This window comes from Nomascus leucogenys, chromosome 4 (assembly GCF_006542625.1).
Source record: "Nomascus leucogenys isolate Asia chromosome 4, Asia_NLE_v1, whole genome shotgun sequence".
Lineage (NCBI taxonomy): Eukaryota > Metazoa > Chordata > Mammalia > Primates > Hylobatidae > Nomascus > Nomascus leucogenys.
Window position 1 is genome coordinate 87,628,938 of NC_044384.1, and position 121,896 is coordinate 87,750,833.

Here is a 121,896-nt window from a genome sequence, read left to right on the forward strand (position 1 = left end):
CCGTAGCTAGACCCCAGCTCCAGTCAACAGTGGACTCCATTAATAGCCTGGGTTTTGGAAGAGGTGATTTGCTTCCAGTAACTGGCTCCGGTGCATGGATGTTCCCTCCTCTTGCTGGAATCTCTGCTCCACCCAGACAGTGCTTGTGAACCAGCCCTAGTGGGCTCCATGGGGTTCTGGGTCTAGGAGGCGAGGACTTGCCGGGGGTCATTCTCATTCTGCACGAAGCCGTATCACAGAGACCTGTGGGTCCTTTACATCTGATCATCCTGTCATTTGTATCTGGGGTGGTTAGTTGCAAACAATTCCACAGTAGCCAAATCAAGAAAGTCACTGGCTCTCGCAGGAGCGTGATTGGTGTGGGGCGAGCCTGGGGGTGTAGCCAGGCAAGCCCTTCACCCTGATTCGCATTAGCCTTCTTCTCCAGGAAATGGGGGGAGGCGGTCTGGGCCCAGGGAGAGGAGCATGCCGAGCTGGGGATCTCCCTGGTCCAGGGTTCAGGGTGCCTCCAACCGTTCTCTGCCTAGCACCTCCTCTTCAGTTTTTACTTTGGTGTTTTCCATTTCACTTCTGCCTTTAGGCCATTATTTTTCAAAATGTGTTTCCTGAGTGGAAATGAACAAATGTGCTGTGAGCAGGCGCAGTTGGGAAATCCTAGGGGAGAGAAAGTGAACTAGGCTTCCTCACTGTAGGGTTTCTCAGAGCCTTTAAAATGGTAATTATGCTCCAGGCCTTGTGCTCCTCCGCCTAGGCATCCTTTACTGGTTGGGAAGAGAGGGCAGGTTACGGGTGAGTCCAGGTAAGTGGAGTTGTGCCTTAGCTGATACCTGACATCACCAATACTGTTCTGTCACCTTGCTTTGGTGTGGCTTCTTCACAGTTGTCACATCTGGGCCATTTGGAGTGACCTAGCAAGTCGTTTGCTTGTCTCCCAGGACTTTCCAGAGTAGCCAAGTAGAGCGTTGGGCCAGTTCCCTTGTGGGGCCAGGCCCTGCCCGGGAGCACAGGCAGGAGAACAGCTGCCTCCCCGCCTGCCCCAGGGCCTTGGTGTCAGGGCCATAGCCCCCAGCTCTGTGGTGGGGCAGCAGGGACCTGCCTGGCCCATCTCCCTGTTAAATGAAGACCCGGAGGTGCCTGTCCTGTTCTGTGTGCTCCGAGGTGTCTGAAACCAGCTACCTCATTTTCTTTTTATCTTTTGCAAGTGATTTCTTATTTCCTGCTCCACCCCAAAACGTGCCCCCTGTATGTTTCCTGTTCGCCTGCTTCCCTGACCTTTGAAATGTGGTCCCTGCTCGGGAAACTTGCCTGGACCTCAGTTAATTATGGTTTTCCTCCGGGCTGTGTGTGTGTGTGTTTGAGTGTGCAAGTGTGTGCATTAGGATTAGAGAGAATTCGATGGGGCGCCAGGTGCCAACAGGAATGGGGGTGGCTGAGCTAAGAGGCCAAGGGCAGGTTCCAGGTTGCATTGAGACCCCAAGCTGGTGAGTGTGAGGTGGGCAGATATGAGGTGTGTGTGGGGAGTGGGGTGCTGTCTGGGTGACTGGGCTGGGAGAGGGCAGGTGGGGGCCAAGCTGGAAGAGGTGGTGTTATTCTGTAGCACCTGATGTACACAGACCTTGGGGGTGCAGCTCCAGGCTTTCTCTCTCCCCACCCACCCCTGAAGGCCCCACTCTCCCGCCTTCTGCAGCCAGCCTTCCTTTTGTCTGCCCCTGAGTTCCTCCGCTCTTGTGGTCATAAGAAAAGCTTTTTATAATCCAAGTTGGTTTGGGAAGAGGCAAACTGTCCTTTCCCAACAGTCATATGCCAACCCTGGCCAAGTCTATTCTGGATTCGAAGCAAAATATGGTATTTATTCATTATTGTCATGCAAATGTCAGCAGCTCACTCACTCTTGATGGAAACAGCACCTGGAATGGGAGGGATGGGTCCGTGGCCAGCGTTGGAGGTGCTCGGCCCCAGCACCTGGGCCTTGCTGTGCAGGCAGCCCTGCTCTGCACCGGGCCCTGCTCTGCACTCCTCAGGCCATGCCTGCCCTGAGGAGGTGAAGTGCGGGCTCTCTCCAGTGAAGGTGCAGAGGCAGGGTGAGCTGGCGGGCTCACGGAGGACATGGGCTTCACCTGGGTCCAGGAGGCCAGGTCACATTCAGCCAAGTATTCATCAGCTGGGTGTAGAGACTAGAGAGGGCTTTTAGGGGTGGGAACGGCTGGAGGCATGGAAGTGGTCAGGGTAGGGACTACGGGAGACTTGGTCTACTCTGGTGCGGTGGGATTCATGTAGAGAGAGCCCTTGGGGGCTGAGGCCAGGCTGTGGGGTAGATGGGAGAGACCTCTTGGCTTAGCAGGTCCTTGGGTGGATGGATGGACGGATGGAGGGATGTTGGGGGAATTGGTGGGATATAGATGGTTCAGCCAAGGTGGAAATGGGGGAGTAGAGCTATTCCTGGGGTGCTTGAAGATGTCAGCAAGTATCCCACTCCAGCCTGAGTTTGCAGAGCTTTCTCTAAAAGGCAGAACATGTGCTTGGTTAAAGGAAACCCAAGGTTTTATTATTGTTGTAAATGTCAAGTCTCTCATTTTGAATCTTTAGACAACTGCAGAATTGTGTCACTGACTTGGGTAAAAGCCCAAGGAAAAACATAAAATTGTGTTGCCAAAATTGCGGTCATGGTAGCTGCATGAGGGTTTGAGTGGCCACCGCCACCCCAGTAGGAGAGACTCGTAGACATTGAATACACTGTGAGCTGCGTGCAGGGGATTGAAACGTGGGTGTGGGGAAGGTCCCTGGCTTCATGGAACTGTCTACATAAAAGCGAGTCTGGGTGTTTGCTGTTTCTTCTACCTTAAGAAATTTCCACGAGAAGCTAACATATGGTTTTGCCAAGAATGTTGTTAATGGCCCAGCAATGAATATTTTCAGCCACTTGTAGACACCTGAACTTCATTCTTGGCAAACAGGTGTATGATTCTTGGACTTGGAGAGACTGAACTTTGCTGTGCTCAGAGTGGAGGAGACCAGCTCACTTGTACTTTTGACAGTTATGCAGATTTCTCCCTGGTCCCCGTCATTTTAGCCAGATCAGTGCTTTTTCAAACATTTCCCCTTGGAGATAGGACTTTCTGTCTCAGGGATGGAGAGGCTTCCAGGCAGCCTTAAACATTGTCCCTGCCCCACCCTAAGTATCTTTGAAGTTTCATGTTTTATCATAAAGTCTGTGAGAATGTTGCAGACTCTGTTATAGTCATGCTAGTTTTATTTTTTTAAATATGGTTTGAATTTGATGGAAAGTCCATGGATTATATCTGGGAACTAATGTGCAAGGCCTGTATGCAAAACATAATACAACTTCACAGAAGGACGCTAAAGAGGACTGCAGTAGATGTTCACGGATAGGAAGACAGGAGATGGAGATGGCAGTTGCCCCCAGATTGATCAGCAGATTCAGTGCAGGGGCCGGCAGTGCTCTCTCCTCTCTATTCCTCCCGCCCCATTGCACAAATGTTGGTGCCTGGCATTTAAAGAAGCAGACCAGGGACGGTGGCTCACACCTGTAATCCCAGCACTTTGGGAGGCCAAGGTGGGTGGATCACTTGAGGTCAGGAGTTTGAGACCATCCTGGCCAACATGATGAAACCCCATCTCTACTAAAAATACAAAAATTAGCCGGGCGTGGTGGCGGGCGCCTGTTATCCCAGCTACTTGAGAAGCTGAGGCAGGAGAATCACTTGAACCCAGGAGGCGGAGGTTGTAGTGAGCCTGGATCGTGCCACTGCACTCCAGCCTGGGCAACAGAGTAAGACTCCATCTCAAATAAATAAATAAATAAGAAATAAGCAGCGTTTTGAGGGTGGTGCTGTGTAGAGGTGTCAGGGGTGATTGGCACCCAGCATCCGGAAGCAAGGTGGGGTAGGGTGCAGAGGTGACTGACAGCAGAGGCTACTGGAGCAGATGGGAAGCTGGTTATGGAGCTAATAAGTAAATTGATTGAGCAAATAAGTAAACATATGGATAGTAACACAAGCCAGGCTTTGCACTTTGGAGAAGGTGCTTACAAATGTGGACTAGACGGTACCCAGACACGTGGCTGAAACCGTAGGTACTGCCACGCACACATGCACAGAAATAGAGAAATAGTCATAGATGCATGTCTGTATAAAAGTGTATGTAGGCTGGGCACGGTGGCTCATGCCTGTAATCCCAGCACTTTGGGAGGCTGAGGTGGGTGGATCACTTGAGGTTAGGAGTTTGAGACCAGCCTGGCCAATGTGGCGAAACTCCGTCTCTACTAAAAATACAGAAATTAGCTGGTTGTGGGGGCACATGCCTGTAATCCCAGCTACTTGGGAGGCTGAGAATCACTTGAACCTGGGAGGCGGAGGTTGCAGTGAGTCGAGATCGTGCCATTTTACTCCAGCCTGGGTGACAGAGTGAGACTCTGTCTCAAAAAATAAAACAAAAGTGTGAGTATATATACACACGTACAGTTGGTTCTTGTTATTCTTGAAAGTTATGCTCTATAAAGTTACTGTGAACCCTGAATTATTGAATACTGAACCATAGTTCCTAGAGGAAACATAGGGCTAGGTTCCTGTGAGCCTCAGGTCACAACGTTTTTGCCGACTGATTGATATGTGACTTGGCCTTTTTTTTTTAAGATAGCGTCTTGCTGTGTCACCCCAGGCTGGAATGCAGTGGTGCAATCATGAGTCACTGCAGCCTTGACCTCCTGGGCTCAGACCATTTTCCTACCTCAGCCTCCCGAGTAGCTGGGACTACAGGCATGAACCACCACACCTATCTGATTAAAAAAAAATATACAGATGAGGTCTTGCCATGTTGCCCAGGCTGGTCTCAAACTCCTGGCCTCAAGTGAACCTCCCACCTTGGCCTCCCAAAGTGTTGGGATTACAGGCATGAGCCACTGCACTCAGCCCGTAACCTTGTCTTATGTGTGTTTCTGTTTAAAGACACCTTATTTAGGCTGAGCACAGTAGCTCACGCCTGTAATCCCAACACTTTGGGAGGCTGAGGTGGGAGGATCACTTGAGCCCAGGAGGTTGAGGCTGCAGTAAGCCAAGGTCACACCACTGGACTCTAAAGCCTGGGTGATAGAGTGAGACCGTGTCTCTAAAAAGCACCTTATTTACTGTATATTGTTGATTCATTAACATTGAATTAATGGCCAACTATGCTATAACTCATACCGGAATAAAGCCTCTCACGCATATTCTCTCTGTAAGGCGTGGAGTAGTCTCATGCACCTAGGAGCACTACACAGCACTTCAGCATATGTGCAGGGGACATTTTACATAGCAGAATTGTCCACAAAAAGCACAGTGATGTGGAAAGCATGGCACTAGCTAGACCGAGAGAAGGACACTTGCTTACATCTCGACAGCCGGAGCAAGAAGATGGGGCGTTGTGGCCTCGGTTGACCTCAGTTTGGAATGTGTGATGGTGACTCAGTTTTTTCACACTCTGCAAGTCTGTGAATGATTGCAAAAGTGCTGCGAGGTTTAATTTGGGGGATACAAATAAATGCTAGCAAGTAGGCGAGCTCAAGTACGGAATCTGGGAACAAGGAGGACTGTACGTGTATTTCCTACCTCCAACAGCAGAGAGGCCTAGAAGCAATGACCCCAAGTAGCAGTGAGCACACCAGAGCCCAGGTCTGGGTTTCTGAATACCACTCTCCACCCAAAGGAGCCAGAGCTTGTCCACGAAGAAGCTGGTTCTAGGGCTGGGGCAAGGAAAGGTACAAGCCAAGCGTGGGGCATCTTATTGTGTAAGAAGGCAAAGAAGTTCTGGAGGACTGGTGGGGACCTCTGGGACACAAGAGCCAGCTCAGAGGGGTGCTCACTGTCCAAATCTAGGAATATTTGGACGTCAAAATGTTGTGTACATGCCTTAGCGACCAACCCACATTTAAAACAAATTCCTGAATGAGGGCTGTAACTGTAGTTCCAAGTCATTCTTTTTTGTAGCTCATAATAGCCCGTAATATTACTATACCATATGTTTGCATTTACCTATTTTTATTTTATTTTTTTGAGACCGAGTTTTGCTTTTGTCACCTAGGCTGGAATGCAATGGTACAATCTCAGCTCACTGCAACCTCTGCCTCCTGGTTTCAAGCTATTTTCCTGCCTCAGCCTCCCAAGAAGCTGGGATTACAGGCATGCACCACCACATCTGGCTAATTTTTGTATTTTTAGTAGAGACAGGGTTTCGCCATGTTGGTGAGGCTGGTCTCGAACTCCTGACCTCAGGTGATCCGCCTGCTTTGGCCTCCCAAAGTGTTGGGATTACAGGCGTAAGCCACTGTACCCAGCCTGCATTTACCTGTTTTTAATTGTGGTAAAATACATATAACACTTATCATAACCATTTGTAAGTGTGAAGTTCAGTGGCGTTAAGAACATTCACGTTGCTGGTAACCACTGCCACCATCCATCTCCTACCACAATTTAATAAATGATTGAAAACAGACTTTCTTGACCACAAACAATGGTGCAGCAGCAGCATCACAGATCTCTGTCCTGCTGGCTGAGCTGTGGCATCCTTCCTTTTTTATATTGTAAAAACTGTAAATAAAATGCCATAAAAACACCAACGTTGATCTTTGTGGAACTTGGGGAGCTGACTGTAGAATGTGTCGGGAGTATAACAGGACCAGGGCAGCCCAGGTGTTTCTGAAGGAGACGAATCGGGAGGGACTTGCTTCCCCACTCATCAGGGCAGATTGCAAAGCCTTGTTTTCACACATCATGCCGATGCGGGGTGGACAGTTAGACCAAGAGGAGCCCGGAAGCAGACGCAGGCTTTGGCATCTGGAGCTTTGGCATCTGGCAGAACTCCTGTCCCTGGGGTTGGGGTGTGAGGAGGTGTGCAGGGTAGTAGCATGAATAACTGCTTTGAGGAGCTGAAGCTAGAAGGTGCCCAGAGCTGTGCTAGGTGTCAGAGAAGTTGTTTGTGAGGCATTATGAGTGGAATTAAGTAACTTGAGTGCATAATTGCATCTGGGGCTCAGGCCTGGGCATGCTTAACATTCACCAAGTCATGTTTGTTTTTCGATGCTCCAGCTCTTCCTCCTCCAGGAAGCCTGCCCAGTCTACCCACAGCCAGGTCTACCCACAGTCAGCCCTTCCTCCTCTTAGAAGCCTGCCCACTCTAACCACAGCCAGATCTTCCTCTGTCTAGGAAGCCTGCCTGGTTCACCCATAGCCGTGTCTTCTTCCTCTAGGAAACCTGCCTGGTCCACCCACAGCCAGGTCTACCTCCTCCAAGAAGCCTGCCCGATCTACCCACAGCCAGATCTTCCTCCTCCAAGAAGCCTGCCTAGTCCACCAACAGCCAGGTGTACCCATAGTCAGCTCTTCCTCCTCTCGGAAGCCTGCCCACTCCACCCACAGCCAGATCTTCCCCGTCTAGGAAGCCTGCCTACTCCACCTACAGCCAGGTCTTCTCCCTCCAGGGAGCCTGCCTGGGCCACCCGCAGTCAGCTTATCCATCCCCAGGCTCCAGGCATTACCTGTCCATGCATTCATCCCGCCTTTTCTTCTTGGGTGGTTTTGTGTGTGCGAGTGTGCGTGTGTGCGTGTGTGCGTGTGTGTGTGTGTGTGTGTGTGTGTATCCTGCCCAACTAACCTGCAGGCTCCTTGACTCTGGAGCCCTGATGTGTTCTGTTTCTCTGTCTCTTCCATCGTGCTGGCACTGGACGCAGGATCATTCCTGACTGATTCATCTCTAGCTTGTGTCCAGGCTGCAGCTTGCTCCAATGAGCAGTTGGAGGCCCAATGTAATGCTTGGTGAATATAAATAAGGCATGGACTGAAAATGTTGCTTATTTTGGTATAGTAGCAAAGGATTGGGTTACCTTGAATTGAGTCTTGTTTGGTGTAACCATGTAAATAAACAGTGTAAAATATAGGCTATTGGAATGGAAGCCCAGACATCTGTTATGAATTCTATATATAAATATTGGATATGCTTACATGGGTTAAAATGAGATTGTTGGCACTTGGGTTTTCAAACTCCTGATTCTGCTCTGGTGGGGACTGATCACGGGTCCTGGTACTCAAGGCAGGAGGGGCCACGAGCTGGCCTTTCTCTGACACTGACTTGCCAGAAGTGGGCGTTCCTGGGAGTGACAGACATGCACCCACTAGAGATAGATCTGAATCACCCCCTCACATTCTCCTAATAGTGCCAAGAACCCATAGTAGAGTGCCGGGTGTACTGAGTTTGTGCTGAGCAGGGCTGCCTGAATCCGGGATTGAAGAAAGTGTTCTTCTACACCTGATTAAACCAACTGGGAATCCAGGCAAAAGAAGACGTTCCCAGGGTAAACCAGCCTGCCCAGTGTGCATGGTGCCTTTTAAACAAATTATCTGCATTTCCATTGGGATGAAGTTCACATAACAACATTACTCATTGGTTTTTTTGTTTTTGTTTTAGTTTTTTTTTTTTTTTTTTTTTTTTTTTGAGGCAGAATCTCACTCTGTCACCCAGGCTGGAGTATAGTGATGCAATGTTGGCTCACTGCAACCTCCGCCTCCTGGGTTCAAGCGATTCTCCTGCCTCAGCCTCCCAAGTAGCTGGGATTACAGGCATGTGCCACCATACCTGGCTAATTTTTATATTTTTAGTAGAGATGGGGTTTCACCATGTTGCCCAGGCTGCTGTCAAACTCCTGACCTCAGATGATCCGCCTGCGTTGGCCTCCCAAAGTGTTGACATTACAGGTGTACCGCGCCAGGCCTTTTTTGTTTTTGTTTTTTTTGAGACAGAGTCTCCTTCTGTCACTCAGGCTGGAGCACAGTGGCGCAATCTCAGCTCACCGCAACCTCCACCTCCCGGGTTCAAGTGGTTCTCCTGCCTCAGTATCCCACGTAGAGCTGGGATTACAGGGACCCGCCCGCCACCACGCCTGGCTAATTTTTTTTTTTTTTAATGGAGTTTTGGTCTGTCGCCCAGGCTGGAGTGCAGTGGTGCAATCTCAGCTCACTGCAACCTCTGTTTCCCAGGTTCAAGGGATTTTCTTGCCTCAGCCTCCGGAGTAGCTGGGATTACAGGCACCCTCCACCATGCCCAGCTAATTTTTGTATTTTTAGTAGAGATCGGGTTTCACAGTGTTGGCCAGGCTGGTCTCGAACTCCTAACCTTGTGATCCGCCCGCCTTGGCCTCCCAAAGTGCTGGGATTACAGGCGTGAGCCACTGCACCTGGCCATAATATTCATTTTTATGCATCATTCCTTTTTATGGCCCCTCTCACCTCCGTCAGGTGGTGAATAGACTACATTTCATTTATCCTTTCATTGGTTATGGACATTTGAGCTGTTTCCATGTTTTGGCTGTGTGAACACTGCTGTTAACATGCGTGTACCTGTATGTGTACATACATGAGTAGAAGGGTTCAGTTCTTTTGGGTATATACGTAGGAGTGGAATTACTGGTCATAGGATCATTCTATGTGTAACTTTTTGAGGCACTACCAGGCTGTTTTCCACAGCAGCCAGAGGTGTCTTTAAAAGCAGTTGTCAACCGGGCTTGGTGGCTCACACCTGTAATCCCAGCACTTTGAGATGCCAAGGTGGGTGGATCACCTGAGGTCAGGAGTTCGAGACCAGCCTGGCCAACATGGCAAAACCCCGTCTCTACTAAAAATACAAAGTTAGCTGGGCGTGGTGGCGCATGCCTGTAATCCCAGCTACTCAGGAGACTGAGGCGGGAGAATCGCTTGAAACTGGGAGGCCGAGGTTGCAGTGAGCTGAGATCGCGCCATCACACTCCAGCCTGGGCAACTAGAGTGAAACTCCGTCTCAAAATAAAAATAAAAATAAAAGGAATGATCACTTCCTGCTTCATGAATGAGGAAACTGAGGCTCTGGGAGATGAGAAATCCTGCTCGGAATCTCACAGCTGGAGGCCAGGCTGGGCTTTGAATCCAGGCACCTGAGTCTGAGTGGATGATGTGTGCTTTGTGTTGGAGCTGGCCCAGGGCTGGATGAAGGCAACATTTAATTAATGAAAACCGCTACCCCCTCCCGGCTGTTACCTCTTGAGCACTTTTCTATGAAGCATCCTGTTTAAGCCTTACACTCTCTGATGTGGAGGTGCAGTAATTATCCCCATTTCACAGACAGGATGTTGAGGTCAGAGGGGTTGAGGGATTCTCGTGGGCCAGGTCTCAGCCAGGCTTGCTAACCCTGGAGTCTGCCGTCTGCTCTGAAGTGGTCACTCTGAGCTGGAGAGCTGACCTGGCCCTTTTGCCTTTGTGATGTACGGTCCTGAAAAAAATATTTGCACAAATAGCTTCATAGGAACATACATGGAATTTGGAATTAAAAAATATATTAAAAACTATATATTTACCAGTAACACCAATATATTACCCAGAGACTCGTCTCCCTAATGAGGCCACCTTTACTTTTTCAATCTTCGTCTCTGCTGGCGCTTTCTCATAACTGCCATTCATTCTAGTAGAAATCATGGTTCACGGTTATGCTGTGTGTGGTTTTTGGTTTTGACATGTGGAACGTTGTTGATGTTACCGCAGTCATTTTGTTACTATTTAATTGGTGTCACCTTTCCATGGAGACAATAGTCTAGTTACCCCTGCCGCTGGAGATCGTTCTTTTTTTTTTTTGGTATTACAAATAAGGCCTCAGCAAATATTGAGACTAAGACTTTTTCCTTCTTTCTGGTGTTTCTTGGGACAGACTCCTGCAGGGGTGATCCCTGGGGAGAGGGCGTAATTATTTTATGTTCATGATGCAACAGTCACCACCATGTTTTCTGAAAGGTTTGTTCTGCAGTCTGGGCTGCCAGTTGACATTGTGTTTTTCATGGTGATCTGGTGGGTCCTGGGGTGTGATGGTGGCTGGGCCCGGCTACTTCAGCTCTCAGCCTGTCCATCTCCCACCCACACGCAGAACTGAAGCTCCAAGGTGCAGCCTCAGGTGTCTGCTGCAGCCTGTGCATCCCTCATCCCCCCAGGTCTGTTGCCCTCCCTTCTCCTCCTTCTCGAATTACACTGCCCAGAGCTCAGGCTAGAGGTCAGCAGATCCATCACTGGATGGAATGACCTGGGGCAGGCCAAGGTACCTTTCCGATGGTATCTGGGGGCTGTGTGGCTGTGACCCCTGAGCTGCAGGGGGCTGTGAAATGAGAGACCTTGGGCACATGGGCACATCACGTGGTGGGAAGGAGCCCAGAGGACCAGCACCCACCATGCTCCCCCTACACTCTGCTCCAGTGTGCTCCCACCCCAGGACCTTTGCCCAGGCCTGCTGGCTCCTTCTCTCCCAGCAAGGCCTGCTCTGTCTCACGTAGCATGCAGCCCCCCGACCCACTTCACCCTGCGCCGTTTCCCTGATCTGCAGCGTTTATGATGTAACATTACTAAGGTGTCCTTATTGGCTGTGTTTATTGCTTGTTTATTACCACCCACAGGAATATGGAGCCATTCAGGCCCGTGTCCTGGGTGCCTGGGTGGGCCAGCTGGTGCTGGGCGCTCGCCTGCTAGAGGAGTGAGTGCCCACGGCCAGCCCCTCCTGGTGCCTGGGCTGCGTCTCCTTAGTGTGCTGCCTCTACAGGCTTCTCTCCTGAACTGTCCTCTTTGCTTTTTTTTTTTTTTTTTTAAAGCTTTAAAAGAAGTTTTTGTAGAGATGCGGTCTTGCTGTGTTGCCCAGGCTGGTCTTGAACTCCTGGCCTGAGATGATCCTCTCTCCTCGGAAAGTGCTGGGATTATAGGTGTGAGCTACCGAGCCAGAGCCAGCCCTTCTACTCTGCTACTCTGCTCTTTCTCCCTCCCGTCGGGTTCTGCTCCTGCCACGTTCTCCCCTCTCCCCACCAAAGGCTGGGTTTTCTTTGTCTGGGCTCCTTTCCCCTTTGGAGAAGAGGGGGCTGTAGGGCCTTGGCATGGGGCCCCCCAGTGACAGGATGCCCCCATCACCCAGAGCTCCATAGGCCCTGGTGGGGAGGAGGGGGAGCAGAAGAGGAGGTGCCATCTCTGCCTGCTGGGGAAGGGCAGGGGCCACCCACACAGAGCTCTCCCATTTGCTGTGGACCCTGGGGCCACTGCCAGTTCCTTCCAAAGGAAAGCCAGCTCCCCAGGTGGTGGGAGAGTGATGTGGGTTCCTCTTAAACTTAGGAATTGAATGTGTGGTTGTTTCTAAGTGTCTTAGAAGCCAGAGTGGCTCCTGGAAAGAGCCTGCCTGCCACGGCGGGCCTTACCCTGGCTGTGCCCACAGATGTCCCTGGGGCCTGCCGCTGCTGCCTGGCTCTCCTGGCCTCCCCCAGTGTGGGTTGGGAAAAGCACAGCAAATTAAAAAACACCTCCATCTGTGGCCTTTGAAGGACGCACCTGAACAGCCGAGAGTGTAAACCGTGGTGAAATGTGGTCTTTCCAGTTTGGGGAGAAGCAGGGCAGAGCTAGGGCTTTTGTACCCAGGGTTTCCAAGAGCTCCCGCCTCCCTCCGCTGGGCTGGCCAGGGCCCCCCGCTGGGACCTCCAGCTGTAGTAGGGAAGGGTTTACTGGGTTGCTGGGCACCGAGGGCTGCCCCTAAGGGCAGGTGTGCCTGCCTTTACCCAGGTTCCCCTCCTGCCTGGAAGATACAGCCCATGGGAGGCCTGTTGTCTGTGGGATCCTCCAGCCTCAGAGACACTGGGGCCAGCATCTGCCTGGTGAGGTGCAGGCCTGGCAGGCCCGGTCCCCCACCTGCTCGAACACCCACGGTGGTGGGGGCTTGCTGCCTCCCAAGACAATCTGTCGTTGTTGTCCAAGGAAGCTAATTTAGAGTAGAAAGTTCCGTGTCCAGTCCCACTCTGTGCCTGTGTTAGCAGGGGACTCTATCGGGCCGGAGCTGGGTCCACTCTGGTAGGGGGACTTCATGGGGCCTGGACAACAGCACTGTGTATTTGTGTGTGTGTGTTTGTGTGTGTGTGTGTGTCTGGGTGTGTGTGAGGAGGTGGACCAGTTTCTCAAAAGGCCTGTGACCCCAAGAACCAAGGAATTTCAGCCTGGGTGGATCACACCTTCACTGGTGAGTGGGGACAAGCTGAGGGCCCTCGCCACAGGGGCAGCCAGGGCATGGGGCACAGTTGGCCTCATTCACAAAATGGGAGTATCAGTGATCCCTGCTCTAGCAGCCAGGACGATGAGTGGGAACACACCGTGTGGGGGCCGCCTGGCCTGGGTGTGCCGCGGGTGTCCTTGTTGGTGATGGTTCCACCTGCTTGTGCCACCAACCCCCTCTGGGTCTCACACACAACTCTCTTCCAGGCAAAGGACCCTCCCGCCCCCAGGCCTCAGTGCTGCTTCCGTCTTGGAAGGCCCCAGGCGCTCCTGCATCCTGGGCGTGATTCCTGTGCGCCTGCGGACCCCCTCGTGGCTGCCATCTCATCCTTTGGTGCACCTGTCGGCCAGACCCCCTGGTAGCGGGTGCTGCACTCCCCTGAATGTGCCAGGGCGTGGGGGCAGGGACCTGGGCTCCTCCCTCGCTCGCAGCCTCACCGAGTGGAGGGAACTCAGTGTCTTGGAGTTGGGGTGCCTGCAGGCTGGGTGGCGCAGGTGAAATGCAGACCCCTCAGCTGGTGTTCCAGAGCAGCTGCCTTCCCCTGCCCGAGGGACTTCGCCCGCAGCCCAGTCAGGGGTGGGGCCTGGGTGCGTCGCCTGCAGCCTGGGTAGGGGTGGGGCCTGGGTGGCCCTGCCTGTGAGCTGTGTAGTTGTCGCTTTTGACCCTGAGTTTTCTTTGTTATCTGTTTGGACCTGTTTGGGGCAGGCAGGAGATGAGATTTGGAGATAAATGCCTTAGCTGTGGCCATCTCCTTTTGTGAGAGGTCAGAATGTCCAGTTCTGCTGCAGTTATAACATCCCAGTTTTTGATTTTTTTTTATTTTTTCCTTTTTTTTTTTTGAGATGGAGTCTCGCTCTGTCACCCAGGCTGGAGTGCAATGGGGCGACTTCGCTCACTGCAACCTCCACTTCTCGGGTTCAAGTGATTCTCCTGCCTCAGCCTCCCGAGTAGCCGGGGTTACAGGCATGAGCCACCACGCCCAGCTAATTTTTGTATTTTTAGTAGAGGCCAGGTTTCGCCATGTTGGCCAGGCTGGTCTCAAACTTCTGGCGTTAAGTGATCTGCTCACCTCGGCCTCCGAAAGTGCTGAGATGACAGGTGCGAGCCACCGCGCCCGGCCCAGAACTCTTTAAACCACCTGAAACTTTCTCCCTTAAGAAGGTCCCCAGTGCCCCTCCCCCAGTCCCTGGTCCCACCATTCTGCTTTCCGTCTCAATGAATCGGCCTACCATAAGTACCTCATATAAATTGAATCATAAAGTATTTGTCTTTTTATATCTGGCTTATTTCACTTAACATAACATTCTTAAGTTTCACCCATGTTGTAGCATGTGTCAGAATCTCCTTTTTTTTTTCCAGACAGAGTCTTGCTCTGTCACCCAGACTGGAGTTCAGTGACACGATCTTGGTTCACTGCAACATCTGCCTCCTGGGTCCAAGCAATTCTCCTACCTCAGCCTCCTTAGTAGCTGGGACTACAGGCGCGTGTCACCATGCTTTGCTAATTTTTGTATTTTTTGTAGAGACGGGGTTTCACCATCTTGGCCAGGCTGGTCTTGAATTCCTGACCTCAGTTGATCCACCCGCCTCGACCTCCCCAGGTGCTGGGATTACAGGTGTGAGCCCCTGTGCCTGGCCAGAATCTTTTTCCTTTTTGAGACTGAATAATATTCCATTGTGTGGATGGAGCAGATTTTGCCTTGCTGTTCATCCCTCAGTAGACGCTTGGGTTGCTTCCATGTTTGTTTGTTTGTTTTGTTTTTGTTTTGCTGTTGTTGTTGTTTGTTTTTTTTTTGAGACAGAGTCTTGCTGTGTCAGCCCTGGCTGGAATGCAGTGGTGCAATCTTAGCTCACTGCAACCTCCGCCTCCAGGGTTCAAGTGATTCTCCTGCCTCAGACTTGTGAGTAGCCGGGATTACAGGTGCCTGTCACTACGCCCAGCTAATTTTTGTATTTTAGTAGAGACAGGGTTTCACCATGTTGGCCAGGTTGGTCTTGAACTCCTGACCTCAGGTGATCCACCCGCCTCAGCCTCCCAAAGTGCCGGGATTACAGGCCTGAGCCACCACACCCAGCCGCCTCCATGTTTTGGCTGTTGGGAAGGATGCTGCCGTGATCCAAGGTGTATGCATATCTGATCGTGTCTCTGTTTTCAATTCTTTTGGGTAGATAACCCAAAGCGAAATTGCTGGGTCATATGGTAATTCTATGTTTAAGTTTTTGGGGAACTGCCATAGTGTTTTCCGTAGTAGCTGCACCATTTTACATTTTTGCCAGTGGTGCACAAGGGTTCCAGTTGCTCCACATCCTCACCAACGCTTGCTATTTTGTTTTTTTGATAGTAGCCGTCCTAATTGGTGCAAGACGGTATCTTATCGTAGTTTTGATTTGCATTTCCCTGATGATTAGGGATATGTTAAGCCTGTTTTGATGTGTTTATTGGCCATTTATATGTCGTCTCTGGAGAAACATTTGTTCAAGTAGTTTGCCCATTTTTCAGTTGGCTTGGTTGTTTTCTCATTGTTAAGTTTTAGGAGTTCTCTGTATTTCACGGATATTAATCTCTTAGTAGATCTATGATTTGGAAATATTTTCTCTCATTCTGTGGGTTGCCTTTTTACTCTCTCGATAGTGTCTTTTGATGCACAAAATCTTTAGCTTCCCATGAAGTCCCATTTGTCTTTATTTGTTGCCTATGCCTTCCTGTTGTTTGACTTTCACAATGTCCCACATTGCCACGAAGAACTGTAGACCTAAGATGATGACAGCACGGGTGGGGCGGCGGAGCCTCCGCTGTCATTTTCCTGGCCTCAGGTCCTCTGTGTGTCCTCCCATCCTGTGGAGCATGTCCCCTGGGAACGGGAGGGGCCAGGATTTGAGCCAGTGCTTGTCTTGGCAGGGGGGCCTGTGCTCGGAACCATCTACCCCTCTGCCCTGGGGTCTCCTGGGCCATGCTCTCGCCCTTTGTGCTCCCAGGTACCCTCACAGAGGCTGCAAATCTTTCCCCTGCTGAAATGAAACCACCTGAACTAACTACAGGATTCAGTTCTGTGATTGTCGTTGCCTGAGTTGAGTTTGTTTTGGCTTCTCTTTCTTGGTGAAGGTGGGAGTGTGGGGTTGGCTGGGCTCCCCCGTCTGCACAGGAGGACCCAGGGGGCTGCAGTTTTCATGAGGAATGTCAGCTGTTTTGAACCAAGGCTTCAGATGTTTTTTGGGGGTGTTTGTGGCCAGCCCAGCCTAGCCCTGCTGATGGCAGACACGGACTGATGGAGTTCCCTGGAAGCCCTTACCTCCTCGTGTCCACATCTTGTGTTCACTCCTCATGTGGCTTCTTAGTCCTTCTGAGTCTGTGTTGGGGGTTGCTGGACCCTCCTGGGCTGATGTCTGAGGGTGTCTGGTGGGGTGATGGTCTCAAGGCCTCTCCTGATTTCTCATTCAGCCCGTTGTGGGATTGAGACCCTTGTCTGTGAGATGAGGCCTCTTGCACAGGCAGAAGGGGCTGAGGGCTGGGGTGCAGAGGGAGGTGAGGGAGCCAGCCTGGCCGCAGGCAGATCGGGAATGCTTGGGGTGGGGTGGTGGAGAGAAGTGTAGGTGAGGCCAGAGGCCAAGGCCTTGGAGGCCAGGCTAGGGAGTCTGACCTTGTTCTGCACGGCAGTGGCACAGGGTGCTGTGGAAGGTGTCTGAGCCAAGGGGTGGCATTCCAGAGTGACCCTTTAAATGTAGGAATGTCTAGAAGCAGGGTGGGAGAAATATAGAATACAGGGGTGGATGGGAAGCTGAGGCCACAGGCCAAGGAAACGGGCCTGAGCTTGGACAGTGGTCAAAGACTTGTAAGGGAATCTTGAGGCTCTGTCTGGCCTGGGCTCTGAACCCCTCAAAAAATGTGGCCCTGTGGCTGGGTCTGTAGCGGGCAGCATGGCCAGAGCTGTACCTTCATGTCCCCGTCCCCTGTGTCAGGCCAACAAAGGGGATGTGGCGTCTCTGCAGAACAGGGCAGGGCCCCTGCAGCCTCTGGAGGATGATGTGGGAGGTGATGGGCATGGCAGGAAGGGTCACCCGTATCTGGGGGAACAGATGTAGCCGCTGGTAAACAAACAGGTGCTGTCACCGAGTGTGGGAAGAAGGCTGTTTGCTGCACTGCAGGAGCCTCTGAATGGTGCAGGCTGAGGCTGCCCAGGCAACTTCCTGACAGCACCTTGCGGGTGGGAGGAAGGAACTGGAGGTCTTGGGCATGGGCGGGGCAGTGCCAGGAGTGCTCTGGGCATAGTGCTCCATCCCAGGGCTGTGGCCTGCTGGCTTAGCCAGTGGCCCTCACGGTTTGCTTCTGCCCCACAGCCTCACCGCTCCTGCTGTTTGCCAACCGCCGGGACGTACGGCTGGTGGACGCTGGCGGAGTCAAGCTGGAGTCCACCGTCGTGGTCAGTGGCCTGGAGGATGCGGCCGCAGTGGACTTCCAGTTCTCCAAGGGAGCTGTGTACTGGACAGATGTGAGCGAGGAGGCCATCAAGCAGACCTACCTGAACCAGACGGGGGTCGCCGTGCAGAACGTGGTCATCTCCGGCCTGGTCTCTCCCGACGGCCTCGCCTGTGACTGGGTGGGCAAGAAGCTGTACTGGACCGACTCAGAGACCAACCGCATTGAGGTGGCCAACCTCAATGGCACATCCCGAAAGGTGCTCTTCTGGCAGGACCTTGACCAGCCGAGGGCCATCGCCTTGGATCCCGCTCATGGGTAAACCCTGCTGCAACTCCACCTGGGTCCGGGGGGCAGGGAGTGTCACCATTTCTCTCTCGAATTTATGTGAGCCCAAGTTATTTTTCACAAAAAAGATGTGACTCTTAAAATGAGTTGGTGGGGGGTGTGTTGGCTCATGCCTGTAATCCCAGCACTCTGGGAGGCCAAGGCGGGCAGATCACTTGAGTCCAGCAATTCAAGACCAGACTGGGCAACATGGTGAGACCCCATTTCTACAAAAAAATACAAAAATTAATCGGGCGTGGTGGTGTGCACCTGTAATCCCAACTCCTTGGGAGGCTGAGGTAGGAGGATCATTTGAGCCCGGGAGATCGAGGCTACAGTGAACTGTGATCCCACCACTGCACTCCAGCCTGGGTGACAAAGTGAGGAGACCCTGTCTCAAAAAAAAAGAGCTCAGCTTTCAGGATTTGTTATAGTTGAGAGAATTACTTCCCCTTGAGATTCCATAGTTAAACGTTTCTTTTTTTTTTTTAATTGAGGCGGAGTCTCCCTCTTGTTGCCCAGGCTGGAGTGCAGTAGCACGATCTTGGCTCACTGCAACCTCTGCCTCCTGGGTTCAAGTGATTCTCCTGCCTCAGCCTCCCAAGTAGCTGGGATTACAGGCACCCACCACCACGCCCAGCTAATTTTTGTATTTTTGGTACGGATGGGGTTTTACCATGGTGGCTAGGCTGGTCTCGAACTCCTGACCTCAGGTGATCCACCCACCTTGGCCTCCCAAAGTGCTGGGATTACAGGCATGAGCCACTGCGCCTGGCCCATAGTTACGTTCCTTTTTAAAACTTGCATGTCCGAGGCAACCGATGTGGTTGGCTGTGGGTTTGAATGGTTAAACACATCTTTGCTGTGTGTGTGGTGGGCAGCCTGGGAAGTGCGGACTCTCAGGCAGGTGGAATTTGCACCTTCTCCTGGCTTTCTAACTGCATTGGCTGAAAAAGTGCAGCTCCTTGTCTGGAAGCAGAATCTGCTGGGAGTGGTTCTCGGGTCCGTTCTGGAAGTTGCCCTGTGTCCTCCTCTGCTCCTAGTCTGGCTGAGTTCACCTGGGCCCTTGAAGGCTCAGGGCCTGGCCGTGATCCCAGGTGGGGAAAGGATGGGTGGCAGGGAAGCTAAGAACCTCCTTGGAGTCGAAGTCTGGGATGGACAGTTTAAGGGGAGGCAGCCCAGCTCCATTGGCCAGCTAGGCCAGGTCACCCCAGACTCCCGAGCAGAGGGAACAGTTTGCTTGGACACCCCTTGTCCCTCCTTTGTCCCTCCTCTTGCAGCCTGGGAGTGACTCTGGGGGCCGTACACACACCCTTACCTGGGCTGTGCTGAGCCCTGGCCCTTGCTGACCTGTCAGGTTCTGTGCTGGGTCAGTGTCAGAAATGGTTGGCAGAGGTCTTGACTAGAACACAAGAGCCATTTCCCACCACCCCCAGGCTCAGTTGGAAGCCCTTTGCCTGTTAGTTCATTCAGTGTCACCACAGTCTCTCAGCACTCCCAGCCTGGACCTCACTGGATGAGGGGCCGGCCTAGATCTTCTTTGCGCAATGGCGTGATCTTGGCTTACTGTAACCGCCACCTCTTGGGTTCAAGCGATTCTCTTGCCTCAGCCTCCTGAGTAGCTGTGATTACAGGCATGCACTAGCACACCTGGCTAGTTTTTGTATTTTTAGTAGACACAGGGTTTTGCTATGTTGGCCAGGCTGGTCTCAAACTCCTAACCTCAAGTGATTCACCCGCCTCGGCCTCCCAAAGTGCTGGGATTGCAGGTGTGAGCCACTGCACCCAGCCTGACCTAGATCTTCTAGGTTAGAGAGTCCCAGGAGTAGGCGGCGGTGCATCCAGGCCTGCCACAGGAGCCCACCCGCCCTCCTCCCTGAAGTCAGGGCCCTGGAAGCCCTTCTCTTGGCCGTGCCCTGTGGAACAGTGTCCAAGCTCTGGAGTAGGACCTAAGACCCCTGGGCTCTAGTCCTGGGGCCACCAACTTGCTGTTGCCTTTTGCAGTGACCTCCCCCTGACTCCCACGGTGCTGGCTGCAGGAGCCGGGTGGGAGGGGCTGGTTGCCAGATCCTGCAGATGCACCTCCTCTGGGCCTTCCCCGGGGTAGTGGGAATGAGGGTGCAGGGTGAGGGTCTGTCCTCACCAAGGCTGGTGTTTGGGAGCTCGGGAAGCAGGGTGCTGTGGTGGCCAAGTTCACCACTTTGCTCTGTGCGGTGACTTAGGAAGCCATTGACTGGCTTCTGACGAGCACGAGAAGAGCTGGAGCCTTTCAGAACCCAACAGGTTTGTGTGAGAGCCAGGCATGTGTGTGTCTGAGCAACTGAGTGTGGGAGTGGGAGGATGCGAGCCTGTGTGTGTGTGTGTTTGTGTTTGTGCGCACACACGCGCGTGCGTGCACATGTGTGCATACGTGTGAGCCTGTGTGTGTCCATGAGTGTGCATGCATGCGTGTGAGTGGGTATTTGTGTGCGTGTGAGTGTGCGCATGTGACTATGTGTGTGCGTGTATGTGCCCGTGTGAGCGAGGATGTGCGCGAGAGTGTCTGCATCTGAACCAGTCTGTGTGAGTACAGGGTACCAGCAGGGGTGGGACACGGTGGAATTTATGGCCAAAGTATTTTGAGTCCCTGAGGTCAGGCCAGAGCAGCCTCGTGCCCCCACCACCTGAGAAGTGCCCCCGGCCTCCCAGGGGTGCTGTGCTGGGCAAACACTCATCCCTGGAGACCCTCGTATGCCCTCGCTGCCCTCCGAGTGGGCTGGCTGCCCGCAGCTGCTGGGGAGCCAGCTGACCTCTGGGGTGGCCTCTGTTCCACCTGGTGAACTGTCGCCCTCTCAGCCCTCTCCCCCTGCACTGTGGCTCCAGGAGCCATGGGGTTACTGACCTTCTTTTTGGAAGGGTGGGCTGGTGTAGCAGTCTCTCTGGCTGGGAAGGGGCATCTGCAGCAGTCGGAGAGGCCGAAGATAGCAGCCTGCTGGAAGCCCTCTCCTGGGGCCGGCCTGCGGTTGCTCACCAGTGGCTGCTGCGGCCATCGTGTCGCCAGGACCTGCGCTCCTCCTGTCCTTGCGTTCCCTCCTAGCGTGGGTCGCTGCAGCTCCCTCACCTCCCAACCAGGCATCCACCCGCATTTGTGAGCCCTTGCGCACTGGTCCTGCTCCCCACGCAGCAGGTATAGCCCAGTCTCTGGCCCTTTCAGTGGGTGGGAGGAGACGGTAAATGAATAGTATTTGAACGGGACGTGTGCGTGGGGGGATAAAGCAGTGCTTGGGTGCTGTGGCGAGGGGCTTCCGTCGGAGCTCAGGTGCTGGGAAGGCCTCTTGGTGACTTTTGAGCCGAGACTGGAAGCAGGTGAGGCTGAGAACCGTGTGGCTGTCTGGGGGCAGTGCAGTCCAGGCAGACGGATCAGCCAGTGCAAAGGCCCTGGGCTGGTTTGGGGTGGGGCCTGTTTGAGGGGCTGTAGCAGAATGTAGGGGAACAGGGCCCAAGGTGTGAGGAGAGGACACATCAGGTCTCCAGCAGAGGAGGTGCCAGGTCTGACTCGTGCTGGAAGGCATCCCATGGTGGCTGGAGCAAGAGTGAGCTGTGGGGTGAGTGGCCTGGGGGCAGGAGCCCTGTCCACAGTTATTACCGGGATCCTGGCGACAGAAAGCAGCAGCGGGGACACCTCACTTCTGGGGGTAAGGAGTGGCAAGATTCGGGATCTCTTCTGAAGAGAAAGACAGCTGGATTTGCTGGCACTCTGCATGTAGGTTCGATAGAAAGATGAGACAAGGTTGGCACGGTGCCACTCTGTGCCTCAGTATCCCTGTCTGTACAGAGGCATGACCATGCTGCATGTCATGAGGAAAACACCAAGAACAGTTTGTGAGTTCAACAAATGTTAGCTGTCGTTATAATAAAAATGCCCTTTCCTTGCCACCAGAAGTCCAGTCTCCATGCCTGCGTGGTTTTGTCTTTTTACTTCCTTATGGCTTTTGCTATGTTGGTTGGGAAGTGCTTGGTGCTAGGTTGGGAGGTGATCAGTCGGGAGGGGCTAGGTGCTTTGTTGGGAGGTGCATGATGCTCAGTTGGGAGGTGCTAGATGCTCGGTCAGAAGGTGATTGGTACTTCGTTAGGAGGTGCTTGGCACTTGATTGGGAGTTGTTGGTGTCCAGTTAAGAGGTGCTAGGTGCTTCGTTGGGAGGTATTTGATTGGGAGGTGCTTGGCACTTGGTTGGGAGGTGCTCGGTGCTAGGTTGGGAGGTGATCAGTTGAGAGGTGCTAGATGCTCTGTTGTGAGGTGCATGGTGCTCAGTTGGGAGGTGCTAGGCGCTTGGTTGGGAGGTAATTGGTACTTGGTTGGGAGGTGCTTGGCACTTGGTTGGGGGTGCTTGGTGCTTGGTTGGGAGGTGCTTGGCACTTGGTTGGGAGGTGCTTGGTGCTTGATTGGGAGTAGTTGGTGTCCAGTTGAGAGGTGCTAGGTGCTTGGTTGGGAGGTATTTGATTGGGAGGTGCTTGGCATTTGGTTGGGAGGTACTTGGTGCTTGGTTGGGAGATGCTAGGCCCTTGGTTGGGAGCAGTCTTTCCCATGCTCAGATCTGAGCTGGCTTTGCCTGCATCATCTTTGGGAGCCAACCGTTCCTGTTTGGCTCTGGCTTTTCTTAACTATTTGAAATGGTTCCTTTACGTGCTTGCCTCTGAATTCTCTCCCAGAAGCCCTCCCCAGGATCACACCTGTGGCTGTTCACTCCCACCCCTGCCCCTGGGGCAAAGTTGACCTTAGTGTTGATTCCTGGGCCTCTCCCCACACCTTCCCTTTGCTCCAGTCATTTGAATGAGAGAGTGAAAACAGTGAGATGCCGGCTCCCACTCATCAGATCCAGTGATGCTGATGACGCCAGCCCTGGTCCTACCCTGAGGTGCTGACGCTGTCCCTGTAGGCTCCATGTTCTCTGGAGAGGGAGAGGGAGAGGATTCCAGCCTGTCACAGCGCCCGCGGGCAGCAACCCCTGCTCGCCAGATACTGACTTGAGTAGTGGTCCTCAGGCATAAGTGTGGGTGCTGAATCCTGGGGCAGGACTGCTGTCCTGAGAGTGGGGACAGTGGAAGGGCGGGTTTTGTCTTCTGTCCTGGCCACAGGCACACGGTTGCGAGGAGCATCTTGGCCTTCCTCCTGGCCCTGCTAGGGCCCCCGTCATCTCCTGTGCCCTCCTGCAGTGCTGTCCCCCACCAGGGTCCTTCCTCAGAGGAGGGGGTTCCTGCCCCAGCCATCATCAGGAAGGGGGTCCCTGGGTCTGAGCGTCCACCTCAGTGTGCACATGCCCAAAAGGATCAAGAGCCCTGCAGCCAGGGGGGCCCCTCCTGAGACTCGACTTGGTTGCAGTTTCAGCAATGCAGGTGGCCCTGTGCAGACGTCCAGGCAGGGTTGAGGGAAGGCACGTCCCTCCCAGGCCAGGGTATCCATGTGGGTGGCAGAGTGGGCTTTGGGGATGACCCTCTGGCCCCTGAGGATCTGGGGCCAGAAAGACACTGGCTTAGCATGGGAGGAGGCCGCGGCCTGTACCAGCCTGACAAGGGGCTGCAGTGGCCCCCGGGTCTCAAATTAAAGCCAGGGTGAAACCCAACCCCCTCTTTAAAATGCAAAATGGCTCTTCCCTAAAATAACACACAACCACAACCACAGCTGGCTCTGCACGATGGCCATGCTGCAGCTCTTTTCTTCGGAAGTTGATTTTCCTCCGTGGAATTTGGCTGGGCTTGTGGTAGCGTTTGAGACTCTGCAAGAGCACGTCCACGCCAACCAGTCTCTGGTCACCGACTGGCTTGCAAATTCCCCATTTAAGGAAACCAGCAGGCCTCTGTTATGAAACTTGGGGAAGGAATGTGAATTATGCTCCATGCGGAGGCTCCTGCTCCTGCACGTTTTCCAGCCTTTTCCATGGGTCACAGTGGAGCATTTGGGGAAGGCCTGTGTGGATCCCCCCCAACTCCAGACTGATGCCCCTGATACCTTCTCAGGAGGTGGCGGGGGGTCTGGGCTCTGTCCAAGCTCCTAGGGGTGGGGACGTGCAGGTAAAGCAAGGCGTCTGCCCCAGGCATGCAGGAGCCTTCACTGGGCTGGCTGCCAGCACCTTGGAGTCCCAGGCTGCCAGGAAAAGTTCACCCACACCCGGCCTTTGCTGGCGAAGGGTGAGTCATATGATGGCCGGGCTTGGGCCCTCAGCAGACACCAAGTGTGTTCCCAGAGCTGCCGCTCAGCGCCTGTAACCTGGGACAGGCCAGCCTTTCGGGGCCTCAGTTTTCTCATCTGTCTAATGGGAATAGAAATTCCCACCTTCCCTGTGTTGGTTGGGTTCTCACTAGATGCACAGGAGACAGCAGCTTGAGAGGGACTGTTTGGAGAGCTGTTCCATGTGACACCCCTCTTATCCTGTCCCCATGGGGCCGGAGGAGCAGGGGCTTGGTGATAGCAGCTGGGTGCGGTCAGCCTTTGCAGGGAAGAGGGCATGTTTGGTTCAAGGCTCGTATGCCCTCATTCTTGTTGATCTTGTCACAGCCCCTCTGGAAGGTGGAGATGGTACTCGCTTGGGAATGACACTGGTCAGGGAAGCATGGCCCCCTGGACGGGGTGGCCCTTGGTGCACCTGAGGCTCCTGAGGCTGCAGAGCACCATGGTGGGGGAGGAGGCGGCTGTGCGTCTATCATTTGCCTCTTCTGCTGAATGGAGACCCCCAGAGGGCAAAGCGGGGCTTGTTCTCCCTGTGTCCCGGGATCACTCTTATGCCCGGCTTGGGCAAGCTGCCTGCTTCTAAATCACTTGCTAAGGCTGAGGGGAATGGGGTTTGCCGCCCACCCCAGGAAGAAGGGAGCGAGGGAGTCAGCACCATTTTACATGGACCAAGAGTGGGAGGAGGCTCCTCAGAGGACATTCTGGGCACCGTCCCCTTTCTCTGCTGTGAAGGGTGGACAAAACACAATAGGTCTGCCAGCCCTTGTGTCCTGTGGCTCATCCCAGCTGGCTGGGATGGGAACTGAGTCCTCCAAGCTGGTGTGGTTCCCCTCTGGTCTCTACTGAGAGCCACGCCCAGCCTCTGGGCACACACCCTGTGGTCACCTCCAAACAGGGCACACTGGGCACTGGCGGGGGTGGGACCTGCCATCCCAGACCTGGTGTCTGCTCACTTTGTCTTGGTTCATTGGCCAGAGATCAAGTAAGGGTGCCCTGAGGATGTGCTTGTTTCTCATGGATGGGTGATGCTTGTCTCTTGGGAACATGGAGAAGCAAAGCCACGTCACCCACATACCTACCCAGGAACAGCTGCAGCTGCAGGTTCAGGGTCCATCCCAGGCATGGGTTTTTTTTTTTTTTTTTTTTTTTCGAGACGGAGTCTCGCTCTGTCACCCAGGCTGGAGTGCAGTGGCGCGATCTCGGCTCACTGCAAGCTCCGCCTCCCGGGTTCACGCCATTCTCCTGCCTCAGCCTCCCGAGTAGCTGGGACTACAGGCGCCTGCCACCATGCCCGGCTAATTTTTTTTATTTTTAGTAGAGATGGGATTTTACCGTGGTCTCGATTTCCTGACCTCGTGATCTGCCCGCCTCGGCCTCCCAAAGTGCTGGAATTACAAGCGTGAGCCACCGCGCCCGGCCCCAGCCATGGGTTTTATTCTTTTTTTTTTTTTTTTTTTTTTTTGAGACGGAGTCTCGCTGTCTCCCAGGCTGAGAGTGTAGTGGCGCGATCTCAGCTCACTGCAAGCTCCGCCTCCCGGGTTCACGCCATTCTCCTGCCTCAGCCTCCCGAGTAGCTGTGACTACAGGTGCACGCCACCATGCCCGGCTAATTTTTTTTTTGTACTTTTAGTAGGGACGGGGTTTCACCGTGTTAGCCAGGATGGTCTCGATCTCCTGACCTCGTGATCCGCCCGTCTCGGCCTCCCAAAGTGCTGGGATTACAGGCATGAGCCACTGCGCCCAGCCTTTTTTTTTTTTTTTTTTTTAGGCAGGGTCTCACTCTGTTATCCAGGCTGGAGTGCAGTGGTGCAGTCACAGCTCACTGCAGCCTCGACCTCCCAGGGCTGAAGGGATCCTCCCACGTCAGCCTCCCGAGTAGCTGGGACTACAGGAGTGTGCCACCATGCCCAGCTAACTTTTTTTTAATTTTTATTTTTTGTAGAGATGGGATTTTGCCATGTTGCCTGGGTGGCTCAAGTGACCCACCCACCTCAGCCTTCCAAAGTACTGGAATTACAGGTGCGAGCCACCGTGCCTGGCCATGTTTTGTTGTTTTTAAATAGACTTAATTTTTTCAAACAGTTGTAGGTTCACAGCAAAATTGATGAGCAGCAGGTACTGAGTTCCTTCCTGTACATCCCTGTCCTCACACCCACACAGCCTCCTCTACTGTCAGCATCCTATGCAGGGTGGTACATTTGTTTCAACTGATGAAAGCCGGCTGATGCACCATCACCCAAAATCCACATTTACACGAGGATTCGCCCTTGATTTGTACATTCTTGGTTTAGACAGATGAATAAGGACATGCACCCACCATTCCATGGCATACAGGATAGTTCCACTGCCCTGATTTTCTGTGCTCCACTGATTCATCCTTCTCCTCTCCAACTCCTGGCAATCACTGATGCTTTACTGTCTCTGTGTATTTGCTTCTTCCAGAGTGTCATAGAGTTGGACTCATACAGATTGGCTCTTTCACCTACTAATATGCATTTAAGTTTCCTCCATGTCTTTTCATGGCTTGATAGATCATTTCTTTTCTTTCTTTTTTTTTTTTTTTTTTTTTTTTTTTGAGACGGAGTCTCGCTCTGTCGCCCAGGATGGAGTGCAGTGGTGCGATTTCTACTCACTGCAACCTCCCACTCCTGGGTTCAAATGATTCTCCTGCCTCAGCCTCCTAAGTAGCTGGAACTACACTACCATGCCTGGCTAATGTTTTGTATTTTTAGTAGAGACGGGGTTTCACTGTATTAGCCAGGATGGTCTTGATCTCCCAACCTCGTGATCCACCCGCCTTGGCCTCCCAAAGTGCTGGCATTACAGGCGTGAGCCACTGGGCCCAGCCGATAGCTCATTTTTTTTTAGCACTAAATAATATTCCATCCTGCGTGTTTTGAATTGCCTTTTAGAGGTTCACTTACAGCATTTTCATGGTAGCAAAAAAATCAGATAAATAACCCGAAGTTCTTTAAAAAACTTACAGCACAGTACACTAGGCAATCATCAAAAGAACAAGGAATCTTTCTATTCACAAGAAGGGAAGGTGCCCAGAATTTACTGTTAACTGAGAACAAGTTGGAAATAGTATATTTTGATTGCTCAGCTTAAGGCAGGAATACCTGAAACCCTACCTGTTGGTTATTTCTGATGGGTGAGATTTTAGGGCAAGTTCACTGTCTATTGTTTTATGTCTGCACCTGTGTAGACAAAAACAAAAAACAGATCTGTTAGCTGCTTCTCCTCTTGGCCTGCCCCCGTCACAGGTACATGTACTGGACAGACTGGGGTGAGACGCCCCGGATTGAGCGGGCAGGGATGGACGGCAGCACCCGGAAGATCATTGTGGACTCGGACATTTACTGGCCCAATGGACTGACCATCGACCTGGAGGAGCAGAAGCTCTACTGGGCTGACGCCAAGCTCAGCTTCATCCACCGTGCCAACCTGGACGGCTCGTTCCGGTAGGTACCCACGCAATCCTGGAGCACCCCCTTCCACTTTGTCCCCAGGTGTCCCCAGGGCTTTTGAAGGCGTTCCTTCTTAACTCAGGCCTACAGACTCTTCTCTGAAACTCTGGGGACCTGAGGAATGCAGGACTTCTCAGAACTTGGAACAGCGTCAGGGTCTGGGTGACACTTGCCACCAGCCCTTGAATATTTCTATAGTAAATGTGGCATGTTCATTCTAAGTAGGGCAGAAAAGACTATCTGTAGCCCACACCCATGCACAGTTTTTTGTTTTTTAACTTTGTTTTTTTGAGACAGAGTCTCACTCTTTCACCCAGGCTGGAGTGCAATGGCATAGTCTCAGCTCACTGCAGCCTCCACCTCCCAGGCTCAGGCGATCCTCCCGCCTCAGCCTCCCGAGTAGCTGGAACTACGGGAGTGCGCCACCACACCTGGCTAATTTTTGTATTTTTGGTAGAGATGGGGTCTCACATGTTGCTCAGGCTGGTCTCAAACTCCTAAGTTCAAAGGATCCTCCTCCTCGGCTCCCAGAGTGCTGAGATTACAGGAGTGAGCCACTGCACCCGGCCCATGCACCAAATGAGGTTTTATCACCAAATGAGCAACAAAAGCTTTCCATCTTCAGAGCATCTTGGATTTTGGAATTGTTGGGGAGGGCTTGTGGCCCGGCAGGGTTGTGAACAGTAACCCTGTCACACGCACCACCCCCACCCTGGCCCTACCCCAGCTCAGGCATCCTGAGGGCAGCAGCTGGAAGCTGTCTCAGTTATTACCGCATTACCCAGTCTCACCAGGGGGCCTTCCACATAGTCAGTGCTCAATAAAATGGGCCGAGAATGAGTAGGAAGGGTTTTCCTCTTGTTGGGTAATTGCCTTTAGAGCCTTCTGGTCAGCGTAGCTTCACAGCTCCGTACTTAATTACCCCTTAGAGAAACATCCCCTCTGTGTACAGGTGAAGGGCAGTTTATTCACTAACCAAGTACTGCCTGCTGCTAGCCCTGTGCCAGGTGTCAGGGATCCTCCTGGGATGGCAGACCCCATTCCTGTAGTAGTGGAGCTCCTGGCCCAGGCAGGGATGTGGGAGGTGTCTGTGCAGAGGGCAGTAGTGACTGCATGGGAGGACTCAGTGGCTGGATTTCTGCAAACACAGGCCAACACCCACATGAACAGACTTGAGGGCATGGGCAGCTTTGCTCCATGCTTGCCAGGCCTCGTGTGTTAGTTATCCATTGCTGTGTAACAAAACAGCCCACAACTTAACAGCCTGAAACAGCAAAGAGGTTTTTTACGGGAAGGGGGTCAGCGATGAGGAGTGGATTAGCTGGGTGGTTCTGGCTCAGGGTGTGACCTGAGGGTACACTCAAGCTCCTGGCTGGGGCCTCAGTCATCTGAAGGTGTGAGTGAGGCCGGGACATCCACTTCCAAGCTCATTCTCAGGGCAAGAGGCCTCGGTTTCTCCTGTTCCTCTTATGCTGAGCCACACATCTCTTTTGGGCTGGTTTGAAAATATCCTGTTGTCCCTGGAAGTGCAGACCAGCGGGTCTGGTTTGAGATTTGGAAATGTGGTTACCCTATAGACTGTGGTTCTTGGGAGCTGAGTGATCTTACAGTTATGAAGGGTGGATAAGAGGATAGAAAGGCTGCAGCTGGGAGTGCCCTGGTCAAAGGATGGTGACAGGGGACAGCAAGGGTGATGGCAGTTGAAACATGCTAATGGTGGTGGCGGTGGCGGCGGCAACCCTTCCATAGCACTTACTGTTTTCCAGGGACATTTATCAGTTCATTTAATGCTCACACTAACTCTATGAAACATTTGCTATTATGTTTTATTTTTATTTATATTTTTATTGTTTTGAGGAAGGGTCTCACTTTGTCACCCAGGCTGGAGTGCATTGGCACAATCATGGTTCACTGCAGCCTTAACCTCTTTTTTTGTTTGTTTGTTTTTTTTTTTTTTTTTTTTTTTTTGAGATGGAGTCTTGCTCTGTCCCCCAGGCTGGAGTGCAGTGGCACCATCTCGGCTCGCTACAACCTCCACCTCCCAGGTTCCAGCGATTCTCCTGCCTCAGCCTCCCAAGTAGCTGGGATTACAGGTGCCTGCCACCATGCCTGGCAAATTGTTGTATTTTTTTTAGTAGGGATGGGGTTTCACCATGTTGGCCAGGCAGGTCTCGAACTCTTGATCACAAGTGATCCGCCAACCTCAGCCTCTCAAAGTGCTGGGATTACAGGCATGAGCCACCACACCTGGCCACAGCCTTGACTTCTTGGGCTCAAGTGTTCCTCCCACCTCAGCCTCCCAAGTAGCTGAGACCACAGGCATGTACCACCATGCCTGGCTAATTTTTTTGGTATATTTTTGTAGAGACGGGGTTTCACCATGTTGCCCAGGCTGGTCTCAAACTCCTGAGCTCAAGCCATGTGTCCACCTCAGCCTCTCAAAGCACTGGGATTACAGGTGTGAGCCACTGTGCGCAGCGTATGTTTGCTGTTATGATCCCCTGTGCACAGAGAGGCATGTGAATTTGCCCAAAGCCACACAGCTAGTCCCAGCCAGGGTTGGAACGTAGGGTCTGTAGCCCCAGGGTCTGGTCTGTTCTCAGCCTCTCTCCCACCTGCCTCCCTGTGGGATTCTTCTGCCTCTGCGATGGCCATTGCTCTTCATGAGGCACCTGGGGCTATTCACATGGAAGCATTGTGTGCGGAGGGGACGAGCTCTAGAGCCACACAGACCTGTGAAGGCACCTTTATCTGTGACTGTGGCTGGGGCAAGGGCCGAGGCTGACCTTCCCTCCGTGCTTCTGGCTGAGGCAGAGCATGGCCCAGGGAGCAACCAGGAGTAATGTGCCTCTGGCTTCTCTCACTGAAAAATGGCCACATAGGCTGGGCTTGGTGGCTCACGCCTGTAATCCCAGCACTTTGAGAGGCCGAGGCGGGCAGATCACGAGGTCAGGAGATCGAGACCATCCGGGCCAACATGGTGAAACCTTATCTCTACTAAAAATACAAAAAATTAGCCGGGCGTAGTTGCGGGTGCCTGTAGTCCCAGCTACTCGGGAGGCTGAGGCAGGAGAATGGCGTGAACCCAGGAGGCGGAGCTTGCAGTGAGTTGAGATCGCGCCACTGCACTCCAGCCTGGGTGACAGAGCAAAACTCCATCTCAAAAAAAAAAAAAAAATGGCGACATGGCCGGGCACAGTGGCTCACACCTATAATCCCAGTGCTTTGGAAGGCTGAGGTGAGAGGATCATTTGAGCCCAGGAGTTCGAGACCAACCTGGCAAAAAAGCAAGACCCCATCTACTAAAAATAAAAATTGGGCCGGGTGCGGTGGCTCATGCCTGTAATCCCAACACTGTGAGAGGCCGAGGCAGGTGGATCACCTGAGGTCAGGAGTTTGAGACAAGCCTGGCCAACATGGTGAAACCCCATCTGTACCAAAAATACAAAAATTAGCCGGGCATGGTGGCGGGCACCTGTAGTCCCAGCTACTTGGGAGGCCGAGGCAGGAGAACTGCTAGAACCCAGGAGACAAAGGTTGCAGTGAGCTGAGGTCTTGCTATTGCACTCTATAGCCTGGGTGACAAGAGCAAAACTCTGTCTGAAAAAAAAAAAAATTAAAATTAAATAATTAAAATTAAGGCTGGGCTCAGTGGCTCACGCCTGTAATCCCAGCACTTTAGGAGGCCAAGGCAGGTGGATCAGGAAGTTAGGAGATCGAGACCATCCGGGGTAACATGGTGAAACCCCGTCTCTTTTAAAAATACAAAAACATTAGCCGGACATGGTGACCAGCGCCTATAGTCCCAGCCACTTGGGAGGCTGAGGCAGGAGAATGGCGTGAACCCGGGAGGCAGAGCTTGCAGTGAGCCAAGATGGCGCCACTGCACTCCAGACTGGGCGACAGAGCGAGACTCTGTCTCAAAAAAACAAAAACGAAAACAAATTAAAATTAAAAAATTAGCTGGCTATAGTGGTACGTACCTGTGTTCCCAGCTACTCAGGAGGCTGAGGCAGGAGGATCGATTGAGCTTAGGAGATCGAGGCTGCAGTGAGCCATGATCACGACCCTGCACTCCAGCCTGGGTGACAGAGCAAGACCCTGTCTCAGAAAACAAACAAACAAAAAAGGCAACATTGTGGAAAACAGTTTGGTGATTCCTTAGGATGTAAACACTGATTTACGTACGACCCAGCAATTCCACTCCTAGCTGTATACTCTAAGAATCAAAAACAGGTCTTCACACAAAATGCGAATGGACAGGAATGTCCCTAGCAGCACTGTGCACAACAGCCGAAGGTGGAAATGACACAAAGGTCCCCCAGCACAGATTGGGTTCTGTCTCTACACTGGAATATGGTTCACCCCTAAAATGGGATGAAGCACTGACATGCTACAGCCTGGATGAACCTCGAAAACATAGTGCTGAGTCAAAGAAGCCAGACATCAGAGGCTGCATATTGTGGTTCCGTTTATATGAGATGTTCAGAACATGTGTAGTTAAATCCATCAAAAGTGTTTGCTGGGGCTGGGGGCGGAGACTGGGGAGTGACTGCTGACGGGTGTGGGGTTTGCCTATGGGGCAATGGAAGTGCTTTGGAACTAGACAGAAGTGGAGGCTGCACCGCCTTGCGAATGCACTAGGTAACACTAATTATTCACTTTAAAGTGATAAATTTAGGCTGGGTGTGGTGGCTTACGCCTGTAATCCCAGCACTTTGAGAGGCCAAGGTGGGTGGATTGCCTGAGCTCAGGAGTTCAAGACCAGTCTTGGGCAACATGGTGAAACCCTGTCTCTACCAAAAAAAAAATACACCCCAAAAATTAGCTGGGCGTGGTGGTGCATGCCTGTGGTCCCAGCTACTCTGGAGGCTGAGGTGGGAGAATCTCTTGAACCTGGGAGGCAGAGGTTGCAGTGAGCTCAGATCACACCACTGCACTCCAACCTGGGTGACAGAGTGAGACTCTATCTAAAAAAAAAAAAAAAAAAGAAAAAGTAAATGTATGTCCTGTGAATTTTACTTCAATAATTTTCTTAAAAAACAGCATCAACAAAAATGAACAAAAGAGGCGGTGGATCTGCAGAGCCCACAGCTCCCATCTTCCCTGTGCCATTTCATGAGTGTCACCCTCCCCTGGCAGCTGTGCTGAGGGCTGGGGACATGGCGGGGACCCTCTGCCCCCAGGCCCACCTGTCACGGGGCGAAGGTCATTAAGCAAATAAAACTGCACATTACCAACCGCATCACATTACGATCCTGTTCCCAGTGTCCATAATCTCATTACACCCGAGTCCTCATTTGCTGGGCACTGTAAGCACCTAGAAAAGAATAGCTGTTTCTCGGGTTGATGCCAAGTTTCATTTACTCTGAAAGTATCAATTATGAGCATTGTAAGAAGGAGCGAGTGCACGTGGCCTGATTTGTATTCAGAGGTTAAAGCCTTGGGCAGGAGAGGTGTCCTTTTTGCCAGGCGTGGCTTCCTCCTTTCTTCCCTGGGGGAGACTTTGCCACTTGCCCTGGGGGAGCCCCTGTGTCACCATCACAGGCTGCGTTTGGGAGGTGCCCTGTGCACGCCGGGAGAAATGTACGAGGGTGCCAGCTCCTGGGGCTCTTGACCTGGCCTCACTTCTCTGGTTGAAAGTAAATGGGAGGCCTGGCATGGTGGCTCATGCTTGTAATCCCAGCGCTTTGGGAGGCTGAGGCGGGTGGATCACCTGAGGTCAGGAGTTCGAGACCAGCCTTGCCAACATGATGAAACCCTGCCTCTACTAAAAATACAAAAATCAGCTGGGTGTGGTGGTGGGCATCTTGTAATCCCAGCTACTCGGGAGGCTGAGGCAGGATAATTGCTTGAACCCGGGAGGCAGAGGTTGCAGTGAGCTGAGGTTACATCACTGCACTCCAGCCTGGGTGACAGACCGAGACTCCATCTCAAAAAAAAAAAAAAGAAAGTAATTGGGTCAGCAGCAATAACTGTCAGGGGACCCTCCTGATGGCTCCTCCACCCCGCTTCCCTGACTGCAGGCAGAAGGTGGTGGAGGGCAGCCTGACACACCCCTTCGCCCTGACGCTCTCCGGGGACACTCTGTACTGGACAGACTGGCAGACCCGCTCCATCCATGCCTGCAACAAGCGCACTGGGGGAAAGAGGAAGGAGATCCTGAGCGCCCTGTACTCACCCATGGACATCCAGGTGCTGAGCCAGGAGCGGCAGCCTTTCTGTGAGTGCCGGCTGGGGCACGGGGGCGGGGGAGAGCGGGGCGCGGGGCAGGGGAGAGCGGGGGGTGTGAGAGCGGGGGGTGGGGGAGAGCGGGGCAGGGGAGTGGGGGGCGCGGGGGCATGGGGGTCAGTGGGCGTGGGTGGGGTGGGGGGCAGGTGACCCCTCCCTGCAGAAGCCCATGCTCTGGGGGGCCCCCTCTTTAAAGGGGTGCCTGCTGCAATGGAGGGAGGTGTGTGCAGAGTGTGTGGCTGGCTGGGGGGCACCAGCCTGCAGAGGGCCCCTCTGCAGAGCTCGTGGGGGCTGTTTCAGGCTCAGCAGTGGCAAGGGGATTCCCAAGGAAGGTCGCCTCATTTTCAAGGCCCAGAAGAAGTTGTTCGTGTGTGTGTGTGTGTGTATATATATATATATGGTTATTTATATATACATATATATGTGTGTGTGTGTGTGTGTATGTATTTTTAATAGAGACGAGAGATTTTGCCACGTTGCCCAGGCTTGTCTCAAACTCCTGGGCTCCAGTGATGCTCACACCAGTGATCCTCACACCTTGACCTGCCAAAGTGCTGGGGTCACAGGTATGAGCCACTATGCTTGGCCCTGCAAGTTGCGTATTTGTCAATGAATAACCTGCTCAGAATCAGCAATTCTCAGCCTGGGGGCCACGCAGAGTTGTGACAGAGGTCCCTGATGGGGAAATGCACCAGCTTCTGTGACAGTGGGGCTGCGGCTCTGGGGACAGTGGCCTACCCCCACAGGGACCAGGGATGGAGATTTCTGGCCAGGCCATTATGGAAGGTTTGGACTTTGAATTGAAAGGTGGGGCCTAGGGGTGCCAGCTGTTCCCAGAGCAGGACACAGGAGGGTGGTGCTCTCTGGAGCTGTTTCCTGGTGAGAAAGTCGTGGGCACAAAACCCATCTACACTTGGGGCAGCATGAGGAGAGAGAGGTTCATTTTGGTGAGGTTGTCGTTCCAGTTATATCCGTATTTTGGGGCTGCTACACCCCAGCTTTCCCCTGGTTCGAATGAGGTGCTGGAAGCATTTATCGAGTTCCGTTCAATTGCTGTTGGTCATAGAAGGCCTGAGAGAGTGACAAGCTTGGCCATCCCAGCAAGAGGGACAGTGTTCCTGTGGAAGCTGCTGGGTCCACACATAGCACAAAGACACGACAAGCCTTTTGCCCAGGAGCCCATTGTCTCTGGGGTTCCCGTCACTACCACGCAGGCAGGTCCTGACCCCGGCCATTGGAGAGTGGGGGGCAGTCTTTGCAGAGGGGTGTCCTTTGGGGGCCTCGAGGAGCTGGGGAGGGTTTTCTGGTCATAGGAGCTTGGTGGGAGGGAGCAAGTGGGGAGGATGCCGCTCCAAGGCAGATCACGTCTGGGTGTGAGGGTGGCCAGGAAGGTCACGCTGGTTTTGGGGAAATTGCAGGCCATCTGGCCAGGCTGAGGGCCCGATGTGGACGGGGCCAGCAATGAGGCAGGTGGAATGGTGCCCACGGGGAGGTCCTTGATGCCACTTGAGGCTGAGGTTTGGGCAGAGGACACACTGGGGGCTGTCACGGGGGATGAGGAGGCAGGATACGACTCATTCAGAAACAAGTGACAGTCCTCTTGTGGAACCTTCTCTCACTCTGTCCTGGTTTTCCCAGTCCACACTCGCTGTGAGGAGGACAATGGCGGCTGCTCCCACCTGTGCCTGCTGTCCCCAAGGGAGCCTTTCTACACGTGCGCCTGCCCCACGGGTGTGCAGCTGCAGGACAACGGCAGGACGTGTAAGGCAGGTGAGGCAGTGGGACCGGACGGGGCGGGCGGGGCGGGGCCTGGCGGGAATGGGCTGGGGCCGGCAGGGGTGCCCCAGAAGGAACCTCGGCAAACCCATTCAAAATGATCCGCTTGGCGGGTGTGGTGATTCAAGTCTGTGGTCCCAGCTACTCGGGAAGCTGAGTTGGGAGGATTGCTTGAGCCCAGGAGGTCAATCCTGTTTTGTTTTTTTTTTTTTGCCCCAGATATTTTCCCACTTTTTTACTCTCCGCCTTGGTCCTCAGGCACTTGGTGCTTCCTGGGACTGTGTTGCAGTGAGGCATGGCTCTTCTCCTCTGGGGCACCGGCTGAGGATCTTTCTTTCCAGGTGTTGGTTTGGGGCGGGCCCTTCAGGAAATCACACACGTTCAGGATGCAGCTCACCTTTGGGGATGCTCCCAGGCCTGGGGTAGCCGGTCTGCCCTCTGGGGCTGACCCTGGGGCCTGGCAAGCGAGGGGGTAATGAGATGTGTCAGGAAAGCGCCATCCCTGGGACCAGTCCTCCCCATTTCTGTAGTGTGATGGGGCCCAGCTTGCAGAAGGTGGTGGGGGACAGGGCCTGCTTCCTGTGCCAGTGTCCCACTCGGGAGGGCAGAGGGCTTCCAAGTGGGCTGGCTTCCACACTCAGGAACAGTCCTAAGGGGCAGAGTCTCAGTGTGGGGCCCCCTAGAAGGACTCTCCTGGCATCCAGTGGGTGGAGAAATCTCCTTGCTCCCACTGCTGTCTGAGCACATGGGGGTCCTGACTCTAGGAAGTTTCCTGGTCCCCCTGCTCTCGCCGGCTAGGGTCTGTATTTGTGTGCAGTGGCCGGGGTGTGTGTGTGGTCGCGGTGCCTGTGGCGCGTGGGCCTTTTCTCTGCTCCCTGGCAGGGGTCCTGTGTTTGGTGAGGACTTCCCAGGTTCATATTTGTCTTTCTCTTTCTGAGAGCAGAGCATCTTTAGTGAAGACATGGCTGTTTCATCAAAGGGTCTATCCACTGTGCCGGCTACTGCAGGGGATGGTTGGAGAGTCTCCCCCACCAAGCATCTTGTTTCCCAAGTGGGGAGAAGGAGAATTTGAGAAATGGGGACTTGGGCGGCCTAGTCCTCACGGCTCTGGACAGCACCCCATTCATTCATCTGCTTGCTCATTTATTCGTTCATCCATCCATTTGCTCGTTCAGCAGGCATTTGTCAAGCACTTGCCGCGTGCCGGCATTGCTCCGAGGCACTGGGGACCCCGCGGTGCAGACAGAATCCCGGGCCTCTGGCGCTCGCACTCTGGGCTCTGGGGCTGGGTGGGTGGGGGAGACGGCACAAGTGAGTCCACGAGGGAGTCAGTGCATTAGAAAGGGTGAGTGTCTTGGACACCCGCTCCTCCATCACCTCTGGGGCCCTTCGCTGTTGACCGTTCACCTTGGCCTCAAAGGCAATGCTGAGAGAGAAACTGGACCCAGGGAAGGAGTCCAGATGAGCTGCCTCGTGAGTGACCTGGCGACACCAGGGGTTTGGACCAAGCAGGTTAAGGGAGGATTATAGACCCTTGATGGGGAGGAGTGGTTTGACCAGGTTGGATGGGCCCTTTGTTTACAGAGGAGGCTAGGGCAAGTCACCGCCTGGGGTTACCCAGGTGGCATAGTAGGTTCTAGCAGGTGGGGTCTGGCTCCCCTGCCATGAGTTTGCTGCTGCCCCATACCTGGGCCCTGGTGGGGCAAGGCCCTGGTCTCCCTCGCAGACTGCCCCAGGACCCTGCCCACTCCCTGGAGGAGGGGGTGCCTCGGCTGCACAAGCCTCAGTGGAGAAGGATGCTTGGCCTGCTGGCTGCCCGGGAACCTTGGCCTTCTCAGAGTTTGTTTTCTCTCCTTCCTGTCTGTTGGTGAGAAGAGGCTGAACTCAGTGCTGGAGCTGGACCCTGCGTTCTGCAGTGTTGGTTGAAGTCCTGGCAGAAAGGGAAAGAGTGAGGACATAAAGGGCTCATGACGGCAGGGAGCGGCTACCACAGTCAGGGCCAGGGGATGGAGGGGAGAGAGAATCACCGGAACATGGCACAGGTGTAAAACAGGCAGCTTGGGCTGGGCGCAGTGGTTCATGCCTGTAATCCCAACAATTTGGGAGTCTGAGGCAGGTGGATCATTTGAGGTCAGGAGTTCAAGACCAGCCTGGCCAACATGGTGAAACCCCATCTCTACTAAAAATACAAAAATTAGCTGGGCGGTATGGCACAGGCCTGTAATCCCAGCTACTTGGGACACCGAGGCCGGAGAATTGCTTGAGCCTAGGAGGCAGAGGTTGCTGTGAGCCGAGATCGTGCCACTGCACTCCAGCCTGGGTGACAGAGTGAGACCCTGTCTCAAAAAAAAAAAGGAAAAGAAAAAGGACAGCTCATCCTGGCCAATCTGAAAAAGGTGGAGCATATACATTCCCCAATATCGACAAATATTCCAGAATATATCTGAGAAGAAAGCAGTTAATGAGTCGGACCTGTTCCCCTGCCCCGAGGCGCACCTTTGGTGGGGGCCGTGTCAGGAAGCAAGCCGGCACACAGATGGACATAGTCAGGACAGACCTGGATCGGGTACGGGACACAGCAGGGACTGAGCCGGAGACTCCTGTACTGGGGGCGTGGCCGCCTGAGCCGGCAGATCAGAGGTCCCTCTCAGGAGGCCTGAGATCTGAAGGACTAAAAGAGGGAAAGGCGAGAAGGAACAGCACGTGTGGCGGCTCTGAGGCAGGAGCATGTTGGTGTTGGGACCGACTTCATGGGCTGTGTGACCTGTGTAGTCACATGAGGTGAGCTCTGTTGTTGCCCTGAAATTCCTACCTTTTGAGTAAGAGGCCGTCTGCACTTCCATTTTGCAGCAATCCCCACAAATTCTGTAACGGGCCCTGCTGTGTGTGTTTGAGAAACTGAAGGGAGGTCTGGAGGTGGTCTCTTACTCGCTTGGTGTGTCTGTCTCCACATTTTATCTTCTGTTTTTTTTGTTCCCCAGCCCTCCCTGCATTTTTTCTGTATGACTGTGTGTCTGTGTGGGAGATCGAACCATAAGGCTTCCTGCTATTTATTTCACTTTATGCACTGCAGAAGCGTTTGCAATTGCAGGAGGTAAATATGTATCAAAGACATGAGTTTTAGTGAAAGAGATCTTTTTTTTTTTTTTTTTTTTTGAGACAATCTTGCTCTGTTGCCCAGGTTGGAGTGCAGTGGCTCACAGCAGCTTCCACCTCCCAGGTTCAAGCGATTCTCCTGCCTCAGCCTCCCAAGCAGCTGGGATTACAGGCGCCCGCCACTACGCCTGGCTAATTTTTGTATGTTTAGTAGAGATGGGGTTTCACCATGTTGGCTGGCTGGTCTTGAACTCCTAACCTCAAGTGATCCGCCTACCTCAGCCTCCCAAAGTTCTAGGATCACAGGCATGAGCCGCAGTGCCTGGCCTATGCCTGAATGATATCTTATCAAGACATGTCTTTTAGCCATCCTCCTGCTATGGGGCGTTTCTGTTTTCTTTGCGTTTTTTTCATTTCTGAGTCTTGCTGCTGTGGGTTGGGGGTGGGCAGGTGAGAGCTGGCTTGGGGCCTGCCCACTGGAGTGAGAGGGAGCAGGGCCTGGTGTCTGTTGCCACCATCAATTGGTGATGTCTGCCTAAATGCTGTGTTGCATCTGCTGGGGATGTCTGCCCTGGGAGAGCAATGGGCATGTAGGAAGCAGGTGTCACCATCTCTGCTCTTGGGGTGTCAGAGCAAGGTTGGGTGTGGACATTTGTCAAAGGAGTGGGGAATGGACACAGCCCCCAACAAGCAGATCGTGCAGTCGTGCCTGTCAGGTGCCTTGCCCCAACAGTGGAAGGATCATTTGAGGTCAGGGGTTTAAGACCAGCCTGGCCAACATGGTAGCCAACATGGTGAAACCCTGTCTCTACTAAAAATACAAAAATTAGCCAGACGGTAGTGGTGCGCCTGTAATCTCAGCTATTTGGGAGACTGAGGCAAGAGAACATATTGCCCAGGGAGCTTTTGTTAAGGGTCCCTGTGTGGCTCCCTCATGCATCAGAGTTCCAGGAACGGGCGTGGGCCCTGATAAAACCCCAGACTCATGGCTCAGTGAAGTTGCACCGTTGGACAAGCTCAGAGATCCCCAAATAACTTGTCCAGGCTACCCTGGCTTGCAAAGGGCCACTGCTCATCCAGGGGTGACGGTGCTGTGCTGAGTGCCTGGCATGCAGTGGGTGCCCAGTGTCCAGCTGCCATGTCCACTGTCCATGCCCTTATCACCGTCATATTGTCACCATGACTGACGCCTTAGGTGCTGTGGCTGGTGCCAGGCCCGTGAGGGCTGGGGCAGGTTCGCTCAGGGTCCAGGTTTGCCTGCATCGTCCCAGAATCCTCCCACACCTGGGGGAGTGGGCTGTCAGTGGGAGCCAGTAAAGGGGTGTTGATTTCTTTCCCAACCAGAAGAGGCAGGGGCCATAGACTTAGGTGGAGCCCCTGGCTCTTTGCTGGCTCCCAGGGTTCTGACAGCTGGGCCTTCTGAGCCCTGGGGACTGGCTGCTCGTGGCTGAGCCCTTCGAGGGCATTGCACTCCTTCTGCAAATGTCACTTCCAGTTTCCATGTCCAGGCCCAGAGCAGCCCTGGGGAGTCCTCAGGGCTCATTTTCCTGCAAGGGGGTGGGTGGTGGTGGGTTGGGACGGGCCCTGTGGTGATTAGAGGAGGCTGTCTGCGCTCAGAGTGGGTGGTTGGGCTACACAGAGGAGGAGGCCCCTGCAGGCTGGCAGGGGGCCTGGTGGCTCTGGCCCCAGCCCTGGGCTCTGTGGCATGGAGCTGACACCACAGACACCTGTGGGGTTGGACCGCTGGATTTGCAGCAAGCCCTGCCCTTCCTGTTGGAAGCTTTTCCATTCCAGAGCCGTCAGGGCTGCAGGGCTGAGCACGCAGCTCCATGCTCCCTGGAGACTCAGCCGTCGGGGGTCACCTTTCTCTAGTCTTGTGGGAACTGTTTTTGCCCTCAGCCATGAGAGGCACTTTTACACATAACTCAGTTGGAGCATGACTGGCATGCAGAGAAAAACATTTTGTGTCATTTAGAGGCCCTGCTTGGGCGGGACTCTGGGCTGGGAACGTCCACATGCAGCCAGTTTGGGGACTGTTTTACTCTGAGCCTGAATCTTTCTGCTTTGGTTCCAGATGCTGTATGTAGGGTGTTCTGTCAAAGGGAGAAAAAAGCTCCTCGAGGAGACAGAAAGATGCAACTGGAGTCTGGTTTTGCATAAGGACGTGAGCGTTTCAGTGCACTTTTTTTTGTAAGCATGGTTCCCCAGCCTGACCTCAGGGCTGCCTGGAGATGGGCCCCACCCGCTTCCCGTTAATTAACCGGCCGGTGCTGGGCGTGGATGCTGGCTCCTCCGTCTCCCTGCCCTGGACACTTTTGAAGCTGAAGTGTTCCATGGACAGCTGGTGTGGACAAGGGGAAATAAGAGTTTTCTAGAGGTTTTAGAGTTGAGAAGAAACCTAAACTCTTCTCAGAAGCATTTCAAGGGTTTGTCACCAAGGTGGCTCTGCAAATTTGAGGTGGTTCTAGAAGATCTTTCCGTATTTCTTAATCCAGCGGGAGATGGGGATGGGTGAGAAATGGCTTTGTCCTTAAGGAAGTCATGTTCTGGTTGGAGGACAGGCACAGCCTGGCATTGAAGTTGGTGAGTCAGAGACGGACCTGTGAGCGGGGCCAGAATGGGGCGTGGGCTTCAGACTTCACAAAGCAGACCACATGGCAACCTGGGGCTTATCCAGATGTCCTGCCCTCCAGGTTTTATTCCTTGCCATAAAATATCACATTAAAGGAAAATGTTTTGTTAAAAGACCACAGTCCTGTCACCTGAGCACAGTCGCTGTTCTCGGTTCCTCTGTGGCTTTCCAGGCTGCAGGCGCCCATTGGTGTTGCGGCCATGCGCCTGGCAGGCATGAATTAGCTGTGCAGCGTGGCTGCCGACGGGACGCCTCGCCTCAACCAAAAACCACCTGCAGATAGAAGCTGCTCACCCAGGGGCAACGTGAAGAAAACGTGAAATTCTGTCACTTGTTGCAGCTGACAGCATGGCTGTGAGGTCCCGGTGGGCAGAGGCCTTGTGCAGGGCACCTCACCAGCCGGGATGTCAGAGCTGGCCGGAAGGAGCGGTGCCCGTGGAGGGCTGCCAGTGCCAAGAGCCTTCCGAGGTGTCACATTGGGCAATGAGATTCAGAGTCAGGCAGAGGAGGCCCTGGGGTCACACGAGGATCTCCTCCTGGCTGTGGGTTGGTGAGGTCCAGTGTCCGGGGGTGAAGGATAGGGGCCCCGTGGTGAGGGCTCCGGAGCTGGCCCTGGGCTAGCGGAAACGCAGGTAACGAAGGAGGCTGTGCTGGTGGGACTTGTGCCTGTTCCAGAGGGAGGCATTGGGAGTAATGTTTAGGCCAAGAGGATTCAGGATGGAAGACATGGCTTGGTTTGTAGTTGGGAGCCGGCCAAGGACTGGTGTTGAGAAAGTGCAGTGTCAGGCAGACCTGGGTCTGTGGTGGAGAGGAGGTGCAGTGTCAGGCAGACCCGGGACTGTGGTGGTGAGGAGGTGCAGTGTCAGGCAGACCCGGGACTGTGGTGATGAGGAAATGCAGTGTCAGGCAGACCCGGGACTGTGGTGGTGAGGAGGTGCAGTGTCAGGCAGACCCGGGACTGTGGTGGTGAGGAGGTGCAGTGTCAGGCAGACCCGGGACTGTGGTGATGAGGAAATGCAGTGTCAGGCAGACCCGGGACTGTGGTGATGAGGAAATGCAGTGTCAGGCAGACCCGGGACTGTTGGTGGTGAGGAAATGCAGTGTCAGGCAGACCCAGGACTGTGGTGATGGGGAAATGCAGTGTCAGGCAGACCCAGGACTTGGAGCACCTAGTTCCACTTGTGGGCTGGCTTTCTATTTTTTGTCATCGTGTTGGGACCTTCGGAAAGTGACTTAACCTCTCTGTACTTCAGTTTCTCCGCTGGTAGAAAGGGGGTGATTATACTTCCCACTCCATGGGGTTTGGAGGAAGGCCTTGTGGGTCGTGCTGAGCAGTGCGATGGTGCAGGCCGTCTGGGTCAGTGCCGAGGGGGCGAGTCTTCCTTCGGCGGTTGTAATCAGAAGTAGCTTCCAAGGCTGGGTGCTGCCAGGAGGAGCTGGGGGGGGTGAAGGGGCAATGGGGAGCACGGCTCACATGGCCGGCGGGTGACCTGGGGAGGACGGAGCGGGGTGTGCTGGGCGCTCCAGGCGTGTGGCTTCCTTTCCTGTGGGGTGAAGGCCAGCAGGGGGGCAGGGCCTGGCTGTGTCAGAATCATTCAGACTCTTATGACACATTCAGAGTCCCCAGCCCCAACCCAACACACCCAGTCCACGAGAAGAAACGGGGTGGGCAGGTGGGGGCCAAATCTGTGAGTTCCCAAGGGAGGGCTGTGTGTGGCAGGTTGTGGGGGGTGGCGCTAGCACGGCCGGAAACATCTCGAGGTTTGAAGCCAGAGCCTCAGGTGAGACTCGAGGGTCCCTGGGACTCCCTCCTGGGTGTCTGACCGTTTATCTTTCATGGAGTTAGAGGCGAAGACATTTTGTGATGTCTTGAATTCTGCTTTTTCCTGATTTTGAGCAAATGAAAGCCAGCCGGGTGTAGGGAGTCAGGTGCCTTCCCCAAGGAAGGGGCTGAGAGGGTGGTCACGCCGGGACCCCAAGGGACGGGGAGCAGCGTTCCCAGGGGCGCACAGGCGGCCTCCTAGAGGTGGTGATGCGTCGGGGGGGGTCCCCGCATTGCCATGTGCCTTCAAGGTGGCACTATTTACGTGGCCCCTGAGCTGCAGGGTGACCGCTGGCCCTGGGCTGTCTGTGTCCTGGCTCCCCCGCCCCTCCTGAAGTGACCCCCATGAGACAGGGCAGGTATGTCCTGTGAGTTTCCTTCTGCCGCCCAGCATGGCCGGGGCTCAGTGGGACCACGGCGGCTGCGATGCTGGTCTCTGCAGCTCAGAGTCACTCTCATCCCCAGCAGTCGAGTGCAGAGCCTTGGCCTCCCGGCCTCCCCACCCCCTCCACACAGCTCCAGGACCGAGGCAGCAGCTGGCTTCGGTTTCTGCCATGTTTTTCCAATTATGTGGAATGATCTAAAAACAGCAAGAGTGAGGCCTTATTTGGGAGTTGCCACCGCCGTCCTTGGAGGCTGCTGTCCCTCACTGCCACCCCTCCAGCCCCATCCTCTGTGGAACGTGCCCCTGTTCCTTTGACTTTTGTCGCCCGCACATCTCTCCTGCTTGGGGGCCTTTGGGCAGTGGGCTTAGCGGCGTGCGCCATGCCACTCGGGCCACACGTGCCCGGGCCGGCGGCTCTCGGGGCCGTGTCCAGAGGGTGGCCAGGCAGTGCTCCCGGCAGCGCCCAGATGAGGCTGGGGTGAGGCTTGGGGATTTGCGGGCCGCCGGCCACAGCTCACCCAGACAGAGTTTTAACAGATGTTCATCTGTCAGGGACAGGAAACAAAAAGAAGTCGGGGATGGAGTGGGGGCGGCGGGAGGAACAGAGGGGGCCACTGTCGAGTCTGACAGGCAGACTGACAGCTGGAGCCGACGGCAAAGCCCCTCACGTCCATCCGTCTGTCCGGGCGGATTAGCCCAGGGAGCAGGGCCCACTCAGCTCGGGGCCGAATAACGGGCGTTTGTTCCCAGAGTCTGGCTGTCTTGTCACTTATCAGGGAAGTAGGTCAAAGGGAAAAAAGAAAGGAGGTCCTGTGGGGCCGAGTCTGCCGCGGCCGGGCGGTGATTGGCGTTGACTTTGCAAACAGAAGGCAGCTGCTGTTCTCAGCCATGAACCGTGAATTTTTAATAGCAAGAAAATCAGCTCGCACGGTTCAGGAAGTTGTGGAAGAAGCCTGAGTGCTAACTTTATTTTTTTTAATTGAGGTATAACTTGCAGGCAATAAAACACACACATTTTAACGTGTACATTTGGATTAACTTTGACAGCTGCGTATGTCTGCATAACTACCACCCGGTCCAGACAGAGAACATTTCCACCACTGGGAAAGTTCCCGGTGCCCCTTTGCCGTCCTCAACCCCCGCCCCCTCCACCACTCTCCTGACTTCTATCACTGTGGATTAGCGTTGCCTGTTCCAGAACTACATGGAAATGGAACCACGCAGCTGTGCTCTTCTGCTTTTCGGCCTGAATACTCACTGTCAGGGCTGATGCAAGAGGAGAGGGGTGCATCATATTCCTGGAGAACGCTGTCACAGTGGAGCGGGGGCACAGGCGGAATGGCACCTCTGGGGTGGGTGAACGCTGTGGGTGTCCTTTCCACAGCCTCAGAGTTAGACTGTGGTCACTCTGGCCACTGGTTTTGTCCCCTGCAGCCTCTTCCATGTCCCCCTTGTGACTGCAGCATAAGCCCAGCTCCATGCGGACCCCAGACCAGCTCTGCAGCTCCAACAGCCTCCCTTTATCTTCAGAGGCAAGTTTTGCGCTTGCAGGGTACAGGGCCTGGTGGGACCCCCACGTTGCCCAGACAGAGCCCCTGTGTGGCTGCGGGCACTCCTTGCCCTTTCCGTGTTTGGTGATGATTCCTTGTTTGGTTTTACTGACCGTGCCCTGTGCCTCTGCTCTCCCTGCCTAGTTCCATGTGCCCTGGGGTCAGTGATAGAAGACACGGCCCCTGGGCCCGAAGTGTGCTGAGCTGACACCTCGGGCTGCCACTCACCTGCAGAGAGACACTAAAAGGCTCCGACTCCCTTCCTGGCCCCCACTCTGTTTTTCTACCTTTTACCACCTATTCCAATGGAAATGCACGATTTGTTTCTCCCTGCACACATCTGAGTGCGGCCCTCCCTGCCCCTGCTCGTGCTGTGCCCACCACCTGGAGCACCCTTCCCCTGCCCCCTGCCTCCTGCCACAGCGCCCCTCCATCCAGACCCTGCTCCTGCACACGGCCCCTCCGCCCACGCCCAGCCCTCTGAGAGTGTGGCAGGTATGCCAGGCTCTGCTCCCTAGAGCAGAGCTGGCTTCTTCCTCTTCCTGTGTCCCACGGGACCAACATCAGGACCCAGGAAACAGGCTGGGAGAGTTCGATAACACCTTCAAGAGTGTTTGAGAGCTGAGGTTCTTTGGTCTTCAGTGGAGCTGGCAGTGACTTTCTCGACTTTGTCAAGAGAAGCCCCCCGTCTCCATGCCACCTCTGGGGACGTGATTGAATGGAAATCAGAACATCCGAGTTCCAGCTTCAGCCCTCTGCTGTGTGGCTATGAAATGCAGACCCTGTGTGCCTTGCTGACCTGGGAGTGTCGAAAGGACAGTGTCTGGGAAAGGATTTATAAGTTGTAGAGTGCCCTGTACTTGTATTAGGTGGGGCCACATGAACTGCTGATAGTCAGCCATCTTCCGTCACTTAGGGCAGTGGCATTGTCACATGGTTCCATTCTAATCCGTTATTTTGGCCACTGCCACTGAGGCGGGGTGGGTGATGGAAGTAACGTTTCTTGGGGGCCACTGCAGCGGTCACGGTCCTGAGTCCTATACCTAGGCACGTGTCCTGGGAGCTGTGTGAGGGGTCGTCCGTGGCTGGCCCTGCTTCTTTTTTTTTTTTTATTTATTTATTGATACAGTGTCTCTCTGTCACCCAGGCTGGAGTGCAGTGGCGCGATCTCTGCTCACTGCAAGCTCCGCCTCCTGAGCTCAAGCAATTATCCTGCCTCAGCCTCCCGAGTATCAATTCTCCTGCCTCAGCCTCCCAAGTAGCTGGGACTACAGGCGCCCGCCACCACACCCGGCTAATTTTTTGTATTTTTAGTAGAGACGGGTTTTCACTGTGTTAGCCAGGATGGTCTCGATCTCCTGACCATCTTGTGATCCACCCACCTTGGCCTCCCAAAGTGCTGGGATTACAGGCATGAGTCACCACGCCTAGCCAGCCCTACTTCTTAAATGGGCCTGAGGCACGAAGTGCTGAGAGCTCGCTGAGGTCTATGGAGGAAGGGCACAGATGGGATCGGGGCCTGGGCGTCCTGGCCGGCCCCGAAGGCCACCTCCACAGAGTTTCCATGTACAGTGGGGTGGCCTTGCAGAGGGGTGCAGCTGTGCGTCAGGCCAGAACCAGCTGCAGGGGCCACAGACAGGGTGTCATCAGCAGTACAAGTAACCCCTGCTGTCCATTGAACACCTACTGTGTGCCTGGGTTCAGAAAGGCACCCTGTGGTGGCTTTTAAAGAATTAAGCTGCCTGCCTAAAGCGGGGAATGTGGCCTTCTTTTTCATTTAAGTCACCAACTGTTTTATACATCCATGCCCCTAAATTCTTCAGTTTTAGGCAAAGATGAGAGGGCTGCCCAGGCTTCATTTGCCCAACAAAACCACACTTCACTTGTGAGGCTGTGTTCCCTCACCAGGGTCCCCAGCAAGGGGGTGCGAGTGTTTAGTACCACAGGGAGGGCTGGCGCAGTGGCTCACGCCTATAATCCCAGCACTCTGGGAACTCCTCACCTGAGGTCAGGAGTTCGAGACCAGCCTGGCCAACATAGTGAAATCCCATCCCTACTAAAAATACAAAATTAGCCGGGTGTGGTAGCAGGCGCCTGTAGTCCCAACTACTCAGGAGGCTGAGGAAGGAGAATCGTTTGAATCTGAGAGGCAGAGGTTGCAGTGAGCCAAGATCACGCCACTGTACTCTAGCCTGGGCGACAGAGCAGGACTCTCTCTCAAAAACAACAATAACGGCCGGGCGTGGTGGCTCACGCCTGTAATCCCAGCACTTTGGGAGGCCGAGATGGGCATATCACGAGGTCAGGAGATTGAGACCATCCTGGCTAACATGGTAAAACCCTGTCTCTACTAAAAATACAAAAAATTAGTGTGGTAGCAGGCGCCTGTAGTCCCAGCTACTTGGGAGGCTGATGAAGGAGAATGGCGTGAACCTGGGAGGCGGAGCTTGCAGTGAGCCAAGATGGCGCCACTGCACTCCAGCCTGGGTGACAGAGCGAGACTCCATCTCAGAACAAAACAAAAAACAAAACAAAACACAGTAACAACAACAGCAAAACCCACAGGGAGGTTCTATGTCTTGGGGCCTGGTCATAGGCATCCCACCTTGCTGGGGGGCCATTTCCCCTTGAGTCTGACATGTGGAAAGCAGGTCAAGTTGCTCACTCAAGGTCATTCAGTGACAAGATCGGGCTGGGAGCTGGAGTCAGGTCCGTCTGCCGAGGGAGCGGGCGCACAGCCCGTTGGATGGCACTGCCTGCCTGGGGAGTGGCCATGCAGCCATGGGCCTAAGGTTGTGATGGGGTGTGGGGACAGAGGCAGGCAGTGAGGGGCTACAGGAGGGGCTGGCTGGCACTGGGGGATGGGAGAGGAAGGGACCCGCCTGCAGGTCCCTTCCTGAGGCCGGCACTGACTTGGTTACTCTCTGGCTGCCCTGACCCCAGGCAGAGCAGCGACTTCCCTGTTTTAGAGCTGAGCAGACGGAGCCCCTGACTGCAGGCCAAGGTGCCTGCCAGCTGCTCCTGGCGGGCCACAGCCTCTCTGCGCTCGCTGGAAGGTCCCAGGCACTGTGCAGGTGACAGCGGCAGGCCTCAGGTTCCAGCAGAGCCAGCATTGGGCCCAGCCACTTCCCTTGTGCTTTGTGACCCTATGGTCGCTTGGCACAGGATCCCGGGTCAAGGTGCTGGGCTGCGGTTGCGGCATTTGCCCCACCTGGGGGCAGCGGAGAAACTTAATCAATTGCTAAACAACAAAAATAATCTAGCCGCCTGCCAGCTGGGAAGCCACTGCGGCCAGGCTGTTTATGGCCTTGGGATCTGCGCAGTGGACAGCGGCCTGCGCTGTGACCCCGTTCACCCTGCGTGCCCCAGGCCTGGGAGGTGGCCGAAGCCCTCTGCCTCCTATAAGGGCACCTGAGAAGGAGACCCTGGAGCTGGGAGCAGAGCTAGAGGTGGGCATCCGGGCAGCAGAGGCTGATTCTCAGCTTTCCGCGGATCTCAGCTTTCCCCGGATCTCAGCTTTCTGCTACCCGTGTGAAAAGAAGCCAGGAGAACACAGCCATCCTGGGTTGGTGCTGGCTGTGGCGGGAGGCCTGCGGTGGGAGCCTCCGGGGGGCACTGGACCTTTCCTGGGTGGCCTGTGGCCTGGGAACTGCACTTGGTTCGGTACAGGAAGGTTGTGACATCCACTCTGTCTGCAGGGATGGCCAGGGCCCTGCAGCTGGCTGATGAGGTGGGATGGAGGTGTCCGGGGCTGCCCTGCCTCCTTTTGCCAAAATAATAAAAATTATCTTGTTTGTTGTGAAAAAACCTGTTTTCCCACATTAGGGCATGGAGGGTGTTAACTTTGATGACCTTCTGAGTTCCTGCACATTGGTGACCTGTTGGCAGGGTCTCTTCCTGGCTCTGGCAGGGGTGGCTCAGGCCGCTGGGCGACCATGTGCTGGCCAGATAGTTCCTGGGGCTGCAGGTGGCTTCTTTCGCCCCATCCCTCCCATCCCCTGTCATTCTTCTTGTCAACACATCTCAGACCCTGGACACCGAATGAGCCGTCAGTACCCACACCCCAGGGCAATTCAGTGGAGGGGTAGGTGGCTTGTTCCCCCACATTGCCCCAGGAAGAAGACCCTGTCCCCAGCATCCTGACCCACCTCCCTTAGAGACTGAGAGCCTCTAAGGATAAACCCGTTCACCTGTGTTTCAGAGGCTTTTTTCTTTCGTCTTAAATAACATTTATACGTTTGCTGTAGCAAGGAAAACATTATAAAAAATAGTGAAGAAAATAGAAATTACCCATAATTTTGCCACCCAGAGTTAGTTGTGTCCATGTATCTTGTGCATGTTTTTTCTGTTTACATATCAAAATCGACTTTTAAGGTCAGGCGCGGTGGCTCACGCCTGTAATCCCAACACTTTGGGAGGCTGGGGTTGGCGGGGGCGCTGTGGATCACTCAAGATCAGGAGTTCGAGACCAGCCTGGCCAACATGGTGAAACTCCATCTCTACTAAAAATAAAAGATTAGCCAGGCATGGTGGTGGGTGCCTGTAATCCCAGCTACTCAGGAGGCTGAGGCAGGAGAATCGCTTGAACCCAGGAGGCAGAGGTTGCAGTGAGCCAAGATCACGCCACTGCACTCTAGCTGGGTGACAGAGCGAGACTCTGTCTCAAAATAAATAAATAAAAATATAAAAAAATAAATAAGTAAATGGACTTTTAGGAGATTCGTTCAAACAATGTGTGTAATGTTGTGTCTGAGTCTTTTTCATTTATCGTTCATACAAATTCCGACATCATTAACTGTTCTCCAGAGCATGCTGTTTTCGTGCCTGTGTCATCACCCATCACCTTGAATGCCCTCGTTTAGGTAAAATAAGTACATTTTATTCAAAAATATTTGGGGACATTTGGGTTGTTTCCAGGTTCTTGGTCTTGAGTTTTGCTATTCTCATGGAGCTATGGTGGTGTCTGGTTGCAGGAACCTCCATGCGTTCCAGCTGCTGCTTCTGCCTGTGTTTAGAGAGGAAACGCTAGGGTCCACGGCTCCCGGGCTGCTGACTAGGAAGCCTGAGGTGCTTTACAGCCCTTCTGGAAGCGGGAGATGCCCTCACTTAAGTGTCAGACAGGCCTTTCCACCTCACCGGCAGCTCCGGGTGGCTCCCTTCTGTTTGCAGATGACTGAGAAGTTACCCATTTTCCACATTTACTGACTGCTCTTTCTCCTGTTAATTTGTATTTATAGTCTTTGCTCATTTATTGCTAGGGTTTTGGTGTTGTCCCTATTGACTTGTACGCCTTTTAATTTTTTAAACAACATTAATAGACTTCATTTTTTTAAAGCAGTTTTAAGTTTGCAGAAAAATCAAGGGACAAGTACGGAGAGTTCCTTCCACCCGCTCTCCTCCTCTGCTCCTTCCCACCTCCCCTCCTTCTTCCATTGTAATTTTCTTTCTGATATTATAAAAGTCACGCATGGCTGGGCGCGGTGGCTCACGCCTGTAATCCCAGCACGTTGGGAGGCCAAGGCAGGTAGATCACCTGAGGTCAGGAGTTCGAGACCAGCCTGGCCAACATGGTGAAACCCCGTCTCTACTAAAAACACAAAAAATTAGCCAGGCGTGGTGGCGGACACCTGTAATCCCAGCTACTCAGGAGGCTGAGGCAGGAGAATTGCTTGAACCTGGGAGGCAGAAGTTACAGTGAGTCAAGATCGCGCCACTGCACTCCAGCCTGGCCAATAAGAGTGAAGCTCCAGCTCAAAAACAAAGTCATACACGCTTCTTGTACGAGGGTCATTTGGCTGAGGGGCCAGATGGCTCACCGTCTAGTTGGGACAGGCCATGAGCTTGGAATGCTTTTTACATATTTACATGGTTGAGAAGAAAATCGGGAGAATAATGTTTTGGGACATGGGAAAATGACACGGAATTCGCATTTTAGTGTCCATAAATGAAGTTTTGTTTGCTCCCAGCTGTGTTGACTGAGGCAGGCTGCCTTCCCACAGCTGCGGCAGAGCTGAGGAGGCGGGAAGGAGACCATGCAGGCTGCAGCACCGAAAATATTTGCTCTCTGGCCCTTCCCAGAGTGCTTGCCGACCTCTGTCCGACAGCTAGAAGGAAGGATAGGACCCGTCCGACGATAACCACTGTTGACATTTGAGCGCGTTTCCTTCCCGGCTTTTGTGTGAGAGTGGCAGTCTGTTTGCTTTTGTGGTTGGGATCTGCTGCACGCACGGCGGGCTGTTTGCATGAGGCTTCCTGGAGGACAGGGCTGGGCTCGGAGCTGCACGCAGTGGGGCATGTCCTGCACGCAGTGGGGCCTCAGAAGAGAGCTGTGGTGGGTGGGGCAATGCCAACGCTGGTGGGTGCCAGGCCTCCACGCTCAGATCAGCCCCGGCGACAGGTTTGGGCCACCCTCTCTCCCGCCTCCGTGCAGTGGCCCAGGCCGTCCCCTCTGCCTGGCACGCTTGCCTCTGGCCTTCCACTGAAGCGCTCCTCTTACCCTCTGCTCCTGGCTGGGTACGTTGAATTGTGTCCCTCAAGGAGATATGCTGAAAGTCTAACCCCAGGAACCTGTGTATGTGATCTAATTTGGAAACAGGGTCTTGGCAGATGTAATCAAGCGAGGACGAGGTCACCCTGGAGTAGGGGGCCTATATCCACGGTGCTGATGTCCTCATAAGAGCAGGAGAGCAGACACTGACACTCAGGGGTGAAGGCTTCATGGAGTCAGAGCAGGGCTTAGTGTGATGGCGGCCACAAGCCAAGGAACTCCAAGTATTTCCTGCAACACCAGAAGCTGGAAGAGGCCAGGAAGGATCCTCCCCTGGAGCCTTCAGAGGGAGTCTGTCGCTGCAGACGTCTTGACTTTTGACTTCGGGGATGCATGTCTTGGGGTGTGGGGGGGTACATTTCTGATGTTAGAAGCCACCTGGTTGGCAGTGATGTGTCATGGGAGCCCCCCGCAGGTTCTGTGTGTCCATGTGGTTGGGGACAGAGGTGGGCAGGGACGGACGGTGCCGAGCTGGACATGTCCGTGACATTGGGCCATCCCTTGGGACTGCTTTTTTGTTTTGAGGACAAGGCTGCCTGCCAGGAAGCTGTGCCCTGCCTAGCCCTTGCCCCAAGCCCCTTCCCTGTGCTTGGCCTCGCAGAAGGGATGTCACCCTTCTCTCCTGCATGTGTGCAGGGAGGAAGGGGAGAGGTCAGGAGCCTGCCTGGAGGAGGCTCGGGCGAGGGGAAGGTTTCACTTTCAGGCAACGTTGCGGGGCTGGCTATTTGTTTAAACAACCCCAAAGAAAACCATTTGGCCAAACTGTTAGTTTCCACACAATTTACTTCCTTGGTGTTTAAGTAAACTCCTACCAAGGCTCTGTAGCTGGTCCCAGGGAAGGAGTTGGCCTCTCTTCTTTATAGCCTGGCACAGTCAGTCTCCTGCACCTGCCCCTCCCAACCACAGGCCTGCTTCCCCGTGGCCATGGCTGCTGCCCGGACTTCTCTACACACAGAACCTCCTGGAGGCCAGCTATGGGCACCAGCCTTGGCAGGCCTCTGGCAGAGCCCAGGCTGCTGGCGCTCTCTCTGCAGCTGCTCCCTGCTGGCCTGGCTGGACAGAGTCCTCACCACCACTGGGGTCACCTCTGTGCTGGTCACAGCTCACTCAGACCTTCAGGCAAATGGGTTGGGTCCTGCCTCTCTCCCAGGTGTCTCAGTCTCTGCAAAACTCAAAAACCTCAGAGGACTTGCAGCCTGAGGGGTGTCAGAGACTCCTCCTTGGAGTCAGTAAACACCTACAGATTCACCCCAGCAGTGAAAGGACTGCTTCGCCACAGAGGTTTGATTTACTCCTAAGTAATTGGAAGGGATGCCGAGAATGGGTTCCTGATGGTGGGACTGGAGGCCCTCTGCTGACCTAGTTAACAGAGGGCTAGGGCTGGGTGTGCTCAGCCCCTCAAGGTTCTAGGCCCATTTGGGACACCCCACCAGAACCTGCCACAACCTGTCACGTGGTGACAGCTACCTAAATCCCAGAGGCTCTTGAGCTGGAGAGCAGACCTCTCAATCCCAGCAGGTCCCCCGCACAGACCCCATAACCCTAGCATGCCTTCAGAGTACAGTTGGTGGCTGTGTATTCATGGATGGTGTCGTTCACCTGAGGTTTCTGCCCTGTGACCCCAAGGGAGTCCTGAGGGCAGATCCCAAGTCTATTTCGTCCACCCCTCCTTCCCTAGCAGCGGGTCCAGGGCCTGGCCTGAAGTAGATTCCCACAGAGATACTGGTGGGATGATGAAGGCAGCCAGGCAGCAAGTGAAAAATGCACTTCCTGCATGTGCTGGCTCCTGGGATTGAAGTGTTTGAGGAAGTGAAGTGAAGTGAGCTTTCCTCTTGCGGCTGTGTGTCCTTGGGCCGGGAGCCTACCGTCTCTGAGCATCGAGGTCCTTGTCAGTAGAATGGGGCATCCTCATAGCTTGAGGGGTGGTGTGTGAAAATTGTGCTATTGTGTTACTTTAATGATTTTTTTTTTTGAGGCAGAGTGTCCGTCTGTCGCCCAGGCTGGAGTGCAATGGTGCTACCTCGGCCCACTGCAAGCTCCGCCTCCCGGGTTCACACCATTCTTCTGCCTCAGCCTCCCGAGTAGCTGGGACTACAGGCGCCCGCCACCAGGCTCAGCTAATTTTTTTTTTTTTGTATTTTTAGTAGAGATGGGGTTTCACTGTGTTAGCCAGCATTGTCTCGATCTCCTGACCTCGTGATCCACCTGCCTTGGCCTCCCAAAGTGCTGGGATTACAGGCGTGAGCCGTCGCGCTCGGCCGATTTTTTTTTTTTTTTTTTTTTTTTTTGAGACAGAGTCTTGTCCCAACGTGCAGGCTGGAGTACAGTGGTGCGATCTCAGCTCATTGCAGCCTCTGCCTCCTGGGTTCAAGTGATTCTTCTGCCTCAGCCTCCCAAGTAACTGGGATTACAGGAGTGTGCCACCGGGCCCGGCATATTTTTCTATTTTTAGTAGACATGGGGTTTTGCCATGTTGGCCAGGCTGGTCTTGAACTCCTGACCTCAGGTGATCCGCCTGCCTCGGCCTCCCAAAGTGCTGGGATTACAAGCATGAGCCACTGCGCCCGGCCTACTTTAGTGATTTCTTAGGAGGACAGAGGGAACGGGCTGGCAAGGCAGGCTTGGAATGTGTTTTGGGATCGAGTGCCGGTTTCTGTCTGGCACTGGCGTTCTCTGTGGGGCCACGATGGACACACTGCTGAGGTCAAGCGTGATTCGTCTCGCGCTGTGCCTGGCAGTCTCATTGGAAAGTTCTGTAGACACTGTGTGGACGGGGCTCTTCCTGGCCAAGCCCTTGGGGACCTTCCAGGACTGTGATCTCCCCACTGTGGCTGTTAAGTAGGGACCTTTTGTGAAGTGGAGTCTCTGGTCCCCTCCAAGTCATAGCTAGAGAGGGACTCGGGCATCACCAAGCCTGGCTGATTATTCACTGGATGAGGAGACAGGCCCAGAGAGGGGCAGGAACCTGCCCGAGGTCACCCAGCAGGCCCCAGAGGTTTTGGTCTCGGATTCTCCCGCTCATCCCTGGATGTAGTGCTGCTGCGGGTGTGGGGCTGTGCTGGGGGCTGTGGAGAGCAGGGGGCTTGTGCCAGGACCCCAGTGAGCCAGTGGGGGTGGCGCCCTTGCCGTGGGGCAGACTGTTGGTACGGGGCGGCCATCCACTGGGGTGCGGGGAGGAACAGCTTCCCTGAGGGGGAAGTGGTGGTGCTGTGTGACCTGGGCCTTGAAGGACAGGTCCATTGTCAACAGAACATTTTGGGAGTGGTGCCTAGAGGGAGAAAATTTGTTGAAATTCAGAGATTCCCTTCCCCTTGCCAGTACACACCAAATCAGACGCCTCTGACCAGATCTGAATTTGGCTTTCAGAGATTTCCATTGTAGCTGGGCACTTGGGGAACCTTCCAAGTGCTGCCTCCGCCTCTCCCCAGCGTGCCTGCCTCAGTTTCCCCAGCCCTGGGCCCGTGTCTCTGTCGCCATCACCTGGGCGCCCTCTAGTGGAGGAATCAGATTATGCACTCCGGGGCTTGGAGCAGGAGGCAGGAGGGGCTCCTGCCCTTTCTTGAAATGTTGGACGCTGGGATCCTGGAACAGTCTCTGCATTCCTCCTGGCAAGAGCCAGAGCCTGGGCACAGGGGACCATCTGTTGTTTGAAGGCTGCAGCCTGGCAGGGCGCTCAGGAGACCTGGCAGTTGGCTGCAGGGCCAGGTCTAGGGGCCAGGGCATCAGGGAGGCTCTGGGCTGGTTCAGCCCCAGGCCCCTTTGCAGATTGTGACCTGGGCCCCTGTGCAGGGGCATGGCCACAGGACGCTGGGAGGAGTCTCTGACCCTGACCTTCTTGGCTCTGTGCATCGTTGAGACCAGAAAGGCCTGGAACAAATGAATAGATGATGCCCTAACCTAGGAAGGGAGCCACATCCTGACCCCAGCAACCTCGGGAAGGATCTGTCAGGATTATGGGGCACCCTGGGGGCCCCAAGTCTGTGTGGGCCTCCACTTGCAATTTCTGCAGGAAGCTCTGATAAATCCCAACTAGGACATAGTCAGAAATGCTGATGCCGCCGTGTGTGGAGCCCCGGGCCCTGGGGGTCAGGAGCATGCGGAGGGTGGGCCACGGGGGTTCAGAAGAGAATCCCGTAACCCCCACCACCTAAACTGAAGCCCACTTGAGGGCCATGGCTGAAAGGTTGGGGGGTCTCCGTGCGTCCTGTGGAGTGGGTGGTGAGGAGTCCTTGGGTTTGCACGCCGCTGGGCCTGAGCGGCGGGACCCCGTCCACAGCTGCTCTCTGGGCCCTGCTGCTCAGATGTCCTCAGAGTGTTGCTGTGGCCACCGAGGGAGCCCGAGTTGAGCTTCTCTTGTGCTGGTTGTATGCTGTCAGGTCACGCTGGTGAGTTAGGCAGCTCTCTGCACAGATGCCCGGCGCAGAGAGAACTTTCCTTGGGGATTTAACACATGCAAGCCTTGAGGGCTGGCATATCCTGCCCTCAGCTAGAGAGGGGGCTTTTATTTGAGACCAGAATCACCTGAGCATCCTCCTGTCCCCAGCTGTGTCTAGCCTGTCTGCAGGGACGTCCTGAGAGGACCAGGCTCTCCCCTCATCCATCTGCCTAAGTGCCACTCTGAACCCTGTTCACTCGTGCTGTGGAGGGGCGTGACTTCAAGCTGCTCAGCCAGCAGCAGGCTTGGCCCTGGGGGGCAGCAGAGACCCAGGTGGCTGTGGGGTGGGTGCTTCGTGGCGTGGTTCTGAAACTTAGTTGGAAGTGTGTGGACAGTGCCTTGCCTGTTCTCTGTGGGACCCTATTTAGAAACGAGGTCTGAGTTACTGGGGTTCATCGCTATGTTCTGATGGCCCAGCTGTGTGGAGGCCACGGTGGAGCCCCGTCCAAGGAGCCAGGGCCCTGGGTCTAGCCGTGACCAGAACGCATGACCCAGAGGTGCTTCTCGTCTCGCATCTGTGTTGCCTGGTGTGTCAAGTGGTCGTGAAATGCTGTGTCCACTCTTGGTGTTCCTGAAAGTGCCCCCGGGTCTCAGGCCTCAGAACCAGGGTTTCCCTTCATCTCGGTGGCCCGAGAGCATCTGGGCAGTTGAGCAAAGAGGGCAATTCACTTGACGGGTGCATCTGGCCCTGCCTAGGAGCTCCCCAGCACGGTGCTGGGGCCTGAAGCTGCCACCGGGTGGTGGAGGAGAGGGAGAGATGAAGTGGCGTCGAGCTGGACAGGAACGGTGAGCCCCTGCAAGGTGGGCGTGCTGGGGACGCTGAGCAGCACGGTAGGAGCTGGGTCTGCAGCCTGGTACCCGGCTGGTTGGGGCCGGGTTGTGGTTGGGGCTGGTTTGTGGCCAGGAGAGGGGCTGGCAGGAGACAAGGGGGACTGTGAGGCAGCTCCCACCCAGCAGTTGCAGCCTGATGGCCTGGCTGTGTGGCTCTCAGCTGCATGCATAACCTCTCTGTGCCTCAGATCTCTCATCTGTAAAATGAGGAAACAAACAATGCCAGCCTCCCAGAGCTGTCGTGAGGATGAACGAGTGACCATGTAGCATGGGCTGGTTGCGTGTCACCTAACATCACCAGCCTTTGCAAGGAGAGCCCTGGGGGCCTGGCTGAGTCTTTCCCTTGCCCAGCCCACCCCAGGCCTAGTCTTGTGCCTGCTGCAGGCCCTTGACTCCTGACCTCACTGCATCTGTCTCCACAGGAGCCGAGGAGGTGCTGCTGCTGGCCCGGCGGACGGACCTACGGAGGATCTCGCTGGACACGCCGGACTTCACTGACATCGTGCTCCAGGTGGACGACATCCGGCATGCCATTGCCATCGACTACGACCCGCTGGAGGGCTACGTCTACTGGACAGATGACGAGGTGCGGGCCATCCGCAGGGCATACCTGGACGGGTCTGGGGCGCAGACGCTGGTCAACACCGAGATCAACGACCCCGATGGCATCGCGGTCGACTGGGTGGCCCGAAACCTCTACTGGACCGACACAGGCACGGACCGCATCGAGGTGACGCGCCTTAATGGCACCTCCCGCAAGATCCTGGTGTCGGAGGACCTGGACGAGCCCCGAGCCATCGCACTGCACCCCGTGATGGGGTAAGGCGGGTGGGGGCTGGGGCCTGGAGCCAGGGCCAGGCCAAGCACAGGCGAGAGGGAGATTGACCTGGACCTGTCATTCTGGAACACTGTCTTGCATCAGAACCTGGAGGAGGGCTTGTTAAAACACCGGCAGCTGGGCCCCACCCCCAGAGCGGTGATTCAGAAGCCCCAGGGCGGGGCTGAAGACTTGGGTTTCTAACAAGCACCCCGGTGGTCTGGTGCTGCCACTGGGTCCATGCGTAGAAAGCCCTGGAGACCTGGAGTGAGCCCTTTGTTCCCCTGGCTTCAGTTTCCTCATCTGTAGAATGGAATGGTCCACCTGGGTGATTTCCGGGATGTCAGTAGTGACAGTAAAGGCAGCCTCTGTGACACTGACCACAGTACAGGCCAGGCCTCTTTTTTTTTTTTTGAGATGGAGTCTCACTGTGTTGCCCAGGCTGGAGTGCAGTGGTGCGATCTCAGCTCACTACACCCTCTGCCTCCTGGGCTCAAGTGATTCTCCTGCCTCAGCCTCCTGAGTAGCTGGGATTACAGGCGCCTGCCACTGTGCTCGGCTAATGTTTGTATTTTTGGTAGAGATGGGGTTTCACTATCTTGGCCAGGGTGGTCTCAAACTCCTGACCTCAGGTGATCCACCTGCCTCAGCCTCCCAAAGTGCTGGGATTACAGGCGTGAGCCACCGCTCCCCGTCAGGCCAGGCCTCTTTTAACACTTCGCACGCCATGGGTCTTTTCATCCAGGGGGGTAGGTACAGTTGTACAGTTGAGGACACTGAAGCCCAGAGAGGCTCAGGGACTTGCCCAGGGTCACACAGCAGGATGTGGCAGGTGTGGGGCTGGGCCTGGCAGCGTGGCTCCAGCTTTCCAGCATAGAAGTCTGTGAAAGCAGAGAGTTTGTTGGTCGGTAGGGGAGCCTTTCTGAGACCTGCCCCAGCGGCTCAGAGGGTAGTAGCCAGGGGCCTTCCAGGGGGCTCATAACCCAGAACACTGAATGGGAAAACCCTGATGGAGGAGGCGCAGTGGAGCTGTGGGTGCTGATGGGAAGTCCCAGAGGAGCTGGGAGGTCAGTAGTGGTGCTGCCCTCTGTGGAGCACTTAGTGCGCACCAGGTGTGTTTCCAGGTTCATGGCCCTGGGACCTGAGTTCAGAAGGTGAAGTAACTTGCCCAGGGTGCCCGTTGGGCAGCGGCGGGCAGAGGATTTGCGGGCTGTGGAGCCTGTGCTCGTGGCCCGGCCCTGGGGTTTGTGAGTACGCTGGCCGGGGAGCTTTTCCTGCAACTGGACTGGTGTCTAGGAGCCAGCATGTCAGGCAGCAGGCAGCGGGAGCACAGCAGGCAGAGGGCGGGGCTCCAGCAGCCCTCCGTGGACCCTGGGGCACGGAGGCATGTGAGAGAGGGCTGCTCCATGGCAGTGGCTGAAGGGCTGGGTTGTTCCCCGAGGACGGCGGATGAGGGTAAGAAGTGAGGTCCCCAGGGGCTTTAGCAAGAGGAGGCACAGGAACTGGTTGCCAGCTACAGTGAAAGGAACATGGCCCTGAGGTCAGGAGCTTGGTCAAGTCACTGTCTACATGGGCTTCGGTGTCCTCATCTGTGAAAGAGGAAGGGACGGGGAAGCTGACTCCAAGGTCCCTCCTAGCCCTGGTTTCATGAGTCTGAGGATCCCAGGGAAATGGGCTTGGCAGTCTGACCTGTGAGGTCGTGGGGTCCAGGGAGGGGCACCGAGCTGGAAGCGGGAGGCAGAGGGGCTGGCTGGCTGGGTCAGACACAGCTGAAGCAGAGGCTGTGACCTGGGGCCTCAGAACCTCCACCCCTGAGCTGCCACCCCAGGATCTGGGTTCTTTCCTTGGGGGGCCCCAGGGAACAAGTCACCTGTCCTTTCCATAGGGGAGCCCTTCAGCTATGTACAGAAGGTTCTGCTTTGCCCCTTCCTCCCTCTAGGTGCTCAGCTCCTCCAGCCCACCAGTCAGATGTGAGGCTGCCCCAGACCCCGGACAAGGTCATTTCTGTCCACTGACCTTTGGGGTGGGAGATGAGCTCCTGGCCCCTGAGAGTCCAGGGGCTGGTGCGGGAAGCCTGTGCAGGGTGGAAGTGGGCTTCCCTGTCCCAGGGGAGCCCCCAGGCACTCAGGTCACTGGGCTTGCCGCTGGCATGCTCAGTCCTCCAGCACTTACTGACACCAACATTTACAAACACCAACATTGACCGACACCAACATTTACTGACACTGACATTTACCAACACTATTTACCAACACTGACATCTACTGACACTGGCATCTACCAACAGCAACATATACTGACACTGACATTTACCAACACTGACATTTACTGACACCGACATTTACCGACACCAACATTTACCAACACTAGCATCTACCAACACTGACATTGACCGACACTGGCATTTACTGACACTGACATTTACCGACACCGACATTTACCAACACCAGCATCTACCAACACTGACATTCACCGACACTGGCATTTACTGACACTGACATTTACCAACACTGACATCTACTGACACCAACATCTACTGACACCAACATTTACCAATACCAACATTTGCCAACATTGACATTTACCAACACTGACATCTACTGACATGGCATCTACCAACACTGACATTTACCAACCCCAGCATCTACTGACACCAACATTTACCAACACCGACATTTACCAACATCATTTACCAACACCAACGTTTACCGACACCGAAATTTACCGACACTGAAATTTACTGACACTGACGTTTACCTACACCGACATTTACCAACACTGGTATTTACCGACACTGATATTTACCGACACTGATATTTACCGACACTGATATTTACCAACACTGACATCTACTGACACTGGCATCTACTGACACCAACGCCAGCATCTACCAACACTGACATTTACCAACACTGACGTTTACCGACACTGACGTTTACCACCATTGACATTTACTGACACTGACCATTTACTGACACTGGCATCTACCAACACCAGCATCTACCGACACCGACATTTACCGACACCAACATCTACCAACATTGACATTTACCGACACTGACATCTACTGACATGGCATCTACCAACACCGACATTTACCAACACCAGTATCTACCGACACTGACATTTACAAACGCCAGCATCTACCAATGCCGATATTTACCAACACTGACATTTACCAACACTGACATCTACTTACACTGGCATTTACCAACACTGACATTTACCAACACCGACATTTACCAACACTGATATTTACCAACACTGACATCTACTGACACTGGCATCTACCAACACCGACACCAGCATCTACCAACACCAACATTTACCAACACTGACATTTACCAACACTGACATTTATCAGCATTGACATTTACTGACACCGACATCTACTGACACTGACATCTACTGACACCGACATTTACCAACACCAGCATCTACCGACACGAACATTTACCAACACTGACATTTACCAACACTGACATTTACCAACACCGGCATTTACCAACACCGATGTTTACCAATGCCGACGTTTACTGACGCCAGCATCTACCAACACCGACATTTACCAACACCGACATTTACCGACACTGACATTTACTGACACTGACATCTACCGATACTGGCATCTACTGACACTGATATTTACCAATGCCAGCATCTACCGACACCGACGTTTACCAACACCGACATTTACCAGCACCGACATTTACCGACGCCAGTATTTACTGACATCAACATTTAGCCATGTGATGGGGGCCAGCTTGGGGGCAGGCCTTGTTCTTGGCACTGGGGATGCTGCAGAGACCAGACAGACTCATGGGGTCATGGACTTCTGCTTCTTCTCCAGCCTCATGTACTGGACAGACTGGGGAGAGAACCCTAAAATCGAGTGTGCCAACCTGGACGGGCAGGAGCGGCGTGTGCTGGTCAATGCCTCCCTTGGGTGGCCCAACGGCCTGGCCCTGGACCTGCAGGAGGGGAAGCTCTACTGGGGAGACGCCAAGACAGACAAGATCGAGGTGAGGCTCCCGTGGACGTGTTTGATCCAGGAGTCCTGGCCCTGCCTGGCTGTCCCTGGGCTCCCGAGAGGCCAGGCCTCGCCACCCCCTGCAGTCAGATGTATGTATCGGCGTGGCACCGATGGGTGCCTGTGCTCTGCTATTTGGCCACATGGAATGCTTGAGAAAATAGTTACAATACTTTCTGACAAAAACGCCTTGAGAGGGTAGTGCTACACAACGTCCTGTGGTTACGTAAGATGTTATCATTCGGCCGGGCGCCTGTAGTCACAGCTACTTGGAGACTGAGGTGGGAGGATTGCTGGAGTCCAAGAGTTTGAGGCCAGCCCGGGCAAAGGGGACACAGGAATCCTCTGCACTGCTTTTGCCACTTACTGTGAGACTTGTTATTTCACAATACAAAATTAAGACAAAAAATTAATCACATATCCACTGCCCTGCTTAAGACAGAAGACATGGGTGTTGTTGAAGCCAGAGGCAGCTGCTGGCCTGAGTTTGGTGATTGGTTCCCAAGCAGTTGAAGGCAGTTTTGTTTTTCCATAGATGTCTGTCCTCCCTATGCTGGGTGCAGCCTTGCCCTGCTGCTGTGGTCAGGATTCAGTGGCCTTGTCCCGTGGACAGCCTTGCCCTGCCGCTGTGGTCGGGTCTCACTGGCCTCGTCCTGTGGACGCAGCCTTGCCCTGCCGCTGTGGTCGAGTCTCAGTGGCCTCGTCCCGTGGACGCAGCCTCGCCCTGCCGTGGTGGTCGGGTCTCAGTGGCCTCGTCCCGTGGACGCAGCCTCTCCCTGCCGCGGTGGTCGGGTCTCAGTGGCCTCGTCCCGTGGACGTAGCCTCGCCCTGCCATGGTGGTCGGATTTCAGTGGCCTTGTCCCATGGGTGTGCTTTGGCAGCTTGCTTTTTGCTCACTTATGGAGCCTCTCTTGAGCTTTTTTGTTTGTTTTTTTGTTTGATTTTGTTTGATTGTTTGTTTTTGTTGTTGTTGTTGTTACCTAGGCTGGAGTTCAGTGGTGCGATCTGAGCTCACTGCAACCTCTGCCTCCCGGATTCACACCATTCTCCTGCCTCAGCCTCCTGCGTAGCTGGGATTATAGGCACCCACCACCACGCCCGGCTAATTTTTGTATTTTTAGTAGAGACAGGGTTTCACCATGTTGGCCAGGCTGGTCTGGAACTCCTGGCCCCATGTGATCCACCTGCCTCGGCCTCCCAAAGTGCTGGGATTACAGGCGTGAGCCACTGTGCCCTGCCTCTATTGAGCATATTTTGAGGTGCTCTTGGTGCCAGTGGTATGTTAATTACATGTGTCCCCATCACACCATCGTCACTCATTGAGGTGACATTGGTGCCTCTCCTCAGAGTGGATGCCTCCCTCTGTTTCCAGCAACTTCTGAAGGCTTTTCCTGAGCCGCATCAGTCCTCGTTGACATCACCATTGGGGTCACCTTTGCTCTCCTCAGGGCTCCCAGAGGAGGCCCGAATCAGGCAGCTTGCAGGGCAGGGCAGGATGGAGAACATGAGTGTGTGTCTGTGTTGTAGGATTTCAGACCCTGCTTCTGAGCGGGAGGAGCCTCAGCACCTTCAGGGTGGGAACTGAGGGATGGGGGAGGCTGAGCGGACGCCCTTCCCATGAAAACCCTAGACGCTGCAGGTGTGACCATTTCCTGCTGGAGCTCCTTGTAAATGTTTTGTTTTTGGCAAGGCCCATGTTTGCGGGCCGCTAAGGATGATTTGCCTTCACGCATCCCCGCTACCTGTGGGAGCAGGTCAGGGACTCGCGTGTCTGTGGCACACCAGGCCTGTGACAGGCGTTGTTCCGTGTACTGTCTCAGCAGTGGTTTTCTTGAGACAGGGTCTCGCTTGCTCACCCAGGTTGGAGTGCAGTGGCGCGATCACGGCTCACTGTAGCTGCAATCTCCCTGGGCTGAAGTGATCCTCCTGCCTCAGCCTCTGAGTAGCTGAGACTACAGACACGTACCACCACACCCAGCTAGTTTTTGTGTATTTTTTAGGGGGACATGGGGTTTGCCCATGGTGCCCAAGCTGATCTCAAACTCCTGAGGCACAAGTGATCCACCTGCCTCGGCCTCCCAAAGTGCCGGGATGACAGGCATGAGCCGCCACACCCAGCTCAATGATTTTCTTTATTGTGGTAAAATAAACATAGCACAAAATTGATGATTTTAACCATTTTAAAGTGAACAGTTCAGGCCGGGCGCGGTGGCTCACGATTGTAATCCCAGTACTTTGGGAGGCTTAAGTGGGCAGATCACCTGAGGTCAGGAGTTCGAGACCAGCCTGGCCAACATGATGAAACCCAGTCTCTACTAAAAATACAAAAATTAGCCGGGCATGGGGGCAGTTGCCTGTAATCCCAGCTACTTGGGAGGCTGAGGCAGGAGAATCGCTGGAGCCCAGGAGGTGGAGGTTGCAGTGATCTGAGATCACGCCACAGCACTCCAGCCTGGGCAACAGAGCAAGACTGTGTCTTGAAAAATAAATAAATAAAAAATTTTTAAAAAGTGAACAATTCAGGGCGTTTAGTATGAGGACAATGTGGTGCAGGTATCTCTGCTACTATCTACTTCTAGAACACTTTCTTCTGCCCTGAAGGAAACCCCATGCCCGCCGGCACTCACGCCCATTCTCCCCTCTCTCCCAGCCTCTGTCAACCACTAATCTACTTTCCGTCTCTGGGGGTTCACTTCTTCTGGATGTTTTGTGTGACTGGAATCCTGCAATATGTGGTCCCTGTGTGTGGCTTCTTTCTGTAGCATCGTGTTTTCCAGATTCATCCCCACATTGTCGCACATTATCAGAACCTCATTCCTGACTGGGTGCAGTGGGTTAGGCCTGTAATCCTAACACTCTGGGAGGCCAAGGCGGGATGATCACTTGAGGCAGGAGTTTGAGACCAGCCTGGCCAGCCTAGCAAGACCCCAGCTACCAAAAAATTTTGAAAGTTAACTGAACGTGGTGGTGGGCACTTGTGGTTCCAGCTACCTGGGAGGCTGAGGTGGGAGGATCGCTTAAGCCCAGGAGGTCAAGGCTGCAGTGAGCTATGATCGCACCACTGCACTCCAGCCTGGGCAACAGTTGAGCAAGACCCTGTCTCAAAAAACAAACAAACAAAAGTTCCTTCCTTTCTGTGGCTGGATGACATCCCATTGTATGGCCAGAGTACATTTTGTTTGTCCATTTGTCGGGTGGTGGGCAGTGGTTTCCACCTTTTGTCTCCCATGAAGAATGCTGCTATGAACATTTCAATGCAAGTTTTTGTTTGAACACCTGTTGTGAATTATTTGGATGTATGCGTAGGGGTAGGATTGCTGAGTCCTATGGTAATGTTAGGTTTGACTTACTGAGGAACCATTAAACTGTTTTCAACAGTGGCTGTGCCGTTCTGCATCCCCACCGGCAGTGTGTGAGGGTTCTGACTTTACCTCCTCACAGATGCTTCTTTTCCATTTAAAAAAATATTCGGCCGGGCGTGCTGGCTCACGCCTGTAATCCCAGCACTTTGGGAGGCCGAGGCGGGCGGATCGCCTGAGGTCAGGAGTTGGAGACGAGCCTGGCCAACATGGTGTAACCCCATCTCTACCAAAAATATAAAAATTAGCCAGGTGTGGCGGTGAGCACCTGTAATCCCAGCTACTTGGGAGGCTGAGGCAGGAGAATCACTTGAACCCGGGAGGCGGAGGTTGCAGTGAGCCAAGGTCACGCCACTGCACTCCAGCCTGGGCAACAAGAGTAAAACTCCATCTAAAATAAAACAAAAATAAAAATAAATAAAAATTTATAAAAACATTCATCACAGCCAGCCTAGTGGGTGTCCCGTGTGGCTTTGCCTTGCATTTCCCTGATAACTAGGATGCTGAGCGTCTTGTCCCAGGCTTGCCACATCTCAGCACTTTGAGATACGTCGCACAGTACCCATTTGCGAACGAGAAATGAGGTTTAGGGAACAGCAGCTTGTGTCATGTCACACAGCGAGCAGGGGGTCTCCGGGCCATCTGACCCCACAGCCGACCAAGCCCCAATCCTTACCGCCTCCTAGTGTTGTGGATGTAGCCCAGATTTTTCAGATGAGAACACCAAAGCTCAAAACAGGAGCGTTTTGCCCACATTGGATACACGATGTCTGTGGTTTGGTCCTGAAGTCACTTTATATCTCAGTGGTCCAGACTGGAGTAGGACAGGGGGTTCTGGGGAATGGAGAAGGCGTCTCAGGTGAAAGGAAGGAATTCCAGATTCTCCATACTGTCCTTGACAAGTTAGAAGACTCAGAGGGTCTGGCAAAGTCAGACAAAGCAAGAAGAGAAATGCAGTCAGGAGGAAGCTACGCTGTCCAGGAACTGGGGGGTCACAGGAGCTCACCCCTAGGAACTGCACTTGCTGGGGCCTTCATGTCACAATGACGTGAGCACTGCGTGTTGATTGCCCACTTTTTTTTTTCTTTTTTTTTTTTTTTTGAGGCAGAGTCTTGCTCTGTCGCCCAGGCTGGAGGTTGCAGTGAGCCAAGATCGCACCACTGCACTCCAGCCTGGGCCACAGAGTGAGACTCCATCTCAAAAAAAAAAAAAAAAAAAAGCCAACCGAGGAATTGAAAGTGGGGGTGTCACAGTAGCAGAAGGGGGGTCGTGGAGCAGGCCACCCTGTGGTCGCACACTGGAAGTTCATTACCTGACGATTTGGAGCTCATCACTGGGGGCCTAAGGAGAGATACTGAAGGATGAGGAGTGATGGCGTGGGGTGCGGGTGTCATTGGTGGCCGGAACTTGGGGACTGCTGGGGTGCCTCACTGCAGGCCTTCTCAGGGCCCTTCACATGCTTAACATGGGCTGTTTCTAAGAGGGGGATACATCGCATAAGCGTTCTCAGACTACCCCATCAAGTGTCCCTTTCTTTCCCCGCTGTGGCACTCTCTGGGAATGTGCAGGTGGATGCCAAGACCCGCCCTGCCATCCACCTGCACGTCCAGAGCTGACTTAGCCTCGAGATTCCTGCCGGCACCTCCTGCCCGGGGACAGCTCGGATGTGCCCATGGAGACGCTGTTTCTGTGTTTTCTGCTGGAGTTTGGTGCGTCTTTTCCTCCTGCAAGTGGCCACCGCTCCTGGGTATGTCCTCAGGCTTGTGCGAGTCATGACCGCTTCTCAGGTCCTTGCTCAGCGCCAGGAGCAAACCCTCCTGGCACTTTGTTTAGAGATGGATGCGCCAGTGTTCCTGCTGTGGACCCCCGTCTCACATGAGGGTCTTGGGCCTGCAGGCTCATTCAGCAAACACCTGCTGAGGATGCAGTGTGTGCCAGCTGCGTGCCAGGCAATGGCAGGGACAGTGGCTGCTGCTGGGGTTGTGGTGGCTTCTGGGGACTCTGGGGACAGCTGAGGTGGAAGGAGCCACGGCTCCTTGAGGGTGCAGTTGGACTCCAGGTGGAAGGGATAGTTGGGGGAGGTATAAATGGGGTCAGGGAGCAGACACATTTGGAACAATGGGAACATTTCTAAGATGCTATGTCGGGAGGCAACGAAGCGGCCAACCCAGGTGCTGAGGAGCCCACACCAACGCTGGACGTGTTTTGCCGCTCACCTTTGTTGGGGAGTGGTGGGAGAGAGGATTCCATTCCACGCGGTGGTGTGCACAGCTGGGCTCTGTGGATCTGGGCGCTGGGAGGAAGGTGCTTTCTGGGGGGCTATCCGGGCCCTGCCTTTAAACACACAATCAGGCTCCAGGTTTTCAGCTCCCAGTGCATGAGAGGACTTCACGGGCAGCTGTGGCTGATCCCTTGATGAATTGGGAGAAGAACAAAGGTCTATGAAATGAGGTTTCGTGTAGATGAGATGACATTAGAGACGCCCACAACAGATTTACAGAGTGGAGCAGAGATGGTGGATAGGTCTGGGAGGCCCCTCCTGCTGGCCTTGTCTGTGACAGCTGTCCTGGGAATCAGCTTCCAGGCCGCCCCAGCAGCCTGACTGACACACACAGGGGTTTTAGCCCCATCCTGTGACCAGCTGTTGCCATCATCAGTGACAGCTGGGAGTGGCGGTGGGTCCAGCCCTGAACGCCTTCCCCACCTGCTGGGGCCCACCCAGGGCAGTCCTGACACCTACAGGTTGCTTGGAGCCGCATTCAAGTCCTGCCCCACCGCGTGTGAGGCCCAAATGGTCGTGGGCTGAGATCCCCTGGATGCGGCCCCACCTCCCTTCTGCTTCGCATAGCTGCCTTTTCTCAGCGTTTTTCCAGCCTCCTGGGCTAGGAATTCCAGTGTTGTGCTGGCTTTGCTCCGGGGCATCTCCTTAGCCCTCTTCCTGAGTCTAGAGCCCGGGGGTTGGAAGTTCTGGCCCCCGGGACACCTGCAGCCACACTCAGCTTCTCCTGTGAGCCTCCAGCATGTCCCCTCAGGACCAAGCCCTCACGTTCTTGCCTCCCTGCCCACCTGGGCTCAGCCAGGGGAAGGCCTGGCTGGGAGTGTCTCCCCTCTGCCCTGCCCTTCTCCCCTCTACCCTGCCCTTCTCCCCTCTACCCTGCCCTTCTCCCCTCTGCCCTGCCCTTCTCCCCTCTGCCCTGCCCTTCTCCCCTCTGCCCTGCCCTTCTCCCCTCTGCCCTGCCCTTTTCCCCTCTGCCCTGCCCTTCTCCCCTCTGCCCTGCCCTTCTCCCTTCTGCCCTGCCCTTCTCCCCTCTGCCCTGCCCTTCTCCCCTCTACCCTGCCCTTCTCCCCTCTACCCTGCCCTTCTCCCCTCTGCCCTGCCCTTCTCCCCTCTGCCCTGCCCTTCTCCCCTCTGCCCTGCCCTTCTCCCCTCTGCCCTGCCCTTCTCCCCTCTGCCCTGCCCTTCTCCCCTCTGCCCTGCCCTTCTCCCTTCTGCCCTGCCCTTCTCCCCTCTACCCTGCCCTTCTCCCCTCTACCCTGCCACGGCTTTTATATCCTGTGCCACAAGACACAGCTATGTGTGAAAGTGGCAGGGTCTGGCATCTCTGCGGGTCTCCGAGGCCCACGCTCCAGTGCTGCTCTTCCCACCCGCTAGCTGTGCCCTCACGCTGGAGGGACAGCCCAGCCTTCTCCCGAACCCCAGCCCCGTGTGCCCAGCTGCCCCCAGCCCTCTCCCCTGGAAGCCTGGGTCACCCCAGCCGTATGCCATGGTGGGGACATCCTGCCTCCTTAGCCTCCCAGGGAAGGTCCTCTTTCCAAATGGCGATACCTGGTCCCTGCCTGGAGGCTGGAAGCTGTGGCCCTTCCATGCCCCTCCAGGGTCTGTGCACTCGGTTGGCCCAAGTTCCCATCAACGTCATCATCGTCACCATCATCATCATTTTGCTTGTCTGTGAGCCGGCCTGGTCTCCCAGAGCAGAGACCCTCTGAGGTCCAGCCTGAGTTGGGGTCTCAGTGCTGACCCCTGACGGGGACTTGGGACGTACCAGGTCTGGGTCAGGAGTGACCCCCAAACCTCGTGCCCTTTGACAGGCACCCCTGACTTTTGACATCACTCACAGCGGGAGTGATGGGACAGGGTCTGTTGGCTGCACTGTGCTCCTAGGGATCTGGGGAGAGGCTACACCCTTGGGCTTTGACACTGCAGAGCCGTGTGTGTGTGTGTGTGTGTGTATGTTTGCGCGCGCGCACGTGTGTATAAGATCTTTTTTTATTACATGAAGCAAAATAACTGTTGCCGTTTCCTTTTGGGTTTTGTGTTTGACAGAGTGGGGTACTTCTTCCCTCAGACAACAGAACTCTCCCCTTTAAACGCGTGCTGTCAGAGGGTGGGTCTTGGGCTCATGTCTGTTTGCACAACCAAGTCAGAGGAGACACAGGGTTCTTCATAAAAACATTGCACAGCAGGCGACTGTCCAGAGTCAGCCTGCAGGACGGCAGCAGCCCTGCCCCTCAGAGCACAGCTAGGGTGGGCTGCTTTGGGATCTCCCGTCCTTCCCTCCCACCTGGCAGCCGGCGGCCGGTACGTTCCTTGGTGTACTGGTCAGGGGGGCACGCGCCTGCTCTGCTTACCCTGGGAACAGGACAGAAGCTGGCAGCTTGGAGAGGACAGGGCTGGACCCTTTGGTGGCCTCTGGCTGGACCATCTCATTGTCCTCAGACACAGCCTCTCGGGTCTAGTTTCATTTCCTGAAAAACAAGTGCACAGAACTCCTAGAGCAGGAGTTGAGAGCTACGGCCCCCGGGCCAGATCCAGCCCTGCTCCAGTTTTCACACCATGCTCAAGCCAAGTGGTTTTTACATTTTTTAATTGCTTGAAAAAAAGATCAAAAGGAGGTTTCATGACCCATGAAAATTATATGGAATTCAAATTTCAGTGTCCATAAATAATTCTTGAGACAGGGTCTCGCTCTGTCACCCAGGCTGGAGTGCAGTGCTGTGAGCATGGCTCGCTGTACCCTTGACCTGCCAGGCTCAAGCGATCTTCCTACCTCGGCCTCCTGAGTAGCTGGGACTACAGGTGCATGCCACCAAGCCCGGCTAATTTTTTTTTTATTTTTAGTAAAGACAAGGTCTTTCTATGTTGCCCAGGCTGTTCTGGAACTCCATCTTGGCCTCCCAAAGTGCTGGGATTACAGGCTCGAGCCATGGATCCCAGCCTGTTTTTGTTTTTTTAGTGATAAAGTTTTGCCGGGTGTGGTAGTGTGTGCCTATAGCGATTTGGGAGGCTGAAGTGGGAGGATTGCTTAAGCTCAGAAGTTTGAGGCTGGGCTCAAGTGATCAGGAGGTATACTATGATCATGTCATTGCATTCCAGCCTGGGTGACAGAGCAAGACCGTATCTCTAAAAAAAAATATTTAAAAAGCACTGGGTGGGGTGGCTCACGCCTGTGGTCCCAGCTACTTAGGCAGCTGAGGTGGGAGGATCGCTTGAGCACAGGAGTTTGAGGTTGCAGCGAGCCAAGATCGCGTCACTACACTCCAGCCTGGGTGACAGAGCCCAGACCCTGCCTCTTAAAAAAAAAAAAAAACAACATGTATTGGAACACAGCCATGCCCGTTCAGTCCCGTGCTCTCCACGCTGCTTTCTGCTCCAGAGACCCTTATGGCCTGGAAGCTGAAAATATTTTCTATCCTTTACAAAAAGGTTTTGCCGACCTCTGTCCTGGAAAATTCATCTCCCAAATTCTCTTCCGGTGCTGGCGTTCCTGGGTGTCCTAAATTTGGCCCCTGTTATTTCTGAACTCTGTTTTGGCCCTGTTCCCTCCCAGGAGCCAGGACGGGCACGTTCTCTGTGTCTTGTCCCCTGACGCTCAGAGGCTTGGCTTGGCTGGGGCATTCTTGGAAAGATCTGGCTCCAGGAAAGGCGGAGGCCTCCTGAGTCAGCCCAGAGGGAACCTCCCCCAGGTCTTGGGGAGGCCTGACCCAGCAGAGTGGCTTTTGCAGATGGGTTGGACCGGTCAAGGTGTGCTGAAAGTTGTCCTCAAAAGGCCACTTCGGGATTTCCTTCCTCCAGTATTAGAGCAACTGAGAACTGTTCATTGCGAGCCTAATGTTTTCCAAGTTGGCGGGTCCACAGGGTGTCCTGGGATTCTGGAATCTGGGTGGAAAATAGGGGGCTTGGGGGAGTGTCCCGGGTTCTGGAATCCAGGTGGAAAGTGGTGACGTTCAGGGAGTGGCTTCTGAGCCACCATAGGGGTCTCTGTAGGAGCCTCTGCCCATCCGGGAGATTGCGCAGGCCCTGCCGGCCCAGAGCCAGTGTCTTGCGCTTGCCGAGGCTACAGCCAGCCCCAGCCGGGTGGAACAGCCACGTTGCCTCCTCTCACTTTGTTTTGGGGCCACCTGGGAGTGTGGAGCAAGGGTAGAGAGGGAGGAAGTGGCTGCCAGCCGTTGCCCAGCACCCTTGTTTGCCTTGGGCCCTCTGTGGTCTCCTTTATATTGCTCTTCAATGAAGCCAGGGAAGTGGACTTCCTCGCCTCACTTCCTTTCAACATGTCTGGAACTTTGGTTATTAAAATTAAAAAAATGTGTGGAAATAGAGCAAGAAGAGAAAAATCTCTCCAAGAGATAATAGTGACCTCTGGGCTGGGCGTGGTGGCTCACGCCTGTAATCCCAGCACTTTGGGAGGCTGAGGCAGGCAGATCACCTGAGGTCGGGAGTTTGTGACCGGCCTGACCAACATGGAGAAACCCCGTCTCTACAAAAATAAAATAAAATAAAATAAAAATAAATAAATACCAAATTAGCCAGGCGTGGTGGCGCATGCCCATAATCCCAGCTAAGGCAGGAGAATCGCTTGAACCTGGGAGGCAGAGGTTGCAGTGAGCCAAGATCGCACCATTGTACTCCAGTCTGGGCAACAAGAGTGAAACTCCATCTCAAAAAAAAAAAAATAAATGAATAAAAATAGTGACCTCTGGCCAGGTGTGGCAGCTCATACCCGTAATCCCAGCACTTTGGAAGGCTGAGATGGGCAGATTGCTTTAGCACAGGAGTTTGAGACCAGCCTGGCCAACATGGTGAAACCCCATCTCTACAAAAATAAAATAAAATTTAAGAGATAATAGTGACCTTTTGGTAGATTGAAACCTGGATTGCTTTCTTTTTCTAAATGCGGATTCTTTTCTTTGTGGTGTTTGTGTTCTGTGCCGATGTCCCTCCCCCAGCCCTGTTATTGTGAGTGGAAGAAGGGGCAAGGGTTCGCCCGCTACTGTGAGCCCCTCCTCTCACGCTGGGTGTCCTTGGAGAAACCTGCACTTCCTCATTGTATGCCAGGGCCGGGTCCCTCCCTGGCGTGGTTCTGTGCTGCTGGGATGGGGCCAACCCCTCAGGTGTTTTCTGAGTGTCATACACAGGCGTGTGCATTCACGGCCTTTGCGTGTCTTCCTGTTGTGGAGGCAAAACGTGAAGAACCCTAGACGATATTGGAACCAGGGCTCCGTCACCTGCTGTTCATTGCACACTGGAGCATCCAGGAGTGGGTGGAGAGCTCGGACTTCCAGGCACGGCCCCAGGGGCTGGTCTAACCATGTTTGCGCCGGCCTGCTCGTCAGAACCGCCTGTTGGGAGCTGTTATCATGATTCTGTACCTGGGCCCTAGAGCTGCCTGTTGGGGGCTGTTATCATGATCCCATACCTGGGCCCTGGGCCATCTGATTCTGACTTAATTGCTCCAGGTTGGGGCCAGGCCGTTGTTTTTTGTTGTTTCCTCTGTGACGTTAGCCACTGGGCTACTCTGAGCCCCTCAGTTACAGGTGGAGAAACTGAGACCCATGGGGGTGCAAGGACTTGCCGAGGACCCAGGGCCCCTTGGGGGCAGAGCTGAGGTGGGGCCTGGCTTTGGGTCCCAGAGCTGCTGGTCCCCTTCCCGCTCTCCTGACCGCTTTTTTTTTTTTTGAGACAAGATCTCACCCTGTCACCCAGGCTGGAGTGCAATGGCATCATCTCGGCTCATTGCAATCCTCACTACCTGCATTCAAGTGATTCTCCTGCCTCAGCCTCCCAAGCAGCTGGGATTACAGGTGTGTGCCGCCATGCCCAGCTCTTTTTTTTTGTATTTTTAGTAGAGATGGGGTTTCACCATGTTGGCCAGGCTGATCTCGAACTCCTGACCTCAAATGATCCGCCTGCCTCGGCCTCCCAAAGTGCTAGGATTACAGGCTGGGATTACACTGCGCCTGGTCCTAGCAGCTTTGTCCTGTGCCACCCAACAACAGATGACCGAAGTCTTTGCTTCTTAACATGCATTCCATCTGCCTTACAGTTTTGCCACCTGCAAAACAGATGACTTGTTGCTTTTCTGGTAAGCTGGAAATGTAATCTGGTAGCAGGAGGCCCGTGAAAGCTTGCCTTTAATGGCCTCGTGTCTCTTTCATCCTGTCCTGAGAGCTGGAGAACTTGAATGTTGCGCCTAACCCAACCTTCCTGTTAACATACATTTCTGCAGGCTCGTGGATCATCAGAACCACATCTCACGTGGCTGTATGCTTCCGTTGGTTCAGGTGTTTTTACCTTGACAGTACTTTCTCCTCTGTGGCTTTTGCGGTGGTTGCTTTTAATCAGCATTGACTCTTCAAGAAAAATATTTAGCTGTTATGTCTCAGAGGAGACAAGGAGGAAAGCATCTGAGACCTAAAGGCTTAGACTTAGAACGAGAAGTGCCCTCAGAGTTCATTGGGCCCTGACCCAGTGGGAAATGAGTTCACAGAGAAGTGGGAGAACCTTGCCCCAGGTCCTGCCGTTGCTCACAACTGCCCCAGGTCCTTACATTTGCTCCAGGTCCTGCCTCAGGTCCTGCAGTTGCTCTGTGTGGTGGGTGTGATCTGGAGCCCTCCCCGCTTTGTTGCACCTGGGGCAGGCATTGCTAATTGATCCCAGGACTCCTTCCTGCAGAGCACGCCCTGGTTCTCCAGGCAGCCACTGCCTGTCAAGCCTGCAGTGGTTCGGGAGAGGACACCTGCTTGCCTGGCCTGTTCCAAATCTTGCTTCTTATCCCAGCACAGGTGGGGGATGCTATGGGAAAGGGATCCTCAGCTGGCCCTGTCACTGCTCTATCAGCTAGGGACGTGGCAACCTAGTGAAAACATCATGGCCGGGTGTGGTGGCTCACGCCTGTAATCCCAGCACTTTGGGAGGCTGAGGAGGGTGGATCACTTGAGGTCAGAAGTTCGAGACCAGCCTGGCCAACATGGTGAAACCCCATCTCTACTAAAAATACAAAAATTCGCCAGGCGTGGTGGCAGGCACCTGTAATCCCAGCTACTCGGGAGGCTGAGGCAGGAGAATCGCTTGAACCTGGGAGGCGGAGCTTGCAGTGAGTGGAGATCTTGCCACTGCACTCCAGCCTGGGCAACAGAGGGAGACTCTGTCTCAAAATCTCAAAAAAAAAAAAAAAAAAAAAAAAAACTAAATAAAGAAAGCGCCATTTATCCAGCACCCCTGGGGCACCATGATACCTGGTGTTTTATGGTACCTGGCAAGGTGCAGGTGAAGTTGAGGCTCTTGGGCATTGAACCCGTCTTGTTTGGGGCAGTTCAGGCCCCAGGCAGGGTCAGGGGGTTGGCTCTCGTTGGCATGGCCCTGGCCCATCCAGACCTGTATCTCTGCCGTCCTGCAGGTGATCAATGTTGATGGGACGAAGAGGCGGACCCTCCTGGAGGACAAGCTCCCGCACATTTTCGGGTTCACGCTGCTGGGGGACTTCATCTACTGGACTGACTGGCAGCGCCGCAGCATCGAGCGGGTGCACAAGGTCAAGGCCAGCCGGGATGTCATCATTGACCAGCTGCCCGACCTGATGGGGCTCAAAGCTGTGAATGTGGCCAAGGTCGTCGGTGAGTCCAGGGGGGCGCCAAGCCATGGCTCAGCCATGCAGACTTGCATGATGAGGAAGTGACAGGTCCATGCCTGGGCATAAGTGTTGAGCTGAGGTGCCCCGCCCTGGGGAAGGGCAGGACAGGAAAGATGACAGTATCTGGCCAAGGACAGATGGGAAGGGACCAAGCGTGCTGATTAGGGAGTGGTTATGGACTAGGAATGTCAGTAACAATGGTTAGAAAGTGACTAACATTTGTTGAGCACCTGCTATGTGCCCGGCCCTGGCCGGGAGCCTTCGTGCCCCGAGTGACCCCATCTGCGAATGTAGTTCCTTGCTTTACTCACACTGGGGAGTGGGAGGCAGAGCCATGCAACTCACAGGTGCCAAGCTCAGGACTCACTCCTGGGTCTGCCTGGGCTAGGCTGTGCTTGTTGCCCCTGTGGCCAATGCATGTGCACCTTTCACCTGAAAGCCAGGATCTTTGGGACGCTTCCTGAGGTCGTTGTCTGGCACAATGATTTGTCTCTTCCTGAAAAGGTGATAGAGTTACACTGGAGAGAGCAGCATCCAGGCGCGGCAGGGACAGGCCTGGGGCTCGCGGGCAGGGGCTCTGTGTCCTGCCGGGGTCCCGTGCTACACCTGCTTGTCAGAGGCACTCAGTAAATCTTTGCTGATGAAGGATGAGAGGACAGAGGACGTGATGCTTGCTGCTGCATTGCCTGCAGTCCTGGGTGAGATGCCCAGGTTGACTCTGCTCCCCGTCGGGTGGATGTGATGTTAGACCCCCGGCTTTAAAATACGAGGGAGCTGGGAATTGAGGGAGCAGGTTGGGGCAGAAAGGACAGCCCCGCGGAAGCCTGGAGCTGAGGCAGTGTTGGTGACCCCTGGAGCAGTGAGTGCTTCCTTCATGGCCTACAGTCCTCATACAGGGGATGCAATCCACGAATTTAGTTTTCCCAGCCTCCTTTAAAAACGCATTCATGCTGGGGCCGGGGCAGTGCAGTGGCTCACATCTGAAATCCCACCACTTTGGGAGGCTGAGGCAGGCAGATCACTTGAGGTCAGGAGATTGAGACCAGCCTGGCCAGCGTGGTGAAACCCCGTCTCTACCAAAAGTACAAAAAAAAAAAAAAAAAAAATTAGCCCAGGTGTGGTGTCACACGCCTGTAATCCCAGCTACTTGGAAGGCTGAGGCAGGAGAATCGCTTGAACCCAGGAGGTAGAGGTTGTAGTGAGCCAGTATTGTACCACTGCCCTCCACCTGGGCAATAGAGCGAGACTCTGTCTCAAAAAGAAAAAACAAAAAGAACATTTATACCAGGTGCAGTGGCTCATGCCTGAAATCCCAGAACTTTGGAAGATTGAGGCAGGAGGATCACTTGAGCCCAGGAATTTGAGAGTGTCTTCCCTGGGCAACATAGAGAGACCTCATCTCTACCAGAAAAAAAAAAAAATTATAAAAAATTAGCTGGGCGTGGTGGCATGTCCCTGTGGTCCCAGCTAGCTACTTAGGGGCCTGATATGGCAGGATCACCTGAGTCTGGAGGCAGAGGTTGAAGTGAGCTGACATCATGCCACTGCACTCCAGCATGGGTGACAGAGTGAGACACTGTCTCAAAAAAAAAAAAAAAGCATTTACTATCCACCATGGAAGGTGAGACTGACCTGTGAGTGATTGTTCAAAGAACAAAAAATAAACCCCAGAGATAAGACAAAAGGGTGCCTCCATAGGGGTGTGATTTAAAGCTGAGAAATTGGGCTTCTTCCCCCTCCCCTCTCACACCATGGTTTAAAGGAGATGGGGAAAAGGATTCTTTTTTTGGCTGAAATATTTAACACTAAATTAAAGCCAATTTTAACAGCACTTCGGTTGATGAGTGAAATTAACAGACTGGCCAAAAATAAATGAACACTGTGTGTACTATGTGAAAAAGAGGCAGCTTTGGCCATGCTGGGTGAACGTGTTTTCAGGGTTGCTGGGAATGTCTGTGAATTGGAGGAAGGGCCTAGCTGGTACTCTCAGGAGCCGAGGTCCCGAGGGGCAACTCGCCCGGTCCCTGCTCTGAGGCGTTAACTGCTTTCTTCCTGGGCAGGAGCGCAGGCCAGGAGGCTGGACCACTGGGCTGGCACTCTTGCCGAGCTGCTCCCTGACTTCCTGACCATGTTCCCTTCAGCAGCCTCTCTGCACTTTAGTTTCCTTGAATGAACAATGGGAATGAGAATAGCTCCTACCTCCAAGGTGGATGGAGTGAGTTCGGACAGGTGACTCCCTGGGACCAGTGCCTGGCGCCTGACAAGGTCCGTTCAGAGCCCGCACTGCTGTTACTGATACTGACCCTTGGCCGTACCAGGGGAGAACTTGGTTGCCATTGCCAGGTGTTCTCCCACCACCCCCACTACTGTCCCTGTTTGACGTGTGGCAGGAATAAAGCTGTGCACGTTGGAGCTTTTGGCACATCCTGGCTTTCAGGTGAAAATGTGTGTGTGATTGAGGGTTGAGCCTGGCCAACCCAGCCATGAGGTTGGACCCAACGCGGGGGTGAGTCCTGAGCTCGGCACCCCTGAGCTGTGTGGCTCACGGCGGCATTCATTGTGTGGTTTGGCCGCACCCCTTTCCCTACTGGGCTGTTGATGTTTAGACTGGAGCCTCTGTGTTCGCTTCCAGGAACCAACCCGTGTGCGGACAGGAACGGGGGGTGCAGCCACTTGTGCTTCTTCACGCCCCGCGCAACCCGGTGTGGCTGCCCCATCGGCCTGGAGCTGCTGAGTGATATGAAGACCTGCATCGTGCCTGAGGCCTTCTTGGTCTTCACCAGCAGAGCCGCCATCCACAGGATCTCCCTCGAGACCAATAACAATGACGTGGCCATCCCGCTCACGGGCGTCAAGGAGGCCTCAGCCCTGGACTTTGATGTGTCCAACAACCACATCTACTGGACAGACGTCAGCCTAAAGGTAGCGTGGGCCAGAACGTGCACACAGGCAGCCTTTATGGGAAAACCTTGCCTCTGTTCCTGCCTCAAAGGCTTCAGACATTTTTCTTAAAGCACTATCATATTTATTGTAACGCAGTTCAAGCTAATCAAATATGAGCAAGCCTGTTTAAAAAAAAAAAAAAAAAAAGATGATTGTAATGAGCAAATCCGGTAGACACACACAGGGCTTTTGTGAAATGCTTGTGTGAATGTGAAATGTTCGTTGTCCGTTGAGCTTGACTTCAGACAACCCACCCGCTCCCTCATCAGTGCCTGTTTGCTTAGCAGACTCTTTCTTCATTTATAGTGCAAATATAAACATCCAGGACAAATACAGGAAGACTTTTTTTTTTTTTTTTTTTGAGACGGAGTCTTGCTCTGTTGCCCAGGCTGGAGTACCGTAGCGTGATCTCAGCTCACTGCAACCTCTGCCTCCCAGGTTCAAGCGATTCTCCTGCCTCAGCCTCCTGAGTAGCTGGGACTACAGGCACGCACCCCCACACCCAGCTATTTTTTTTTATATTTTTAGTAGAGACAGAGTTTCACCATGTTGGCCAGGCTGGTCTTGAACTCCCGACCTCAGGTGATCTGCCCACCTCAGCCTCCCAAAGTGCTGAGATAACAGGTGTGAGCCACCGTGCCTGGCCTAGGAAAACTTTTTGCCTTCTAAAGAAGAGTTTAGCAAACTGGTCCATGGGCTGGCCTTCTGATTCTGTAAAGAAAGTTTGATTGGTGGCTGGGTGCAGTGGCTCACATCTGTAATCCCAGCACTTTGGGAGGCCGAGGTGGGCGGATCACCTGAGGTCGGGAGTTCGAGACCAGCCTCACCAACGTGGAGAAACCCTGTCTCTACTAAAAATACAAAAAAAAATTAGCCGGGCATGGCGGCGCCTGCCTGTAATCGCGGCTACAGGGGAGGCTGAAGCAGGAGAATTGCTTGAACCTGGGAGGCGGAGGTTGTGGTGAGCCGAGATGGCACCATTGCACTCCAGCCTGGGCAACAAAAGTGAAATTCTGTCTCAAAAAAAAAAAAGAAAGTTTGATTGGTGTACACCAAAGCGCATTTGTTTATGGATTGTCTGTGGCGGCTTTTGTTCTGCTGAGTTGAGTTGTGACAGATCTGTATGGGCTCTAAAGCCTAAAATATGTACCATCTGCCCCTTTACAGAAAAAGTGTGCTGACCTCTATTCTAAAGTATTGGACAACTACAATGTTCGCTCATTTATTACTCTACGATTTGTTTTCTGCTTTTTGTTGTTGTTGTTGTTGTTGAGATAGGGGCTCCCTCTGTCACTCAGGCTGGAGTGCAGTGGTGTAATCTCAGCTCACTGCAGCCTCGACCTCCTGGGCTCTAGTGATCCTCCCACCTCAGCCTTCCTAGTAGCTGGGACTACAGGCACACACCACCACACCTGGCTGATTTTGTGTGTGTGTGTGTGTGTGGAGACGGGGTTTCTGCATGTTGCCCAGCCTGGTTTCAAACTCCTAGGCTCAAGCACCCACCTCAGCCTCCCAAAGTGCTGGGATTACAGGCATGAGCCACCATGCCCAGCCTATGCTACTATTTGTATTACATAGCTTTAAAAGATTCTTTACGATTTTAAGTCACAAGGGTTCTTTGTAGAAAAAAATATATATATAGAAAAGTATAAAAAAGAAAATAAAAATTGTCCATAACCTCTCCAGCCAGAGACGACCGTTGGCTGACACCTCAGCATACTGTCTTCAAGTCTTTTTTCTCAAAGATAGCATTTCTCATCATCACAGTCATATGCTACACAGAATTCTGTATCCTGATTTTTTCACTTGACATTACAACAGGTATTTGATGACGCTGTGACAAACATTTTGGCACAATCTTTTAAACGTGTGAAATACTCCACTTCACAAATGTTCCCTTTTAGGCTTACCTGTTCTTTTATTATGCATGTGCTGGTTACAGCCGGGCACAGTGGCTCATGCCTGTAACCCCAACACTTTAGGAGGCTGAGGCAGGAGGATCACTTGAGCCCAGAAGTTTGAGACCAGCCTGGGCAACATAGTGAGACCCCATCTCTACAAAAAACTGTTTTAATAAGTCGGGCATAGTGGTGCATAGCTGTAGTCCCAGCTACCCAGGAGGCTGAGTTGGGAGGATCGCTTGAGCCCCAGGAGGTTGATGCTGCAGTGACCTGAGATTACTCCACTGCACTCCAACCTGAGCGACAGAGCAAGTCTTGTCTGGGGAAGAAAAAAACCACATCTATCTCTATATATATAATATATAAAAAATATATAATTATAAATACATAATATATATAACGTATATAATATATATTTTAAACATATATTTTAAAATATATAATGTATATTTTAAAATATATGATATATAATATACATATATATATGTATATATATATAAAATCTCCAAGTTGCTTTTTCCAAAAAGGTGTCTTGCTGCATTTCAAACATTCATTTAAAAACCTGAATGTTGGTAATCTGGTCCAGAATGTGTTCAGTAGCTGCTCCCAGTGGCCAAGCATCTTGGCAGATGTCTACAAAACACGCTGGTTCTGGCCTGGCATGGTGGCTCACGCCTGTGATCCCAACACTTTGGGAGGCTGAGGCAGGTGGATCACCTGAGGTCTGGATTTCGAGACCAGCCTGGCCAACTTGGTGAAACCCCATCTCTACTAAGAATACAAAAAAATTAGCCAGGCATGGTGGCGGGCGCCTGTAATCCCACCTACTTGGGAGGCTAAGGCTGGAGAATCGCTTGAACCCGGAGGCAGAGGTTGCAGTGAGCCAAGATCGCACCATTGCACTCCAGGCTGGGCAAGAAGAGCGAAACTCCGTCTCAAAAAAAAAAAAAAGATGCTCGTTCCTAAAACGTGGCCCTTTTCCTCCTCACCTGCTGCCAGACCATCAGCCGCGCCTTCATGAATGGGAGCTCGGTGGAGCACGTGGTGGAGTTTGGCCTTGACTACCCCGAGGGCATGGCCGTTGACTGGATGGGCAAAAACCTCTACTGGGCCGACACCGGGACCAACAGGATCGAAGTGGCGCGGCTGGACGGGCAGTTCCGGCAAGTCCTCGTGTGGAGGGACTTGGACAACCCAAGGTCGCTGGCCCTGGATCCCACCAAGGGGTAAGGGTTTGCCTGTGCCGTGCGTCCTCGTGTCCACCTCGTATGAGACAGTGCGGGGGCGCCAACTGGGCAAGGTGGCAGGCTGCCCGTGTGGCCCTCAGTGATTAGAGCTGTACTGATGTCATTAGCCTTGATGGTGGCCAGGACTGGTAGGACCCTCAGAGGTCATGGAGTTCATTGGTGGAGCGGGTGCTGAGGCTGTATCAGGCACAGTGCTGGCTGCTTTCACCTGGGCCGTCTCACCGAAGCATCCATGGAGCCTGCATAGGGCAGGTATCTTTGTCGATTTTACAGATGCAGAAACAGGCTCAGAGAAACCAAGTGACTTCCCTAAGGTCACATACCCAGTTAGGGCAGAGCTGGGCTGGGAAGTGCTGTCTCAGGCTCCCAACCAGGCCTCCTTGCTTTGCACTCTTTTGTCAAAACCATGATCCAGAACTGACTTTGAGGTCCCCGGACCTCAGGCTCCTCCGAAATGACCTCTGGGAGGCTGCTGAGCCACAGCTTAGGACCCACCTCAGAGGCAAATGTGCCCATAGCTGCCAAGCATCCTGGGGGCCCTGCCTTGGGCACGGGGGTCAGACAGGCCCCAGATGTGTGGGGTGTCTTTCTGGACTTGAGTTTTCTTTTCTGTGCAGTGGACACAGTGCTCACTCTATAAAGCATCTGTGATGCGTGCAGCAGCCCCATCCCTGCCTGTCGCCTGTTCTGCTAGGGGAGGAAGGAAGACTTCAGGATGGCAGGACAACAGAAAGAGGTCCAGGTTTTAGAGCAAGGGCAGGTCAAACTTAGAAAATTCTGGAATGAGGATGTGCACTTCCTCTTCTGGATCTGCTAAAAGAAGAGGGAAGGAGGGGCTGCGGTGGGAGGAGCCCAGAGCCCAGTTTACATCCGGATCCTGCAAGGCCTCCCCTGCCCTGAGGTCTTGTTTTGTGATGTGCTTGTGTCCGTACTGGTTTCTGCCATGTCCCCAACATCCAGCCAAGCTTAGGTGGATGTTCCAGCACACACTCGCCCTGTCTGTGCACCTGTTTTTGTGTCTGTAAATGGGTATTTATTCGCCTTACGAGTGAGCCACTGTGGGAATTCAGGGAGGTGGCACAGTGACCACCCCTGGAGGGATATGTGTGTGGCAGGGGGCAAGGGTCTCACCCTTCCCTGCTTCCTGCGCGTGGCTTTCTCCAGGAGGGGGAGGGCTGAGCTGAAGAGGTGGGGAGAGTTGCGTCCCCCCACCACCCACTGTCCTGCAGTGAGAGCAGACTCACTGAGCCTGCCCTTCTCCCTTGTGCCTTCCAGCTACATCTACTGGACCGAGTGGGGCGGCAAGCCGAGGATCGTGCGGGCGTTCATGGATGGGACCAACTGCATGACGCTGGTGGACAAGGTGGGCCGGGCCAACGACCTCACCATTGACTACGCTGACCAGCGCCTCTACTGGACCGACCTGGACACCAACATGATCGAGTCGTCCAACATGCTGGGTGAGGGCTGGGCTGGGGCCTGCTGGTCATGGAGGGCGGGGCAGCCGGTCGTTGGCCACCTCCCAGCCTCGCCGCACGTACCCTGTGGCCTGCAAGTTCCCCACCTGGCAGGAGCTGTGGCCACGCCCACGACTGCCCAGCAGCCTCACCCTCTGCTGTGGGGCTTGTCCCCATCCACCCCTGGGTGCCGTTGCTGCAGTTGTGTTGGGAGAGGCTCTGGTGACAGCTGTTTCCTGTGCACCTGCTGGGCACCGGGTCCCAGCTAATCCCTGTGCCAGGACTCTAATTTGACCCTACCACACATGGTGGAGGTTTTCATTGCTGGGGAAGCCGAGGCCTGAGGAAGTCACATGACTTGCCTTAGGTCTGGTGAGTTCAGGATCCCCCAGAGACACCAGGGCCAGCACTCGATCCCCTCCCGGCCCTGAGCCCCACCATGTGCTGGGATTGTGCTGGGAGTGTCCACACGCCCGGGACCCCAGGGCTGGTGCTCTCATCTCCTTTTTCCAGATCATGAGAATGAGGCTCAGGGAAGTTTGAAAAAAACCTATCCCAAGTCACACAGCAACAGGAGCAGGATTTGAACCCAGAACAGGGGACCACACACTCTGTTCTGCTAGGGTAGTTAGCTGTCCTGGGTGATATGACAGGTGACAGGGCCCACTGTGCTTAACAAAGGAACCCCCATCCCCCCTGCCAAGTTGGGAGACTGGAAGGTCAGGGGCACAAGCTCTGAAGGGCCAGGTGCAGTGGTTCACACCTGTAATCCCAGCACTTTGTGAGGCCAAGGCGGGCAGATGATTTGAGCCCAGGAGTTCAAGATCAGCCTGGGTAACATAGTGAGACCCCATCTCTACAAAAAAAATTTTAAAATATTAGCTGGGTATGGTGGTTCATGCCGGTAGTCCTAGCTATTTGGGAGGCTCAGGTGGGAGGACTGCTTGAGCCCAGGAGGTTGAGGCTGTGGTGAGCTGTGATCGTGCCACTGCACTCCAGCCTGGGCAATAGAGTGAGACCCTGTCTCCAAAAAAAAAAAAAAAAAAAAAGAAGAGAAGAAAAAGAAGCTCTGAGGCTCCAAGCCCCCAGGCAGCCCTTGGCTTGAGGGCAGACAAGGGAGGAGAGGGTCACCTGGGCAGCCCTGACTTTTGTCCCCTGGCAGAGGGACCTTCAGTGACCTTGGCCCTAGGAGAGCCTCTGAGCACATCAGCCATGTTGAACCGCTCAGGAAGGGCAGCAAGAATTTGGCTTCTGACCTCCGCCACTGCTACTCGCCATCTGCACTGGGCGTGGTTGTGCCCATTTTACAGATGAGGAGGCTGAGGCATCGACCAGCTGAATGCCTTGTCCCAGGTACTGCGTAGGCAGAGCTGGCACTTGAACCCCATGTCCTGGTTGCTGCTGGGGGTGGGCTGCACCCTGACTTGTGAGGCCAGTAGCAAAGTTTGCACGTGACTTTGTGACCGTCACCCAGCTCTGTAGTGCATCCCGTGACCCAGCTCATCCAGGCCGCATGCAAACCTGTTGCCAGGCGAGAAACCAGTCATAGCACAGCTGTGGTTGCCTGAAATGATTAAGCTCATTAATCACCCTGGAGTGAGGACAGACTCAGATGAAAACCAGAAAGCCCTGGAAACTCATGTGACCCTGCCATTGAGGGCGGCCATGTGCATTGCAGCCTGGCCGTCACTCTGCTGTATGTGTTTTGGACTTAAACGCTCTGGATGTTTACTGAGCGCTTGATTAATAACATGGAAGGCCTGGGCTTGTTGCTGCGGGCGTGAAAGATGCATAGCCAGGCCTGACATGGTGAGAACGGGAACCTGGAGTCTCACTGCCTGGGTGGTAATCCTGGCCCTGCCACTTAGCAACTGTGTGACTGTAGCCAGGTCACTTAATTTTGGTAGATCCTGCCTGCGCGTCAGTGGATCTTGCTGGTTTTCCAAGGTGGCCAAACACTTTAAGGCATTCACATGGTCGCTAGGCTGCAGGGTTGAACCCTGGCTTGCCCCGCAGGGTGCTGTGTGCTCTGTGGCCTGGCTGTGCCATTGCTGACACCGTGCCTGTGTGTGTCCATGCAGGTCAGGAGCGGGTCGTGATTGCCGACGATCTCCCGCACCCATTCGGTCTGACGCAGTACAGCGATTATATCTACTGGACGGACTGGAATCTGCACAGCATTGAGCGGGCCGACAAGACTAGCGGCCGGAACCGCACCCTCATCCAAGGCCACCTGGACTTCGTGATGGACATCCTGGTGTTCCACTCCTCCCGCCAAGATGGCCTCAATGACTGTATGCACAACAATGGGCAGTGTGGGCAGCTGTGCCTTGCCATCCCTGGTGGCCATCGCTGCGGCTGCGCCTCACACTACACCCTGGACCCCAGCAGCCGCAACTGCAGCCGTAAGTGCCTTGCGGTCCCCCGCACCTCACTCCCTCATTAGATCAGGCTGGTTCTGGGAGCTGACGCTGAAAGGAGCTTCTCATCTGGGGTTCCTGGGTGTACATAGATGGTTGGGTAGGTTGTGCACTGCACAAGCTGCATGATGCTACCTGGAGGTCCAGGTCCAGGCTGGGTGGACTTGTTGCTTCATCAGGACACAGATAAATGGCCAAAACCCCTCAGCTGGAAGGTCCCGGGCAGGATCTTTGGGTGTGAAAACCAGTCACAGGGGAAGGGTGCTCGCTCATACTGCCAGCACAGTGCTGAGTGCTTTCCATAGCGCTCATTTACTCCTCAAGCCTGGAGGATGGAGAGTAGCATGGTACCATTTCACGTACAAGGAACCCAATGCACAGAGAGGTGTGGCAACCCACCCAAGGCCATACGACTGGGGCAGGTTCAGCCGGGGTTGACTGTGGCAGGCTGGCTCAAGAGTCCCTGCTCCTGAACCCTTGCCAAGTAGCCTAGCATCAGCTTGGGGAATTTTTTTTTTTTTTTGAGACGGAGTTTTACTCTGTCGCCCAGGCTGGAGTGCAGTGGCGCGATCTCAGCTCACTGCAAGCTCCGCCTCCCAGGTTCACACCATTCTCCTGCCTCAGCCTCTGGAGTAGCTGGGACTACAGGCGCCCGCCACTGCGCCCGGCTAATTTTTTGTATTTTTAGTAGAGACGGGGTTTCACCATGGTCTCGATCTCCTGACCTCATGATCCACCCGCCTCGGCCTCCCAAAGTGCCGGGATTACAAGTATGAGCCACTCTGCCTGGCCTAACTCGGGGAATTTGTTGCCCTGACCCTCGGAAGCAGGTGGGCCTCTTTGTTCTCGTGTTAGTGATGAGAAGAGTGACTTTCCTATGGCCCCTCTGGAGTACAGGTGCTTCCTGCTGGCAGGTCCTTCCCCCATGACATCAGCAGCGAGCTGGTTATGATTCCCTACACAGAACTTGATAGTTTATAAAGCTCTTTGTCATCCAGGCCCCATTGGAGTCTCATGCAGACCTGGGCACAGGCAGGGCTGGTCTTGCCTGTCCCAGCTGCATGGATGGGGAACTTGAGGCTTGCAAAGGTTAAGGGGCTGTTCGAGGCCCAGGCTGGCAAGAGATGGGCCTGGGCCAGAGTCTGGGACTTCCCATGCCTGGGCTGTCTTTGGTCCTTTTGCTCACCATCCCTCCCTGGAGCCATGACCTTGGAGAGTAAAATGGAGGTGCAGGTAACCCACGGCAAGGAGGGGTTGCCATGACTCAGAGTCCCCGTCCTGTGGCCGGCAGACCTGGTGCAATGACTTGGATTTCAGACCAGCCACTATAGCCCGCTGACGGTGCGCTCGAAGTGCCACAGCTTCTGATCCCAGGCAGGACTCAGGCCAGGAGACTCTGTTAGCTGCTGAGAGGGAGAGGCCACCGGATGTTCTGGTCCTGCTAGAGAGCTGGTTCTTCGGGTCCTGGTGCCAATGCACTGCGAGGAGGCCCAGCTTGATTCCGGGGCTGCCTTGTGGTGGCATGTGCTGCTCACTGACACCCTCGAGGAGTGTCTCCTCTCAGGCTTGTTGACTTTGCCCGGTTTTCCGCAGTTCACTGGTGCACACATAGGCACATAGCAAACTGCACACACAGTCGTGGGTATGAGTGTCACTACATTCCACCACCAATGTTCACTACCATTACCTGCCTTCTGTCTTAAGTTTTCATCATTTAAAAATAAATTTATTGGGCTGGATGCAGTGGCTCATGTCTGTAATCCCAGCACTTTGGGAGGTTGAGGCGGGCGGATCACCTGAGGTCAGGAGTTCAAGACCAGCCTGGCCAATATGGTAAAACTCTGTCTCTACTAAAAATACAAAATTAGCCGGGCATGGTGGGGCACGCCTGTAACCCCAGCTACTTGGGAGGCTGAGACAGGAGAATCACTTGAACTTGGGAGGTAGAAGTTTCAGGTGAGCTGAGTTTGTGCCACTGCACTCCAGCCTGGGCAACAAGAGCGAAACTCTGTCTCAAGTAAATGAATGAATGAATGAATGAATGAATGGCAGGGCATAATGGCTCACACATGTAATCCCAGTACTTTGGGAGGTCAAGGCGGGCAGATGACAAGGTCAGGAGATTGAGACCATCCTGGCTAACACGGTGAAACCCCATCTCTGCTAAAAATACAAAAAATGAGCTGGGCGTGGTGGCAGGCCCCTGTAGTCCCAGCTACTCAGGAGGCTGAGGCAGGAGAATGGCGTGAATCCGAGAGGCAGAGCTTGCAGTGAGCCAGGATTGCGCCACTGCACTCCAGCCTGGGCAACAGTGCAAGACTCTATCTCAAAAAAAATAAAATAAAGAAAAATAAATTTATGATCTATTTAGAAAATAACACATACTTTGCAACAGCAGAGACACATATGACACAGAGAGTGAAATTTCCCACAGCGCACCCCCAAGAGACAGCCCTGGTCCCCCCGTCTTTCCTGTGGACCTCCAGCGGGGCGGATGCTGAGCCACCTGTTGTAGTCGAGTGGCGTGCTGTCCCATCCTCCAGCTCCTCTATGGCTTCCAGACAACCACCTGCAGCCGTATCTTTGCCTCCTCTAGCGCCCACCACCTTCTTGCTGTTCAGCCAGAAATCTGCCATCAGTCGGATGATCCCGGATGACCAGCACAGCCCGGATCTCATCCTGCCCCTGCATGGACTGAGGAACGTCAAAGCCATCGACTATGACCCACTGGACAAGTTCATCTACTGGGTGGATGGGCGCCAGAACATCAAGCGAGCCAAGGACGACGGGACCCAGGCAAGTGCCCCGTGGGAAGGGTGTGGGGTGTGCTTCCCAAGGCGCTCCTCTTGCAGGTTTCCAGGCTGCTGCCCCTGTCCTTAGCAGAGGGAGGAAACAGAGCATGGTTCTGGGTGAATGATGACTTGGGCTTCGATTACATAGTCACAGGGTATGACCCTGAGATGCGTGGAACCCCGAGACTGTGATTATATGTAGAAACTGGGTTTCCCCGTTGTTTAAGTAGTCATGGTGGGGTCAAACCCCACAGGACTTTTGTCTTTCCAAGAAAGAAAATGGTCGTGTGTCATGCAGGGATAGTTGGTACTGGTTAATCCAGGTTTATCCTTGATTTTGTGGGAATTGTCATTTCTGCTACAATGCAGTATATGCGCTTCTAAAAGTCACCTATGCAAAATCGCACAGTAAAAATGACACGACTCATAGGGAAAGGGGGGCCAGGGCACAGCCTTCAAAATCTCCGTCAATGACATGTAAGGAAAGAGAGGAACCTGGGAAATAGCAAAATGCCTTTTGCACATTAAATGGTTAGATATATCCCACAATACTGTGCATTCGTAAACGTTAACGCTGCAATAAATACGGCACTTTACCTTGGGAAGATCTGGAGTTGGCTCATGAGTGTGGAAGGGTGTAGCGCATGAGTTTTTGTGAAACGCTGGAAGGAAGATTGTGGAAAATCAGATGGAAAGTTCTCACCCCAGGTGTGGAGAGGAGTGGGTCATGGCCCCAGCAGTGAGCCCAGGGAGGTCAGAGACAGAGGTGTGTGTCTGGGTGTGACCCTGCACAGTTCCCTGCCAGCTGTGGTTTTTTGCATTCGCTTAATATTTCTCATGGAGGAAATTGTGCATGAGCAAATGTGAAACTGTGCTGTGCTCAAATTGTCCTAATACATCATTGCATTGGAACAGATTTGCTTTTTTATTTTTGAGATGGAGTCTCACTCTGTCACCAGCCTGTTCAAGTGATTTTCCTGCCTCAGCCTCCCGAGTAACAGGGATTAGAGGCGTGAGCCACCGCACCCAGCCAGATTTGCATTTTTGAAACAAGTGCTAGGCTGGGCGTGGTGGCTCACGCCTGTAATCCCAGCACTGTGGGAGGCCAGGGCAGGTGGATCACCTGAGGTCAGGGGTTTGAGACCAGCCTGGCCAACATGGTGAAACTCCGTCTCTACTGAAAATACAAAAATCAGCTGGGCGTGGTAGCGGGTGCCTGTAATCCCAGCTACTCAGGAGGCTGAGGCAGGAGAATTGCTTGAACCCAGGAGGCAGAGGTTGCAGTGAGCCGAGATCGCACCATTGCACTCCAGCCTGGGCAACAACAGCAAAACTCCGTCTCAAAAAATAAAAAATAAAAAAACAAGTGCTGTAGCAGAAGCAACCACTTTGCGGTGCCAGGCTTGTGTGGCCTGTTCCAGGAATGATGTGCTCACGGCGGCCTAAGGCCCACCTGGAGTCTGCAGCATGGGGCACAACAGGTTCATTTGTGTAGAATTCCAGGATAGGCCTGGCTCCTAAGCAGCCTTCTTTTACAAAAACTGCAGAGCCCGCCTGTATCCCAGCACTTTGGGAGGCTGAGGCGGGTGGATCACGAGATCAGGAGCTCAAGACCAGCCTGGCCAACATGGTGAAACCCCATCTCTACTAAATATACAAAAATTAGCTGGGTGTGGTGGCACATGCCTGTAGTCCCAGCTACTCGGGAGGCTGAGGCAGAACTGCTTGAACCTGGGAGGTGGAGGTTGCAGTGATCCGAGACCACATCATTGCACTTCAGCCTGGGCAACAGAGCGAGACTCCATCTCAAAAAAAAAAAAAAAAGAAAAGAAAAAAAACTGCAGAGCCACACGGCCCCTTTCTCCACCGAGCGTTGGTGTGGGAGCTTGTGTTATTGTGGTGAAATCTTGGTACTTTCTTGAGGCGGAGAGAGGCTGAGCATCTGGAGAGACTTTCAGATAGGTCGCCATGTCCACCATTGGTTTCACTGTCGTGCTCTCCATCTGAAGGCTGGTGCTGTCCAGACAGGCTGGACGCCCCTTTCCACCAGATCCTTCCTCCCGCAGCAGTTTCTAGTTACGTTGTACTGTGAGGTCTGTGTCCTTGGTTGATGGCAAAAATCAGCCGAATTGAAATTCAGAGCCATGCCCGGCTCCCTGGAGCTTCTCTCCTGGGCAGCTATGATCATTGCCTCTGTCGTGGTGCAGATGGTGGAATGGATTCCTTTCATCTTGCTTGCTACAGGTGACTGTCACATGGAGTCCTTTGGAGAAAGGGATGTGTTAATTGATGGATGTGGTCCCATGCTGAGAAAGCTCCTGGGCGTACATTGCCTTAGAGTCTCATTGGAGCTGCGTTCTTTTATGGTGTCTACTAGGCAGAAGTATGAAGACTTGGAAGAAAACCCAGAAGGTTTTCCACTTAATTTGGAAAATGTACTTTTCCCCTCCTGTGTCTTTTGCTAAGGTCCAGCCTCCTGCAACCTCCCCGCCCTGTGGACTCTGGCTTTGATTCTTTACTAGGGGGCCCCTGCTCCTCCAAAAGATGGTGTCTAAATTATCATCCAATTGGCCAAGGTTTTGTTTTCTATTAATTGTTTTTATTTTTTATTGTGGTAAATATACATAACATAAAATTTACCATTTTAATTGTTTTGTTCTTGTTGTTTTTGAGACAGGGTCTCACCCCAGTGCCCGGGCTGGAGTGCAGCGATCATGGCTCACTGCAGCCTCAGCCTCCAGGGCTCCAGTGATCCTCTCACCTCAGCCTGTCTAGTAGCCGGGACTACAGGCATACAGTACCACATCTGGCTGATTTTGTGTATTTTTTTTTTTTATTGTAGAGACCCGCTATGTTGCCCAGGCTGGTTTCAACTCCTGGACTCAAGCCATCCACCCACCTCACCCTCCCAAAGTGCTGGGATTACAGGCATGAGCCACAACACCCAGCCATTTTAATTTTTTTTTTTTTTTTTTTTTTTGAGATGGAGTCTTGCTCTGTCGCCCAGGCTGGAGTGCAATGGCGCGGTATCAACTCACTGCAACCTCCACCTCCCGGGTTCAAGCGACTCTCCTGCCTCAGCCTCCTCCCGAGTAGCTGGGATTACAGGTGCCCATCACCATGCCCGGCTAATTTTTGTATTTTTTAGCAGAGATGGGGTTTCACCTTGTTGGCCAAGCTGGTCTTGAACTCCTAACCTGGTGATCCGCCCACCTCGGCCTCCCAAAGTGCTGAGATTACAGGTGTGAGCCACCGTGCCCGGCCTTTTTTTTTTTTTTTTGAGACAGGGTCTCGCCCTGTCGCCCAGACTGGAGTGTGGTGGTGGGCTCTTGGCTCACTGCAGCTTCCGCCTCCCAGGCTCAAGTTGTGCACCTCCACACCTGGCTAACTGTATTTTATGTAGAGACAGATTTCACCACGTTGCCCAGGCTGGACTTAAACTGGACTCAAACAGTCCGCCCACCTCGGCCTCCCAAAGTGCTGAGATTACAGGTGTGAGCCACCGTGCCCGGCCCATTTTCCCTATTCTGCAGTTGACAGTTCTGTGGCATTCAGTCAGTTCACATGGTAACCATCACCGCCATTCATCTCCAGACTACTTCACCTTGGCAGGTGTCCAAAACTGTCTGCATTGAACACACTCCTCATCTCCCTCTGACAGCCACCATTCTACTTTCTGTCTCTCTCTGCCTTCTCTAGGTACTTCATGTAAGTGGAATTAACACCAATATTTGCCCTTATGTAACGGGCTTCTTTTTTTTTTTTTTTTTTTTGAGACGGAGTCTTGCTCTGTTGCCCAGGCTGGAGTGCAGTGGCGCGATCTCGGCTCACTGCAAGCTCCGCCTCCCAGGTTCACGCCATTCTCCTGCCTCAGCCTCCCGAGTAGCTGGGACTGCAGGCGCCTGCCACCATGCCCGGCTAATTTTTTGTATTTTTAGTAGAGACGGGGTTTCACCGTGTTAGCCAGGATGGTCTCGATCTCCTGACCTCGTGATCAGCCCGCCTCGGCCTCCCAAAGTGCTGGGATTACAGGCGTGAGCCACCGCACCCGGCCTAACTGGCTTCTTTCGTGTGGCATGGTGTCCTCAAGGTTCATCTGTGTTATAGCCTGTGTCAGAATTTCCCTCCTTAAAGCCTGAATAATAACCCATTGTAAGGGCTGGGCATGGTGGCTCATGCCCTCTAATCCCAGCACTTTGGGAGTCTGAGGTGGGCAGATCGCTTGAGGTCAGGAGTTTGAGACCAGCCTGACCAACATAGTGAAACCCTGGCTCTACTAAAAGTACAAAATTAGCTAGGTGTGGTGGCGCGCACCTGTAATCTCTGTTACTCAGGAGGCTGAGGCAGGAGAATCACTTGCATCCGGGAGGCAGAGGTTGCAGTGAACCAAGATTGTGCCTCTGCAGTCCAGCCTGGGCAACTGAGTGAGACCCTGTCTCAAAAAAAAAAAAAAAATCATTATATGGATGGACAGACCACATCTTGTTATTTATCCATCCATGGGTGCTAGGTTGCTTCCACCTTTGGGTGTTGTGAATAAGGCCACTATGAACAATTCCTTCCGTGGGGAAGGTTTTGTACTATTGAGGAAAAGGCGTGTTGCCTGTGGTGTTGCATAGGATTCTGGTAAGAAAGTTTGCACTAACCATAAGTATTTGTACTTACAGTAAAATGAAAGCTCAGGGACTGGGCGCGGTGGCTCACGCCTGTAATCCCAGCACTTTGGGAGGCCGAGGCGGGCGGATCACGAGGTCAGGAGATCGAGACCATCCTGGCCAACATGGTGAAACCCCGTCTCTACTAAAAATACAAAAAAATTAGCCGGGCTTGGTGGCGGGCACCTGTAGTCCCAGCTACTTGGGAGGCTGAGGCAGGAGAATGGCGTGAACCCGGGAGGTGGAGCTTGCAGTGAGCGGAGATCGCTCCACTGCACTCCAGCCTAGGCGACAGAGCAAGACTCCATCTCACGCAAGACTCTGTCTCAAAAAAAAAAAAAAAAAAAAGAGTTCAGGGTTTATGAAACTGGCCAGCCATGTAAAGTCTGCTGTGTTGTTTTTGTGCCTGGGAGGAGTGTGGCCAGGGTTTCACGTCACACAGTACACGTTTCTCAGATGGTTGTTCTCCAGACTGCTGTCCCAAAGTCTGGTTTTGCATCTGGTTCCCACAGACCCACCCTCCACGCTGAGCCTGATTTTGGCCAGAGTAGCTGGAATCTTGCTTGTCTTTCAGCCCGGCAGCTGTACCAGACCAAGGTCCACAGCTAGTGGCTTTTAGGAAGGAATTTGTTCAGTTGGCATTGACACACGGCCCCCTAGGGGCCACAGCTCTGTGGTGATGTGGATGTTGTTATCTACAAAGACACATGATCGTTCGTGTCCAGATGAAAGTGATGATGTCTTTGCAGCTGCCCAGCAAGGTTGTGTGTGTGTGTGTGTGTGTGTGTGTATGGGGGAGGGAGGCACCCTTTCCATCTGGGTGGTGTGTGTGTGTGTGTGGTGTGTGTGTGTGTGTGTATGGGGGAGGGAGTCACCCTTTCCATCTGGGGGGTGTGTGTGTGTGAGTGTGTGGTGTGTGGTGTGTGTGTTGTATGGGGGAGGGAGGCACCCTTTCCATCTGGGTCCAAGAGGCTGGGCCTGGGGAAGAAGCTTCTTTTTATCTACTTAGAGACTTTGTTTTATTTGTATTTTTTTTGAGACAGGGTCTTACTCTGTCACCCAGGCTAGGGTGTGGTGGTGTGAGCATAGCTCACTGCAGCCTCCGCCTCCCAGGCTTAAGCGATCCTCCCACCTCAGCCTTCTGAGTGGCTGGGACTGTAGGCGTGCATCACCATACTGAGCTAGTGTTTTTTTGTTTGGTTGGTTTAATTTTTTCTGATACAGATGGAGTCTTGCTATGTTGCCCAGACTAGTCTCAAACTCCTGAGCTCAAGTGATTCTCCCACCTCAGTTTCCCGACATTCTGGGATCACAGGCGTGAGCCACTGCTGCCTCCCTGTTTTATTAACTGCTAAAAGACCTAGATAAAGAAAGTCTGAAAAGACTTACTATCAGAGCACCATCCTAAGATGATTCCCTCTGACTCAAGGGAGAGGGAGGGGAGCTTTTCCTTCAGGCCTGGGTGGCAGTAGCCCAGGTGCCCCAGGCCCCATTTGCCCCAGGCCAAGTCACTCGGGAACTTGGCTGCAGCTGTCTTTCGGGGTAACCCAAAGGCACCAGATCCCCCCGGGCAGTAGGCTTCTGGGCTGTCCTCTCCTCCTACATCAGCTCAGTAAGATCCCTTCGAAGGGAGGCTGTGTCGGAGGCCCCAAAAGCCCAGGCTCATCCCTGAGATGCAGGGGGTGGGCTGGGCTCAGGCAGCGCTCGAGCATCTCCTGGGCGGTGACCCTGGAGAGTGTGGAGACAGAGAGTCCTTGAGAGTCACTGAGAGACGTGGCTGCCCTGCGTTCCCAAGAGGGGCTCTGAGTCATTCCCCACACTCACCTGCCCCCACCCACCCTCATCTGGCCCCCAGCCTCACCTACCTCCACATCTGTACCGACCCCTTTACCCTCACCTTCCCTACCCACCCTCACCTCCCCTGTACCCTCACCTCCCCAACTCACCCACTCCTGCACCCTCACCTGTCCCCCACCTTCACCTAACCCCCACCCTCACCTGCCCTCCCCTCACCTGGCCCCTCCTCTTGGGGAAAGGGTTGTAAGGGGTGGCCCCCAAACTGGCTGTCCTGGTGCCCTGCAGAGAAAACAGGACATGAGGGCTGCAGTCCAAAAGCTTGAGTCCTGGAAGGTGGAGAAGACAGGGATGTGTTGGGAAGGGCCCCGTGGTCCTGGATGCCTTCTTGACTGTCAGCGGGGCCTTCATGGGAGCGCCAGTCTAGTGATGCACAGCTGGGTGCCCCGGCGGGTTGGCTGATGAGGCCTAAATTCCAAGGCGGCAAGAGCTCTTCCAGAGGCTGATGTCCTGATCGCTCTGGCATGCTCGGGCGGGCACGTAGTTAGGAGCTGACTGGAGAGGAGAGACCCCCACACCAGTATTGGGATTTGACTTTTAGGCTAAACTCGAGAACTGTGGCCTCTGCTCTCCTGCCAGAGCTCTCCAGCCAGTGCCCAGGGCTCTCCGCCAGTGCCTGGGGATCTCCGCCAGTGCTCAGGGGTCTCCGCCAGGGCCTGGGGTCTCTGCCAGTGCCAGGGGTCTCTGCCAGTGCCCAGGGATCTCCGCCAGTGCCCAGGAGTCTTGTTTTCTTTGTCTTACAGCCCTTTGTTTTGACCTCTCTGAGCCAAGGCCAAAACCCAGACAGGCAGCCCCACGACCTCAGCATTGACATCTACAGCCGGACGCTGTTCTGGACGTGTGAGGCCACCAACACCATCAACGTCCACAGGCTGAGCGGCGAAGCCATGGGGGTGGTGCTGCGTGGGGACCGTGACAAACCCAGGGCCATTGTCGTCAACGCGGAGCGAGGGTAGGAGGCCAATGGGCAGGCGGGTGTGCTGCCCCCCACCCAGGCGTGCCCGCTGTGTCTTCTGCCGAATGCCAGCCCCTCACAGCCTGGGGAGACTTTCCACCCTGGGGATCCAATGGGTGGCTTTCCCGATCCCAAAAGCAAACACAGACTCTTTCACAGCCCCTCCAGGGAAGCAGAAAGCCCTGAGGGCTGGAAGGGAAGGGGGAGCTCTGCTGAGAGGTTACAAGGCAGCGCTGGCCGACGGGAGTTGCGGTTGATAGGTTTTGTACCATCCCTGTTGAACTTGAACCCTGTGCAGAAATCCCTTCCACAGCAAGGGTACTGCCTGTTGACTCGATCCTGTTCCACCACAGGGAGCTCCTGGGCTTCTTCCTCCCGGAGGCCCCCGACGCTCCCACCTGTCGGTCGTCAGAGCTTCTGGTTGGTGGGAAGGCACCCAGGACCTGGAGGTTTCCAGGGGGAAGAGCCAGGGAAAGAGGGAGACTGAAACCCACGTGACATGAAACTCAGGCTCCAAACTGAGCACGGGAGTGTTTGGGGACAGGAGCGCAATGGCTTTCCTCAGATAGCTAGGGGGCTGGCATGAAGACGGAGCTACAGCCAGCACAGGTCCTGGGCCGGGAGCCCAGAGTTTGAGCCCTGACTCTGCCACTTACTGCCCACGTGACCTTGGGCGGGTGGCATAACCTCTTGGAGACTCAGTTTCCTCATTGGTAGGAGTGATGGCCACAGTCGTGCCGCCTCTGCAGCACACAGGGGGCTTGGTGGGTGGAAGCCCCGGGTCTCTAAGGCGGCTGTGCAGGAGCCAGCTGAGCTGGTCTCCCAACGGCCAGGGCTCCGGGGTCCTTAGCAGCTGTGGGGGGCCTGCATCTGTTTCCCATGGCTGCTGTCAGAAATTACTAGAAGCCAGGTGGCTGAGAGTAATGGACACTTGTTCTCTCGCAGTTCCTGAGGCCAGAAGCCCGAGATCAAGGTGTGGGCAGGGCCTTGCGCCCTCTGAAGGCTCTGAGGGAACCTTTGGGCTTCTGGTGGCTCCCGGCATCCCTGGACTTGTGGTCATGTCACTCCAGTCTCTCCCTCTGGCTGCACATTGCGTGGCCTCTTCTGTATCGTTTAAGGACACTTGAGTTGGATTTAGGGCCTACCCTCACCCATTGTGGTCGTATCTTGATCCTTCATGACATTTGTAAAGACCCTACTTCCAAATAAGCTCACGTTCCGAGGTTCTGGGGTGAGCGGGAATTTGGGGAGCACTGTTCAACTAGTACAGAATGTGACCTGTCAGCCTCGGGCAGCCCTGAGAGGCAGGGGCTTTCCACAGCCCAGCTGGGTGCCCTGGGCTCCGCGCTGGCTGAGGAGACGCCGTCCCTGCACCCATCCTTCACCCGCCCCCCTCCCGCAGGTACCTGTACTTCACCAACATGCAGGATCGGGCAGCCAAGATCGAACGCGCGGCCCTGGACGGCACCGAGCGCGAGGTCCTCTTCACCACTGGCCTCATCCGCCCCGTGGCCCTGGTGGTGGACAACACACTGGGCAAGCTGTTCTGGGTGGACGCGGACCTGAAGCGCATTGAGAGCTGTGACCTGTCAGGTACGTGCCCCGGGGCCTGCCCTGCCCGCAGACACCTGGCCTTCCTTGTCGTCAGTAACGGCAGCAGCTGCCACATTGTCTGGGACCTGCCGTGAGCCCAGCACCATGCCGGGGGCTTTCTGTGTAGCATGTTTTGTCCTCGTGCTGACAGCTCCAGGCTGGGTTTCCGAGTGAGCCCCAGAGGGCAGAGGCAGAAAATGAGGCTCAGAGAGGGTGAGTGAGCTGCTTGGGGCCGCACAGCCAGGGATGGAGCAGGACTCCAGCCTAGCCTCTGCCCCTAGCACCTGCACAAGCAGCTGCTCTGCTCTGGACTGTGTTAGGCTGCGAGGGCTGGAGAGAAATGAGAGTTGGTGCTCAGAGAAGGGGCACGGGTCCCCATGGCTTTTCCTCTTATGATGGGGTGGGTAGGGGAGGGGAGGGGGCAGGCTTGCAGGGGCCAGTGACCGAGGCCCGCCGTTGGAACTGATGGCCCTCATCCACAGCCCAGCCCAGGTGGGAGCAGGGCTTTCCAAGGGCTTGTCTTGGGTCAGCCTGCTTCCAGGGACTCTGCTGCAACTCCCACCCCTGTCCGGAGCACGGAATCCCCCAGGCTCCCTGGCAGCCCTGTCAACCTCTGTCCTCCCAAGCTGAGTGTGGGGCGAGCTCTGGAGGTCAGCACCGCTCAGGGGGGCCCTCGGGCTGCTTGCAGGGGCCAACCGCCTGACCCTGGAGGATGCCAACATCGTGCAGCCTCTGGGCCTGACCGTCCTTGGCAAGCATCTCTACTGGATCGACCGCCAGCAGCAGATGATCGAGCGTGTGGAGAAGACCACTGGGGACAAGCGGACTCGCATCCAGGGCCGCGTCGCGCACCTCACTGGCATCCACGCGGTGGAGGAAGTCAGCCTGGAGGAGTTCTGTACGTGGCAGCGGGGTGGGCAGGGTGGCCTCTAACCTGGACGGACCCCTGGAGGAGGGGGGAGGCCAGTGCAAGAGCCCGTGTGGCCTCGGCCAGGCGGTGGGCCCCGCCAGATGCCGGTTGTTGCCTGCTGGGGTTCAGCAAGATGTCCAAATGTCCCGAGGCCTCTGAGGTGGTTTTCTTTTGCTGCAGAACAAATCACCACGAACAGCATCTTAAGACAACACCAACTCTTTTTTTTTTTTTTTGAGTCAGGATCTCGCTCTGTTGCCCAGGCTGGAGTGCCGTGGTGCAAACACAGTTCACTGCAGCCTCGACCTCTGGGCTTAATTAAGTGAACATCTTGCCTCAGCCTCCCAGGTAGCTGGGACTACAAGTGGGCACTACCACACCTGGCTAATTTTTTTTTATAAAGACGGGGTTTCCCCATGTTGCCCAGGCTGGTCTGCAACTCCTGGGCTCAAGCAATCTGCCTGCTGTGACCTCCCAAAGTGCTAGGATTATAGGTGTGAGCCACTGGCCTGACAACACCCACGGATTATCTCTCAGTTCTGTAAAGCAAAGTCCAGGCACAGCGTGGCTCACCTGGGTTCTCTGCCCAGGGTCTCACGGGTCCAGAATCAAGGTGTCAGCAACGCTGGGCCCTCAGCGGAGGCTCCATGGAGAAATTGGCTTCCTTGCTCACTCAGCAGGTGGCAGTTTTGGAGTCGAGGTTCTGTTTTCTTTCTGGTTATTGGTCGGGGACCACTCTCAGCTCCTAGAGGCCACCCTAGGTCCTCGCCCCATGACCCCTCTGCCTCAGCAGTGGGGGCTCTCTGCGTCAGTCCCTCCCGCACCTTGAGTCTCTCTGACTTGCTCCCCTCCCACCAGATGGGGAGCCTGCTCTGCTTCTAAAGGGCCCTGTGATTCAGCTCAGCCGCCTTTAGATTAGATTAGCCTCCCCTTTGATAGACTCCAAGTCGGCTGATTAATAACCTTAATCACATCCGCAGAATCCCTTCTGCCACATAAGGTCATGACACCTTGCTGGGGACTGGGGTGGGAAATTATGGGGGCATTTAGGATTCTGCCTGCCACTGCCTTGCTGCGTCCCAGGGCTTGGGGGAGGGGCCTCCACAGCTGGGACCACAGTCCTTACTCCCCTCCATGGGAACCATCTGAGGATTACTTGAGACCAGCCTGGGCAACATGGTGAGAACCTATCCCTACAAAAAATACAAACAAAAAGGTACTGGGCTGGGCTCCGTGGCTCATGCCTATAATCCCAGCACTTTGGGAGACCAAGGTGGGCTGATCACTTGAGGTTGGGAGTTCGAGACCAGCCTGCCCAACAGTGAAATCCCGTCTCTACTAAAAATACAAAAATTAGCAGGGTGTGGTGGCAGGCACCTGTATTCCCAGCTACTGGGGAGGCTGAGGTGGGAGAATCACTTGAACCTGGGAGGCAGAAGTTGCAGTGAGCCGAGATTACGCCACTGCACTCCAGCCTAGGCAACAGAAAAAAAAAGGGCCAGGGGTGGTGGTGACAAAGAGACCCTATCCCAAAAAACCCAGACACCGAATCCTGGAGACAGTGAGGACACCGAATCCCTGAGACAGTGAGGACCCTGTGAAATTTTCCTGGGTGGGGCGGGGAACAGAATGTCTTCTGGCATTTCTTCCACCTGGGAGTGGTCAGCTCTCCCTCCAAGCCGCCTCCTCTTCTTCTCATTGTCGGGATGTTGGAAACATTTGGTTAACTGGATAGAATAATGCGAGTTCCCAGGGACTTGGTCCATTGCTATTTTATTTTATTTTATTTATTTATTTATTTATTGAGACGGAATTTCGTTTTTGTCGCCCAGGCTGCAGTGCAGTGGCGCGATCTCGGCTCACTGCAACCTCTGCCTCCCAGGTTCAAGCGATTCTCCTACCTCAGCCTTCCAAGTAACTGGGATTACAGGCACCCACCACCACACCAGGCTAATTTTTTGTATTTTTAGTAGAGACGGGTTTTCGCCATGTTGCCCAGGCTGGTCTTGAACTCCTAGCCTCAGGTGGTCCACCTGCCTCAGCCTCCCAAAGTGCTGGGATTACAGGCGTGAGCCACCGCGCCTGGCACCGTTTGCTATTTTAATTCTCACGTGTATTAGTGTCCCACGGCTGCTATAACAAATGACCACAAATTGGACGGCTTAAAGCAACAGAAATGGATTCCCCCAATGTGCTGGAGACCAGAAGCCCGCGACCAAACTGTTGGGAGGGCTGTGCTTCCTCTGGAGGCTCCAGGGAGGATCTGTTTGTTGGCCCCCTTCCAGTGCTGTGGGTGCCAGCGTTCCACACTTGTGGATGTGCCGCCTCAACCTCTGCCCATCTTCATGTGTCCATCTCCTTTGCGTCTGCGTCTTTACCTCTTCTTCGTGTCTGTATTGCCTCTTATAAGGACATTTGTCACTGGGTTTAGGGCCCACCCAAATCATCCGAGATGACCTCGTCTTGAGATCCTTAACCTGCAAAGACCCTTTTTCCAAAAAAAGGTTATGCTCGCAGATTCTAGGCCTTAAGACGTGGGTGTATCTTTCTGGGGGGCACTATCCAACCCGTTATACAATGAAAGAAGGGAAGAGGGCCAGGTGCGGTAGTTCACGCCTATAATCTCAGCACTTTAAGAGGCTGAAGCGGGAGGATCACTTGAGCCCAGGAGTTCAAGAGCAGCCTAGGCAACATGATGAGACCCCGTTTCTACAAAAAGTTAAAAAAAAAGGCCGGGCGTGGTGGCTCACACCTGTAGTCTCAGCACTTTGGGAGGCTAAGGCAGGCGGATCACGAGGTCAGGAGATCAAGACCATCCTGGCTAACATGGTGAAACCCCGTCTCTGCTAAAAATACAAAAAATCATGGCTGGGCGCAGTGGCTCACGCCTGCAATCCCAGCACTTTGGGAGGCCGAGGCAGGTGGATCACGAGGTCAAGAGATCGAGACCATCCTGGCTAACATGGTGAAATCCCGTCTCTACTAAAAATACAAAAAATTAGCCAGGAGTGGTAGCGGGCGCCTGTAGTCCCAGCTGCTTGGGTGGCTGAGGAAGGAGAATGGTGTGAACCCAGGAGGTGGAGCTTGTGGTGAGCTGAGATCGCGCCACACCACTGCACTCCAGCCTGGGCAGCAGAGCGAGACTCCGTCTCAGAAAAAAAAAAAAAAAAAAGCCAGGCATGGTGGTGCATGCCTGTAGTCCCAGCTACTCAGGAGGCTGAGGCAGGAGGGTTGTTCGACCCACGGAGATCAAGGCTACAGTGAGCCATGATTGCACCACTGCCCTCCAGCCTGGGTGACAGAGTGTGACCCTGTCTCAAAGTAAGTAAATAGGAGGAGAGACAAGTGGGCAGTTCAGACTGATGGTCATGGGCACAGTAGGGACTGGTACAGACAGGCTGGCCTGTGATGTCAATTTCCATGTCAGTAGGAAGACTCTGTAGGCTGCCAAGAGGAATAAGTGGGAGGATCCTCCCAGAGAGGCCGGGCCTGCAGGATGGCCAGTTCTCATGAGTTCTCATTTGGCCCCTACCCTCCAGGCTGTGGTTCTGAGGTGGGAGGCAGAGCCTGACCTCCATTTGTCTTGTTTTGTCTTTGCAGCAGCCCACCCATGTGCCCGTGACAATGGTGGCTGCTCCCACATCTGTATTGCCAAGGGTGATGGGACACCACGGTGCTCATGCCCAGTCCACCTCGTGCTCCTGCAGAACCTGCTGACCTGTGGAGGTAGGTGTGACCTAGGTGCTCCTTTGGGATGATGGACAGGTACCTGATTCTCTGCCTGCTGCCTGGCATCCTTTTAAAAATCATAGTCCCTGTGGCATCCAGTTTCCAAAGCTGATTGTGTCTTCCTTTGTCCTCCTTTCTTTTCTACTATGTGCATTTGGTGCTATGAATTTTCCTCTAAGTACTGCATTTCCTGCATCTCACAAATTTTGTTACATTTTCATTTTCAGGTAGTTTGAATATTTTTATACATCTCCTGAGATGACATCTTTAGCTCATGTGTTATTTAGAAGTGTTGCTTAGTTTCTAAAGAGTTGGGGCTTTTCCAGCTGTCTCTCTGCAACTGATTTCTAATTTAATTCCATCGTAGTCTGAGAGCTTATTTTATATGATTTCTGTTATTTTAAATGTGTTGGGTGTGGTGTTTTTGTTGTTGTTGTTGTTTTGTGTTTTTTTGTTTTGTTTTGCTTTGTTTTGTTTTTGAGACAGTGTCTCGCTCTGTCGCTCAGGCTGGAGTGCAATGGCGCAATCTCAGCTCACCACAACCTCCGCCTCCCAGGTTCAAGTGATCCTCTTGCCTCAGCCTCCTGAGTAGCTGGGATTACAGGTGCATGCCACCATACCCAGCTAATTTTTGTATTTTTAGTAGAGACAGGGTTTTACCATGTTGGTCAGGCTGGTCTCGAACTCCTGACCTCGTGATCCACCCGCCTTGGCCTCCCAAAGTGCTGGGATTACAGGCGTGAGCCACCGTGCCTGGCCGTTAGGTGTGTTTTATCACCCAGCATCATGTGGTTTATCTTGGTGAATGTTCTGTGTACTCTTGAAAAGAATGTGGATTCTGCTGTTGTTGGGTGGAGTGTTCTAGCAACATCAATTAGATCAAGTTGATTGATAGTGCTCATCAAGTTGTCTATATCCTTCCTTCCTGACCGCCTGCTCGAGCTGTCAGTTATTGACAGGAGTGTGGAGTCTCCACTCTAATGGTGGATTTGTTTATTTCTCCTAGTAGTTCTGTCTTTTTCTCTCCTTCTACCCTTGATCCTCTTCTCCCCCTAGGGCTTCCTGGTGTTGGTAGTGGGAGAGTGGGGTAGTGAAGAACATGGGCTTTAGGGCCAAAGAGGCCAGGGTTCAAATCCTGGCTCTGTCACTTCCCAGTTGAGTGACCCTGGCCAGTGCCTGACCCTCTCTGAGCCTCCACTTCCATCTCTGTGAAATTGAGAGCACTTACCTGACAGGCTGTCATGGGCATGAAGTAACAGGGCACTCCACCTGGACCCTGACACGTGATGCACAGGAATGCCAGCTGCTATGCTGTGGGTGTGGCAGTAGTAATAAAGTGACCATCTGTATCCTCACCACAGTGAAGCCTGCCCAGGGCTTTCTGTCCTATGCCCCCATGCCTCCAGGTGGCCTTGGATCCTGTTGGTTCTGTGCTCTGCTCAGCTCCCTTTCTCCCGTGGGAGTTCCTGGGGGCTCAGCTTCATCCTACAGACAGCAGCACACGCTGGCTCTGCACCTTTTTTTTTTTTTTCTTTTGAGATCGAGTCTTGCTTTTGTCATGCAGGCTGGAGTGCAATGGTGTGATCTTGGCTCACTACAACCTCCACTTCCCGGGTTCAAGTGATTTTCCTGCCTCACCCTCCCGAGTAGCTGGGATTACAGGCGCCCGCCACCACGCCCGGCTAATTTTTGTATTTTCAGTAGAGATGGGGTTTCACTATGTTGGCCAGGATGGTCTTGAACTCCTGACCTCAGGTGATCCGCCCACCTCAGCCTCCCAAAGTGCTGGGATTACAGGCGTGAGCCACCACACCCGGAGTGCCGGTTCTTTTTAGCGGTTTGTCTTGTTCCTGGAGAGACTGGCTCCTGCCCAGGAGCTCGGGGAGTAGGACCGCGGGGTGCTGCCTCACACCTTGAGTTTGGCCGTAAGCAGAGGGGACATTTTGTGACTGTTCCCCTCCTGAGCTTCCTGGCAGCTTTTCTCCAAGTTACAGCCCAAAAGCTCAGGTGGATTTGTAACCCAAGGGTGTCTGTGCACCTCCCACTGATGCCTGAACTGCCCTGGCCAAGAGACGGGGCCGTCAGAATGCTGCACCAACCGCAGCCTTGGGCCTCCATGCCAGAGGCCATGCCCTTCCATCCACCGCCCCCTGGCCTGGGCCTTGGCCCTCCTCCTCGGGGACTCCAGGCCCCTTCCTCACGGCTCAAGAGATGTGTATTTACCGCACAGGTGCTTGTCATTCTCTTGTGGCCTCTTCTCCAGGGAGATCACAGAAGGACAGGGGCTCACTGAGGTCTCGGACATGGACTGTTTGATAGTGGGAGGAGCCAGGCTGGGCAAGAGGCAGCCAGAGTCACCTCAGCAGTGCCATCACCACCGCCATTCAGCCCTTCCCTGAGCTGGGTGCGCCCCTGGCTCTGGCCCCAGTGTCCCAGTTACAGCTCACAGGAGCTTGTGGTGCCCAGCGGTTGCTTCTGATTGAGAGTCGAGGTCGGAGGCTTTGGGAGGCTGAGAGGCTGCTCGGTTTCACAACTGCTGAGGGAGACTTGGGCTCCATCTCAGGTCTGCCCTATGTCGCCCTCAACCTCCAGCCACCGGCCCTCCATGTCCCCCATGGCCAGGCACGGCTTGCAGACATCTGTCACTGGCTCCTCTCAGCCGCCATGGGCTGACCCTGGCGTGTCCTCCTGTGGCCGAGCCCAGCGGAGACAGCCGCTTCCTTTTATTACGCGAGAGCTCTCGTCTTTGATCAGGCCCCCTCCCCTGTGCCACACAGTCCCTGTCACTTGGGTGAGCCCAGTAGTCATGGGGAAGGCCTGCGGGTTCCAAACATCCAATGGCTTGCATGCAGCGTGACAGCTTGAAACCGATGTTTTTTTCCTTGATCAGATTTCAGCTTGGCAGGGGCTTTGCTCAGCTTTCAGTGAGGCCTGGGCCGATTTCCCAGCATCCCCCACTGAGGCCAGCCTCTGTTTTCTGTGATTTTCTGTACAAAGTGGGAGGGAGGAGTCCTAGGAAATGGGGGGCCACCTCGAAGCCGAGGGCTCCTCTGGCTTCTCTGTGCCAGTGCCCCCACGCTTTGTGTCTGTGTCCCCAGCCCCTGGGACTCTGCTGTTCCCCGCGTGCTGCCGCATGCCCAGCCTGCACTGAGGACGTGGAGCCCCGAGGGGCAGGATGGCTTCCGTGGTCATGCGTAGGAAGTGGCCTTCACCCTTCGATGATCTTCTCCCTCCTCCCTTTCAGCGCCCTCCCCCCGGGTGTCCTCGGCCCTCCTGCCTGTGCTTTGTCCCATCTTCTGCAGGTGCCTGGGATGTGCTGACCGGTCCTCTGCTGGCTCCCGCCTTGCTGTGCGCACACTGATCACCACAGAGGCCTGGCCCTTCTTTTGTAGCAGTCCCACACCTGCAACAGGTGTGGCTGCTGACCACCTGCTTTCTGCCCCTCTGGTCCCGAAGAGGGCGCAGTGGGCACTCAGGCATGGCTGAGCAGATGTGTGTTGCCGGGAGGAGGAAGGACTGCTCCAGTCAGGGCTGAATTTCCCACCCGGAGCATTTCTGCTGTATTTGGTGTAGCGCCTGCTGCTTAAAGCTCTGATTCCCAGTCAGCCCCCTTTCCCTTCTGCATTGAAAAACATGCAGATGCATGTCTTCTTGCAGTGAATGTGTATTCTCCCAGCCTCTCTTCTGGGTTGGGGCTGGAGGTGGGGCGGCGCACAGGAGCCGCAGCGATAGAGGATGTGCGGGTGCAGCACCCGGCACAGCAGGGATGCCGAACCCGCGCTGAGTCCATCTCAACTTCTTTGAAGCCCAGTCACGCTATTGTCTGGGTTTTGCTGGGCGGGGCTGCGTGTGATGCTCTCCTCTGTCCCTCCCCCAGAGCCGCCCACCTGCTCCCCGGACCAGTTTGCATGTGCCACGGGGGAGATCGACTGTATCCCCGGGGCCTGGCGCTGTGACGGCTTTCCCGAGTGCGACGACCAGAGCGACGAGGAGGGCTGCCCCGTGTGCTCCGCAGCCCAGTTCCCCTGCGCGCGGGGCCAGTGTGTGGACCTGCGCCTGCGCTGCGATGGCGAGGCCGACTGTCAGGACCGCTCAGACGAGGCGGACTGTGACGGTGAGGCCTTCCCCGTCAAGACTCTGCCAAGACCCTGGCCCTGTCCTCCGGGATACAGAGCTTGGGGCTGCCTCCGGCCTCACAGGAGTAGGGGCTCTGAAAACCTTTGCTTGCAGGGAGATCGCCAAGGCTGTCTTTTAGGCCCAACAAGGAAAACTCTGCAGTCCCACCCATCCTGTCCCACCAGGTAGTGTGGCTTGAAGGCAGACTGTGAGGGTTTGTCTCACCTTCCTGCATTAGGTCAGGAGTTTCACAGAAACCTGAGGCACATTCAGGGGTGGGCTGCAGAGGTCCATGGCTTACACCCTGGAAAATCCCCCCAAAAGACAGTGCTGTCTCCACTGACCAGTCTGTGGGATAGTGCTTAAGCCTGAGGGGTTTCTATCAACCTGTAGAATCAGGAGGTATAAAGAGATTTGCTCAGGCATCCTGGGCCCTCTCTGACCAGCGGGATCTTCCTTTAGATCTTGACAGTGAAACACATCTCTTCTGTGCCCCCTCTGAGTTTTCTTTCATTCATTCATTCATTCACTCATTCATTCATTTATTTGAGACAGTCTTGCTCTGTCACCCAGGCTGGAGTGCCCTGGTGTAATCTTGGCTCACTGCAACCTCTGCCTCCAGGGTTCAAGTGATTCTCCTGCCTCAGCCTCCCTAGTAGCTGGGATGACAGGTGCGCATCACCATGCTCGGCTAATTTTTGTATTTTTAGTAGAGATGGGGTTTCACCGTGTTGGCCAGGCTGGTCTTGAACTCCTGACCTCAGGTGATCCACCCACCTCAGCCTCCCAAAGTGCTGGGATTACAGGCGTGAGCCCACAGCGCCCGGCCTGAGTTTTCCTTTTATGAATGACCTGCTTGGTTGGTTGCCTGCCACATGTTGTCAGCACCACAGGCCCAGGACTGCTGAGGAGCTGTTGATGTCCTCCCTCTCCCAGAGCCACCGGCTCTGTTAGGTAATTCACATGCGGTCTGGCCACTGTCCTACGTCCTCATTCACAAAGAGCAGACATTTCGTAGAAGATGAGGGCCTGGGAGTAACCTCCCTCCATGTTTTTCTATAAAGACATAGTGGTTAAGTCCTTCCAGCACATTGACCACTGGAGAATTTTATGGAGGCTGTAGACTAGGGGCTGTTAAACTAAGGGCCCAGGGGCCAAATCCAGCCTGCCACCTACTTGTGTAAATAAAGTTTTTTTGGTGCACAGCCATGCCCATTCATTTCATTTACACAATGTCTGTGGCTGCTCTCATGCCAAAAGCAGGAGAACTGAGTGGTTATGCTGGAGACCTACGGCCTTCAAAGCCCCAGACCTCATGTCTGGCCCTTGACAGACAGAGCTTCCCTAGCCCTGCTGTGCACCCTGGCCCAGCATGTGCTGTGTGTGTGATTTCAGCTTGCAGGAGCCGTGGTTAGGAATTGTCCCTGTGTTGGTCCATTTTGCATTGCTATGAAGGAGCACCTGAGGCTGGGTAGATTATGAAGGAAAGAGGCTTGTCTGGCTCATGGTTCTGTAGGCAGTACCAGTATGGCACCCGCATCTGCTCAGCTTCTAATGAGGTCTCAGGAAGTTTTGACTCATGGTGGAAGTCGAAGCGCGAGCAGGTGCATCACATGGTGAGAGAGGGAGCAACGGGGAGAGAGAGAGAGAGAGAGAGAGCCAGCCTCTCCCTCTTGCCCTCACCTTGAGAGGAGATGCCAGGCTCCTTTAACCAGCTCCCATGTGAACTCACAGTGAGAGCCCACTTGCTACTGCAGAGAGGGCACCAGGCCATTCATGAGGCATCTGCTCCCATGACCCAAACACTGCCCACCAGGCCCTACCTCCAACCTTGGGGTCATATTTTATTTTGTTTTATTTTATTTTATTTTATTTTATTTATGTTATGTTATTTATTGTTTGAGACAGAAGCTCGCTCTGTTGCCCAGGCTGGAGTGCAGTGGCACGATCTCGGCTCACTGCAAACTCCACCTCCCAGGTTCAAGCGATTCTTCTGCCTCAGCCTCCCGAGCAGCTGGGATTACAAGCACACACCACCACACCCGGCTAATTTTTGTATTTTCAGTAGAGATGGGATTTCACCATGTTGGCCAGGCTGGTCTCAAACTCCTGGCCTCAAATGATCCACCTACCTTGGCCTCCCAAAGTGCCAGGATTACAGATGTGAGTCACTGCGCCCAGTGAGGGTCACATTTCCGTTGAGATTTGGAGGGGCAGACATTGGAACCATCTGAGCCCCCTCATCCCGCTCTAGCTTCTCCTCCTGTGTGCCCCGCGGTGCTGGTGGCAGGCCCTCATGCCGGCTCTGGCGCCACGCTCTGTTCCAGAAGCTTGCTTCCCTGCTCGGTTGCCAGAAAATCATCCCATCCATTACAAGGACAGGGTCCCCTTATCTCCCGTTCCCAGGGCAGGACACTGGGGGCAGGGCGGGTGGGAAACTGAGCAAGTTCTCCGGGGCAGGCGTGGCTATGGCTCCCTCCGGGTGGGCGTCTGAGGAGGGGAGGAGGCAGCCGTCAGTGCCCTGGCTTGCTCTTCCTCCCTGGCCAGAGGCCGTGGCCTTGCGCTGCTCCCATGTGGGCTGCCTGCATCTCCAGTGGGTTGTGCTCCCTCCCCTCCTCCCAAGCTCTGCTGGGCACCACTGCCCCCACTCTCGGGAGGCGAAGCTCCTTGTGGCCATTCCTGTCCTTGGCACCCACCCCCCCAACCTGGTAGAGCCTTGGGCGGGGTCTATTACTCCTTGCATGGCGTAGACCTCCCCACAGTAGGCACCTGACAAATACCTCCGGGGGGGCAGGCAGGAGGTGCGTTGAGGTCTCAGCCCTGGCAGTCCCTCCCCTATGTGGCATAGGCCTCGCCACAGGGTCATCGAGGGTGGGTGGAGACTGCACTAGACCACTCCCTGCTGGTCCTAGAAAGGGTCCCAGCTGTCTGCTCTCTGTTCGGAGTCCAGACCTTGGTTGCTGTGCCCTGCGTGGTGGGCTGGGGGCACCCTCCAGCCTCCTGAGTGTGTGGCCTCTCCTTGCAGCCATCTGCCTGCCCAACCAGTTCCGGTGTGCCAGCGGCCAGTGTGTCCTCATCAAGCAGCAGTGCGACTCCTTCCCTGACTGTATTGACGGCTCCGACGAGCTCATGTGTGGTGAGCCAGTTTCTGGCATGGGGAGGGGGCATCCGGGCTGGGTTCCCCCAGGAGCGTGGGGTCTAGAGGAGGAGATGTGCCTTTCCAGCGGGGCTGGGGGCTGTGTGGGAGACTCAGGCGGCTGGGAGGCTCCTTGCGGGAGGCAGGAAAGCCTTTCCCAGGGAAGTGGCCAGGAGGACAGACTGTGAGCTGTGGGCTTGGCAGCTACAGAGTCCGCCTCGGTGGGTGGGGCTGACCCTGCCCAGGTGCCTGCAGCACGCACCCACCCATGGGACCTTGCTGAGCAGCGTCTGTCAGGCAGCAAGATTACCCCTGAGGGCTGCAGTGGTCCTGTTCCCTGGCAGCTTACTGTCTGGCTGAGGAGTGATGTTCACATATGCACACATGTCATGTGCACACACGTACATGACAACGTCTCACATGCTCAAATAGTATGACCTGTACAGTCATGGATATAGGGCCTAGGGGATAGGAGGCCAAGACAGTGAGGGAAGGCCTCCTAGAGGCAGTGGCTCCTGAAAGGCTGTCTGATTCAGGCAGGAAGGGAGCTGAGTTCAGATAGGAAGTAGCAATGAGTCATTGTGTCTGGGGACATGGCCACTCCTTCGCTGCAGAGGGACCTGGGCTGAGAGCTCCTCTCTTCTGGCTGCAGCAGGGAGAGAAGTCTGTAGGGGGAGAAGGGGGCTTCCTCAAGGGACTCCCTGTGCCCTTTGGCACCTTCATGCCAGGTCAGGCTTGAGGCCTGAAGGCAGTGGTGGGGGCCACCAAGAGTTGCCTCCTCTGCTGGGCAAGTTTCCAGTCTGACAGGCCTGTGCCTGGGCCTCCAGCATGGCCGTGGGCCCCAACTGTGGGGGTGCTGTTGATGCACGGCCAGGCCTTGCCGCCAGAGCTCGCATGCTTCCTCCCATTCCTCTGACATCATCGATGCCCTCAGGATCGCTGGGCCGGCCCTGTGGGAGAGTGAATGTGGCTTTTGCCAAAGTTGAGTCTGGAGCCTGGAAACTTCCCCATGGGCAGTCTTGATAGTGGAGTGGCCCAAGGAGCCCACCCAGCCGACCCTGCCCCTCCCGTGGCTGGTGGGCGGCACCAGGGGCTGCCTGGCTTTGCTTTTTGACCAACATCACCCAGGCTGGCCAGGGCGCACTCACTCCCGCCACCACCGAGGGCCCTGGGCAAAGCAGTGAATACCAGGTGCCTTGGCAGGGATGTGTTGAGGGCTGTGGAGAGTCAGACAGGGGCGGGGGTCAGAGGAGGAGGAGGGTGCACCGTGCAGGCTGAAGGGCCGCGTTACCCTGAGGTTGGCCAGGCTCCCCAGGCCTAGCCTCCCAGCTTGCCCAGTTTCTCCCCACCCTCCACGAGTGGCAAAGCCAGCCCCTTCAGGGCGCACGGTGTCTGCCCCCAAGGAGGGCCCATTCCTTTGGGGTTAATGTCGGCCACCTCTTTCTGTCTGTCTCTGGCAGAAATCACCAAGCCACCCTCAGATGACAGCCCGGCCCACAGCAGTGCCATCGGGCCCGTCATTGGCATCATCCTCTCCCTCTTCGTCATGGGTGGTGTCTATTTTGTGTGCCAGCGCGTGGTGTGCCAGCGCTACGCGGGGGCCAACGGGCCCTTCCCACACGAGTATGTCAGCGGGACCCCGCACGTGCCCCTCAATTTCATTGCCCCGGGCGGTTCCCAGCATGGCCCCTTCACAGGTAAGGAGCCTGAGATATGGAACGACCTGGAGGAGGCAGGAGAGTAGTCTGGGCAGCTTTGGGGAGTGGAGCAGGGATGCGCTACCCCGGGCCCTCTTGCGCATGTGGCAGACATTGCTAATCGATCACAGCATTCAGCCTTTCCCACTGAGCCTGTGCTTGGCATCAGAATCCTTCAACACAGAGGCCTGCATGGCTGTAGCAACCCGCCCTTTGGCACTGTAGGTGTGGAGATAGCTCCTTGGACTTGACCTTCATATTCTAGTAGGACATGTGCTGTGTTGTCCGCAAATTCTCATGTCCCCTAGAAATGAAGTGGGGGCAGCTGGGCTCTCTCCAGAGCTGAAGGAATCACTCTGTACCATACAGCAGCTTTGTCTTGAGTGCACTTGGAATTTGTGGCTGAGCAGTTACAATTCCTACGTAGCCCAGGCACCAGGAACGCAGGCTGTGTTCGTAGATGGCTGGGCAGCTGCACCGCAGAGCTGCACCACGCTGGTTTGTATCACATGGGTGACCATGGTGTGTCTAAGAAGGTGGAGTCCCTGTGAGGTCTGCAGGTGCCCCCACAGCTCCAGGCCACCTTGAGGATTGCCTGTGCCTGCCCAGCCCTGAGTTCCCTCTTCCCTGGCCTGTCCCACTGTCACCCCAAGCCGGCCTCATTGGGAGCCTGTTGGATGGCGGGGTATAGATGTAACCTGATTCTCTCTGGGGAGCGCAGTTACCTGGCTTCTCAAGAGCTCCTAGGAGTCCACAGTGGTGGCACCATCACAGTCGCAGCAGCCCCCAGAGAACGGGGCCCTGTCTGTTCCTGGCGTGCTCTGTGCTGCCCCGCCTGGGTTCCCCGCCCCAGTTGCAGACCCCTTGGGGGAGGTACCATGTGTCTCCCGTTTCACAGATGAGCCCCGGGGAGCTCACTCTAGTAGTGGCCAGAGAGGCCTGCGGCTCAGGGAGCGGGGCACATCTCCAACAGGACACACCGCCCTGGTCTGAGTCTTGTGGGTAGCGGGAGCAGAGGAGAGCGCCCTGTGTTTGTGGGGCGGCTTGGCTGAGCCTCGAAGCCACCTGACCGCCCCCGTCCCTTCCCTGCCAGGCATCGCATGCGGAAAGTCCATGATGAGCTCCGTGAGCCTGATGGGGGGCCGGGGCGGGGTGCCCCTCTACGACCGGAACCACGTCACAGGGGCCTCGTCCAGCAGCTCGTCCAGCACGAAGGCCACGCTGTACCCACCGGTGAGGGGCGGGGCCGGGACGGGGCGGGGCGGGATGGGGCTGTGGGCCCCTCCCACCGTCAGTGCTGGCCACAGGAGGCTTCTCGGGTTCCTGGGGGCTGTGCCACCGCCTCTGAGGCATGCTTGCTTTCTTCCCTTTCCAAACCCTTCTGTTTCCTTCAATGACATTGTTGATTGTGGATAATCTGAAAACCACACAAAAATATAAAGAGCCGAAATATCACCCAAATCCACCTCCTAGAGTGGCTGTTGGGCCACGTCAGCATCCAGGCGGCCGTCTCTGTTCCGCACGGCCCAGCCCATCGATGGCCGCCTGCACCAGGCCTGTCTGCCCTCTGTGAGCTTCCCCACGGGGTCCCCTCCACGAACACCCTGTTCTCCCCCCCACGAACACCCTGTTCTCCCCCCCAGGGCTGGCTGCTTCCTGGAAAACAGCTGGATGGTTTTGTGCATGACACACAAACACAGGGTGATTTTCGCGGCTAAAATACTCCCTGGAGCTTTCGGCAGGGTGAGGGGCTGGCTCCAGCTGAGCCACGCCCTAAGTGAAATGACTGAGGAGAATAAACTGCCGCCGCCCTCCAGGATCCTTGGGGCTGGCTGGGGAGAACCCCCGTTTCTGGGAGCACAGCCCCAGGATGCCAAGGCGAGCTTGGTGCCTGGATGTGAACCCCTGAGTGTAAACGGCGGGGGCTGACTTGACATGCTTTGTATGCTTTTCATTTGTTCCTGCAGCTGTATGCCCCTAAGGTGAGTCCAGCCCCCTTCTGCTTCCTCTGGGGCCTCGCCAGTGAACCCCACCTTGCCGGGGCTGGTTCCTACCGCCCTTCTGGGTGTCCCTCACATCTGGGGTCTTGTCTTCTTGTTTTCTTTTTCTTTTTTTTTTGAGAAGGAGTTCCACTTTTGTTGCACAGGCTGGAGTGCAATGGTGTGATCTCCAGGCTCACTGCAACCTCCGCCTCCCATGTTCAAGCAGTTCTCCTGCCTCAGCCTCCCCAGTAGCTGGGATTACAGGCATGTGCCACCATGCCCAGCTAATTTTGTGTTTTTAGTAGAGATGGGGTTTCTCCGTGTTGGTTGGGCTGATCTTGAACTCCCGACCTCAGGTGATCCACTGCCTTGGCCTCCCAAAGTGCTGGATTACAGGCGTGAGCCACTGCACCTGGCCTTTTTCTTTTCTTTTTTTTTGAGACAGGGTCTCGCTGTGTCACCCAGGCTGGAGTGCAGTGGCGTCATCATGGCTCACTGCAGCCTCTACCTTCTAGGCTCAAGCAATCCTCCCATCTCAGCCCCTAAGTAGCTAGGACTGCACGCATGCGTCCCCATGCCCAGCTAATATTTACGTTTTTTGTAGAGACGAAGTTTCACTATATTGCCCAGGCTGGTCTCAAACTCCTGGACTGGAGCGATCCCCCCGCCTTGGCCTCCCGAGGTGCTGGGATTACAGGCGTGAGCCACCGTGCCTGGCCTGGGGTATTGTCTTCTTATGGCACCTGACTGTGGTGGGCCCTGGGAAGGAAGTAGCAGAAGAGGGTTCTCCTTGGTTTCCTGGACAGGAACTGAGTGTTCCGGAGGCCCCAGGGCCTGGCTACGTTTAGGGACAAAGGGAACTGGGAACCAGAAGCCGAGAGTTTAAATACCCACTGCCCTTCTTCTCTGCTCCTGCTGCTGCAACCCAACTTAACAAGCCAGGAGTGCCAGGAACCCGAGCAGGGTCCCCGTGCACACAGCAGGAGGCTCACGAATTCTGTTTTCCTGTTCTCCCTTGGGAGCTGGAAGGATCTTAATCAGGCAATAAGAGATGGCACTGACCAGCCAGCTATTTTTTTAAATCACTTTATTGTTTAACCACACAACTCACCCACTTAAAAAAGGGTACAGTTCAGTGGGTTTTAGTGTATTCACAGATGTGTGCAACCCTCGCCACAGTTAATTTTAGAACACTTTCCTGCCCCTAAAAGAAACTCTGCATGAAGCCAGCTGTTTTTAAATTAGCAAAGTTATTTTGCATCTATTAAATATATGTTCATGGTACAAAATTCAAAAGCTACAGAAGAGCCTGCAGTCCAAAGAGACCCCGCCCCCATGACGGCAAGCAGGACTCCCCGGGAGGCATGGCCTCCTGCAGTGTGTTTCTTCTCTGTCCCCCCGGGGTCATCTGTACGTATGCAAGCATGCAAGAGCATGGACTTTGTTTTCCCAGCCAAAAGATAATTGTAGATTTATGTGCAGTTGTGAGAAATAGCACAGACCCATTTATCCTCTGCCTGGTTTCCCCCAGTGCTGCCTGCCATCTTGCATGTCTTCCATGCCTATCATAAGCAAGACACTGATAACCATCCTTTCACCTTATTCAGATTGACATAGGTGTTTTTTGTTTGTTTTTGAGACAAACTCCCTCTGTCACCCAGTGGGATTGCAGTGGCACAATCACAGCTCACTGCAGCCTCAAACTCCTGGGCTCAAGCGATTCTCCTGCCTCAGTCCCCTCGAGTAGCTCAGACAGCAGGTGTGCACCATCATGCTGGGCTAATTTTTAAATTTTTTGTGGAGGTGAGGCCTCACTATATTGCCTAGGCTAGTCTTGAACTCTTGAGCTAAAGTGATCCTCCTGCCTCAGCCTTCCAAAGTGTTAGGATTACAGGCATGAGCCACTGCTCCTGGGCTGGCATATATGTTTTCATAAGCCCGAAAGATAGCATCTGAAGAGTCAACATTGAGCCTTGCCTTTTGCTACTAACGATGTATAAAAGGTGGTGTTCTGAGCATTTCGGAGGCTCCCAGCTGCCGTGTGCACCCTGCCTAGAACTCTACCATAACCCGTCTCCGGGAGGAGTGCTATGGTTTTCCTCATTTTGCAACAAGGAGGCCGAAGAACTGAGCATGAACCACTGGCCCGGGTTGTTCAGTTGGTAGGCAGTGGGGCCAGGCCGTCCAACTCACAACCACCTTCTACTCTGCTTCCCCCGCACCCTGAAGTTTGTTATGTTTCGAGGTCAGAGCTGTCACATTCTTGGTGGCTAAATAGTGCTCCTTGTCAGGCGTGGCTGGGCCCCCACTGGAGGGCATCAGGGTCCCCTCTCCTGCTGTGGTTGAACCTTGGCTGTTTCAACCACTCCTGCCAAGTGGCCCTCTGAAAGGGACAGTCCATCTTTTCTCAGCAGAGGGCCACACCGGTAAAACTGTCCCTGGCACCCTTTCTCTCCACCTGTCTAATATAGAGTAAAAATGGTATTATGTTAAGATCTTCATTTACATTTATTTTATTATGAATGATGTCAAGCATCATTTTGTGTGTTTAAGAACCTTTGGGCCCGGCGTGATGGCTCGCAGCTGTAATCTCAGCACTTTAGGAGGCTGAGATGAGCGGATCATTTGAGGCCAGGAGTTTGAGACCAGCCTGACCAACATGGAGAAACCCCGTCTCTAGTAAAAATTTAAAAATTAGCCAGGCATGGTGATTCCAGCTACTCGGGAGTCTGAAGCATGAGAATTGCTTAAACATGGGAGGTGGAGGTTGCAGTGAGCTGAGATCGTGCCATTGTACTCCAGCCTGGGTGAGAGAGCGAGACTCTTTCTCAAAAACAAGAACTTTTGTCATTTTATTTTTCTCAGAAGGGTCTGTTCAAAGTCCTTCTTCTATTGGGTTGTTGATACTCTTATTCATTTGTGAGGTCTCTTTAGATACAGATAGACTATGGAAATTGGCCCAGAGCCTGCGATGTGTATTGAAAATATTTGTTTCCCAGTCTTTTGTCTTTTGATTTGGGTTATGGTATGTTTTACCATTTATACGATGCAAGTATAAATCTCGGCTGGCGCTGGTGGCTCACACCTGTAATCCCAGGACTTTGGGAGGACGAGATGGGTGGATCACCTGAGGTCAGGAGTTCGAGACCAGCCTGACCAACGTGGTGAACCCCCGTCTCCACTAAAAATACAGAATTAGCGAGGTGTGGTGGCACATGCCTGTAATCCCAGCTACTTGGGAGGGTGAGGCAGGAGAATTTTTTGAACCCAGGAGGTGGAGGTTGCAGTGAGCCGAGATCGCACCACTGCACTCCAGCCTGGGTGACAGAGTGAGACTCCATCTCAAAAAAAAAAAAAAAGAAATTATCAATCTCCTCTTTTATGATATAGATATATATTTTTGTTGTTGTTGTTGTTTATGCTCAGAAAGGCCTTCCCTGCTCTGATCATAAAGAACAACTTATTTTCACACTTTTTTTTTTTTTTCTGAGATGGAGTTTCACTCTTGTTGCCCACGCTGGAGTGCAATGGTGCGATCTTGGCTCACTGCAACCTCTGCCTCCTGGGTTCAAGCGATTCTCCTGCCTTAGCCTCCCGAGTAGCTGGGATTACAGGCATGCACCACCACACCCAGCTAATTTTGTATTTTTAGTAGAGACGGGGTTTCTCCATGTTGGTCAGGCTGGTCTCAAACTCGCGACCTCAGGTGAGCCACCCACCTCGGCCTCCCAAAGTGCTGGGATTACAGACGTGAACCACTGTGCCCAGCCCACACTCTCTTTCTTAACGTCCTCCTCCTCTCGTTTTACATTCAGATCTTTAATTCTTCTGGGATGTAATTAGATTTGACGAGCAAGGCAGGCATCCAGCTTGTTTCTTTGCTGATGGCTTCTGGGTGGTGTGAATTAGTCAGGGTCTATCAGGAGGCAGAAACTCTATGAGAATTTGAACAGAGAAAGTTCTGTCTACAGGCTTATTACCAGGGACTGGAATAGCAGGAATTGACCAGTGAGATGTACAGAGAACTCTAAGAATGCAGGAATAGGCCAGGCATGGTGGCTCACACCCGTCATCCCAGCACTTTGGGAGGCCAAGGTGGATGGATCACCTGAGGTCAGGAGTTCGAGACTAGCCTGGCCAACATAGTGACACCACATCTCTACTAAAAATACAAAAAAATTAGCTGGGTGTGGTGGCGCATGCCTATAATCCCAGCTACTCGGGAGGCTGAGGCAGGAGAATCGCTTGAACCTGGGAGGCGGAGGTTGTAGTGAGCCGAGATCATGCCATTGCACTCCAGCCTGGGCAACAAGAGCGAGACTCAGTCAAAACAACAACAACAATGCAGGAATAGCAGATGAGCCGAGGTGGGGCCTCCCCACCCCCCACCCTGGGCCAAGATCCAGTCTTCTTTGAAGAGGGCCTGGCTGTGGTTCACGGGACATCTGAGACGTTGCCGAGGCACTGCATTGGTGGATCTTGCCAGAAATCTGCCCGGTGCAGATTTGGGCAGAATCTCAAACTTTGCCTTGGGATGTAGGAGAGAAACCAGGTCTGGTCAAGTTCCTGAGAAGAGGTGGAAACAGACCCCATAGGCTGGGGCTTGGGCAGCTGCAGGAAGCCCTTTCTGCTGCCTCCCTGCCTGCTCTTTGCTTTGAAGCACCTTTCCCAGCGCCCCCAGTCTCGTGCCCTCCCGACGTTGGGGTCAAATCCTGAGGAATACCCAGGCTGGCTCTCTGGGCCAAAGAGGACCCTCCCCAGAAAGAGCAGGGCCCAGTGCGGCTTCCTAAAGGGCAAGGGAAGGGCCTGGGCACTCCCCAGAGGCTACGCACCAGCCATCAGGATAACCCCAGGAAGCAGGCCTTCTCGAGCCCATTTTATTACTTTATTTTATTATTTAATTTTAAATTTATTTTTTGAGACAGAGTCTCACTCTGTTGCCCAGGCTGGAGTGCAGTGGTGCGATCTCGACCCACTGCAGCCTCTGCCTTCAGGGTTCAAGGGATTCTCCCACCTCAGCCTCCCAAGTAGCTGGGATTACAGGTGCTCGCCACCATACCCGGCTACTTTTTGTATTTTTAGCAGAGACGAGGTTTCACCATGTTGGCCAGGCTTGTCTCGAACTCCTGACCTCAAGTGATCCGCCTGCCTCGGCCTCCCAAAGTGCTAGGTCGAGCCCATTTTAAAGTTGAAGAAACTGAGGCTGAGACAGGTAAATTCCCTCCCCAGGGATCCTGCTGCAGCCGGAAGGTGGTAAAACAGGACTTCACCCAGGTCTGTCTGGCGTGAAAGGCTGTGTTCTCGTACCACCCTAGGGGGCCTGAGAGAACTGAGTCCCTCGGGGCATAACTGACAGTTCTGTTCCCATTACTCTGCAGGGGCTTGGATCTGGCTGTATCCTTTCCAGGAGGGCCTTGGAGACCCACATAAACCCTGCACCCTTTGGGAAGCTGCATGTTGGGTTGGGGTGCTGTCAGTGGCACTTGTGGAAGGTGCAGATCTGTGTGGGTGTGTGGGCCTGGGGCCTCTGGTCCCTTCCTCCCATTGTAGGGCTGGTTGTGTGCTGCCTGGCCCTGGAGGGTATGTTCATATGGTGAATTTGTCTGTTTACTATCCCAGCTTTGGGGCTGGTGCCAGCACAGGCCCATGTGAAGGGGGTGCCTTTGTCTGGAGTGGGGTCGCGGCTCCTCCCTCAGCATGGCGACTTCTGTGTGTGGGTCAGGGCTTCAGCAAGGATGCAGAGCCCCTGAGTGTTCAGGACAAGGGCGTCATTGCAGGAGTTAGACTGTGCGTGATGGAGGGAGGAGGGGCAGGAGGAAAGGTCATAAGGAGAGTTCCTGGGAAGGTCCCTGAGGAGCCTGGTGAGGTGCTCACTGGTGTGGAGGACACTCAGGGCCTGCGGGGACATCTCCCACTGCTGGGGGCCGGCCACAAAGGGGAGTGGCCGAAGTCCTATCCCTGCCTTCATAGTCCATCATCTGGTCACAAGGCAGGTACTCAGAAGGGCGCGGGCACCTGGGCCAAAAGTGCCTGGGTTCCCTTTGCCTCTCATTGAGATGACTTTCAGGGCAGGTGGCTGCTGCCTCCCCTCCCATCCCCAGGTTTCGCCAACTGGCCAGAGGAAGGGGTCCTGGGAAGCAGGGGGGCCAGAAGCCCTCCCTGCAAGGAAAGCCCGAGGGACGAGGGAGGAAGGAAGGAATGCCCAGGCCGGCGAGGCTCTAGGTCACCCTGGCTTGGTTCTCCTCAGATCCTCAACCCGCCGCCCTCCCCGGCCACGGACCCCTCCCTGTACAACATGGACATGTTCTACTCTTCAAACATTCCGGCCACCGCGAGACCGTACAGGTAGGACATCCCCTGCAGCCCTCCATGGCCACTGGGTTCCCGCCAGCCCGTGGTGGAGGGGCCTAAACCCCATGCCACTGATGAAGTGTTCTGGGGGCTAGTGGGCAGGTGCCAGGCCCAGCCCTGCCTCCCTCTGCTCTGCCAACCACACTAGGCTGCCTCCCCAGACGAACCCAGCGGGGACTGAGTGTTGGGTTCAGAAACCAGCAGAACTCCACGTTCTGAGCTGCTCTTCAAGTTGCTCCTGTGGGGGTTATTTTTAAGCTGGGAAATGGCTGTGGAGTCGAGGGGCTGGGGGCTTGGGCTCCAGGGTCCGACCGTGTGTTTGAGTCCGGCCGTGGAACCCTAGCCATTGAGATACCCCCTCTTGGTGGCTCGGTCCTCTTACGATGGGACAAGTCTTTGAAGGCTGCTGCAGCACCCACCGTGGACCCCTAATCGTGTGACGTCACCAGGATGGTCCGGGCTGCTCACTTGCCACAGTGGCCTGTTTGAGCCCGGGAATCCAACGGGGCTGCTCAGCTGGACACCAGCCCCGAGCTGCCCATGTTGGGGTCACAGGCCCCACCTCCCTGGTTGGGGCGGGGCAACTGAGAGTGTGGAGAAGTGGGACCCAGGTGTGCTGGTCTCCGCAGGGGCTGGATCAGAGCCTGGGATGGGCAGGGTGAGCCTCCTGACCTTTAACCCGGTGGTGTCAGCCAACATGGCCCACCCGCCACCTGCACCGGGCCCCACTCCCAGAGGTGAAGGGGTGGGATGGGTTGGGCCTGGGCCAGGACACCTCTGGACCACGCATTCCTCATTGCTTGGGTCCCTGGAGCCGCAGAGCCTCCCGAGTGTGGTGCCGCCTGCCACCTAGTGGCCATTTCCACGAACTCCCAGGCCTGGCTGGGGAGCCGGAACTGCAGCCTCCGTTTCCACCCCGCTCCGGGTCGCCGGGTCGGGCCACCTCCCTGATGCCTCAGTATTATATCAAACTGTCACAGTCTGTCCCACAGCCTTACAGATCACTGTCTCCAGAATGGTCACATCCACACCGGGCAGGCCAGTCTCGCTAGTCCCCCATCCCACCTCCTGCCTTTGTTCATGCCATCCTGTTCTGGGCCCCACCGCGGACACATCTTCCCTCCCCGCCATCTGACCTTGCAGCACTTGGGCTCCAAGAGGAGTATCCTGTCCTGCTGCACTTTTCGCAACACCCAGTGTTGGCTGCAACTTCCCACCCGTTGCAAGCCCCTCTGTGACAGGACAGGGGCTCCTAAACACACCACAGTTCCGAGTCTGGACTCACACAGTGGGATGCAGCGTTTCTGGGCCACAGTTGGGAGCAGGCAGCCTCTGGGAGGATGGGAGGTCAGGAGCCATCTTGGGAGTCAGGTTGCTTGAACTCAGGATGGAAGCGTTCTGGACCCATTGGTTGCTGTATTAGCCTGTTCCCACGCTGCTAATAAAGACATACCTGAGACTGGGTAATTATGAAGGAAAGACGTTTAATGGACTCACAGTTCCACGTGGCTGGGGTGGCCTCACAATCATGGTAGAAGGCAAGGAGGAGCAAGTCACATCTTACATGGCCTCAGGGAAGAGACAGAATGAGAGCCAAGCGAAAGGGGTTTCCCCTTATAAAACCATCAAGTCTAGTGAGATGTATTCACTACCAGGAGAACAGTGTGGGGGAACCACCCCCGTGATTCAATCCTCTCCCACTGGGTCCCTCCCACAGCACGTGGGAATTATGGGAGTATAATTCAAGATGAGAATTGGGTGGGGACACAGCCAAACCATATCGGTTGCCAACATTTACAGTAACAGTGTTAGGTGAACAGTTGTCCTGTCTCCTGTTTTGTCGGGCACTATTTCTAGCACTTTCCAGGCAGAATCTCATGTATCCTTCACTTTTGAAATGGGCACTATTTCATCCTCACTTTTATCAATGAGAAACTAAAGCTCAAAGAGGTCAAGTAAGTTCCTGGCCAAGGTCAGCTAGCAGGCTCTGGAGGCCTTGTTCTCCTCAGAGGCAGCCTTGGCAGGGCCCGGGCTTGGCAGGCTGCAGGGCAGGTGTGGGCATGCCCATGGTAGAGGTGGGACTGTTGAGGCTCAGAGAGGGTAAGTGATGAGCCCTGGCCACACAGCGGGGTGGGTCCAGAGTCAGGCCTGCACTTTCTGGAGCTGGCCTGTGGACAGGCCTTTCCCGTTCACAGCCCCGGGGCTGCTGTGCCCACCAGGGCAGATGTGCCTACCGAATCCCACTCCTCTGTGTGTGTCCCTTTCAGGCCCTACATCATTCGAGGAATGGCGCCCCCGACGACGCCCTGCAGCACTGACGTGTGTGACAGCGACTACAGCGCCAGCCGCTGGAAGGCCAGCAAGTACTACCTGGATTTGAACTCGGACTCAGACCCCTACCCGCCCCCACCCACGCCCCACAGCCAGTACCTGTCGGCGGAGGACAGCTGCCCGCCCTCGCCCGCCACCGAGAGGAGCTACTTCCACCTCTTCCCGCCCCCTCCGTCCCCCTGCACGGACTCATCCTGACCTCGGCCGGGCCACTCCCGGCTTCTCTGTGCCCCTGTAAATAGTTTTAAATATGAACAAAGAAAAAATATATTTTATGATTTAAAAAATAAATATAATTGGGATTTTAAAAACATGAGAAATGTGAACTGTGATGGGGTGGGCAGGGCTGGGAGAACTTTGTACAGTGGAGAAATATTTATAAACTTAATTTTGTAAAACAGAACTGCCATTCTTTCGTGCCCTGTGTGCATTTGAGTTGTGTGTCCCCGTGGAGCGAATGCCAACCCCCGGACCACCATGAGAGTCCTCCTGCACCCGGGCGTCCCTCTGTCCGGCTCCTGCAGGGAAGGGCTGGGGCCTTGGGCAGAGGCAGATGTCTCCCCTGGGATGCATCTCTGAGCTGCAGGCTGGGCCGGCTTTATGTGTGTGTGGCCTGTGCCGTCAGAAAGGGCCCTGGGCTTGATCACGCTGTTGCTGTTCGTCTTCCTCAGATTCTTAGTCTTTTTTTTTTTTTTTTTTTTTGAGACGGAGTCTCGCTCTGTCACCCGGCTGGAGTGCAGTGGCGCAATCTCAGCTCACTGCAAGCTCCAATTCCCAGGTTCAAGTGAGTCTCCTGCCTCAGCCTCCCAAGTAGCTGGGACTACAGGTGCTTGCCACCACACCTGCCCAGCTAATTTTTGTATTTTTAGTAGAGACGGGGTTTCACCATGTTGGCCAGGCTGGTCTCGATCTCTT

The 121,896-nt window shown here is 54.4% G+C and overlaps 1 protein-coding gene across 1 annotated transcript; it reads left to right on the plus strand.

Moving 5' to 3' along the window:
• The first annotated feature begins 17,518 nt into the window (after window positions 1-17,518).
• Window positions 17,519-121,294, plus strand: LRP5 (LDL receptor related protein 5). Its single transcript, XM_030811372.1, has 21 exons — window positions 17,519-17,809; window positions 27,290-27,487; window positions 33,520-33,716; window positions 35,363-35,494; window positions 57,221-57,617; window positions 61,466-61,637; window positions 74,679-74,895; window positions 77,545-77,834; window positions 80,756-80,982; window positions 82,279-82,463; window positions 84,542-84,865; window positions 87,477-87,676; window positions 94,925-95,133; window positions 96,539-96,729; window positions 97,418-97,627; window positions 101,240-101,365; window positions 105,246-105,482; window positions 108,510-108,620; window positions 111,411-111,550; window positions 118,547-118,644; window positions 120,918-121,294. Exons 2-21 carry the CDS (start codon window positions 27,294-27,296, stop codon window positions 121,177-121,179), a joined length of 4,119 nt encoding a protein of 1,372 aa, XP_030667232.1. The 5' UTR covers window positions 17,519-17,809; window positions 27,290-27,293; the 3' UTR covers window positions 121,180-121,294.
• The last annotated feature ends 602 nt before the right edge of the window (window positions 121,295-121,896 follow it).

Coding starts and splice junctions, on each gene's coding strand:
- LRP5 (XM_030811372.1), top strand. CDS start 27,294: ATGTACTGGACAGACTGGGGTGAGACGCCCCGGATTGAGCGGGCAGGG. Junction 82,464..84,541: donor CGAGTCGTCCAACATGCTGG/GTGAGGGCTGGG, acceptor GTGTCCATGCAG/GTCAGGAGCGGGTCGTGATT. Junction 108,621..111,410: donor CTCCGACGAGCTCATGTGTG/GTGAGCCAGTTT, acceptor CTTCCCTGCCAG/GCATCGCATGCGGAAAGTCC.